This window comes from Lissotriton helveticus, chromosome 8 (genome assembly GCF_964261635.1).
Source record: "Lissotriton helveticus chromosome 8, aLisHel1.1, whole genome shotgun sequence".
NCBI classification, from domain to species: Eukaryota; Metazoa; Chordata; class Amphibia; order Caudata; family Salamandridae; genus Lissotriton; species Lissotriton helveticus.
Genome location: NC_136069.1, coordinates 186812813 through 186956991, shown reverse-complemented (window position 1 = coordinate 186956991; position 144179 = coordinate 186812813). Strand labels below are relative to the sequence as shown.

The 144179-nt window shown below is 45.4% G+C and overlaps 1 protein-coding gene and 1 long non-coding RNA gene across 2 annotated transcripts; both read right to left on the bottom strand.

The window, feature by feature from the left end:
- Nucleotides 1-33221: 33221 nt before the first annotated feature.
- PIGP (phosphatidylinositol glycan anchor biosynthesis class P) lies at nt 33222-142987 on the bottom strand. Its single transcript, XM_078656870.1, has 5 exons — nt 142854-142987; nt 134519-134615; nt 126418-126490; nt 59858-59976; nt 33222-35893 (listed from the first exon to the last, which is right to left on the bottom strand). The coding sequence occupies exons 2-5, from the start codon at nt 134598-134600 to the stop codon at nt 35778-35780; spliced, it is 390 nt and encodes a 129-aa protein (XP_078512996.1). The 5' UTR covers nt 134601-134615; nt 142854-142987; the 3' UTR covers nt 33222-35777.
- Nucleotides 103578-104019, bottom strand: LOC144771536 (uncharacterized). Its single transcript, XR_013599334.1, has 3 exons — nt 103918-104019; nt 103722-103825; nt 103578-103632 (listed from the first exon to the last, which is right to left on the bottom strand). It is a non-coding gene; the product is annotated as an uncharacterized LOC144771536 (long non-coding RNA).
- Nucleotides 142988-144179: the final 1192 nt, after the last annotated feature.

The window sequence follows — 144179 nt, the reverse complement described above, 5'->3', positions numbered from 1 at the left end:
TCAGGGGTCCAGGTAGGTCTACGTTTACACAGGGGTCCAGGAGAGAAGCCCATCCAGGCTTCAGATTTCCCTCTCAAGTCTCCCGACAGCCCCGGGGTCGCAGCGTCCCACCACAAGGCCCGAAGTTCACACTCTTCGAGCAGCCTGTGACGAGGCCTGAGCACGAATAGTATCCGGGAGTGTATGTGGAGCTACAGCGTGGGATTCCAGCCAGGGACACTCATTTAGCAGCAGTGTCACTTCTCCACATTCCTCTCATCGCCTCCCCCGATCTCTCGCCACGAGCGCCACTGGCTGCAGGTCACTAGGCACGTTGTGCAGCATGGACGAGAGGATCCCCCCCTCTCTAGTGAGCCAAGAGGGCGGGACTAAGGCCTCCCAGACCCCTGAAGCTCCCAGCGTAGTCAGCACCTTTTCTGGATATGCTCTCAACGTAGTGTGTGCCACCTTCTCGAGTCCAGGCCAATGCATTTGGCGGGAGCAGAACAGGAGACCTGGACCCTAGGAAAGGGGGGCCCCGGCCTGCTCCCCACCCCCACAGTTTCTTCTGGGTTAGACACCCTCACCTCCGCGAAGCAGATGAGGTCCAGTCGTTGGGCCTAACCATTTCTGCCACTTCCAAACCAGCAGATTGCAGTTTTGGAGCTTGGACGGCCCTGCCGCCAGGTCACCGTTTCCCCAGCTCCGCAATGCTGAGTTCACGTTGGCGGGCACGTCACTCCTTCCTGTCTTGGTGTTGGGAGCCACGATTCCTCCCCACCGGATCCTCCGGTCCCGGACCTCCCAGATCAGGTCACGACGATCTGCTAATTCGCAGCAGAAGCCCGCGCTAATCCAGGGTCAAGGTCCACCCCGGTTGCGGCTCTGATTTCCAAACTCGTTCTAGCCGCAGCCCCACGCCGCAGCTTCCTCCCACCCGGAACGGCCGGTGACTCCCTACAGCCAGTGATCCGGGGTCAAGGCGGGTATCTCTCAGGAGGGTCCGGGTAATCCCGGGGGGGGGAGGGGGAGTCGATATCTCACTCATCTCCGCCTTCAGGGAGCCTTCACTGTCTCTGCGATCCAGGGCCTGCAATCTTGCCTCCAAGCCTCGCTACACCACCGTTGCGGTGACTGGAGCCGGCAGATTTCATGGAGGTTAAGAATACATCGGTATCATGTTGAGACTCCCGAGGGGTAGTTGAGGATAGCTTTAGCTCCTTATCTTTAATGGGGATGCGAGCGGATAACGGAGGGGTCCGGATTGCTCTCAAAGTGCAACTGCCATCTTGACGCTCGCTGCCATGCCCCACCTTCTCCATCTTAAGGTGCCACTGCTTTTAACCCTACCTTCTCCATCTTATGGTACCACTACTTTTAATCCTTCCTTCTCCATCCTATGGTACCATTGCTTTTAATCCTACCTTCTCCATCTTACGGTACCACTGCTTTTATTCCAACCTTCTCAATCTTATGGTACCACTGCTGTTTTCAGACTATCTACTGTTCGCATCAGGTAGAAGCGAATTAGGAGCTCCACAAGTGCTGGGCCAATGTGCTCAGGGGTTAGGTGTATATCTGGAGGTACATAGAAAAGGAAGGAAGATGCAATCATATGCTAGTTCAGTGTTTCATGGTTGAATAGAACTGGGACGCTGCAGTGATGAGACCAGAGGCCATTCAGGTTTCAGATGAAAACATTGTAATGTCACCTAACTCTACAGGTGCCTTTAGAAATGAAACACTTACATGGACTTGACCTAAGACATTGGCAAAAGGTAAGATGGAAGTTTCAAACAAATCTTAGAATGGGAGAATGGTTGGAGGAAATGGGTAAGTTGACGACTACAGAACGAGTGACTTTTCGAGTGATGGGAATAATTACATTCCAAAACATCTGGGATAGTGACACTGACATATGACTAATTACCTCCCCTACCCCCGAAGGGTGGGAGTGGTCTCAGGTAGGGGAGGGCAGCTAGAGGGAAAGCAGAACTATGCTGAGATGGAATATTAACTTGAGTCGTCGTATAAATATGTTGTCTGATAATCGGAATGTTGAAAAAAGTGAAACAGAGGACAAAACATATATATGCTGCCATAGAGGTCAATAATAACGTACCGGCTATGTGCGTTTTGATTTCGGGCAGGTTAGAGAGGAAGTTTGCATTGGTGATGCATGGTAAAGTTTTCCTACTAAGCACAAATTCACCATAAGCAAAGCAACTCTGCGAGGCCCACTTCCAGAGAGGTCTTTATGCTGCCCAGTGGGTCGGACATCCTGTAGTGGGAAATCAGTGTCTGCCTGCAGTAACATCACTGCAAAAGTACAGAGGTGGGCAACAGTGTTGCTGGGATGGGACAGGGGTGCAGCAGCTTGAGAGGTTGTGTGATAGTGAGGCAATCCCAGGTCCATCATAGGGCAGTGAGGGGTTGGGGCAGGACTGAACTGATAGGTTGCGTACTTATTTAAATATAATAGTTGTCCCTTTTACAGCTTTATAAACAGGTGTAACTGGAGTATTGTGTCCGTTTTGTCTTTGTGTACCTTTGGGCAGATTAGTGTGTCACCAATATGTCAGACAGCTACACTGTTTGGGGTGACAAATTCCAATTAATACATCTAAACATTTGCACTTCATGAAACCCATGCTTTATCTACGGGATGGGTAGACCTCAAATAAGGCAATATAGAATACAGGATGCTGAGGAACTCGAGACTAGCTTTAAATGTGATTATTATGACGAGTAGACCAGTAGTCGAAGTGCATGAAAAATGTATAGGAACTGTGATGCTGAACACAATGGGGGCGGGATTATTGACAGTGGGGGTGTGGTCAAAGGCATGGCTAAAAAAAATATGAAGTAACTTTTTCAGTCTTTTAGTTTCATGTGACTACATATAAAATAACAGAACAAGGATGGCTGGATAGGAAAAGTCATTGTCATAAGTGATAGTGACGTAGTCAAAATGTACTACGTAACCAAGGCCTTCTGTACCAAAAACAAATTTATTTAGTTTTTCTGGTTTTTAGATTCATCAAAACATATGGACAAACTGAAGACTGTCACGACAGTGAATACATGAATACAGTATTTACATTTATACACAACTACCAATATACATTATTTACAAAGTGAGAGACACACAATTCGAATGAATACAGTTGTAAGAGACACACCAAAAGAGAAATAACATTAATCAATATCCAAACATAAATTGTATTTATATACAGTGAAAAAGTTCCTACAAACAAAAATAACCAGTCCTTAGGGGTATGAAACCAAGGGACAGGCGGGGACAGATGTAATGGTACGCCTGCCTGCCTGACACCACTGTGGTTGCAATTTGTATTGGGTTACACCACTAGGGTTCCAGGTGGTATTGTACTTTTACTTCCTAGGTGCACCCTTTTTGAATGACCACAGGGTAGGTATGTCGACGCGTTTCGAACCAGGTTGTTGGTGGTTCTCTTCAGGACGGGGACTGGGAACAATGCGTCTGTAATGATATACAGAGTGGGTGTCAGGATAGATTGTGATAATTAACAAAAACTTATTGGGAAAGACTCCACAACTATGAGAAACTTTTACCTGCACGTGGCAAAGAATGTGCCTTGGTGTCGGTAATTCGCCGGTGTGGGGATAAATTCTGTAAAGACATACAAGATTGATGCTTAGCACCCTGGGACATGGTTGAGCGTTTGAGGCTGTACTTGTACACATCACCTTGATGGACCAGGGTTCATACCTGCAATTTGCCGGTTAGAATTCTTTCAGGTGTAGTTGTCCGCCACGCGGTACACACACGGGAAGGGAACTGCTCACATAATGACAGTGTTTCTATTCAAAGGCTGAAAACAACACAGATAGACCCGTGCGCGGGGTTAGACGGGTATTGAATTATGAAATGCATCGTATATATTAAGAAGCCGAGTCGCATTTCCTACCTGGGCAAGTGGCTTGTGTAGCGTGTGGCTATAGATATCACTTCAGGACCGATGTATAATAGGCCGGTACCTGCATTGCAAAAAGTCAAGAGTTGATTAAGTCAAGCCGGCCCGTGGAGCGGGGAGAAGTAATAATCTAGCGCTGCGCGCATTTGAGCATGGAACAAGCACGCCGCTTACTTGCTCGGGAGGATTCAATCACTCGAAGTCTCGCAGACTGGAACACGCACGGTCTGCCAGCGTGTCTCAGCACTGGCCGGGGTTTCTTGAAAACTCCCGAGCCGGTTGGCTTGTGGGAGTGGCTGAGGGGTGTCGTCAGTAAAGGATCATGGTCCATGTAGTTCAGGCCTTGATTAGAAAAATATATTCACGCGTGTTTATCGGGCATTGTGTCCGTGGGGTGTGAATCGTGCAACGTGTGATCATACCGGGACAACGTTATTAACGAGCACCTGAACTTCGTATTAAACACTATTTCCAAAGTTACTATCCTGTCACCAGTTAGACCGGGCACCAAGGGAATGTAGCATCAATCATAGTTAGTGCCTCATGTACAAAGTATTATGCAAAAGCATACACAGAAAATAAACAACCGGGTTAAAAACAGCAGCAGCACAACCAAGCTCAGCCGAAGAACTACAAAGAGGATTACAGACTGGAAATTTCGGACATTTCGTTCAGGCCAATATTAGAAGTATCGAACTTCAGAATGAGATACGCCTCTTTCTGGGCTAGGCGCAGGTCAGGGTCTCCACTACCACCCCTGATAGCTGCCAAGACTGTCCATCTGATATCTTGACTGGAATGGTTTTTTTGCAGAAAGTGTGAGACAAGCGGGGCTGTCATGGTTTTGTTATTGATTCTCGAGCGGTGCTGGATAATGCGCTGGCGGACCTCCTGGGTGGTTTTGCCGATGTATAGCATCTTACATGGGCATTGGATGGCGTACACAGTGTACTTGGTTTTACAGTTAGTATGTTCATTGTGGCGCCAGAATTTCTTCCCATCTGTGAACACCGAACAGAATTGCATGGCCATTTTTTACTAGCAAATTTGAGAGCTGGTACTATCCCATGGGGCCTCCAGATCAAAAACGTCCCAGTCATTTTTACCGATGACCCGGTTTACCGCAAAGGGTTTAGCTTCATCAGCACGAAATGCAGTAGGGACCTAATGGTACACACTGTCGAGACGGCCCAGCGAATCCTCAAAAAAGAAGAAGAGGAAATTGAGGAACAACTCAAAGCCATCAGAGATAATCATACGGAAATAGAGGCCAAAGCTCTGCTTGAAAAAATTGAAAAGGAACTGGTCACGTTCCGAGACAACACCATCAATTTTAAGACAACGAAGTTTGAAAAAGATCAGAAGAACTTCAATATCGACAATGTGTACCCCTACTTAAAAGACGAGTTTTACAGTAGATCTGACTCAATTAGGTATTTAAATTCCAATCAGGGGAGATCTAAAAGAAGATTCACTACTTTCTCCGAAACATCTTCCTCTGAATCGATGGAGGACTCTGATGCAGGAGAGGGCCCGTCGAATAGAAACCAGCAGAATAGGAACACCCCCAAGAGGCCTTTTTTAGGCCAAGGCCAACAGCCGAAGAGAACAAGATTCAAGCCCCAATGGGAAATGACCACCCGCAAGAAGCATTACAACTCATAAGACCGTCGGCCATCATTAACATCTCTGAAAAGACTCTGTCAAAAGCTGAACAGGAAGTTCTGGAAATGGGTCTTTCCTTTGTCCCAGGGGTTGCCATGGATTTCACCAAGATAAAACTGGAAGTGATGGAATTCTTTCGGAAGATCCGTCTGCGATGGTTTTTTAAGGATGCAGAAGAACAAACCAGCACAGAAGCCTCAGGCCTGAGGAATAAATCCTCCTTCTGCCCAGCTAATCATACGGTGTCCAAAAATATACTTGCGTTCGAACGCTCAGTTATGTCATCGCTCAATGCATTGGAGAACCAACGCCCGTTTGTTCCCAGAAATATTTCTAAAAAACACAAACAGGCCATTGTTGAACTAAAGACTCAGAAGGAAGCTGTGATTAGACAAGCAGACAAGGGGGGAGCGGTGGTCCTTTGGTCCAAAGAACTATACCGGACAGAGGGACGCAATCATGTATATAATCAGGAGTGGTACCGCAAGATCAACCATGACCCCACGGCCCAAATCCAGGACCAAATAAAGGGACTTGTGAATGCAGCAAGAGATGCAGGTATTCTTGGACCAAAAGAATCACTGTACCTAATTAAACAACACCCACGGACTCCACACCTGTATTTTTTACCTAAGGTGCACAAAGACCCAAAAGTACCACCGGGGCGCCCTATAGTTTCTGGGTGTGACTCTGTTCTTGAGCCCATTTCCAAATTCGTGGACGTATTTCTGAAACCGCTGGTGGTACAAGTGCCATCCTATCTGAGGGACACAATGGACTTTATCAACAAGGTTGAAGGTGTAACATTTGATCCTTCTTGCCAGTTACTGGCCACCATGGATGTGTCCTCGCTTTACACCCAAATACCCCAGCAAGACGGTCTGGATGTCATGGAACTCTATTTGGAAGCTCGACCGCGGCCTCATAGGGTACCCACAGAACTGATAATCTCTTTGGCTACAGTGGCCCTGAAGAAAAATTTCTTCACCTTCGAGGACGAAATGTTCCTACAAATCAAAGGCTCGGCGATGGGCTGTCCTTTCGCCCCTGAAATGGCCATTTTGTTCATGGGCCAATTTGAAGAAAAGTACGTCCTGAATAACAACCCGTACAGAAATCACATCGGACAGTGGTTCCGATTTATAGATGATGTCTGGTGTGTGTGGAATGGCACATCTATACAGTTGGAAGAATTCCATGTGTGGCTGAACAACAGGAGCCCGGACATTAAATTCAGTCTGTGCTATCATGAAAAAACTCTCCCGTTCCTGGATGTCGAAGTCTCTGTTAAAGAAAATGCCCTGTCATGTTCTTTGTATCAAAAGAAGACGGATAAGAACAATGCTCTTCATTATAAGAGCTACCACCCGCGCAGCCTAAGGGATAATCTCCCTTATGGCCAATATCTCCGGGTGCGACGCAACTGCACTACCGTCGAGCAATTCGAATTACATGGACAAGTACTGACATCCAAACTACAGGAACGTGGTTACCCTCAGAAACTCCTGAAACACTCCATGAAGAGAGCGAGATGGACACCCAGGGAACACCTCCTGGAGAAAAGAACAAAACCCGCAACAGACCGGATGGTATGCGTTTCCACATTTGGCCCCCACACAAACCAGCTGCAAAAAATCATCAGACGCAGTTGGCACTTGGTAAAGGAAATCCTTCCGGATATAGGCGCCCCCCTCTTTGCGCTGAAAAAGAACAGGAGCATTGGGCAAATGATAACATCAACCAGACCGCAGCCCAAAAGGGATCAACAGAACACCATCTTTGGAGCAAATCCTGTCACGGGGCACCGCAAATGTGGGACCTGTTCCGTCTGCGAACTTACCATGGAAGGGTCATTATTCACAGATGGGAAGAAATTCTGGCGCCACAATGAACATACTAACTGTAAAACCAAGTACACTGTGTACGCCATCCAATGCCCATGTAAGATGCTATACATCGGCAAAACCACCCAGGAGGTCCGCCAGCGCATTATCCAGCACCGCTCGAGAATCAATAACAAAACCATGACAGCCCCGCTTGTCTCACACTTTCTGCAAAAAAACCATTCCAGTCAAGATATCAGATGGACAGTCTTGGCAGCTATCAGGGGTGGTAGTGGAGACCCTGACCTGCGCCTAGCCCAGAAAGAGGCGTATCTCATTCTGAAGTTCGATACTTCTAATATTGGCCTGAACGAAATGTCCGAAATTTCCAGTCTGTAATCCTCTTTGTAGTTCTTCGGCTGAGCTTGGTTGTGCTGCTGCTGTTTTTAACCCGGTTGTTTATTTTCTGTGTATGCTTTTGCATAATACTTTGTACATGAGGCACTAACTATGATTGATGCTACATTCCCTTGGTGCCCGGTCTAACTGGTGACAGGATAGTAACTTTGGAAATAGTGTTTAATACGAAGTTCAGGTGCTCGTTAATAACGTTGTCCCGGTATGATCACACGTTGCACGATTCACACCCCACGGACACAATGCCCGATAAACACGCGTGAATATATTTTTCTAATCAAGGCCTGAACTACATGGACCATGATCCTTTACTGACGACACCCCTCAGCCACTCCCACAAGCCAACCGGCTCGGGAGTTTTCAAGAAACCCCAGCCAGTGCTGAGACACGCTGGCAGACCGTGCGTGTTCCAGTCTGCGAGACTTCGAGTGATTGAATCCTCCCGAGCAAGTAAGCGGCGTGCTTGTTCCATGCTCAAATGCGCGCAGCGCTAGATTATTACTTCTCCCCGCTCCACGGGCCGGCTTGACTTAATCAACTCTTGACTTTTTGCAATGCAGGTACCGGCCTATTATACATCGGTCCTGAAGTGATATCTATAGCCACACGCTACACAAGCCACTTGCCCAGGTAGGAAATGCGACTCGGCTTCTTAATATATACGATGCATTTCATAATTCAATACCCGTCTAACCCCGCGCACGGGTCTATCTGTGTTGTTTTCAGCCTTTGAATAGAAACACTGTCATTATGTGAGCAGTTCCCTTCCCGTGTGTGTACCGCGTGGCGGACAACTACACCTGAAAGAATTCTAACCGGCAAATTGCAGGTATGAACCCTGGTCCATCAAGGTGATGTGTACAAGTACAGCCTCAAACGCTCAACCATGTCCCAGGGTGCTAAGCATCAATCTTGTATGTCTTTACAGAATTTATCCCCACACCGGCGAATTACCGACACCAAGGCACATTCTTTGCCACGTGCAGGTAAAAGTTTCTCATAGTTGTGGAGTCTTTCCCAATAAGTTTTTGTTAATTATCACAATCTATCCTGACACCCACTCTGTATATCATTACAGACGCATTGTTCCCAGTCCCCGTCCTGAAGAGAACCACCAACAACCTGGTTCGAAACGCGTCGACATACCTACCCTGTGGTCATTCAAAAAGGGTGCACCTAGGAAGTAAAAGTACAATACCACCAGGAACCCTAGTGGTGTAACCCAATACAAATTGCAACCACAGTGGTGTCAGGCAGGCAGGCGTACCATTACATCTGTCCCCGCCTGTCCCTTGGTTTCATACCCCTAAGGACTGGTTATTTTTGTTTGTAGGAACTTTTTCACTGTATATAAATACAATTTATGTTTGGATATTGATTAATGTTATTTCTCTTTTGGTGTGTCTCTTACAACTGTATTCATTCGAATTGTGTGTCTCTCACTTTGTAAATAATGTATATTGGTAGTTGTGTATAAATGTAAATACTGTATTCATGTATTCACTGTCGTGACAGTCTTCAGTTTGTCCATATGTTTTGATGAATCTAAAAACCAGAAAAACTAAATAAATTTGTTTTTGGTACAGAAGGCCTTGGTTACGTAGTACATTTTGACTACGTCACTATCACTTATGACAATGACTTTTCCTATCCAGCCATCCTTGTTCTGTTGATTACACTGTTGAGATCCGGGCTGGGTAGACGTAGGATCCACAGCCTTTGTTGTTCTACAGTACATATAAAATAAAGCAGAGCGTAATTTAAATGCAATGTATCAGTGGGAAATTATGAAGCCTTCATTAGCTAATGCACTGCACCAGAGAGCCACCGAATTGAATCCTGGTTGGTGTGGTTGAGAATACTGACTTGTGTATGGTTAGTGCTACAATGTTCCAGTCTGGGACAGAAAGCACTGAGAACATGCAAGTCGTTGTTTTAGACTTGTATTACACGCAGTATAGGATAGGCTGCTATAAAATGCTTCCAAAATATAGATTTTATTAACACCCAGCATGTAGATAATGTAAAAATTGTTTTATAATGTTTTTTTAGAGCACACACTTCACAGCTTAGCTTGTAGCTCCCTTACAAAACCACTCAAAAATAATACATTTGTGTCACCAGGAAACTTCAAGAGATTCAATGAATTAAAACCAATACCGGCTTCCAAGCGCCCTTTCCATTTGCAGACTGACCAGTCTTTCAGTAAAGCAGGAACCTTGGCAAGAAGGCTTGTTTAGCTGTCAGCCTCTCCTTTGTTTCACAGCACAGGAGACTCCCTGCCTTACATTTCAGCGGAAGTATTTCAACTATTGGAATTAACCGTCCCGGGACCGTTATATTTTCACAAACAGTAGGGGAAGTGGTTTTTTTTTAAATTAAAAAAGTAGGGGCACATCATGCCCCTCAGATCCCTTCCACTTTGACCACTGGGGTAGACAAACAAACAACAACGACACTCCGGGCGCGGAGACAAGATGACGGCCGCCATCACCTCCACTTGAAACCCGGGGCCGAGACGCACCAAGATGGAGGCGCGACCCGCGGCGGCATAGTTGATACGGGTACCACCACACAGCGAAAGACAGCAACGGCTCCAAACCCGAAGGCGGCGCTGGGTGGGTGCGAAGCTGCCGGGGGCCCCCTGGACTCCTCACCGCGCGAACGAAGAAAAGCGGAGACAGGAGGGAGTACTGGACCGCACACGGCCTGGCAGAGGAGGGAGCAGTGCAGTGAGGTGGCTGCACTACACCACAGCTCCAACCTTTTCTGTATAACGGACCGCCGGAACGCCATCAACGCCGAGGCTGCCTGACTTCAACATTGCGCCTGGTGCAGACGCAGATTGAGACCCCCTGAGGAATGGGACCGGGGTTGAGCAGAGAGCACGCCAGTGACCACTGGGGCTACTGTGTGGGGACCTTGACTCTAAATCTGCTTGGCGCCGCCAGAAGTAAGGCCCGGGCTCATCGTGAATCGCTGGGGTGCACACCTCCTGGATAACAATCCATGCCGTTTCAACTAACTGCTCGCCTGCCTGACTTTAAAATGGCAGCCACCATGTAAAATCGGCGCCCCCGTCTATTTCACTTGGACTCGAGGCCCCACGCCTACCTCTTTCCAGGTGCTGCTCTAGCGGGGATAATAAATTGCTGCTCTCTCTTAATCCTGGTGCGGGTTCACCGAAGCGCCACGATCGTCTTTACCACCATCTATGCGACCCCTGTGTAAGTCCCCTAGCCACAAAATGGCGCCCATTCCACTTCATCACGGATAAACTATGCATGTCCTGGACACCGGCAACACCCCGCACGCAAAGAACCACTCCTGCCTGCACAATGGGGAAATCAAAAATCATGCAGAACCTGACTGTACCTGAGACGGCACCGGAAAATCAGCAGAGTACCCGCACATTGGCTAAGGTGGCAACTATAGCCCACCAGATCCATGGGAACTTTTCACCGGACTACCCTTCCCCTACCCCTCCTCGCTCTACTCCTCCCCGCTTTCCTGCTACTGACCTCTGCCTTCACCTGTCCTGGCCCCAGTCTCCATCATGCTTATCTCCTCGCTCTACTCCTCTTCACTTTCCTGCTAACAACCTCTGCCTTCTCCTGTCCTGGCCCTTAGCCCCCACCCTGTTTACCTGAGAATTTTCCCTCGCCATCTGAGATCTAGCTATTCTGCCTGAAGTCTGATGGAGCTACCCGGTCTAGCTATAGGGGAGACAGGTCGGGGATCCCCTCCTTGGACGTCACCTACCCAGTCGGTCTTTAGCCAGACTTCCTTTCGTCTCTCCTCTCGCCCCTTCCCTCACCCTCCCCCTCCCCCTATTTTTGTCTCTCCTTCTCTCCTCTCTCAATGGACTGAGACTGAAATATTGTGTCTAATGCCCGATGGAGCTACCTGGTTTAGCTATAGGGGAGATGGACCGTGGAATCCCTCCTTGGTTGTCACCTACCCAGCCGGCCCTTAGACAGACTTCATTTCGTCTCTCCTTGTTGTCTCTTCCCCTATCCCCCTTTCTCTACTTCCATGCCCCCTCACCTCTACCCTCCATCTATTTTGCCCTCCACGTTTCTTTAAATATTTTTCCCACTGAGACCAAGCTATTTGGCTAATGCCCGGTGGAGCTACCTGATAGCTATAGAGGAGATGGGTCTTGGGACTTCCCCTCGACCGTCACCTACCCAGCCGGACCTTGGACAGACTTTCCTTTCGTCTCTCTGCCGCTTCTCCCTCCCACCCCTTTACCCTTTCCACTTCTCCTCTACACCTCAATTATCTGGTCTCCTTTGCTCTGGTTATTGTTTGTCTAGCAACGGATGTAAATTGGAACTGATTTAATCTTGGTGTGGATCCTGATTGAATAAACTGTGAAAGACTAAAACTTATTTTTTTAAATTAAAGGGATTATTTGGTTAGGGCAAGCTCTGGGACTAAAGTGAAAAGTGACGTGTGACTGCTAGTCTACTAGTTCCAACAACTCCCTGACGACAAAAAGGTACATTTTCACTTTGACAATGTATGATTTGTATTGCTTCTGTGTTATAGAAGACAGCAAACTAAAAGTATAGCTGACGTATGTACCTATGACTGGCAGATACCTTGGGTACAGGGTTCTGCGATTTTTGTGTGATCTATCAATAAATTCTGTTTAAAAAAAAAGTATAGCTGACAGATAAGCGGCAGAACAGTTCCTTGTTGCCTGGAGAGGGTACTGCTTGGAGTTGTTGGGTGATCGGTCGACTTCCTTGTGCTTGTGGCCTGTGACAACACCTACATATTTTCCATTTAAAACATGGCTTGCCACACTGAGAAAATGTAACGGGTTACCAACCAAAAGAACAAGTTACTTACATTCGTTAATGCTTTTTTAGGTAAAGGCTTCATCTAACTGCAGATTCCTCACCTTAGAATTTCCCCCAGGAATCAGACTGCACCCGCAAAATCTTTGTCAGGACTTATGTAAGCCGGCATGTGGTGTTGAGCAGATCCACGTTGACGTCGTCTAGTGAAATGCACGGTGCCCATATAAGATTAACCCCAGCAAACTGACATCAATTTCCTTTGTGAACATTTCAGTGCCAAAAATGAAGCAATACCTCCTCTGAGGTGGGTCTGCAAACTGGCTTTAGCTAGAAAGTCCAGAAGGACCGAATGGGCAAAGTTCCTGTCTCGACAGACCGGATTGTTCAGGCAGTAGTGTTTCATGGTGGTGTGGAGCAACGCCTATGAAGCAGCCTGACAGATGTCCAGGGCAGGCATTTCACGCTCTAATGATTTAGTGGCTGCGTTGGCTCTGGTGGAATGAGCCCCCAAGCCTTCAGGAGGCTGCTTCTTAGCCAGTGCGTAACAGATTTTTATGCAGAGCACAATCCAATGGGAGATGGTCTGTTTCTACACTGATTTGCCTTTTTTTCCTCTAGTAAACCCAATGGAGAGCTGATTATCTACCTGGTGTTATTAGGTATGATATAAATATAGGTGTAGATGTTAAGGAGGGGTCTTTTAGGTTCCAGACAACACAGCCTCTCCTACTTCTTGAAGGGATAAGATTGAGAAATAAATCCGGCAGCGTGATGTTCTGGCCAACATGGAATGGGGCCCGGGCCCAAATAACCAGTCCACTTGGATAGAAGCTTAACAGGAGTTAAGGGTTAACAGAAAGAGCTTGAAATGTTCTTACCCACCTGGCCGACATAATCATCAGTAAAAAGGCTGTATTAAGAGTCAGAAGCCTCAAAGGATAGCTGTACATCAGTTCAAAAAAGGAACACAAAAGAAAAGTTAAGACCAAATTTAGGTTTCCACGGGGATATAAAAAAGGGATAGGTGGGAACAGATCTGTAAACCCTTTAAGAAAACAAACGTGCGGATGACGGAGATAAAGAGGGATGATCCAGCAACTGTAAGAAAGCACAGAGATAACAGACAGGTAACCATTTAACAATGCCCAGGGACAAGGCCATGCCGGGTTAAGGATAACACAAACAACAGTACCTCTGATAGGGAGGCAGCAAGTGGGTCAACGTGTGAGCAGCACCAAGCTACAAACCTGTCCCAACACTAGCCGGACACTGTCAGATTAAAGACATTCAGCTGTCAATGCTCAAAGCATAAAGTTGGAGAGTATGCAGGTTCTGGGGCAAAACCCTGCCCTAGTGCTGCGACAGGAGATCCTCCCGAAGGGGCAGCCTGATTGACGGACAAATGCTCAGGAGTTCTGGATACTAAACTCTGTGTCCAGTTCAGAGCAACCAGAATGACTAGGCTCCAGTCGATCTTGATCTTCTTGAGAAATCACAGCAGTAGTGGTATCGGTGGAAAGGTGTAAAGGAGTGCCAAATTCCAGTCTAAGCGAAATGTGTCCCCTCATGACAGTCACTTTAGAAATTTCACTGCACAAAACTGCTGACAATGCGTGATCTTGGCAGTGGTGAACAGATCAAGCAAAGGTTCTTCCCATTCTTGGAAGAAACATTGTGCCACCTCCTGATGCACATACCATTCGTTGTCCGCAAGGCATCATAAGCTGAGTTTGTCTGCTCTGGCTATCAGAGATCCAGTCTGGTGTTGTACACCCAGGAAGATGTCCTGACGTTCCAAGCCATGTCCAAAGGCGCAGGGCCTCACTTCACTCCACCCTGTTTGTTGCAATATGACATAGCAGCAGTGTTGGTTGTGAATACCTTCTCCAGAAGGATGGGCGGAAGGCTTTTAATGCCAAGCGGATAGCCCACAGCTTCAGCAGGTTGATATGGAGCTGAGATTCCACTGGAGACTCATGTCCTCTGATCTCCACCTCTTCCAGTGGCTGCCCCAACCCAGAAGTGATAATAATAATAATAATAATAATAAAGGAGCTTGTAGAGCGCCTGGTGACGCCATCCCGGCGTGTCCCCGCGCTGTGGAAAGAGCAGCAGAAATGGAGTGAACGAACCTAAAGGGTAAACAGGTGGGTTTTTAAAAGTTTCCTAAAAGTTGTTTCAGACTCAGCTAATCTGATGTTCGTTGGGAGGGAGTTCCAATGGTTAGCAGCCAGCGCGCGAAAGGAACGACCTCCCATTCTGGCCTTCTTTATACGAGGAACTTTAAGAAGACCCACGCCCATAGAGCGAAGTGCTCTGTTGGGCTCATAAGGGATGGCAAGATCATTCAGGTATTCAGGGGCTTTCAGCGAGGTTATCCTATAGCAGATTAGAAGTGCTTTAAATAGGATCCTCTTTTTTATAGGGAGCCAATGAAGAGCAGCCAAAGTGGGTTTTGATGCTGTTCTTTTGGGGAGTCTGAGGACTAGCCGTGCTGCAGTGTTTTGAAGAACCTGCAGCCTTCTAATATTCTTTTCTGTTGTCCCCAGTAATAGCGCATTTCCGTAGTCAATACGGGAGGTGACCAATGCTTGAATCATGGTGCGTCTGGCCTCTAAAGGAAGAAGGTCCAGAGTACGATTTAGGGTCTTCAATACCCCAAAACACTTCCCTGCTACTTTATTGACGTGGCTCTCAAAAGAGAGTTTGGGATCAACCCAGACCCCCAGGTTCTTAGCCTCCTTGCAAGGGATAGGTAGCGAACCCAGACAGGGAGGCCACCATTCCTGAGTCCAACTAGCATCATTGCCCCCCATCACTAGAACCTCAGTTTTAGAGCCATTGAGCTTCAGGCAGTGTTGGTTCATCCAGCCTGCAAGCTCCTGCATGCAGGTTTTGAAGTTGGCAGCTGCTAAAGTGGGTGCCTGTGATAGGGAGATGAGCAGTTGAGTATCGTCGGCATAAGATACTATTCTTATGCCGTACGATTGAACCACATCTGCCAGCGGGGCCATATAAAGGTTGAACAGGGTGGGGCTCAGGGCAGAGCCCTGAGGCACCCCCTGTTCTAAGGCTATGCGGTTTGAGAGAAACGTGCCTCTCTGAACCTGAAAACTGCGGTCAGTGAGGAAAGCTTTTAGCCAACCCAGTGCCGTCTTGGTGACCCCAGCTTTGCTTAGACACTGCAGCAAGATGGAATGTGCTACAGTGTCAAACGCAGCGCTGAGGTCCAACATAATAAGTGCCATTGTGTGACCTTCATCAACTCCAGCCCGCAGAGTTTCGGTCGCTCTCAGGAGGGCAGTCTCAGTTGAGTAGTTCTTCCGAAAACCAGATTGGGAGCTGTGCAGGGATTTATTGGATTCTAAGTGATCCATGAGTTGGGTGTTGGCTAATTTTTCAGTCACTATCGCAAGGTAAGGTAGGAGGGAGATGGGCCGTAAGTTTTCCAATATGTCCTGGCTTACATTGGGTTTCTTTTTAATTGGCAGAACTATTGCTTTCTTCCAATCTGCCGGGAGGGAGGCCGAAGCAAAGGATAGTTGAATTATGTGTCTGAAATAGGGTTCCAGTACTTGTAAGCTAGCAGTAAGTACTTTCGGGGGGGCCGGGTTGTGGAAAAGTAAATTTTGCCATGTTCTGTGTCCCTACGTGTCATCCATCATATGTTATATGTGCATGATTAATATGCATATGTTATTCCCCATGTTTGATTACAGACGCAATTATAGTTGTGTCCACCTCTAGTATGCCAGTTTCCAGTTCTCGTGAATAATACGAGTATCAGGCCTATGTAAAGTTACGTTGCCACGTTTCTCAGTGTGCACGTTATTCCATTGTAAAGTCCCCGTTTCTAGGCCTCAAAAGGGCCCGGACACCAGATTCAGCTCCTGTCTCCTGAACCCTCGCTGAGGAACGATACAGCCCCCACCTGTATCCTCGACCCTTCACTTACTTCCTGCCTCACAGTGCCCGGTTCAGCCTGGCTCTGCTTCTGAGTCTGCCAAGAGTATGTTATGATTCCAGTTATCAGTTCAGTCCTCCTTCTCTGCATTCCTAAGCTACTGAATCGCATCAATAGTTACCGTCATAGTCTAGCTTTTACGTCTCCATGTAAGAGAAATACTGCATTTAATGGTCATTTAATATTCTTCATCACGCACTACATGTAGAATAATGCATGCTCCAGTCTTAGAGTCTGTTAGCTTTTCCCCTCCTGACTTCTAGTTTATATCAACATGTTCCCTAAACATCAGATACTAGATAGGGTTTAGGTACATGTCGCCCTGACTCTCCAGACTTCAGTCTCTGCTCCTAGCACAGAGTTCATAGCCCCCAGCTTCTCCTAGTGATACGTCATTGCCAGTTTGCGCGCACCATCAGGTTAGAGGTCCCGGCTCCTCAGGTAGCCCCCTCCATGGTTTCCGCCCCATTCATGACATATTCTGTTACGTTTGCATCACATGTCTATGTATACGCCCTGTTACACCTCTTTTCACCCTTATCTTTCGCGACTGCTACGCGTCACGCCTATTGCTCCACCCACTGCTACGCCTATTGCAATGTAATGCTATGTGCTTGCGCTATGTATATATGCTCATGTACTGTTATTAAAAAGTGATCCTTCCTAGCCTTCTTGTCCAGATCCTGGCAGCGCTGCCAGGGCTTACCATTCTGTTCCCGTGCAGGTTGTCCTGTTCCTGTCCTTTATGCTGTATTAAACCTGCAAAACTCCTACTACCTCGAATCTTGACTCTTATTTATTGAGCTATCTGTCAATCATTTATGCATTCAAAAAGAGAGGTATTATTTATTTATTTACCACATAATGGCGCCCGAACAGGGACTTGCCCTTTCCCCACGCGTCGGTGAAGCCACACCGACCCCCTGACCCTCTGCAGTCGTGACGGAACTCTTCTGCGCACCGGCAGATATTTCTGCTTCAAGTATCCCTCAGGCCCACGGAGGAGACGGAGGAGGCGGTCCAGCATCCAGACGAGACGGTGGAGGAACGCGGCGAGTCCCGACCAGAGCCCAAGCCGAGAGTCCAAGGTCCGAGGTATCCGGAGGTCCACCCGTAACTGAAGTCCGAAGTTCGTCGTCCGTCGTCGTAGCAGTCCAGTCCAGTCAGAGGCCTTCCGTTCTTGCTGCCCGGTGAGTACCGTTACTGGGGTAGTATCTAGACAGGGTCAATCTGATTGACTCTGGTCCGTGGGTTGGTGGTACACAGACCCACAAACGAAGTGTCCACTTCGGTGGATGCGGGTCCTGACGTGTCTCTTTATGAGACCGGTAAGTTTCGTACTGTTTCAGCAGTGCATCTAGTTTCTGTTCCAGTCAGTTCTGTTCTCGAGAAAATTCATGTATTCTGTGTTCCGTATTCCAGGTAGTATTCTGTTCGAACTGTTATTTTAAATGTTCTTCATGTATTTTAATGTCGTGGTATGAATGGGGAATAAGTATCGTGTTCATTGTGTATTGTATTGTGTCTAGATTACAGTCCAGTCATGCCCTTGTTTTCTAAGTTACGTCAGTTAAAAACTAGAAAGGGTCTGCTGGAAGCAGCAGTTCCAGTTCCGCCTAGGGACAGTCCAGGTCATTTTATGTATCAGAAGCATGGCATAAGTGCCATATTATATCTAGATTTATGGGTAGAGTATACCAAAGAGTTAGAGGAAAAGTATAGGTGGCCCGTATCAGGTACGTGGGATACCGAGTGCATCATGAGAGTAGAAGAGGCATTATGGAAAAAGAAAGCCAGACAGTCACAGAAAGATGCCATCGAGTTATGGCGCAAAGAAGCTCATAAAAGAACCGAAAAAGAAATCAGAAAGTCAGAATTAAGTAGAGAATCCTTAGAACGAGCACAAGAAAAAGAACTAATCGAGATAGGTGAACAAGTTAAAGCCGAACAGTCAGACAGACAGAGGCATGCTCTTATTAGGGGTATGTATCCTCTTCTTGCCGAGGGCTTGCCAAAAGCGACCCCAGAGGCATCCAGTAATTTCCCGCCACCATTAGTTCCGACCAAGCTACGTCACAAACCGACCGCAGCTGATATTTTTATTTCGTCCTATTTGGACGACACAGTCCCAGAATATGCAAATCCTGTTCGCGCTCCGCCAGTCCCTGTAAATCAGGCACTTCCCGTTCCTCCAGACACCGGGGTACCCCTTGCAGTACCTGTTACGGTCCCCCCGGTCCAGCCCGCCATACCAGTTCAGCCCGCATTTCAATTTCCTGCCACACTAGTACGAAGAGGATCAGTCGACGATTCTAGTTTAGGGGCCGCAGGAGGAGGTCCTCCTCAGACCCCGCCGCCACATAAGCGTTTAACGTCAGCCGAATTACATGCACAAGCGTCACAGCGTACGCCCAGACATCAGTCTGTAGCAGAAATAAGAAAAGCCCTTAATGAATGCGGCTATGATCCAGTCCCAGGCGAGGATAATATGGTTTTATATTCATTCCGCGTAAGAAAGGTGGCAGAGTATCTAGTCACCCTACCGAATATGAAAGAAGACCTAGACAGAATATATTGTTTCATCCGTACAGGGGATGATCCAGAAAGCATTGGCGAGGCCATGTCTCAAAGGAAAGCCGAGATCCAGCTTATGATACTAAAGTTCCTGATTAACTGTCTAATAAGAGAACAAGATTACCCGTCTAAAGATCCGGCCGAAATGAAAATCCTGACAAGGTGGAGTGATAATATAGCCGAGGGTAAGCACAAGACCGTCGGTGCTATGGAGAGTATGTACAAGAAAATCCGTAAAGAAATAATAAAGTTACACGAACAGCGTAAAGCAGCACAAGTAAGCGAGAAAGAAAGTAACTCTGATACTGAAGAGGTAGACGACGAGCATTCCGCCAGAATAGCGTATGTAGGAAAATCTAGATTTCCAGATCGCCATTTACGCCTAGAACACAAGTCTACTTTCCATCATCCAGCACCAGAACAAGGTTCTCTAGAACAAGTGTTTCAAGCCACCGATCACATTCTGAAATCACGAATCGGTTACAGTGAGTTAAGTACTATGCATGAACAAGAACTAGCCCGATCAGCAGTCCGATGGATTACTGATTCTACCACTTTTCCAGACGAAATAGTGGCACAAATGTTTCTGAAACTGCCCCCAGCCGAGCAACGACTGGTGGGTATGTATATGATCCAGCACCTCATTACTCTGTATGAGGGTCAACACTCTGATCCAGGTCCGTTACATGATATCCTGAACGAGTTACTCCAGTATAGATGGAAAGGTCTAGGTACGGATTTAATTAGTGTCATTCTAGAACAGCGCCACAAATATAGAACGTTTCTGAACCCGCATTTTGTTCATGTCTCACCCCCAGAAAGTAAACCATTTTACATGGAGAGACAGAATCCGTTACGAGAAGTCCACCCAGTTAGAGGAACGGGTGGCGAACTAGAACGAGTGTTTGTTTACACTCCGATTACAAAGATGGAACTCCTAGAGATGAAAAAATTAATTCCCTGCCACGATAAAGATCCAGCAGGGTTCCACCGAGAATTAAAAGACATGCTCCGTATGGGAGAATACACGTATCCAGATATAATTAAAATGTTAAAGGTTCTGTTGCCCGCAGGGGTGTATGAAAAGCTCAAGGAAAAAGAATGGGAGGTGGGAGAGAAAAAGATCGATTGGGCAGTTCTAGAAGCTGAAGATAAGGCACGAGTACCAGGTACCGGTCTTGGAGCGAAATGTAAAGAATTACCTGAATTATTGATTCAAGTTTTACCCAGATTGTTAACAACGAAAAAGGAAGACTGGGATGCAATCTCAGCCTGTAAACAGAAACAAGACGAAGACATTAGTGATTTTTATTCTAGATTTGAGAAATGTTTTAGCATCAACAGTGGCCTCAAGACAAGTAGTGAGTCATACCCTCACCTTTTTGTTACTAAATTAGTCGAGAATTCAAGTCCACAAATTAAGAATCGAGTTCTGAAAGTCGAAAGTACCTGGCAAGCTAATACCCCGTCCCAGATGTTACAGATGCTCCAATACCACCAGAATAGAATCAGAGAAGAGCAAGAACACGAGAGAAAACGTATGAAAGACACGAAAATGAAAGTACTAGTTGCACAATCTGTTCCTCAAGACAGTCAGAAGAGGGGTCCGAATCAAGCCAGTCATCCTGCAGCTCCCGTTAAAGGGAACTGCAATTATTGTAAACAGCCAGGTCATTTTATAAACGAGTGTGCAGTTCTGAAACACAACATAGCTACCGGTAAGACTAAAGAAAGACCACGTCCGCCTAGACAAGAACAAGTTTCACAGACTCCTCAGCCACAGAATACACAACAGACAGTTACAGCACCGCAGCCTATTGCTGCAACACAGCATGTTACACAGCAAATGTATCAGTATGCACAGTCCGAGTATCCAGAGTACCAGCAGTATTCATGAAACAGCCTAGAGAGGGAGGTAGGCTTGCCTCTCATCGAGATACCTGTAGATCAAGAAGGTCCCTATGTTCACAGTCAAGTATTAGGGAAAGACAGAAAGTTTTTGATTGATACGGGGGCAAGTAGGACCACAATTAGTCACGCCGAAGTTCCAGGGGCTCCGCTCTCAGGCTCAAGAAATGTTTCCCTTGGATTTTCAGGAAAACCTATAGTAAATGAAATATCAAAGCCAGTTACTCTAGAAGTAGGTCCATTGTCCCGTACCACTGATCTGTTACTTACTAAGTCATGTCCAGAAAACCTATTAGGCATTAAAACACTGAAAGAGTTAGGTGCAGTTATATGCTGTTCCCCAGAGGGAATACGTCTGTTCCTACGTGACTTTAAGGGTCACTATGTATTACGAGATTTTGATCCCAGATTGTCTAATGTTCCGCAGCATTTATGGGCGCAAGGTCCAACTGATGTAGGGTACATGCAAATCACACCCCATCGTGTGACTCTCAGGCCAGGTGTAGTGTTACCACGAATCAGACAGTACAGATTGCCACCTGAGGCTGTAGCAGCCTTATCCAAAATTATTGACGAGCTCATCGCTCAACGAGTAGTTGTAGAAACTGACTCCAATGTATGCAATTCTCCGATCATTCCAGTCATGAAACGGACTGATCCAAATGCACCCCCAGTATATCGATTAGTGATTGACCTACGAGAACTTAATAAATGTATTATTCCTCAGTACCCGGTCGTTCCAGATATCTCTTCCCTATTGACAGCCATTGATTCCGAAGCCACGTTCTTTACTGTAATCGACCTCAAGAACGCATTTTTCAGTGTTCCCATTCATCCAGACAGCCAGTTTCTTTTCGGATTCTGTTTAAATGGAAGGAGCTATATGTTCACACGAGCTCCTCAAGGTTTCACAGAAAGTCCTAGTATTTACAGTCAAGCACTTAAGAGACAGCTTGATAATGTTCACATGCCAACTGACACTGCCCTGCTCCAGTATGTCGATGATCTACTGATCACAGCCCGTTCTGAACGTGACTGCGAGCGAGCGTCACTGACGGTTCTGTATTTCCTAGCCGAGATGGGGCACAAGGTGTCCCCTTCGAAGCTTCAATTCTGTGTCCAGCAAGTGGTATACTTAGGACACTTACTGTCCAAGAGGGGTAGGCAGTTGACACCAGACCGTATCCAGTTAATAGCGAGTCTTCCTCAGCCCAAGACCCAGAAGGAGGTACGTGCTTTTATCGGCCTTACTTCTTATTGTAGACAATGGATTCCTCAGTATGCATTTCTAGCCAAACCACTGATACAGTTAACGACACAGGAGGCAGCCGTACCGACTGTCCTCCCTTGGACATCTGAACACACACTTAGCTTCAATGAGTTAAAGAAAGCTTTATGCCAAGCTCCAGTTCTAGCCACACCAAACTACAGTAAGCCTTTTACACTTTTCGTCACAGAACGTGAAGGTACAGCATTATCTGTTCTCACACAAGATCAAGCAGGACAATACAAGCCATGTGCTTATTTTTCGAGCACATTAGATCCTGTAGCCCAGGCTCTGCCTGCGTGCCTCAAGTCAGTTGCAGCCACAGCACTAGCTATCAGACAAAGTGATTCCATAGTATTAGGACACTCCCTGACAGTACAAGTTCCACACTCCGTGGAAGTTCTTTTAAACCGAACACAGACTCAGCACTTGACAATTGCACGTTTAACAGGTTATGAATTGACACTGTTCCAGCCACACATAGAAATCAGACGCTGCAACATCCTGAACCCTGCTACACTGTTACCATCAGTTACTTTAAATCCGGACACACACGACTGTGTGGAAGTAGTTAATATTACGACAAAGCCAAGACAAGATCTGACAGATATTCCGTTACCAGATCCCGACCTGACACTTTATGTGGATGGTTCATGTATGAGAACAAGTACAGGAGAACTAGTCGCCGCGTATGCAGTGACTACTGATACTGAAGTTATTGAGACACACCGTATTGACACTCTGTCCGCTCAAGCAGCAGAGCTAGTTGCTCTGACTCAAGCCTGCATACACGCCAGGAACCTGAAGGTTAATATTTACACAGATTCCCGCTACGCATTTGGAGTCGTACACGACTTTGGAGTGCTCTGGCAGGAGAGAGGTTTCATGACTTCTCATGGAACCAAGATTCAGCATGGTCTCCTTATTCAAGCTCTGTTAGATGCCATACATTTACCGACATCCATTGCTATCATGAAATGCAAAGCACATACGAAAGTTACTGACACTATTTCCCAGGGTAACGATCTAGCAGATCACACAGCCAAGCTTACAGCACAGACTCCAGACATTCCAGTTAACAAGACACATACTCCAGATCCGACTACATGTATGACAGTTAAGGACCCTACTCAGGATGTCATAGATATCCAGTTACATGCTACTCCCGATGAAATCAAGAAATGGTCCGAACAAGGAGGGGTCCAGACAGATCAAGGATGGGTGACGAAGGGTAAAACCACATGGTTTCTCCCCGACTCTATGGTTCAAGTCATTATCAATACCGCACATAGTCCAGCACATTTAGGGGAAAAAGCAATGTTAGACAGTATCCAGAACATTTGGTTCAACAAGCATCTACGAGCTGCAGCCAAGCAGAAAGTCCGTACCTGTATGATATGTTGTCAGTTTAATCCAGGTAAAAGTGTCCCGGTGGAACAAGGTGGATTGCAGCCCCCTGACCACCCTTTTGAAGTCCTCCAGATGGATTATATTCAGATGGAGCGATGTCGAGGTTTCAAGTATGTCCTTGTAGTTGTATGCGCTTTGTCCAGGTGGACAGAAGCATATCCAGTCCCAGATTACACAGCCACGACCACTGCCAAGCAGTTGGTTCGTGAATTCTTCCCCCGTTACGGACTCCCTAGGGTCGTATATTCTGATAACGGCCAGCCATTCTCATCAGAGTTAATGAAGCACGTTTCCCTTTTGTTAGGATACCAGTGGAAGTTCCATTGTGTACGCCATCCTGAAGCAGCAGGTCTCGTAGAGAGACATAACCAGACCCTGAAAATTCGCATCGCCAAAGTATGTAAAGAGAAAGGTGTGGACTGGCTAGTAGCTCTGCCAGTCGCTTTGTTCTACATGTGCATGGTCGCACATTCCAGATCAGGTCTGTCCCCGTATGAGGTCGTTTTCGGCCGCCCCCCTAACATGTGGGGTACTCCTAGACCCCGAAGTATTACCGATGTTTCAAGTAATATGCTGACAGATTACCTAGCTTCCTTGATGTCTGCCCTCAACTCTTGTCGTTCACAGGTTGCCGCCACATTTCCAGACAATACCGAGGTGGCACCGCATGAAATCGTTCCCGGATCCATGGTCTTGGTTCGCAATTTTGACCGCTCAAGTCCGCTGGAGCCACGCTGGAAGGAGCCCCGACAGGTCCTCCTCGCCACCCGTACAGCCGTGAAGTTGGAGGGTCGCAAAGGCTGGGTGCACCTTTCGCACGTAAAGAAATTTTATGGACTGAAACCCGTCTCAAAGAACATTTCCCAGGATTTGAAGGATTGCCAAAGTACTATTCTCAAGGACTGTCCCGCAAAGAACAATGATACTGCACCCTCCCCGTTAGAGAAAACTCCGCAACAGGAGTATAAGTTGAAACTCCGGTCTAGTAAAATAAGTCAGCCAGTTTGATTGTCTAAGTCCTCCCCTAGGTGAAACGGTTAGACTGTTTCTGACATGTATAAAATAGACCCCCATAGTGAGAGAGTTAGTCAAAACTCAATCCGATGTATCGTTTTTCTAAGTTTCATATTATTTCTCAGCATTATGATTTCCTGCACCAGTTATGCATTTTATCTGTATTTTCCAGTTTCTCATGTAAATAAGTCTTCTAATGTTACAGTAGAACACACGTTTAGTGATCTGCCTCCTCATGAACTCTCTTACCGCCTCGCTATGCGTAATAATACTTTTATCCGCATGTTACATCATTCACACCAGACCAGCAATGCCACTAATTGTTGGGTATGTGGCCGACTCCCCCCTTTCCAGATACCGAAGGGAGTTCTGCCACTCTTTCCTTATCCGTTTTCACATAATGGTTCGTGTGGAGCATGGTCCACGTTAACGTCATCCTCAACAGATATGTCTTTTCTTAACAGTACATGTTTTCCAGACAAGCAAGGTCTTCCCCACAGAACAGGGTTAGATCTAGAAAATGAAGTGTACAATTTAGGTAATTATTCTTCGAATTTCATGGTCCTGAATGTTCAGTCTGATACTACTCCAGACTTACCTGCTATTTCAGTACTACCAGTCAAAGGCGAATTATGTGTCCGAAATAATGGTTCCGTACATGTAGGACATAGTGATTGTACTACTATTGTCAAGTATAGTGACAGTGGGAAATCTATTTTCAAAGTTTCACGTCATTCATATTTTATTTGTGGTCAAACCGCATATGTTCGTCTGCCCCTCGATTGGGAGGGAACCTGTTACATTGCCTTCCTACTGCCACCAGTTTTCCTAGCCCCATCTGATTATCATAGAAACACACATCTAGTACACATTAGACATAGAAGGGAGATCGAGTCCCCAATTGTCGATTATACTGAAACTGCTCTAGAACAGTATACAGATTTCAATAGAGGTTTCTTCTTCTTTATAGGACCTATCCAGAATAGTAAGCTAATCCGCAGGTTAACCAGAACCCTTGAAGCTGTAGTAAATGAGACTGCCTCTGCTCTAGGTAACTTAACCGAAGAGCAATCTGCTATGAGATTTGTAGTTTTGCAAAATCGTCTCGTCCTTGACGTCATACTGGCCGATAGGGGCGGGGCCTGTAGAGTCATCGGATCTAGTTGCTGCATTTTCATTCCAAATAACGCGCCGTCTGTTTATTCAGCTATAACCAGACTCCATAAAATTGACCATCTGTTACATCAAAATCCAGGCACCTGGACATGGTCCGGTTGGCTCTGGAGTATAATTTCCGCCTGGGGATGGAAAGTCTTGTCCTTTCTAGGTATTGCAGTAGCGATTATATTCAGCTGCTGCCTCTGTATACAATGTGGCCCTGCGATTTGCGGCATTTGTGCTACATCATGTATTCCTAGTCCCAAGCCCCGTTCTAAATCCCGTTCCAAGAAAATTCGAGACGAGCAAATGATACTGTATGAAATGATAGATGGTATCATGAATATTGATGTTTCCTGATGGAAACGTAGTGACAAGGAGGGAATGTGGAAAAGTAAATTTTGCCATGTTCTGTGTCCCTACGTGTCATCCATCATATGTTATATGTGCATGATTAATATGCATATGTTATTCCCCATGTTTGATTACAGACGCAATTATAGTTGTGTCCACCTCTAGTATGCCAGTTTCCAGTTCTCGTGAATAATACGAGTATCAGGCCTATGTAAAGTTACGTTGCCACGTTTCTCAGTGTGCACGTTATTCCATTGTAAAGTCCCCGTTTCTAGGCCTCAAAAGGGCCCGGACACCAGATTCAGCTCCTGTCTCCTGAACCCTCGCTGAGGAACGATACAGCCCCCACCTGTATCCTCGACCCTTCACTTACTTCCTGCCTCACAGTGCCCGGTTCAGCCTGGCTCTGCTTCTGAGTCTGCCAAGAGTATGTTATGATTCCAGTTATCAGTTCAGTCCTCCTTCTCTGCATTCCTAAGCTACTGAATCGCATCAATAGTTACCGTCATAGTCTAGCTTTTACGTCTCCATGTAAGAGAAATACTGCATTTAATGGTCATTTAATATTCTTCATCACGCACTACATGTAGAATAATGCATGCTCCAGTCTTAGAGTCTGTTAGCTTTTCCCCTCCTGACTTCTAGTTTATATCAACATGTTCCCTAAACATCAGATACTAGATAGGGTTTAGGTACATGTCGCCCTGACTCTCCAGACTTCAGTCTCTGCTCCTAGCACAGAGTTCATAGCCCCCAGCTTCTCCTAGTGATACGTCATTGCCAGTTTGCGCGCACCATCAGGTTAGAGGTCCCGGCTCCTCAGGTAGCCCCCTCCATGGTTTCCGCCCCATTCATGACATATTCTGTTACGTTTGCATCACATGTCTATGTATACGCCCTGTTACACCTCTTTTCACCCTTATCTTTCGCGACTGCTACGCATCACGCCTATTGCTCCACCCACTGCTACGCCTATTGCAATGTAATGCTATGTGCTTGCGCTATGTATATATGCTCATGTACTGTTATTAAAAAGTGATCCTTCCTAGCCTTCTTGTCCAGATCCTGGCAGCGCTGCCAGGGCTTACCATTCTGTTCCCGTGCAGGTTGTCCTGTTCCTGTCCTTTATGCTGTATTAAACCTGCAAAACTCCTACTACCTCGAATCTTGACTCTTATTTATTGAGCTATCTGTCAATCATTTATGCATTCAAAAAGAGAGGTATTATTTATTTATTTACCACAGGGTCACGAGGGGAACCTGATTTGACACTTTTACAGACGTTTACCAGTGTTTCAGAAGGGGGAACCGAAAAACAGTGCAAACAGGGCTCCGTAAAACTAGCGTCTATGCTTTCCTTAAAATCATGGCCAGAGGTCAAATTGCCAGAGAAGTTGGCATAGATGTCAGTGATTTTCCCCGAGAAGTATTTTGGAATTTTATTGCAGGTTTCCACAGAGTCGTTGCAGGACATATTATCATTTGAGAGTACAGAAATCTCTTTAAAGATTTTGAAAAGCTCCTTAGAAGAGTTTTCTGCCTCACCAATACGGGTTTTGTAGTGCACGGCTTTGGAGGTACGTATTTTTTTATAATACTCCTTTTGCATTTTTTTGTATTGTGTTTTAATAATAGGGCAGAAGTTAGCACGCCATTTGCGCTCTAATTTTTTACAAGCAGATTTAATCGTCTGAAGCTCAGGGGTATACCACTGAGTAGTTTTTCTCGCATTTTTGGAGTTTTTCTCACTCCGAATAGGAGCAGTTTTGTCGAGGGCCCTTAGAATGCGGTTCTGTAGGTGACTGTAGGCAGTTTCACAGTCTGTACCTCCCAAAGGACCCCCGATTTCGAGTGATTCGTTAAAAGTACCCTGAGAGAAAAGTTTCTATTTCCGACGCAGGTACCGGTGCTCAGAGTCCTTTTTAGGATCAGCCTCAGATAGCTGAATGGAAAAAGGAATGATGGAATGATCGGACCAGGGGACCGGAATAGGGGAAGTAGACTGAACTCCAGAGTAGTTTCCAAAGATAGGGTCTAAGAGGTGACCAAGTCTGTGAGTGGGGTCATGATTGATAAGGTCGAGCTGTAGAGAGTGGAGTTCTAACCTAATGTCCTTCGCTTCCATATCAAGGGGGTCATCAAAGTGAACATTCATGTCACCAAGCACCAGGAATCTGCTTTTCCTAATCGCTTGGTGTGCAGTGGCTTCTATCAGGCTAGTAGTAAAATCGTGCATCCTACCTGGGGGTCTGTACACGAGAATGCCTGAGAGAGAGGATTGAGGTCCTGTGACGATGGTGAAAGCGCCTGCTTCACAGTGATCGATCGTCAGGGGCGATAGGGAGCATTGTATAGAAGTTTTAGTAGCAATTGCAATGCCTCCTCCCCTGCCTTCCTTCCTATCCAATCTGGAAAGGGAGTAGCCAGGAGGCATAGCCTCTATAATGTCGGGGTCTGAGTGTTCTCCTAGCCACGTCTCAGTGAAGAACATAATACCAAATTCTTCATCCTCAAGTAGGTGGTAGATTTGAATACTATGTTTGCTGAGAGAGCGGCAGTTTATCAGTCCCGCCTTAATCTGCCTATTAGCGGGTACCTTGACAGGTGGATTATCGGGCTTGAAAGAACACATAGAACAGCCATGCAGTAATAGCGCCTCCATGGAGTGTTTGCAGGGTAGGGAAACCTCGGGACAGAGAATTAACAGCTCCTGTCTATTATACTGTAGCATGGGGGGAGACAGAAGACCAGAATTCGTGGCCCCGCGCCCCGTCCTGGCGCAGACGGGCTGGACTTTGGCTCGACTTCGGCGCGCTTCCGGCGCGCCCGCTGCACGCGTCCGCTGCGCGGTCGCGGTCCTACGCACATTTTATAGGAGAGGTAGGGGCGACTAGAGCGCTGAGCTTGCAGCCCTGAGCCCGGAAGTGCTGGGCTCCTCCTCCACCCTCCGCAACAAACGCCCAAGATGGACGCGGCGGACCGGGGCGGGAGTTTAAAAGTGAAATCCCCAAGCAGAGTAATTTCAGCCTACAGGTGAGGCGCAAATTACAATTTTACACAGTAATACACTAACATATAAAATTAGCAACAATCGCCAAATTTTAAAAACGCTATTTGATCAGCGCTCGCAGTGCATGACAGAAAACACACAGCGTTAGCGGATAGAATCAGCCACTGCCACCGGCTGGACTCGTCTCCACAACGCGGGTGTGCTAAGGTAGGGAATTTATACAGTATTGGGATACAGCGCGACTAGAGCGCTGAGCTTGCAGCCCTGAGCCCGGAAGTGCTGGGCTCCTCCTCCACCCTCCGCAACAAACGCCCAAGATGGACGCGGCGGACCGGGGCGGGAGTTTAAAAGTGAAATCCCCAAGCAGAGTAATTTCAGCCTACAGGTGAGGCGCAAATTAAAATTTTACACAGTAATACACTAACATATAAAATTAGCAACAATCGCCAAATTTTAAAAACGCTATTTGATCAGCGCTCGCAGTGCATGACAGAAAACACACAGCGTTAGCGGATAGAATCAGCCACTGCCACCGGCTGGACTCGTCTCCACAACGCGGGTGTGCTAAGGTAGGGAATTTATACAGTATTGGGATACAGCGCGACTAGAGCGCTGAGCTTGCAACCCTGAGCCCGGAAGTGCTGGGCTCCTCCTCCACCCTCCGCAACAAACGCCCAAGATGGACGCGGCGGACCGGGGCGGGAGTTTAAAAGTGAAATCCCCAAGCAGAGTAATTTCAGCCTACAGGTGAGGCGCAAATTAAAATTTTACACAGTAATACACTAACATATAAAATTAGCAACAATCGCCAAATTTTAAAAACGCTATTTGATCAGCGCTCGCAGTGCATGACAGAAAACACACAGCGTTAGCGGATAGAATCAGCCACTGCCACCGGCTGGACTCGTCTCCACAACGCGGGTGTGCTAAGGTAGGGAATTTATACAGTATTGGGATACAGCGCGACTAGAGCGCTGAGCTTGCAACCCTGAGCCCGGAAGTGCTGGGCTCCTCCTCCACCCTCCGCAACAAACACCCAAGATGGACGCGGCGGACCGGGGCGGGAGTTTAAAAGTGAAATCCCCAAGCAGAGTAATTTCAGCCTACAGGTGAGGCGCAAATTAAAATTTTACACAGTAATACACTAACATATAAAATTAGCAACAATCGCCAAATTTTAAAAACGCTATTTGATCAGCGCTCGCAGTGCATGACAGAAAACACACAGCGTTAGCGGATAGAATCAGCCACTGCCACCGGCTGGACTCGTCTCCACAACGCGGGTGTGCTAAGGTAGGGAATTTATACAGTATTGGGATACAGCGCGACTAGAGCGCTGAGCTTGCAACCCTGAGCCCGGAAGTGCTGGGCTCCTCCTCCACCCTCCGCAACAAACGCCCAAGATGGACGCGGCGGACCGGGGCGGGAGTTTAAAAGTGAAATCCCCAAGCAGAGTAATTTCAGCCTACAGGTGAGGCGCAAATTAAAATTTTACACAGTAATACACTAACATATAAAATTAGCAACAATCGCCAAATTTTAAAAACGCTATTTGATCAGCGCTCGCAGTGCATGACAGAAAACACACAGCGTTAGCGGATAGAATCAGCCACTGCCACCGGCTGGACTCGTCTCCACAACGCGGGTGTGCTAAGGTAGGGAATTTATACAGTATTGGGATACAGCGCGACTAGAGCGCTGAGCTTGCAACCCTGAGCCCGGAAGTGCTGGGCTCCTCCTCCACCCTCCGCAACAAACGCCCAAGATGGACGCGGTGGACCGGGGCGGGAGTTTAAAAGTGAAATCCCCAAGCAGAGTAATTTCAGCCTACAGGTGAGGCGCAAATTAAAATTTTACACAGTAATACACTAACATATAAAATTAGCAACAATCGCCAAATTTTAAAAACGCTATTTGATCAGCGCTCGAAGTGCATGACAGAAAACACACAGCGTTAGCGGATAGAATCAGCCACTGCCACCGGCTGGACTCGTCTCCACTGATGCATCAGTCAACACTGCAGCTCCAGGTGGGGAAGGGAGAGGGGTCTGCTGCTGACCCGCTTCATAAACCACAACTCACTGCAGATCTTTGACAGTCTCCCTTAAGATCTGGACCAGGTCGGAGACATTCTCCTGGTGCTCTGTCGACTGGGACTTCAGGTCTTGTGTGCCATCTAGCATATTTCACCAACTGGTTGAAGGAGGCCATCAGGCCCAGCAACTTGGGTCAGTCTCACTCAGATCAAACACTGAGGCTGAAACATAAGGATCCTCGCCCGAATGTCCCGGACTCTTCGCTCCTGTGGGTAGGCATGGAACTGCACTGTGTCCACAATGGCTCTGATGAAAGGGAACGTTTGAGAAGGAGTCAGGTGTCACTTCGGCATGTTAATAGTGAACCCCAGCAAATGTTTGCCATAGCATGGAGGTGGGCAATAATCACCTGGGGCAAGCCTGCCTTCAACAGCCCCTCGCCGAGGTAGGGTAAGACTGGAACTCCTGACCTTTGCAGATGTGCTGCCGCTACTGCTATCAAATTTGTGAACACCCGTGGGGCACTGGTGAGGCCAAAGGGGAGCCCAGCGAACTGAAAATGGTCCTGGCCGACCATGAATCACAGATAACACATAGGCTTGCAGGACGGGAATGTGGAAATATGCGTTCTGGAAGTCCAGCGCTACCATCCAGTCTCCGGGATCCAAGGCAGACAGGATCTGAGCCAGTGTGAGCATCTGGAATTTCTCTTTCCGTACAAAGGCATTGAGAAGGCCACGATCTAGGATCTGACAGATGCCTTTGTCCTTTTTCGGTACCAGAAAGCAGCAGAAATAACAACCACGCCCTACTTCTGATGCAGAAACAAACTATAGGAGGTAACCCGTAAACCCAGTTGAGACCAGGTAATAAGTGTATACAACAAGAAACAATGTCTCAACAGGTAGTATTTAAAGGCAATTATTTAAGAACATGTATAACAGTTGCAAGAAACAAGTGGAAACAGGGAGGCATTGATGAGTTATGCAATAATTGCTAAGAGCAATATATATTCAACACTAGATTTAGAAAACTAGCACTGTATTACATTAAATGAGCATGTAACCTGTACAACATGTGCACACATTGTGCTTGTGAAAAAGGTGAACAGCGCATAGTGACAAGAGAAACCAGCGAAAAACGGCACATGAGAACAGTGATATCAATATTTACAAAAAAACATTTATAATGGTCCAATTTCATTACATAGCCCAAGATGAGTCAATTGATTAAAAAAACGTAAGAAGAATACGCCAAACAATAGCGCTAGGAAGTCGACGGCATTTCGACCTGATATCAGTTCAGGTCAACATCAGGACCAGGATACACATTGTTTTGAGTGCTGTGTAGAATTGGAATGGCAATAGCGGTTGAGCCTGCTGTGAGGTACCCGGCTGGTGTGCCAAGAAAAGCAGAGCAAATCATCTGATGAATCAGCCTAGGAGATCAATCGGGTCGTTGGTATAATTTGTAAAAAAATTACCATGAGAGGCTTGGTGGGGGAGGTTTATGTTCCGTGGGAGGTTTAGGCCCACTGAAGAGGGGTCGAGTAACAGTATCAAGGGACCGGCGTCTTGGCTGAATAAGCGCCCAGTGGAGGCATCTTAGGGTGAAGTTATTGTAGTGGCATCAGTAAAATGGCATGGTTCCTCCGGGAGCGGCTGGAACGACAAAGTCTGCGAGGCACCGTTGTGGGTCTGTGCAAGCTCGGAAAACTAAGCTGCATTCAATGTGGATGCAGGTGCCTCGCAGACTCATGCTCATGCTTAAGCTTTTCTGGATCGAGTCAAAGGTGTGGGGAATATTCTAAGGTGAGGAATCCATAGTTAGAAGTCTGAATCACATATTAAATTGGGGAATAAAGACATACTAATGTTAAGTAAAAATTATATTTTTTAATAAAAAGTATTGGTGTGTTTACAAACGTAAATATTGAGGTGACAATTTTCAGATCCTTAGAATTTCTGTATTGTCATATTTGACATCAATGCTTTAAACATTTATTTCCAACTAACATTGTTAGTTTTTAAACAAGTATAACAGTTTTATGGAAGTAATACTACACAAATATGTTCTAGTTCTATTACATACCAGATGAATAATTTTCCAGCGTGGACATCTACGGCCAAGGATAGACAAGCTGGTCTCTCTGAAGACAACTCTGGCCTCCTTAAATATTTTTGGCTGGCTTGAAATATGCAACTTTTCCTTTTTTGTGATAAATTTCGAAGTTCCTATGATTTGCCATTAGTTTGTGCTGCATATTTGTGCACGGCAGAGTTACCTGTGACCATTTCAGTTGGCTTATGATCTCTTTGCTTGCATTTTTACATTGCTGGTAGTATTCTTTATATCTTTTTGATGGATTATTTTGCTTACATTATGACCGTTTGCAAAAATCTGTATGCCCGTCTTAATTTTTTTGCATTTTATCCTCCTCTACTTTTATTGGTTTGCTTACTTTGGAATATGTTTAGATATATTTTTCTCACATTTTCTTTCTGCTTTTTCCTATTTTCAAAACAATTTTATTGTTCTAACTCAGTCAAATTAATAACAAAAATTGTCTTTATGCAGGAAGGAACTACATGATTTTATTATAATATTCTGAGGGCCAGATGTACAAACATTAGACATACTGATTTCCTAATTGCGATTCTCTCCGAATCGCAATTAGGAAATTGGTATTCCAAGTATATGAAACTCTTTTGAGTTTAATTATTGATTCCAAGTGGGTTGCAAATAGACCTACCTCATGCACATTCATGTGGTAGGTCGCAATTTGCGACCAATTAGGAATCACAGCCATCACTGGGATGGTGGCCTACTGAACTCAGGAGACTACCATGTCTGTGATTGCTTTTTAATAAAGCAATCTTTTTTTATGCAGCCCGTTTTCCTTAACCGCATCGATGCTAGGAGATTTACAGCCCTGTGCTGGGATTTACAAAAACCCATTATTCATGACGAGCTGGGCTCGTCATGAGCGTGTGAGCAGGCTACTGCATGACGAGCCCAGCTCGTCATGAGCGTCGAAGGGGTTAAAGGAAAATGGGATGTGTTTAAAAAGAAAAAATGAAACTTTGCAGTTTAATTTTTTAAGAGCAAGCAGTGGTCCCATGGACCACTGTATGCTCTTAAAAATATTTGTTCTACTTTCTCAAACCCTTGCGAATGGGTTACCACCGATTTTAAACTGGTGGTAAAATATTAGTGTTTTGCAACCCGAAATTGGTTGGAAAACATTGGTCACAAAACAATCAGTATTTGGTAGCAAATGCAAATTGCGATTCCGTTACAAATTACCGAATCATAATTTGCCTTTTGTACATTGCACTAAGCTTTTTTGCAGTCGCAAATGTCCTGATTCTGCAAATCAGGCCGTTTGTGACTGCATAAGCTTTGTACATCTGGCCCCATATGTTTAATTTGAAATCTTACTTTTTGATACTACAGTCGTGTAATTATTCCAAAAGGTTATATTGTTCTTAGCCTTACTGTCTTGGTCCGGTAGATTTCTTTCAGTGGCGTTGTCCTCAAATAGAATGACCTCGTCTTACTTAGTGCTACCGGTGTTCTTTGTCGATAACCCGGATAAATCTGCTTTATGTAAAGTTGGTAATTCCAGGAAAGTGTTGGACATTTTTTCGTTCTGTTTCCCCATCATGCAGACCTGCCTCCTAGAAGTTCCAGTACTGCATACTGAATCGTGGTTCTTTTTTAACGTCTTCTTGTCAGGACATCCGCCCAATTACTTACAACGTTGCAATGTCATTAGGGTGACAATCTCATACCTCACAATTCATTTTCTATTGCCACAAATGTTAATGCAAAAAATACTCCAATATAGAGCTGTATTACTGTGTTTGGAATGCTACTATATCTTATGCAAAAATCAATTGAAGAAAAAAAAGCGATTCAGTGTGGAATGGGAATAATTTCAATTGCATGGATCACAAATTTCGTAAATATAATATATTTGGTTTGATGTTTCGAAGTTATTGTGTTGCACGGATGGTGTATAACTTTACAGTACAAATTATAGCAATTGGCACAGTGTATTAATATATTTCCTGCATACTACAAACCAGTTTAAAGTCATTTCCTAAATTCTGCATCTCATGCTGGGCTATTCTGAAGGCAATGACAGCTCTTTCTGCTTTAATTGTTTTTATATTGACCTTTAACAGGTTGTATTAAATCATTTGGTTAAATGTTATTGCCTCGCATGAGTCTCTTACTTGCTTCTTTTTTCTAAGGAACACAAATTAAAACATAAGCATAGTGTTATGCTAAAAAATGCTGGAAAATGCACTTCTTTCAGGAATACAATGCAGATACCCCTCCAAGTGGACGGAATGCCTTAGAGGAACTTTTTCCCATTTTAGATTGGTTTCCATTTAAAGGTTTTATTTGTAGTTCTTCCTTGTGTCAACTTTTTGTAGAAAGGAAAAACATTCGGTTCACTTCGCTGATTGGAATATCCTTCAACGCAGGGATCGCATCTTCTTGATACGGCTTGCTCCCCTGATTCTTAGCATAGTTGTCTGAAGAACAAACGAGACAAAATCATGTTACTTATTAAATCCACTATTTGAACGTGCACAGTGCACAGCTAGAAGCATTGCTGCCTCTTTTGCTTAATTGTCAAATAAAAGGAGAATATTTAAAATTCCAAAAATAGCATCGTCCTCCTTTTAATGCTTTTGGTACACTGGATCTGATTTTTAAATGAATCTGCAACCCTAAACTCAAATTAAGGCACAAAATAACACTCCTCAGAGTAAAATAACATTCTTTATTCACATAATTCTGAATCTTTATCATTGGGAATAGGATGTACTTACACAGAAGATCTGCCAGCATGATAGGCTATGAAGGATAAAATAAATCCTCATAGAAACCATCTCGTTTTATTATTCCACAACTAAGACACAAATGCCCTACCTAAACACTTGTGATCAGTTTGCTAGAATACGTGCAATTGAAAAAGTCGTAGGAAAAGTAAAAAATAAAGTGAGGAACCCCTCCAAACTCAAAGAACAATTCTGAGACTGAGCTCAAACAATTTATGGAGAAAGCTGAAGATCTACAAGTCAGATTAAGAGAATATACGTATTTTAATCTTTAAAGCACATGCATAAAATAAGATACAATGGAAGAATTTATAGACATATTTTTGCCACCGTGGCAGGAGCACTCAAAGCTCTTCAATCATCTCTTGGTCACTTGGGTCTTGTCTCCCATCTGGTAGGCCTCCCTGACCTGGGAATGCATGGCTACTAATCTACCCTGACAAGGATAACATTATGAGTAGGCAGATTCACAAACATGAGGGGGGCATCCAGTGGAATTGGTAGGAAAGCTTTAAACCTCACCAGTCATTAGTATTTAGTCTGGCATCTTTAATCTTGCCCTAAAACTGCAAAATGGTCTCATGAGTGCAGCAACCCAACTACCTACCAGAGTACCCATCAAGATACTGCACATGATAGATTAAGTAAACTGATCAACGGATGGTTGAAATGGCACTGTGGTAAGCAAGAGTATTTATTTTAGTCCTTGCACTCTGCTTGTCAATACTGTGATCAAACCAGAATGTGTTCTGAGAAGCATGTCACATTAACTCACATTTGTGCTTTAAGTTGGAATCCTTCAATATGTCTAGAGCCATATTGCCACAAATATAGCAGAGTGCTTTGACTACGAATCAGCTAGTCTGGCGATCATAGCCACCAGACTCAAAACATTGCTGTCTCTGAGAACTAAATGAGTCCATGATCTGGGTGGCTCCCTTTCAGTCGCAGAATGGAACCCAACCTTAAAGTATGCAGAGGATGTCTCGATAAATGCTTGACTTAAACATGCCCAATCCAAGTACCTTCAGAGAATTTACCTTACACCTAAGCATCTTATCTGTCCACGATGCGGCCAGGCAGGGGGCACATTTGGGCATTTATCTGGTTCTGCAGGATTATAAAGCTTTGGTGGGGGGGATCTCACAGCTCAACTGTTAGAATGTACTGGAAGGCAAGACCAGTGTCAACCTAAAATATGTCTCCTGGGTTGTGTGTTGAGGTCCGAAGAAGGCAGGTCTGCAGCCAAGTGTATAGACCTAACCCTCCACAAGTGACAAATAGGCAGGAACTGGAGAGCTGCCTCATCCGACTAGAGGCGCTGGTGCTGTGATTTAATCAAATATGTTAAAGCTGAGCCGGACACATACTCACACTTGGATAGCAATGCAACCAGTCCCACTTTGATACTGGACTGGAAGCCGTATCTGTAGGCCCTCAATCAGATGAGAAGCCACCCTAACGGACTTACCTCATAACTCCGAGTATATTCACAGTAGCTGATCTCCACATTTGTGGGAATAATTGACGTTCAGCGCCTACTAGAACCAGCGAAATGCACCTGTCTCTGGTGGTAAGCCATCAACTGTTTACTTGCTTATAGTTTCTTATGTCCCAAATCTATATAGATGAGAAGGAGTTGTGTACTTAAAGCAGGAGCGTCTCCCCCACTATGGCGGAGGAGCGTCTCCCCACTGCTTTTAAGCAGTGAGAAAGATAAAATAACAAAAACTTAAAGTTATTGTCATTTTATGTTTCCTGTCCTGCTGCTTTGTGTGGGGGCAGGGGCGGAGTGGTTTGCCCACTCCTGACTGCGCAATGACTGTTTGGTCGGCCCCCCCAGGCCGCCCAAAATAGTCATGCGCACTCCCCTGTTCTCCATGGAGGCTGCATTACAGCATGCATGGAGAATATGCCCATCCGTATAGTCTCTGGCTATGCGCTGTGTCACAGCGCACAGACCAATCACAACACTCCATTGGAGCGTTGTGATTGGCTTAGGTGAGGGAGGCAGGAAAGCAGGAGTACAGAAGACGCGGGACCTGGCATCGAGGTAAGTTTTATTTTTTTAATTTCTGATCACCCCCTCCCTCGCGACATCCGATTCCCCACACGATCGCTCCCCCCTGTGCGATCGCTCCCCCACCCCACGCCTGCCCCATCACCCACGAGCTATGCCGGCCGCAACTGACTTAAAGGCTGGTGGTGTATTGGGGGGAGGGAGGATTCCATTAAGATTCGCTCTTGCTAGCTTACGTGCACTGTTTTCTAAATCTGCCAATAAAGACAATTTTAACAGAAGAATCAATGTAGCTAATCTGGCCTTGTATAAAATAATGTGGGTTGCCTTTAGGGAATACACCAGAGGAATATATTACTAAAGAATCAGTGTTTCTTAAAGTATAATGGTTAGACATGATTAAGATGGTAAACCAGACCAAACGCAAACAGGCAAAATAGGAACCAAGATAAATCCCCACTAGCCAACATCAGCTACAACGGAAAAAAGCATTAGACATAACATTTCTGTTTAAGAAGATAGATGTGAACAAAAATGGAGATCTGTGGAGACCAGGATGTTCATAGGCTTCATAGTAGAATAGTGAGTGATAATGCATTTCGTGGGAAGGTGACCCAGTATTGAACGAGTGTGAAACAAATCAATGCCACTTTTAAACAGCATTATGATGAAACGCACAGTAGCAGTCCATAAGTGCTAGCAAATTATCTTTTGCCTGTACAGATGTTATCACTGGATGCAGTGGGGGGGAATAGCCTGGTTGAGCCAATTCTGATAACAAATATAAAGAAAGGAAGGGGACTGACATTCCATCCAACGATGCAAAAAACGGCCATCATGCTCCTATGAGTGCCTGCTTTTATTATTGCAGGTAGACAAATCACAGACTGAATTTATTTTAAAAGCTCCTTAAGCAAAATTCAGTTTCAGGTCAGGATTTGTTTGGTTTGGTCCATCCAGATGACTTACTACCAATAATAACAATAAAGAATGCTCCCGCTCTACTATTAAATATAATGGAAATTTTATATGTACTTTTATGGTGTTTCTAAATCATGAATACCGAATAAAGGACTATTTGATTTCATTTGATAATCAGTTTGCATTAGAGTCAGTTGAAATTTCATTTGTAGAGAGATTTAGAGTACGTTACTGGGAACCCTAATTAATTTCTGCATAGGAATCTGTTCTAGTAGCTCGAAAGACATCGTAGGGACTTAGAACATTGGATGAATCTTCCGCTCTCGTTGATGGGCAGAGCTGCTCTATACAAAATGTTGACCCTCCCACATCTCCCATAACACACCCTACAGGATTCCCCCAGATTTCTTTTGGAAAATTGACCATGTGGTAAGAGTAGTGTTGGAATGGAAGCAACTCACGCATACGCTGTGTAAACTCTTAAGGGGGGTATATGTTGGAGCATGGGTAGTCCTACACATACTTAGGTACTATTGAGCCGCGCAACTGGTGGCAGTCGATGACTGGGTGTTTGCTGATCATGACTAACCCTCATACAGAGTTAAAAGAGAGGCTGTGGGTTACAGGGGCCAATCGGCAGTTCTCCATAGGTGGAAACAAGATCGGGAATTACCGATTCATACGGTGGTGAGAGTGCTGCGAGAAGCTACCAACTAACTAGGATGGGGGAGATAAGGTCACTAATCAAACCCCACTCTAAGACAGCGACCTTTTGAAGGAGGTGCGTGCCATGAGAGGTTTTTCGAAGTGGGCTTTGATTGGCATAGAGCGTCTGGGAGATTTCTGGAAGGGCCAGGCACTGGTGACATTCAAGGTCCTGCACCAAGAGTATGAAATAGCAAAGGCTGAGGGTTATAGGTACCTTCAGCTTGGACATGGTCTTAGGAGACACTTAGTGGAAAGGGTACACCTGCCGGAGGCGGCGCCGTTAGAGGATCGTCTCCTAACGGACAAGGCTATTTCTACTATATACACTAAACTTGCTACTAACTTCCCTGACCCGCTGATGGCACTGAGAGAGGCCTGGGAAAGTGACCTTGGAGCCTTAGACAATGATGATTTGGCAGAGGCTCTATGAAGCCCATGAGAGGTAGCGATTCGTACTCATTTTACATTAGTGAAGCTGAGAATCCAGCATAGATCATACTACTGTAGAGTGCTTCTTCAGAACATAGGAAGGGGGTACTCTGCCTTTGTGGTGGTGGACAGGAAGGCACATTTTTCCACACCCTCTGAAAGAGGGATAAAAGGTATGGGGCAACTGGCGCATCTTTCGGGGTTACTGAGTATGTGGTGGTGGTGTTGGGGAGGGAAGAGTGATGAACAAGTTACTTACCTTCGGTAATGCTTTTTCTGGTAGATACAATATCTGCCTGTGGATTCCTCACCTTGTGAATATCCCCCTTGCGTCAGCAACGTTCGGAAATTTTCTTCGTAGCACGCCGGCGTAGGCGACGTCACAGGAGTACGGCTTCGCGCGTGACTCCGTCTGACGTCACCGACTCCTTATCAGGCCGACGCCGGCGTGATGACGTCAGTTCCGGCCTTTTTTTCCCGTGCCTTCGAGGCACCCGGACGGACCAACGATAGCAAATATGCAAATATACAATGTACACAGTACAAGCAAAGCAAAAACGCACACAAAGTATGCAGCAGAAATAGCACAATAGCATAAACCATATACACATAAAAACCAGGTATAACAGAGTGGACAACGGGGAGGCGGGTGGGCATGTGAGGAATCCACAGGCAGATATTGTATCTACCAGAAAAAGCGTTACCGAAGGTAAGTAACTTGTTCTTCTGATAGATACATCTGCCGTGTAGATTCCTCACCTTGTGAATAGAGTCCCACAGCAGTCCCCACTCCCGGAGGAGGGTGCCCACTCTGCTATACCAGAAAATCTTGGAGGACAGAGCGCGCGAAGTGACCAATCCCTCCTCACCTCGGTATCCAAGCAGTAATGCTTCGCGAAAGTGTGGAGGGAGGCCCAAGTCGCGGCTCTGCAAATGTCCTCAACAGGTACACCCCTACACAAAGCAGATGTAGCAGACTTTGCTCTAGTAGAATGAGCTCTAATACCCTCAGGAGGGTCCTTACCCACCAAGGAGTAGCAAATCTTGATGCACAGGATTATCCACCTGGAAAGTGTGCGCTTGTGCACCGCTCTGCCCTTCCGACAGCCAGCAAAACCAACAAACAGCTGGTCGTCCATCCGGAAGTCTTTAGTCCTGTCCAGATAGAAAGACACCGCCCTCTTGGGGTCCAGACGGTGCAGTCTCTCTTCCTCCTTAGAAGGGTGAGGGGGAGGATAGAAGGTAGGAAGGGTAATGGACTGTCCAAGATGGAAGGGAGCTACCACCTTAGGCAGAAAAGCAGCCCTGGTCCTTAGAACCATCCTTTCAGCATGAATGGTCAGGAATGGGGGCTTGGAACTAAGAGCCTGAAGCTCACTTATCCTCCTTGCCGAGGTGATTGCAACGAGGAAGACCGTTTTAAAAGAAAGAAGCCTCATGGGACACTTGTGCAAGGGTTCGAAGGGAGAACCCATCAAAAAAGTCAGCACAAGATTCAAATCCCAATGAGGAACAACAAACGGAGAAGGAGGGAACTTATTAGTGAGACCCTTCAAAAATCTTAAAACCACTGGAGACTTAAAAAGAGAGGGCTGATCCGGCAAACAGAGGAATGCCGATAAAGCTGAAAGATACCCCTTGAATGTGGCAACAGCAAACCCTTGCTGCGCCAGAGAAAGAGCAAACTGTAAAATGTCAGACAAATGAGCCTTCAAAGGGTCAACATCCCTCTCCCTGCACCAAGAGACAAACTTAGACCATCTATACGAATAAATGGACTTAGTGGAGTCACGCCTGGCAGAAAGAATGACATCCACCACATCGTGAGGGAGAGAAAAAGAACTCAAGTTGCCCCGTTCAATCTCCAGGCATGAACGTGCAATGTCTGGAGGTGGGGGTGTAGAACCTGCCCCTCCATCTGAGAGAGGAGGTCTGCCCTGTGCGGGAGACGGAGCGGCGGGTGAGAGGAGAGGTGGAGAAGGTCCGTGTACCACACCCTTCTTGGCCAATCCGGGGCGATCAATATGACTTGGGCCCGGTCTTGGCGAATCTTCCTCAGAACCCGAGGAATCAAGGGTATGGGAGGAAACGCGTAAAGGAGTTGCGAGTTCCAACTCAACTGAAACGCGTCCCCCAAAGCTCCTTGCATCGGATACTGGAGACTGCAGAAAGACGGGCAGTGAGCATTCTCGCGAGTGGCGAACAGGTCCACCCGAGGAGTCCCCCACATCTGAAAGATGTCGAGAACCACCTCCGGGTGAAGCCTCCACTCGTGATCGGCAGAGAACTGCCGACTGAGAACGTCTGCACGAACGTTCAGAACCCCGGCCAGATGATTCGCCATCAGACAAATCTGATGGTCCTGAACCCAGGACCAGAGGCGCAGAGCCTCTCTGCAGAGACACTGCGACCCCACTCCTCCCTGCTTGTTGATGTACCACATCGCGGTCGTGTTGTCCGTCAGGACCTGGACCGAACGACCGCGAAGGGAAGGGAGGAAGGCCTTGAGCCCCAAACGTATCGCCCGCAATTCTAGAAGGTTGATATGAAGCAACCTTTCCTCTGGAGACCAAAGACCCTTGACCTCCAGATCCCCCAGATGAGCACCCCACCCGAGAGTGGATGCATCCGTTATCACTGTGGCCACCGATGGAGGCAGCTGAAAAGGCTTTCCTTGAGACAGATTGCCTTCCACGCCCCACCAAGACAGATCCGCCGCAGCTTCTATGGAGATCCTCACAGACTCCCTGAGATCTCCGTTGTGTTGATACCACTGCCTGCAGAGGCACCACTGGAGTGCCCTCATGTGCCAACGTGCATGGTTGACCAACAGAATGCAAGAAGCCATCAGACCGAGCAGACGAAGGACCTTCAGGACCGGAACAACCGCTCCATTGTAGAATAAAGGAATCATTTCCTGTATGTCGCGAATCCTTTGAGGTGGAGGGAATGCACGACATACAGTAGTGTCCAGTACCGCACCTATGAACAGGTTGCGCTGGGAGGGCACCAGGTGAGACTTGGGTACATTTATTGAAAAACCCAACCTGTGCAACAACTGAGTTGTCTCCTGCAGATGATGGAGCACCTTCTCTGGGGACTCTGCTTTGATCAGCCAGTCGTCCAGGTAGGGGAAAACAGGAATCCCCGACCTCCTGAGATGCGCAGCCACCACCGCCATCACCTTGGTGAAAACTCGAGGCGCAGTAGTAAGCCCAAACGGAAGGACCGCAAACTGGTAGTGCTGCGATCCCACCGTAAAACGGAGATACTTTCTGTGCGACTTCAGGATCGGGATGTGGAAATACGCATCCTGCAAGTCGAGCGACACCATCCAGTCTTCTTCCATCAGCGCCTGAAGAACCTGAGCAAGGGTGAGCATTTTGAACTTCTCCTGTTTGAGATAGAGGTTCAAAACCCTGAGATCCAGGATCGGCCGAAGCCTGCCATCCTTCTTGGGTATCAGGAAATACCGGGAGTAGCACCCCTGACCCCTCTCCTGCTCTGGAACCACCTCTATTGCACCCTTTCGGAACAGAGCCAGGACTTTTTCCTGCAGGAGAAGCAGGTGGTCCTCTGAACAATAACCTTGGCAAGGAGGGTAATTGGAAGGGAACTCCTGAAAAGGAAGTGCATACCCATTTTCTACGAGATTGAGAACCCAAAGATCTGATGTAACCGATTCCCAATCTCGTAGAAAATGAGTAAGCCGACCCCCTACTGGCCCCACATGATCCAGAATGGTGGATCTAGGGCTGCTTTGCTGATGCGGGTGGGGGTTGGGTATTATTGGACGAAGTGGAGGAAGAGGAGACTTGACGCCCACGTCCACGACCCTTCTGTCTACCTCTATAGGACTTATACAGAGGGTTCTGCTGTTGCTGCTGTTGTTGCTGGCCTTGTCTGAAGGGACGAAAAGAGGATCTTCCAAAGCCTCTAAACTTCCTAGTTGTCGACCCTCTCATCTGGAGACCCAAAGATCTTGCAGTAGCACGGCTATCCTTAAACCTTTCCAAGGCGACATCCGCCTTTTTCCCAAAAAGGCCAGTCCCTTCAAAAGGCAAGTCCAGCAACGTAGATTGAACATCCGCAGAGAAATCAGAGGATTTTAGCCATGCGGCCCTCCTGGACGCAATAGAAGAGCCCATAATCCTGGCAACAGAATCAACTGTGTCCATGCCACTCTGAATAACCATGCGTGCAGCAGCCTGAGTGTCAGAGACCACCTCATTAAAGTTCTTTCTATCTTCCTCAGGAAGCTTAGGTGATAATTGCTTCACAGAATCCATCAATGCATGGACATACCTTCCCAAAAGGCAAGTAGCATTAGCGGATTTAAGAGCCATGCTCCCTGAAGAGAAAGTCTTCTTTGCAGACTGATCCAACTTTTTTTAGTCTTTGTCCGCTGGTACTTGAGGGAAAGAGCCCGCTGCCCTGTTAGAACATGCCGCCTGCACTACAAGACTCTCCGGAGAGGGGTGCGAAGAGAGAAACTCAGGGTCACCAGGAGCCACCCTGTAGCGCCTTGCAATAGATCTTGAAACCGCAGGAGCAGACAACGGTCTCTTCCAGACCTCTTTTATTGGATCTGTTAAGGCACCAGTGAACAGCAGTGTAGGTTCAACAATAGAAGAGGGAGAGTGCAAAACTTCTGTAAGGATGTTGGGTTTGTACTCAACAGTAGGCAATGTCAAGTTGAGAAGATCTGCAGCCTTCCTAATAACAACGTGATAGGGTGCCACGTCCCTAGAAGGAGCATCAGAAGCTGAAGGCAAACCCCACTCAGGAGAGAGCTCCAGACCACTAGCATCACGCAGGTCTTCAAAGTCATCATCATGATCAAGAAGCTCACCCTCTTCCAAATCCGAATCTTCACCTCTCCTTTCTTCCAAGAGACGCTGAGCCCTGCACCTCGACCACTCCACACGAACCGAAGTCGACGGATCCGGTAACGACTCCGACGGAGCCGGATTCGACGTCGAGCGAGGAGCCGGGGTAGCCGGAGAACGAGACTCTCGGACAGGTGTGGTACCTCGATCCAGACTACGAGGTCGATCCGGAGTCGGCGAAGCCGCATGCGGAGTCAAAGACCTCGGCGGAGCCGTACCGAGCCAAGGTGTTAGAGGCGCCGGCATAAAAGGCATAAATGGAGCTGGGGCGTACGACTGAGGAATGCCCAAATTGTACGACAATGGACCCATGGGACCAACAGGTGCTCCAGAGGGGTACATCGCCCTGGAATAAACTCCAAACATCGCATTGAGAAAATGCGAGGGGTCCTGTCCAGGACCAGGAAAAGGAGGGTACGAACCTACCGGATGTTCTGAAGGAGGTCGTTCCGACATAGGCTCACCCTGGCCCTCTTGATCCACAGGAGTCTCCACTGGAGTCGGAGCTCGAGGAACTACCTCTTCTTCTTCCTCATGCTCCGAAGAATGTAGAGAAAACCAGATCCGGTTCCCGTTCCGGAGTCGGAGAGCCTCCGATGTACTGAGCGGGAGAAGGAGAAACTAAGTCCTTATGATGTTTGCGAGACTTCTTCTTCGAATCCGAAGATTCCTTTCCTGAATGATGCTTTGAGCTGTGCTTTCTCCTCTTGTGCTTCCTCTTTGAGGAGCTCGAAGCGTGACCCGAAGCCGACTTGGATCCAGATCTTGATCTCTCCCTGGACCTCGACCTCGCTCTGGACCTCGACCCCGCTCTGGACCTCGACGCCGACCGAGACCTTTGCCTAGACTTCGAGCGTCTCGACGTCGACCTCGAAGATCTCCCAGCATCTCTTCCCTTTACCTTCGCGAGAAGAAGTTTTGGTTCACGCTCTCGAAGCGCCTTTGGGTTCCTCTTAAAACAAGACCGACAGTTCTTAACATCGTGGTCAGAACCCAGACACCACAAACAGTCGCCATGTGGGTCGGTGATCGACATCATGCGAGCGCAAGACCCACATTGCTTAAATCCTGTCTTCCTCGACGACATCCTCGATGAAGAAATAAGTCGCAAAGGATAAACAGTAACGCCTAAATAACAGCCAGATACTAAGTATCGCAGTAGATCCCGAAAACCGTTCGCGTCGAAGACGCGGAAAAAAGGGAACTGACGTCATCACGCCGGCGTCGGCCTGATAAGGAGTCGGTGACGTCAGACGGAGTCACGCGCGAAGCCGTACTCCTGTGACGTCGCCTACGCCGGCGTGCTACGAAGAAAATTTCCGAACGTTGCTGACGCAAGGGGGATATTCACAAGGTGAGGAATCCACACGGCAGATGTATCTATCAGAATGAGTGATTACTGAGGTTTTTGTGTGTTACCTATTGTCGACTCCAACTATTTTTGAATGCCATACAGGCTCCATTTCCAGGCCGTATTTCTGGCACTGTCTGCTCTGATCAAACTGTATACTAAAGACTGCTTCAAATACTGTATTCACTGTATGCTGAGCGATGTTTAATAAAACAAGAGTTTAAAAAAAAGATTAGAGCATTTAAGAACGGCATATTCTTGGAACACGACACAGATGGACTTCAGAGCTGATAGTATTCCCTCCGAGCATAAAACAACTATCAGTATTATTAAGACCAAAACAAAATTATAGGCAAAAACCACTGAAAAGGCACAAAGCAAGAGACAAGCTTCTTGGAGTCATAAAGCCTGATCATCGATATCCCAATCATGATTTCCAAAAGGGTCAAATGTTCAATTCGTATTTTTGAAAGTGCCCAAAGGAGTTTAAATAAAAGGGCTAATTGTGAACAGAGAACCTGGACAATTAAAACGTTTCTTCTTCAACAAACTTGACACGGTAAATCAATGCATGCCCATGACCTGTAGCCAGCGACATGTTAACCATGAACACCAGTATTGCCTAAATTACTCTACCACTGTATAGCTATACCTATTGCCTTCCATAATGCTTTCCACTAGTTGAGAAAAACATTCCATTACTGGTGTGAGATGGGATAACCGCTCAGCTGTAATTTAATTTGATAACAAATCCTTGGGAGGTTTATCTGACTCCAATATCTCATAATAAGATCTAGGCGGGAGTTTTGGCCCCTTCCCCGCTCATGACGAGCTCAGCTCGTCATGAGTTACGAAGCTCGTACGCTCATGACGAGCTGAGCTCGTCATGTAACGCGGGTTTTTTTTTAAACGCCACGCACAGCGGGAAAACCGCTAGCGCGGATGCGGTTAAAAATGCTCCCTGTCCGCACTGGTGGGGGCAGGGAAACTACTGTGTCCTCGGGATGGGCTCCCCAGGACACAGTATTTGCGCTGGCCCCGGGAGATGGGGTATCTGGGGCCATTAATTGCTCAGTGTGAAGGTGAAGGTGCAGTGTTACAGACCCCCCTCATTTTAAAAAGTAGTGGCTCTGGGGGTTGGGTTCCCAAGGGCCTTTTAAAAGTTTAGCCGCTCTACCCATAAAGAATACTGTGGGCCCCAGGGATGAGGTCCTGGGGGCAGTAAGAGGCTTGTGGAGGGGGGCCGAGCGCCTCCCTCATCTTCAAAATCCTTTGGGAACCTGGAGAATGGAGTCCCTAGGGCCGAAAATGGCCTAGTAAGGGGACATATGCCCCTCATCGCCTTAGAAATACTTTAGGCCGGTAAAACACCTTCACAACGCAACTTTCATTCCGCATACCTTCACTCCGCATACCATTACAACGAAAGTACCATTACTCCGCAAAATATTACAACGCATGCCATTACATCTTATATGCTTTAACCACGCATGCTTTTACAACAAAATTTGTTGTAAAAGCATGAATGGTAAAAGCATATGTTTTTAATGTTTAAGTGTAAGGTAAGTATATGGTTTTAGTTTGGGGGTGTTGGGGTATATGTTTTAGGGGTTCAGGAGTATTAAGGGTGTGTTTGGGGGTTTTGGGGAATATGTTTTAGGGGTTCAGGAGTATTTTAAGGGTGTGTTTGGGTTATTGTGTATAGGGGTATTTTAAGGGTTCAGGGCTAGGTTTGGGTTTTGGGGTACAGGGGTATTTTTAGGGTTCAGGGATAAGTTTGGGTTTTGGGGTATAGGGGTATTTTAAGGGTTTAGGGATAGGTTTGGGTTTTGGGGTACAGGGGTATTTTTAGGGTTCAGGGATAGGTTTAGGTTTTGGGGTACAGGGGTATTTTTAGGGTTCAGGGATAGGTTTGGGTTTCAGGGTTTTTTTAAGGGTTCAGGGGTAGGTTTGGGTTTTGGGGTACAGGGGTATTTTTAGGGTTCAGGGATAGGTTTGGGTTTTGGGGTGCAGGGGTATTTTTAGGTTTTAGTGTGGATTTGGGTTTTGGGGTGCAGGAGGTATTTTTAGGGTTCAGGATGTGTGGAAGGTTTTGGGGTGCAGGGGGTATTTTTAGGTTTCAGTGTGGGTTTTGGGGTGATGGGGTATTTTAAGGGATTAGAGGGTTTTGGGGTACAGGGGCTTTTTTAGGGTGGGTTTGGGTTTTGGGGTGCAGGAGATATTTTTAGACTTCAGGGTGGGTTTGGGGTACAGGGGCATTTTTAGGGTTTTGAATGGGTTTGGGTTTAAGGGTGCTAAGGTATTTTAAGGAGTAAGGGTGGGTTAGGTTTTTGTGTGCAGTGGTATTTTAAGGGACATGGGTGGGATTAGTTTTTAGGGTGTAAAGGGGAAATTAAAAAATACATATTAAAAATATATATATACATATATATTTGGGGAAAAAATTATATATATATATATATATATAAATATGCATATGTAATATATATATGGTCCAGTTGAAGGCATCCGCCGAAACGCGTTGACCGTCCTCTTATGTTGCACTAATGGTGTTGTAATGAAATAAAATGCCTCCATTTTAAAGAAACGTCTGTACTGTGGAGAATCTAGGCTGCTGACAGGAGCCTGGGATGGATGGATGGATGGATGGATGGATAGATATATATATATATATATACACATACACTCCAGTTGAGCCCTCAGTGGGAAGCAGCAACAAAGTCGGAAAATTTGCATCCATTTCATTCAGGATCAGATGCAGCAGGAGACGCACTCGGGCACAGACATCTCGCCTTCATCTTGCCAAACCGGTTTCGGGATCATCATCCCTTTATCAATGGCAGCTGTTCACTCTCAAAACCTTGCGTGCACTTCCATATTAAAGAGCCTGCCCCTGTGGGCGTGTCCAAACGGCATTTTGGTTCTTGTAGTGCTTATGATAATATCTCAGGTGAGTAGGTTCAAAGTGGCAGCAAAATTAAAAGTTAATAAAACCCCTGTGGGCTGATGTACTGTGGCGTTGGGCATCCTGTTGTGCTTATTCATCTTTTCACAGGACTCCGACCTCCCGTCAAGGTGACACCGGTTGTATATAACTTTTACAAAGTATATGACTTCACCACACATGCATTTGCGTTGTAGTCATATGCGGGGAAAAAGTTTGCGCAATGATGGGTTTGCGGAGTAATTGCACCCGCGTTGTATAAAATGCGGAGTGAAGGTATGCAGGATTTTAGTTTGTGGGATTTCGTCATATATTCCTTTAGGCCACAGGGATGGAGGTCCCCAGGGCCAAAAACGGCTTGGGGAGGGGGGCCATGCGCCCACCTCCTCAATAAAAATAAACATGTGTAATCACCCGGGCCCTTCACCAACCGGGGGGGGGAGGGTGGGTAAATAAAAGAAGAGCAAGCTCCTGCAGATCCTCTGTGAATTGTTGGCAAAATCTTTTTTTTATTTTTTAAAGGAAATATTTTTGGCCTCTGGGACCCCACCACCAGGCCTAGGGGGTCAGGGTATTTCTACCCACCCCCTTATATCTTTGTTTTCATTTTTTTAAGAACTCAGGACTGAGTCCCGACTTCTACAAAGGCGGACACTATTTCCCGGCTGAGGTGGTGGCAGCCAATCAGATCTCAGCTTGAGATCGGTCCGATCCACGGAGGCTTGGCGTGCCTAGATATACATTTTTTTTTTGCATTAATTGGTAAAAAACTACTGAACGGATTTATACCAAATCACAAACAACACTTTTTCAGGATGAAGATCTAGCTTTCTGCCGAATTTCGTGTGAATCTTTTCAGCGGGTTAGGCTGTAGCTGTGTTATAAAGTTCCTATGGAAAATGAATGGGGAAAACTCCCTTTGTCTCTATCCCGTTTGACGGATCACCCTGAAACTTTCAATGAGCAAACTAGTTAAAAAGTTGCACTTTTTTTGGGAACGGTTGGAGGAGATTCGTAAAACGTGGCCAGTTATAAGCAATACAAGAAATGTATTTCCCATAGTAACACAATTCTAACTATAACTACCCAGTGGCGACAGTCAATGAGTGATAATATATTTAAATATATAGCAACTTCTGAGATATTCACTTAAAAGCAACTCGGGGTTACATTAAATGATTTCATGGAGACCAAGTTTGATCCTGGGCACCACAGCAATCCTAAATGACGGACTTGATATGGGAACCAGGTAAGGGAACATTACTTCATTTCTGCAACAATAAACCGGCAGCTTTGCTGTGCACTGATACCTTAGTGACACAGCAGGGATAAGGGGCACATTTTGTTACGTTAATTGGGCAAACTCCACTGCTGAATAACAGGTACTAAGTACGAAATTACATCATTTAAGTCCTCTTTGAAATTATTGTACATACATACACAGTTAGAAAGGTGTTTTCTATTTCAGCTCTAATAATTTGCATGATGAAAACTGGCTCTTGGCGCAGTTCACCTTGAAGCTCAAGTGTTGTTCTTACTCGCTGCCCTTTCACTATAATGCAATATACACTGTCACTTGTCTTTTGTCTTTAGAAACAACAAACTATTTATTGTGGAAGCTGCTTTTTGATTACTGCTAAGTGCAATCAAGAAGAGGCTATGTACTTCTCCATGCTGCAAAGCCAATGAGGGGCAATGGACAAACATGTATGAGCAGTAAAGCACACCTATTCCCAAAATGCACATGGACTCAACTGCCCACTCATACATTCACAACCGCATACAGTGACATACTACACTCGGCCTCCCCAATGCTGCACTACTTACCCCCTGGCAGTGGGGATGTTCCTATTCAATTGTTGAGGCGTTTCAGCAGGCATGCGTCAACAGACCTCTACCCTCAGGGGACAGAGCTGCCAGAAGGTGGAGGTCCACATGATGCTATGCCTCTGCTGCTGCAACTATGCAGCTGGACCGGACCATCACAGCACTTACCCAGGTCCCCATTCTGGACTGCCACACACAGTGCCGGAGCCAGGAATCTGTTCCTAAACTCAGACTGAAATAGGCAGATGAGCTACAGCACTATAGAAGGGCAATGGCAGGAGGAACAGAGAGCTCCAAACCACCACTCGTACAACGACATGCATGCTCTCCTAAAGCACCTAAGCCCAACACCTTAAAAAGAACCCAGCGAGGTGTCGGCAAAGCTGATGGCATGGGTGGGAAACAACAGACAATGGCAAAGTTAAGGGGCATCGGTTAGTGCCAGATCGCACCACAGACACAAAAGAGCATTGCACATGAGATGGTCCGCACAGTAGGCCTCCCTGACACAAACAGACAGCTGGGAAACACGAAGCAGAGTAGTGTCATCAGAGGCCACACCATAGCACCTGTTAATGTTTGAAACAAACTGTGTACTGTGAGTGACTAACACAAGCACTAATGTCTGGGACGAGCTCAGGACAAGGCAGGCAGCTGCCGTGAAATTTTTAATTCCTCAGACTGATGATCGGGCTGCTTCCCAAATAACCATCAGAAGAGTACCAATCCTCAGTGAAAAGTGCATGTAGGGCGCGCCAGGAGCCACCGACTGAAATTAAGGAAGTGCCTTCACCCGAAAGTGGCTACTTGCAACTTCCTCCCATCCATTTTGCTCATCACTTTATGGAGGGTGCCATAGTATAATGGTTTTAAACTATTTCAAGATGACTGCCCATGCATGAATGGCTGCCATCTTGTAAGGATAAGGTTAATTACCTAGTAAGCATCTGCTCTTGACATGTAGATTGACATGCTTTGCATACTCCTGCAATATAGTGTTGGGTCCGGATGTTTGCAAGTTGTTTTTCTTTGAAGAAGTCTTTCCTTGTCACAAGGTAAGGTGACTCCTCCTCTCGGTGATAGTGCGCATGGTCATCTACTCCATTGTTAGATTGTTTTCCCGTAAGAGAGTGAGAGTGGAGTAAGTAAGTGTAATATACAGATGTCCATGCATATAAATTTACAATGAATAACTGCAACAACTACTGGTACCCGAGGAGGCGGGTGGGCACATGTGAATCTACAGCTCTACATGCCAAGAACAGATGCTTACTGGGTAAGTAACGTTATCCTTTTGAGGCATGTGTGCTGTAGATACACATGCTTTGCTTAGACTACAAAGCAGTATACTCCCAAAGCTGTGGCTAACCTGTAGATGTTGCAGTTGTTTGGAACAGTGTTTTTAAGTACTGTTTGGCTTACATTAATTAGCCTGTTGACGTGCTAACACGTCCACACAATAGTGTTTGGTAAATGTGTGTGGTGTAGACCATGTAGCTGCATTACATATTTCAGCTAGAGGAATGGGACCTAAAAAGGCCACGGAAGCCCCTGTTTTGCAAGTGCAATGCGCTCTAGAGGGTATGGTTCAAGTTCTTTTAGCTTTTGCATAGCATGTTTGAATGCATTTAACAATCCATCTGGCAATACCGGATTTGGAGATAGGATTGCCTTTGTGAGGTGGAGCAAATGCAACAAACAGTTGTTTTGTGTTGCAAAAGTCTTTTGTCCCATCTATGTAGTACAGTAAAGCTCTTTTAATGTCACGTGTGTGAAGAACTCGTTCTGCTATAGGAATCAGGTTGAGGAACGAAAACTGGACTCGACCGATTGGTTTATATGAAAAGGAGAAACTACTTTGGGTAGGAATTTAAGGTTGGTGCAGAGAACTATCCTGTCTTTCTGCAGCTGAAAGAAGGGTTCTTCTAAGGTTAATGCCTGTAGCTCACCAACTCTCCTTAATTATGTGATGTAATGAGGAAAGCAACCTTCCATAAGAGAAATTGCAAAGGGCACTTGTGCAATGGTTCAAAAGGTGGCCCCATGAGCCTTTTGAGAACAATGTTGAGAATCCATACTGGAGCAGGAGGAATCATGTGGTATTACTCTTTGTAATCCTTCCAAGAAAGCTTTGATTACTGGAACTCTTAATAGTGACAGATGTTGTCTATTCACTACGTACGCAGCTACCGCTGCAAGGTGCAAACGAATACATGTGTAAGCTAGTCCAGTTTGCTGTAAATGCAAGAGGTAACAGATAATGTTTTGTATAGAAGCATCTAAAGGATTGATTTTGTTGTTATTGCAGTATTAAACAAATCCTTTCTATTTTGTAAGCTCTGGTGGTAGGTCTTCTTGCTTCCTTTAGAATATTCATACAGTCTGGTAGTAAATGTAAATAACCAAACTATGACTTCAGGAGCCAGATCACTAAATTCAGTTCTTTGGGATTTGGATGCCTATCTTCTCCATGGTTCTGTGTGAGGAGACTGGGGGTAAGGTGTAGCTTTTGATGTGGAACTATTGACAGTTCCAACAGGGTGGTGTGCCATGGTTGATGGGCCCATGTGGGAGATACTAGAATCAGTGTGAGGGATGTTTGCCTGATTTTCCGAACCACACACGGAATGAACAGGAATGGAGGAAAAGCATAGGCAAATATCCCTGACCAGTTCATCCATAGGGCATTGCCCTTTAAGAGCGGGTGTGGGAACCTGGAGCCGAAACTTGGCCATTTTGCGTTTTTGGCTGTGGCGAACAGGTCTTTGTGTGGAAAACCCCATTGCTGAAAGTAGGGTAGGAGAACTTGGGGATGAAGTTCCCACTCGTGAACTTGATGTCTCCTTCTGCTGAGGAGGTCGGCAATCTGATTGTTTACCCCTGGGAGATGTTCTGCCAGAAGATACATTTTGTGATGGATTGTCCAATTCCAAATGGCTTGAATGAGTGTTGACAGTTGGAGAGAGTGTGTCCCGTCCTGTTTCTGCACATAATACATCGCTGTCATGTTTTCTGTTCAGACTAGGACAGTTTTGGCTATAAGGTGAGTTTGACAAGCTTTGAGTGCTAGAAATACTCCTAAAAGCTCTATATAGATGATGTGGAGACTTTTTTGCTTGTTGTTCCACAGGCCCTGTATTGTGTAATCTTTGAGATGAGCCCCCAACCTGTTAGAGATGCGTCTGCTGTGAGCACGATCTGTGCCATAGGGTCGATGAAAGGCCGGCCTTTTGATACATTTTGTGGGTTGCACCACTGCAGAGAGGTACCGCCGCCTACCAACACTAGATCGGTTAATTGACCCTGTGACTGATTCCACCGACGTGCTAAGTACTCTTGTAGGGGACATATGTGAAGTCTCACATGGTGTACAATTGCAATGCAAGAAGCCATCACTCCCAGCAGCTGCATGAACACTCTGGCTGGTAAAGGTTGGTTGGGTTGAGACTGTAGAATCATAACCTGAATATTGCGTATTCTGGCTACATTGGGAAAGGCTAGAGCTTTGACAGTGTCTAGACTGGCTCCTAGGTAAGACTGCATCTGTGAAGGAGGCAGGTGAGATTTTTGAGCATGGATTGTGAATCCCAGTTGATGAAGTAGATCTAATGTGATCTGTGTGTGATGTAGGCAGTTCTGGTGAGTGCTGGCTTTGATAAGCCAGTCGTCTAGATAGGGGAAGACGTGAATTTGCTGTCTTCTGAGATGAGCGATGACTACTGCCAGATATTTGTTAAAAACTCTGGGCGCTGTAGTCACTTCGAAGGGAAGCACCTTGAACTGGTAATGCTTGCCTGCGGTCACAAATCCGAGGTATTTGAAAAGAGCCGGATGAATTGGAACATAAAAATATGCATCTTTTAAATGTAGAGTAGACATAAAATCAGTTTTTTGTAAAAGTGGGAGTACCTGTTGAAGCGTCACAATGTGAAAGTGTTCTGACAGTATATAATGGTTTAACTCTCGGAGATCCAGAATAGGCCTTAGGGGCCCATCCTTTTTGAGAATGAGAAATACAGAGAGTAAAACCCTGGTACTGTATTGGGACAGGTTCTATTGCTTCTTTTAGTAAGAGAGATTGGACCTCTTGTTCTAGTAACTGTAGGTGTTCTGGAGACAATTTGTGAGATCGAGGTGGAGTGTTTGGAGGACTGCAGGCAATAACCATGTTAGATAATTACAATCACCCATTTGTCTAATGTTATAGACTGACAAATGGGGAGAAATTGTTGAAGTCTTCCCCCAACAGGTGTGGTGTAGTCAAGGGGGGGGGGGGGGTTTCAATGTTTATCAGGGGAAGTACGTGGGGTGTTGGCTTTACCCCTACCCTTGAAGTTGTTGCCTCTATAACCTGCTCGAAAAAATCCTCTGGAGGGAGAGGACTGGTTGTTACCTTTATATGTTGAGGTATTCTGGTCTGTGGATGGGGTTTTAGACACTCCTCTGTAAAAGGAGCGATGAAAGGAGCCTCTGTTGGACGGAGATTGAAGCGCTGCCATGGACTTGGCCACTTCGGTGTCATTTTTAATCTTCTCTAACGCTTGATCAACGTTTGGAGTAAAAAAGATGTTCTTTATCAAAAGGAGTATTAAGGATGGATTGTTGGACTTCTGGCTTAAACTCAGAAATTCTTAACCAACCGTATCTCCTGACCAAGATGCTAGTATTAACCTCTCAAGCTGCGGTGTCTGCAGCATCTAGAGCACATCGTATAGAGGAATTAGAAATGAGTTTACTAAGTCCTGTGCCTTAGCTTTGTGCTTGTCGGGGAGATACTGAAGCAATTGCTCAATCTCATCCCAGTGTGCCCTGTCATACCTGGCTAAAAGACCCTGCGTATTCGGAATGCACCATTTATTTGCAGCTTGAGCGGCTATGCGCTTGCCAGAAGGGTCAATTAACTTAGACTCCTTATCTGGCGGAGGCGCATCTCCTGATGTCTGGGAATTCGTCCGCTTACGATCATTAGACACAACCAGGGAATCTAATGGCAAATGGCCCTTGATAAATAAGGTGTCTGTAGGGGAGTCCTTATATTGTTTGTCAACCCTAGGAGTCAAAATACATGCTCTCACTGGGTACTTAAAGATCTCATCAGCGTGTCTCATCATGCCTTTAAGCATGGGAAGTGTTTGTGATGACCTGTGTGTGGATCCTAAAGTTTCGAAAAAAAATCTTCCTCTTGTGATTCTTTCAGTAGTGCCACCCCGTGATATTGTGTAGCCCTGGCAAAGAGCTCTAGATGGGATGCATTGTCGTCTGGAGGAGATGGCTTGGCTGGGTAAAGGTCTGGATCATTATGTGCTTGGGGGAATCAATTGTATAATCTATGCATGGATCTATTGAGAGAATTATGCCCCGTCATCAGCATCAGAATCAGCAGGAGAATCCGGAGGTGTCATTTGCAAGGGCATGCAGGTGGAGAAGGAGGAGGCAGCGGAGGTGGTGGTCATGGTGGATGGAAAGGACTTGTAGCAACAGATTTCCTTTTTAAAGGGATCTTGTAAGAAGTGTCATCAGCAGGAAGCTTGTGTTTGTGAGGCCGCTAGGTGTGAATATGGCCAGTCTCGGGGTTAATATATAGCTTCTTTTGCTTGGGATCTGGTGTTAATAGAAAAATGTCTATATTTGGATGCAAAGGTGTATCTTTCTGTTTCAGAGCGGAAGTTTTCGGTGCCGGGTGCCTTCAGTACCGGTGAAAGCTGGCCTTTTGGCGTGGAAGGTTCCGGCTCCAAAGGTTGCTTGGCTTTCAGCACAGAGGATTTTGGCTCCGAGCTGGACTTGTATTTTGAACTTTGGGCTTTGGTTCCGGGGAGGACTTTTGACGACTCAGTACTGAGCTGACGGACTGTTTTGGGGCCGGGCCTGGAGGTGGGGTGTCGGAAACTTCGTCTCGGTGCCTACCTTGGCCAGGAGGCAGAGGTAGTGCCGATGCCTTGTGTTTTTTCGGAGTAGTTTGAGGGGGCAAGAGGTCTTCGGTACTCATGTCACCTTGTCCCTGCGGCAGTTCTTTGGCGTCAAGGTCAATCGCGAGCTCCGAGTCTGAGTCTTGTTCGGAGAAGGCTTCCTCCTCTTCTGCCGTTATTGCCTCAATGTCTTCTTGGCCGGAATCTGGACCGAAGATGTCTGGCGTATCTTCGATGCTTTGACACTGCATCTCTTGGCATATCTTCGATGCTTTGACACTGCATCTCTTGACGTCGAGCCCTAAGAGTTTTCTTTGATGGAAATGATCTGCAAACGTCACAGTCTTCTTCTTTGTGCTCAGGAGACCAACACAAGTTGCACATTTCATGTGAGTCTGTGCGCGGATACTTCGCGTGGCACCGTGTACAGAATTTAAACTGAGTCCAATCCATCGACGGAGAGCTGGCGCGGTTAGGCCCGAAGGCCGTCCACATAGCTTTCCAATCGAAAAGTCGATTCCATTGCTGAAACAATTGGCAGAGAATTGGGAAACGCGTATGAAACAATACTGTCGAGGGTAGAGAGGACTGCGCGTTGAGGGGAACCCGAAGAACGCTTTCAAACACAATGTGACAATGGAGTCGATGACCATGCTCTATCACCGAAAGGAGAAGTCACCTTACCTCGTGACTAGGAAAGACTTCAAAGAAAAACAACTTGCAAACATCCAGACACAACACTAGATGGCAGGAGTACGCAAAGCATGTGTATCTTTTTTTTATTTTTATTTCTTCATTGATTTTAAGCATAGGTTACAATATTCAAACAATAACCAATACCACTTATCATATTGACATTGCAAGTTGACCAATTATACAGTATACAAAGGCTCTGAGCAGTGTGCATTAGTTGACCCAGGCCTGTCGGGTTTGACCATCTTAATTACGGCCTGCAGGATCCTGTTAGGACATTTATGGTACCACACGTTTGTCAACCTTGAGCCCCTTCACCTGTCCTGTTGAGGCTCTGCGACTGGATCGGCGATGTTGGCTTGCTCCAGGAGATATGTCTGGAGGGAGGCCCAAATGTCTTGAGGGCGGGAAGATGGTGGAATGAGTTCAGCATAGGTGGTTAGTTGTTCCTGGCAATAGACAAGGTCATTCAGCCGGACTTTGAATTTGGGTGCCCTTATCCTGCCTCATCTGCAGGCTACCCTTAGCTTAGCGAGCAAGAGTGCCAGGGAGATGTATTTCCGAAGCGAGGCAGTCAGCGCTTCAGTGTACCCTAATAGTGTGACAAGAGGGTCGTCGGGGATGTACAGTCCAGTCATTCTATCAAGTGCCTCCAACACCTCTGTCCAACAACTTCGGATGGGAGGACAGTCCCAAGCTAGGTGTCTGAAGTCTGCCCCCTCCTTCCCACATCGGTCACAGCGATCGGTGTCACAACGATGGAGGCGTATCAGGTGCGCGGGCGTATAGCAGAGATGGTGTAAATATCTATAGTGGATGACGCGCAGCCGGCTGCTATCAGATATTTTCCCGGTTTGTTGACAGCAGAATGACCACTGATCATCAGTGATGGGGAATCTATTTCTTCCTCCCTGCGGGTTCTAGCCAGAAGGGGGTCGTGCATGTAGTCTTTTTGGGTGGTGCGGTAGAGCATTGAAATGGCATGTGCAGGGGTGTCTTTCTGCAGAAGATTATGCGATGGAGATAGTGTAGGAGGTTGCTGTGAGAAGCACGGGGTGAGGGCCTTGACATCCTGTTTCAGGCGGATATAGTAGAAGAGTTCTAGGAGGGTGGGCACGGTATTACCGAAGAATTTCTCACTGGTGCGAAATGTGCCGTTCGTATACAGCTGACCCCACGAATGGCAAGCCTTACGGAGGAGATGGCAGCAGCCGCCCTCCCGTGTGACCTGAAGGTCTAGGCAGCCCCGGAGAGGCAACAAGGGGGAATATAGCGTGGTGATGTGGAGGCGGCGGGCCAGGTCGTGCCAAGCGCCGGTAGTGCAGTCTCCAGTGGAGGAAGCGAGTCGTAGCAGGACAGCAGGTGCGCTTAAATGCAAAGCATGTGTATCTACAGCACACATGCCTCGAACTGGTTTTTCCTCTTAATAAAAAAAATCATTACAAGATGCCCATCTTCCTTTCAAGTGTGCACAGCGGCCATCTTTGCATCATTTAGGAAACACACTATGTCCCTTACCAGCAGCAAAAGAAGTTGTCAGTATCATAAATACAAATTTGTGCTTTAAGATTTTTTTATACACTCATTTATCCCATAAACCTATCCACCCACAGCTATCCTTCCCTCCATTCCATGTCCATTAGCACAATCAACCACAATCATAAATCCATCTGAATTTGCATGGATGTTGTCTACATGTCTTTCTGAGTTGTATACATGTGTGCCTGAGGATTTAATTCCCTTTAGCTAGGAGGTCTGTGTTTACTGGGAGTCTATATAGCTGTTGGTCTGCAAGTTCCTGCCTGCCATTATATGAGCGTTGCTCCTTCTGAACATGTGATTTCATATGCACATACAGCATACTACTGGGCAGGATTGTGACCTACCATTTTTTATAGTAATGTGTTTACTATTTACTGAAGCAGTGAGAGTGTGTTAATCAGGATATAATTGCTCTATATACTTACCAGTGATCGTGTGTATGGAGTTGAGTGGAGCAGTACTCATCATATTAATCCCAAACAAGAGTATCAACGCAATAATTAAGCTGACAAGGAAGTAAACCGGCAAAGCAATTGCCCAGTACCTGTAATAAAGAGAAATATTTGAGTGGCAAGGTACAAAGAACATCACGTTAAAACAATAAAATAACAATTTCACCTACTTTCTCTCCGTCCGATTTACAATGTGGGGGGTGCATTTATTCAGAGGTAAAAGCAAAATTGCAGGACAAGTAACCCCCACTTTAAAGAAACCCGACGCAGACTGTTCTAATTCTAATAACTTCAGACTCATCTCCAACATCCCTACTCTTGAAAAGCTGTGTTCAGATCCAACCCTGCAATCACAGACAACTATCAACTCCTTGATCGACACCTATCAGGATTCCGTCAAAGTCACAGCACTGAATATACACTTACCCGTGTTGTTGATGATATACTAATAAATGCTGGATCGGAATTAATCAAGCCTTTTGATACTACATGACCTATTGGCCGCCTTTGACACGGTCAAACATGATGGTCTATCGAAACTACTGGAGCAAAGGATGGGCCTATCAGGGGTTGTATTGCAATGGTTTTCCTCATTCCTCCAAAACAGATCCCAGAGAGTCAAAATGAACCAGTCTCTATCTAAGCCACACTTAATCACTCTGGGTGTCCCACAGGGATCTTCTCTCTCCCCCATTCTTTTCAATTTATTCCTGCAACCACTAGCCAACTACTTAAAATCTGCTATCACCCATTATTATATGTATGCTGATGATACTCCGCTATATCTCAAAATCGCCTCCTCAGAGGACATTATATCCCTCAATGTCATCTTGCAAAACACACATCTCTGGCTCACGGATAATAATCTCAAACTTAACGCTGCCAGAACTGAATTTCTTCTCATCCCACCACTGAATAACACCCCCAAGATCGAGCCTCGGTTTAAACATATTACAGCCCTTAACTGCTCCCCTCACATCATAGACTCTGCTAGATCCTTCGGTATTACATTAGACAAGCAACTGAACATGCGGGAACATATTAATGCTGCCACCAAAGGAGCGAATTACCAACTGAGCATTCTACGGAAACTTAAATCCTGCCTTTCACATGAAGACCTAAAACAAGCAGTCCAAGCTCTTGTTCTGCCCAGACTGGACAATGGTAGTGCCACACTAAGTGGCTTACCTAGATACAAGTTGGCCCCTCTAAGAGCCTCTCTCAATGCGGCAGCCAGACTTGTCTCTGGGATAAAAAGAAACACACACATCTCCCAGGCCCTAAAATCCCTGAACTGGCTACCATATAAAGAAAGAATCCAATTAAAGATTGCATGCTTGACACATAAAGCGTTACATTTCAATACCCTCAAATACCTGGCTCAAAAGCTAGAAAAATCAGGGGGCTGCAGACCCTCGAGAATTGTGCACACCCTGCTTCTGAAACCCCAACTAACCCACAAAAAGAAAACGGGCACCAGAGCTTTCTCGATTGTTGCACCTAAGAAACTGAACTTTCTACCACCAGATGTTCACCTAATCTACCGCCGCCTTAAAAAAAGAAGCAAAATCTTTTTTACTGACTACGTTTTTACCTTAAGGCAATTTATCCTTGCCTATGGAAATGTAACCATATTAACTTCTCTTCGAAGATTGACCATCTTATTACGAACTACAATTGTGATCAAGCTTCTTACACTATGTACTTCATATACGTTTATCATGCACACCTGTACCTTTACCTTTGTTTACCAGTCCAATTGATACCCTACGCCTCGTCATGTAAAGCGCTCTCATACCCACTAGGGTCATGTTTGCGCTATACAAATCTTTATAAATAAATAAAATGAATAAACGTAATGTGTTGCACTAAAATTCCACTATACTCTAAAAGTCAAGTTCTGACAATCATTCAATTATAGTCCCTTATTCGTGGTGGACATTGTGTCGGTGTCAAGCTCCTGCACAGAACCTCCCCCTTTGCCCATAGCAGCTACTACCGAACAACGGGTCTGAGAGGATTCATGGATGGTGAAATCTGCAAAAACATTAAGAGAGTACTATTAAGTATGTCAACGTGATCGGAGAGACCTGTTGGAATGGGGGGGTGGCAGAGGAACAACATATGAGATTATCACTCAAGGGTGGGGGAGATGCTGAGGCATTTATGATGTGGGCCGAATTGCTGGGTCTGTTTCAAGGCGATGACACTGCGTTGTCCGAGAGTAGCTCTGAGGTGGGGGTTCATTAGAATATAGAGCTGCTGTTTATGTATATTTTCTGTTGGCCAAGTATGTATTTCCTTGTATAATGATAAGCTCGTTGCCTTGGTTTTCCGTCTGCACGGCTTAGGGCGTAGTGAGACGGGTGCACAATTCCACCCGGGGATACGGCACGCTTCTAAATTGTCGCTAACTCTGTCGTCATGTTTGGAACTGTCCACATGCACTGTGCGTTTTGTTGTTTGCTAAAAACCCCAAAAATACAGTAAAAAAAATAGTATGCACACGTGATTAAAATATTCTGGTTTCTGCACTTGACAAATACATACAGAGACCACTGGGACAAATGGCTAATGGTATCCAACAATTAACTCTCTTAAACATTTACACAGAGCCCTACTGACCCCGATCAACAGAGCTGCAAGGGGCAGCCCCAGAGATTCTTTAATAAAGTAATGAATGAATCGGGAGATGTGCAGATGGGATGCACGTTGGTTAGCTCACCTACCAAGCTGAATCAATAGTACCACCCTAGAGTACTAGCAGGTGTCAAGAGGATGGAACCCTGCGGCAGAGAATCAGTCATTTTTTTGGGATGCAGCCCATTACGAACTACCTATGGACTGGGCAGATATGCGCGTTACCCATCGGAATATCAGACAATTCCCCGTTCATGTGCACCCTGAACAGAGGAGGCACCAGGAGGCTTGGTTGCTTAATGGCTTTCTCCACCCAGACCGACAAAAACTGGTACCTGTAGTTGATACATAAATATTGAACGCTTAATATACACTATGTCAGCCCAAGACAACATAAAGGGACGCATACAGGACTATGCTAAGGGGCAAGGGTCCCAGCATGCATTAGTACTAAATAAAGGTAGAAAATGAGGGCGGTACATCAGCTGGAACTGAGCGAACTGGGTCAGTGCCTCCGAGTTTTAAAGGCAGAAGGTCATAAAATGACTGCACATGTAGTATTTTACCTTTATATGAAGCAAGATTCCAGGACTAGAACTCCGAAGACAGAATTTACAAGCAGGGCAACAAGGTAGGTACATGGTGGTCTGATTTTCAAAGAAGAAAGATGCGCAGAATGTTTAATTATATCTTTTTATGATTTGGATAGCGCAGCATTCACCAATTACTTGGCCTCAGCAGATTTTGCTCACAGCCTGGGTTTCTGCCATTGGATATTCGCTGGTAAGGGATCCCGTTCCTGATCCACATTAGTTACAGCTGGGAGGATTCAAGATAAGGGCCATCCTCACAGAGGTGCTCCATAGTGAGATTAAACCTGCCACCTTCCAAGACAGCGATACAAAAAGGAATGATGGACGGAGCGCTTGAACAAATCAAACACTCACCCCCAGTCAACTGATCTGGGTTTAATCCATCACCATTCTTTAGTTCACTCAGCCACCCCAGTTCAGACATGGCTATATGCAAATCAGTCTGACCCTGTGCCCCATGGGAACAGTCCAGCCCGAACTGCCAAGCCATGTCTTCCCTGGACCGGAAACAAGCATCCTGGGACCGGTTTCGGATTCATAATCCTCATCAGCCAGGCTATCTTGAATCCAGTGGCCAAGTGAACAAGGGACTCACGTCTGAGCATACCCTGCCACACTTAGGGCGAACAAAGCGATACTGGGGTGAATGTATGACATTGTTCTACATTCTGTCCATCAACTGTGTGTTTTGCACCTTCAAAGACAAGCAGCGTGATGTACAGTGCCTCTGCATTGTGACTGATTGTGAGGTTCTGGTCTTGAGGCCTTCTGCCTATCCTGCCAGCTGTCATTCACCATGTGCAAGTGGGTTCCTGAAGGGTCTCTTGCAGCCAAGCAGGTGTGGCATGCTCTTGTAATAACCATGGGCCAGATGTAGGAGCCCTAATACCAATCAGAAACGGCTGATTTTGGCCCTTTCCGACCGGTATTAGGGTTTTCAGATGTAGGGCATGCATTTACCGATTCTGTATTTACCGATTCGGTAAAATTACCGAATCGGTAGATACAGACTCGGTAAAATACCGATTCTGTAAATGCAGATGTAGCTGGCACATGTCAGAGTGCCACAGGGCTTTAAGAATCGGTATTTTACCACCCAATCCAATTGGGTGGTAAAATACCGAATCTAGGTGTGCATGCACATGTGCGCATGCACACCTGTGCCATGTGACACACAGACATGCCCTTAGGGCATGTCTGTGTGCCACATGGCACACAAGCCTGTACTTGGGGTGCTAGAGGGTGTCAAAGTGACACCCCCTGCACCCTTGCTAAAATCGGAATTTACAGATTCTGTAATTACAGAATCGGTATTTCCCATTGATTCCTATGGGCTTCAAATCAATGGGCAATACCGATTCGGTATTTACAGAATCGGTAAATACCGAATCTTAACGATTCGGTATTTACAGATTCTGAAATACCTACATCTCCCCCCTTCATATTTACCACTTCTTAAATACCGAATCGGTAAAATTCGGTATTTAAGAAGTGGTAAATAAGAATTACCTACATCGGGCCCTATGTGTGGCCAGTGCAGCATACCATACTGTGGACTTGGAATCATGTCTTAGGTAGAAGTGGACGGAATGTTTCATTCCGCACTCATAATTGGCAGAATTTGTTAACTCTGCGGAGTTCAGGACATATTCCGCCAATTGCCAAGGGAATTTCCCTAAGTTACATAAAAACAGTACTCATCCTCCAGGGCGACCTATTGTTTCTTCGATGAACAGTCTCACGGAGAATATGTCTAGATTTGTGGACAATGTTCTGTTTCCCTTTGTTGTCAACCTTAATTCCTATGTTCAGGACACTAAAGATTTTTTGAATAAAATCACTGACATGATCTGGCAATCCGATTATCTGCTGATGGTGCTGGACATTACCAGCTTATATACCATTATAGAACATCATCATGGTCTAAATGCGGTCCGGCACTACCTTGACCAACGCCAGTTACGATTTGCGCAGCATAACCAAATGGTACTAGAATTCGTGGAATTCTGTCTTACGCATAACATCTTCCTGTTTGAGGAACAACTGTTCAAACAGATATATGGGACGGCGATGGGCACCTGCTTTGCCCCCAGCTATGCAAACTTGTTCGTTGGCTGGTGGGAGGAGCAGGTGCCCAGGAGCTGCAGTGTAGGACAGGACAGTGGAAGGGTGTTGTACTGGTACCGTTACATAGATGACCTATTCATTGTGTGGCAGGGGGCAATGAATACGGCAGAGAAGTTCGTAGAAAATGCCATATTGATACGCATTACCTATATACTGTGTTAAGTTAGCATGAGCTTATTAAATGCTTTAAACGCCATTTTACCTTTTGCTGCTTCTGCACACAACACATAATTGTTGGTTTAGCTTTCAGCTCAGTAGAGCGGTGTGATTTGCCCGAGAATAATATGTTATTGCTCTGATATCAAACTGTGTCTGTCTGTACAGTGAGTGCTGAAGCCTTCAAGGATAACTCGACCCAGTGTTGTTGGGAGGTCTGATCTTCGCACCTTCCTAGACATAACATACATGTAAGCGGCAGCCAAATTCTTGCTTTAGGCACGTTTTATATTGCTGCACACAGGGCACACGACACACTTGATGCTGTTTCGCATGCAGAGAGCTGGTGGAAGATGATGTGATCCCTTCACACTAGGATCTTGAGGTATGGGGCCGCCCTGCTAAAACCCAATGAGACCTTCTTAGATATAATATATTATGCTAGTAAGGGAGGGTGAGAATTAGGTGCTGTTAGCCCCTATTCATTTCAGCATATTTAGCATGTTGTCACCTTTTGTATTCTGTAGACTAGTAACTATGCTGATAACTTTGCTTCTAATAATATGTTTGCTTGTATTATCTAAGATACTGCGTTTGAGAACACTGCATTGGTAAATAAATATTTCAAATATGCACGCGTCCTCATTTACTCCACGTTCTGGTTTGAAATGATTGTATAACGAAAGAGTGCTCATGTATTCCACGTGACCTGAGGTATTCTAAGTTCATGTTCTGGTTTGTCTAAACATTGGGAGTTGGTAATGACCAGTGAGGCACTGTAGCTAGCTCGGTAAGGGGATTTTGGGTACTAAGGTGAGTTTTGGCACACCCTAATTCACTGAGGTTCCAAGTCTCTATGCACAGTTCTGTAGGAGAACGGAATCCCTGCTACATGGCGCCCATACGTTGGTGGTCTTATTTCATGACACTCGAGAAGTACGTCATTCAATCCTTAACCCCTTCATTGTCGTTTCCGGAAAACGGTGGTGTCAGAAAAAAACTACCTATTTGTGAAATAGGTATTTTCAAGCTTGAATCTTTCTAAAAGGTTTCCTTGAATTACTACCCAGTTGTGCTACAAAGTTTCCTTCGTCTTTTTACCTTTCTGTGACGTCATGGCCGCTGCCGTGGACATTCCGCAGCATAGTCGCATTGCGGTGCGCAATCATTTGCAGAATTACAATGTCCCGTGGATGGCATGGCCGTGATAATGGTGGTGAGTGCGGAAACCGCTTACCCTTACGAAATCTTTTATTCGTGGGTGACATTTCCGGCTGTGGACGCACATTCTGGTGTGTTCCACACGTACACTCCCACGCCTGTGCCGAATGAATATACTCCTCACAGGGCACAGGAAGTACCTATAGATACTTGGCAGCATCACGTTTGGTTTGGTGGCGCCCTCCCCCATTCTTTAACCGCTCCGAGGCTAGGTCCTTTGTCATTCCAGGCGCAAATTGGCCTGTTTTGGCTGGATTTACTCCTCATCCTCAACACGGCAATTGTACCGTTGTTGAACTTCGTAGACTACATGTAGTCTCCATTAGCGTTATTCGAGCTTTGGTGCAATACATAACCCGTAATCTTCCGGGTGGGGCCCCGGGTGGTGCGGCGCTTCCTGCGGGACAGGGCAGTATGAAGCTCAGTCCCGTGATGGTCAATGCTGTGAAGGGCAAGCGACCCCAGGATAAGGATGATTTTCCTTTCTGGCTTACCGAGAAATTTGACCAGCTGGAAGCTGTATTTCCAAACACGACTCCTGGTGAGAAACACAGGATTCTGACAATTAGTTTGCCAAAAGACTTGGCCCCTGAAATCGGTGACTGTGAGACCTGGGGTAGAACATTTGCGGCGGTCTATGCGAGGTGCTACGGCACTCCGTCTATGACTGTCCTGCCTACGGTCCTTAAGCGTGTTCAAGATGAGCACCGACCTGAGGCTGCGGTTGAATTGGGTATGCACCTGTGTGGCACCTTTGATGTGGTTTGCGATCTCATTCTTGCTAATGTCAAGGGGGATGCAGTGAACTTTCAGGTAGCTAATGCTTTGGTGGCGCTTCCCGATGCCGAGAAACCCCGACAGTTAGCGAGGATTATTGTGGTGGCTTATAAAACAGTGGGTCGCAATAGTAGGGGTCTCAAGCCTTTTTCTACTAAAGAGAAAACGCAACCCCAAGGGCAGAAGTCTGACACGGACGTTCAGCCCAAGTCCAAGAAACAAAATTGGCCTAAAAAACAAAAACAGGGAAAGCAACAGAATCGTCCTGCGTCTCCAGTGCCTGCCCCAACAGAACGTGTTTATGACTTGCGCGATCGCGCAAAGATTAAATCACCTGATAGATTTCAGGTTTCTGATCAATGCTCTCCTCGTTCTTTTCAGGACTCATCGGCCTCGCCGACCGGTGGTGGAGGAGGCGGCAGGGGTCGGGGTGGCCAGCAAGGACGCGACCAGCCCCGCCCAAAAGACGGTGCAGGAAAGCAGGACGGCTCTACTCCGAAAAGACCCCAGTTTCAAAAGAAGAAGGTCGCCGCTTTAACAGCGAGATATGCCACAGATAGTGAGAACGCGGCTTCGGAATCTGACATGGGCTCTGACCTTGCTGGACAGCGCGGCAGAGATTACCATAATACCGGAGGCCCTGCGTCCACTACTGAAGGTGACAGCGACAGACCGTTATGTTGTAGTTGAGGCAGCTGACACTAGAGTTGCTCCCCCTGACAGACTTTATGAAATTGTCCTGTTAATCGAAGGTGACATACAGCGTACCATAAAAGGGATATTTTGGGAGAATCTTTCGTCTACTTATGACATTTTGTTATCGGAGGCTGACTGGCCCCCACCTTTTGTTCTCGCAGCTCCGCGAGGGGAGGAGGTGATCCTCCCCAGTTTCGCGCACACAGTCTCGAAGGAGCATGCGCTGAATTTTGCAGAAGAGTGGGCTAAGGCTCTAGCGCCTGATCCGTACCGTACACATCGTGGTTGGGATAAATTTTCCCCACACCACGAGATTCCTTTGCGGTCTCAGCCACAGCCACAACCTCAATATCCCATTCGACGTGAAGCTAAGGCTTCCGTTGCGGAAATCCTTGAACAATTGGAATATCAAGGAGTGATTGAAACGTGTGTCACCGATGAATAACCCTCTTTTTACTGTGACCAAGCCAGACGGATCATATCGTTTGGTATTGGATTACCGGCATTTAAACTCGCGTTGCCGTACCTGTGCAGTACAGAATACTCACGGCTCTCCCTTGGTGGATAGTCTAGTGCGTAAGCGTTTTAAGACCACGCTTGACATATCCAACGGTTTTTATGCCCACCACTTGGATGGTCTGTGTTCCCAATGGCCCTCCTTTACTTGCGGCGGTGTGCAAAAAAAATTTCGACGTTTGCCTATGGGCTATAAAAATAGTCCTGGGATTTTTACCGCCCGCATTGTCTCTCTCTTAGAGAGAGTCGACCCTGATGCTTGCTCGTATGTGGATGACATTTATCTCACAGACGACGAACTTTGGGAGCATCTGTATCGCGTTGACCGCTTAATTTGTAGCTTTGCCGACATGGGTTACAAGTTCAATTTTGCAAAATCGCACATTGCAGAATATACAGTGTTGTTCCTGGGCTACGAGCTCAACAATGAAGGTAGAGGATTGGCTCCTCACTTCTTGGAGAAATGTGCACAACTGCGCGCTCCTACAACTCTGAAAAAATTACAGTCTTTGCTGGGTTTTTGAATTTCGGGAGAACATACATTCCGGGATATGCCCAGCGTATCAAGACTTTATATGTTTTGATACAACCACATTTTTCCAAATCATGCTGGCTGCCGGAGCACTCGGCTATTCTGCAATCCTTGCAGGCTGATCTGCTCGCTTCAAAATTTTTGCTGACTCGTGACAACCACACCAACCTGGTGATAAGAATCATCCCTGGGACGGTGGGTTTCACATACCTGACTTTTAATGAAGGAGACACAGTACCTATTGCTTACAAGTCACACTTGTACACTTCGGCTGAAATGCGTTTTTCCACTGTGGAGAAAGTTTTGACGGCTGTACAGATGGCGATTCTTAAGGAACGTGCTCTGTCACAGGGAAAACGCATGTTGGTTGTTACCCCATGTCCTGCCTGGGAGGCAGTTACGAAAGCCAGTGTACCTAATTCAAAAGCTTTGCACCCTCGGTGGATACAATGGGCTGCTTCCTTGACGTCCCCGGATGTCACGTTTATTTTTGACGCCTCATTGCGGTCGCAGGAGTACTTACAGTATGAATTCGTTCATCCAGCTCCTTTAGCTAGGTGACCTTTGGAGGATTTCCATTGCATCATTTACACTGATGGTTCGGCGCAGGTTGCGCATGGCTCTAAACATGCCTACGTTTCCGCGTGCGCCATTGTGGTCGGTTTCATGGTGAACGATGAGTTCAAGTCCAGGGTCGTGCACACGCAGACTCTAGGGGACTGCACCGCACAATTGGCAGAGCTTCGTGCTCTGATGCTTGCATTAGAGTACGCAGATCCAAGTGTGACGACTCTTATTGTGAGTGATTCCTATTACTGTGTCCAGTCTTACAATGAAAACTTGTTCTTTTGGATTAAAAATGACTCGTGATTCCAAGGGTAGCACAATAAAACCTAAAATGATCTGGGTTCGAGTGGCTGAGCTTAAAGAGCAGTTGCCACTTGTGTTTGAAATTCATACTCTCGGCCATCAGCGTGTGGGAGTTCACGCTGTGGGTAACTCGCTTGCTGATGAAGCGGCGAAATCTGCGGTAACGACATATTTAGTTGCAGCAGTTACACGGTCCAAAAGTAAGAATGATGATGATATCTTGGCGGCTGTTGCTGCCACTGAGAAGGGAGGTAAATATCCTGCGGTTTTCCCTTCGAAGTACACATACTACTTAAGTCCCGATAAGGTTCCTTATGTGAAAATTCCTGAAGTTGGGGAGCGGTTGATTCCCAACTCGGACCGCAGGAATACATTGATCACAGCGACACATGAAGATGTGGCGTCTGCACATGCGGGCGTCTCGGCCACTGTATCTCAGTTACAACAACGTTTCGGGTGGCGGGGCCTGTACAAACAGACGTGCGATCATGTCCTTTAATGTGACATTTGCCAGCAGATTAAGCCTTCGACTGCTACGCGTCCGCCACAGACACAGTTGTACATATCTAATAAACCACTAGGATGCGTTTATTTAGATCACTGCAGGCCTTTTTCTTCTGATACTGCGTATAAGTATATCTTAGTAGCAGTTGATTCATGCACACACTTTGTGTGGGTATGGCCCCATCGCAGCACTGATTCATAAGAGATTTGCGTGTCTTTGTAGGGATTTTTGCCTGTGGTACCTTCCATTCAGATCAGGATCCGGCTTTCGCCTCTAAGGCGTACAAGGATGCCATGATGTCGATGGGGGTCCAAGTCAAATTTTCGTCTCCATACAGACCTGAGGGTAATAGTGTAGTGAAACGAATGAACCGTGACTTAAAGCAATCATTGACAGCTCGAGTTACAGGCACTGGCAGAAACTGGCTGGCCCATCTCAATGGCTTGCAGCGTGCTCTTAATAATCTCCCTAGAAGGTCTCTGGGTGGGCGGACCCCATACGAAATGCTCATTGGTATCAAGATGTATGTCCCAGACCTTGACGGTCTAGACTGCGAGGCCCAAGCCACAGCCTTTGACGTAGATGAACATTGCAATGTTTTACAAGATCTACAAAGGACCAGAGACAGTCTTGCAAAGGAACATTTGCCCTCCACATCGGATGATGCGTTGCAGATCCCGGTAGTTGGCTGGCTACCCCAAATTGGAGAACGGGTTCGAGAGAAGATCGATAACAAGAAAGAATTTGGTCCCTCCTATCGAGCTCCGGTTCCTGTGCTTGGCGTGAAGGGCACAAGAACAGTTATTTTACCACCCCTTCCAGGTCGTAAGGAAAACAGGTTTATCTCAATTGACAATGTCAAGATACACAGAGTGGCCGATTCTTCTTAGTATGACACCGGCAGTCTCCTGTCCTTCGATTGTGAGAAATTCGGTTTTGGCCACTGCTTCTAATCCTGAGCCAGAGGTGGCCATCGAGGTGCCTACGATTTCCAGTCCTTTATTAAGTACTTTGCCTGATGATAACGTTGATGAACTTGATTACACTTACCCAACTGACTTATCGATGCCTGATTTGCAAACTCATTTGGCCACAGAATCCAGATTTTCTTTTGACACTGTTTCACATAACTCAAAAAAGCCCTCACGTTTTGCAATTTATGCCAGTTTATTTAAAAAACATTTTTTGATTCCCCCTTGGACATATATTTGGCTGGTACTTTTTTCAATTTACCTTTTTATGTCAATTGGTTTTGTGTTTTATTTTTTTCGAACTGTCGATGGACACTATGTCGAGGAGAGAACATGCATTCGACATCTAAATGGAACTTTGGCGCCCCTTTCCTCATCACATTCAGCAAACAGACTGAAGAGAGGCTTGACCTTTGTTAATATCAATGCTTGGCCTGTCCTTGATGGGATTGTATGGGATGCTGTTAAATTTCAAATCCATGGCCCCACTGAGGTTGTTAATGTCCCTAATGTGCTCAGAGTAAACATGGGGGATGTGGTAAAACAAAACATACGTTCTGATGATTGGGATATTCAGGCCGTTGAGGCATTGTTTTCTGATTTGAAATATTATGCTGCCTTTGATGCTGAGGATTTGTACTTGGAATCTGCTAATTATGGTGATTTATTTTGCTTCCAACATTTTGGCAACCATTATCTGCATAAAACTAATTACAGAAGGATTGCTGTAAATTATACACAGTGGGAGCATTGCCCGGCTCCTTTACAAGGAAGTTCGAGTATTTTTTTGAAAAAGTACACTTATTTTACTGACTTTAATCAGTCCAATCCCGCATCTTTTTATTTTAAAATGACACAGAAGTCCATGTCCAAGGTTAGACTTACCGATACTAAGTTATTGTACTCAAAGTCCTTTCTAGACAAGCTGGCTATAGAAGGCTACGAGTTATGGAAGGAAACTGTTGACTTAAAATCTGTTTGGGGTTCTAGAAGTTGGCAGGTACAAGGCACCGAGGCTTTGCACCGTGCATGTCTCATCCCAAATCATATGTTGTTTTTAAATTCTACCATTTCTCAAACTACATGCTTTGGATTGGCTACTTCTAAAAGATTAAATTCTCCTTCCATACCTGATTTAGAAGAATATTCCGGTTGGGGTAATACAACTGAATTTTCGATTAGAGAGTTGCAAACTCTTTTACAAAATTCATCCTTTAACATATCCAGTTTAAACCCAAGAGGTTGGCTGATGTGGCACAGAGGTGCAGATTCATGCCAATGTCATTTTCTGGGTTTGGCCGATGGTTTTACACAAAGTCAGGACTGATCCCCGTTTTGAAACTGACCATTCGGTCACCACTTATTCTGTAGGCAAGTTATGTCAGAATTGGCTCAAGCATTCTACCTTGGCAGCGGTCAAACTGCATTTATCCAAGTTAACGGATAATGTGGAGTTGAATGATTTCATAAAAGGCCCGGCTAGTGGTAGATCAAAATGATGGATTTATGCGATTTACAATGAAATCTGGAAAACATCACAAATTGAGGCGGCTACACGCCTTAGGGCCATTGATCAAGCTAATTTAGAGAAAGTGCTTGCAGTTGTAGAAAATAGCATTAACATGCTTTCTCCCCGCATTTACACGCTGGATAATATTGTCTCTTCTGTTGTTGATATTGTGCAAGATGAAGGGTCTGTGTTGTACCATGGTCAAAATCAATTGCGTTCAATTATGCAATTTGCGTGGACCTTTGAGACGCTTAAGTCTGGGAAGGTGCCTTGGAATTACATGAACGTCACCTCCCTCTTTGCCCCTTTTAATTTGACTGACAAGCAGCGCTTACTTTCAATGAGAGATGCCTCTTTTTCTATGTTACACATTGAAAGGTTGGATTCTTTACCGTTTTCTGTGGCAGAAGCCACTGCTGCAACGTGGCTTATCCACGGGTTGATCACGTTACCATTTGCTTTATTTAAATTTACAAATTGTATGCGATATAATGCGATAGGCAGATACGAACCACTAGGTAATTCGTTTTTACATGAAGCCTGGTCGCTTCCGTTTACTTACAGATGCCTAAAAGATGGGAAAGAAGTTTATCTGAAAGGTGAAGAGTGCACAGAGACACCAGATCACTCATTAATATATAGACATATTCAATTGCATGGTTCTTGCAACCAAGAACGGCCATATTTAGCCTGTGTTTTGAAAGGTACTCCCGTTCCAGCAATCGTCCCTACTTTCACGTTACTGGCAAACGGCAGTTATTTGCTTTTAAATAATGAAGATTGTTGTGGGTTAGTTAGAGGTATTGCTTATGTGGTTACAGTAACTGAACGTGTAGTTTGTTGCAAAAAGGTTCTGTATCCTCCTCCACATGGGAACTCTGATGTTTCCATCTGGCCGCGGATTCCAACCTTGAAGGCAGAATTCAATGGAATGAGTAGAATAAGAGCCCTTTTGTCTCAGAAAGAAGTGGCCCTTAGTTCAGCTCGCGAAACATTTTTCCTTCACGTCGCCAACACCCGCACAGAGGTGCAGGCACTATTAAATACTGACTTGCCATTACATTTCAGCGAGCTGATTCATTCAATCTTTAACGCATCCTCCACTTCTGGCCTCGCACACTTTTTTAAGATAGTTATTAGTGGTCTTGTAACTTCATTTGAAAAGATATTTGGAGTCATCCCTGCTTTCTTCCATTCTATCTTTTCGAGCTTGCTTGGTGGATTTCCTGTTTTGCTGGCATTGGCTGCAGGCGTTCTGGTGATATTTTGTTTTATTAAGAATGGCTGCCCATCCTGTGTTTCACGACGTGCAACACCACCTTGCACTGTTTCGCAACAGGATGCTTGAATACTATGGCACGCTGCCGCTTGCCACCTTAAGCGCGGCATATGGATTATCTTTTCGATTTTCCTATTTTACATGTGTCCAGCCTGTGTTTCATTGCCTGAGCTGCGATTTCCAGTGGGCCCTTGATTTGTGTCTCTGCAAGACGGTGTCTCCTAACGTGGATTTTAATCGATTGATGAGTCCCTTAGTTGCTCATGAGTTGGTTTGTTCTGACGAAAGGATTATGGCCTTGGCAGCGATGCATGGACTAATGGGTCGTTGGGACATACTCGCAGCAGCACAAGATTTCTTGGCACATTGAGAACCCACCGAGTTGTCCTCTGATGGTGCTAGAGGCTTCGGTAATTGAAGAGCATGAATGTTCTTTCCCCCTATTCAATTAGATGGCTGATTTGTTTTATGATGATAACAGTGACTTCCTTTTGGAAGCCGTTGCTGCTTATATTCCGTCCTTGGCTGAATGGAATTGAAGCTTTTATTAACATTCAACTTTTTTCCAATTTTTTTTGCAGAATTATATGTCCTGGTACTATTGACTTTGACAAGTGGACTTTTTTCCATTTTTTAATTTTTTAGGATTATGTCCGATTTGTTCTTTTCCCGGAACTATTGACTTTGCTCAAATTGTCCAGAGGATACAATTTTGGATTTCTTTTTTAAGTGACAAAATTATTTTTCTCACTTGCTCTAAATTTGAACTGCCTATCGTTCTTGAACTCAGCACTTCAACATTGAGCCCCTTATATTATTATGTCTGGTCCGGGCTCGGATCATGGGGGGGGTGTCATATTGATACGCATTACCTATATACTGTGTTAAGTTAGCATGAGCTTATTAAATGCTTCAAACGCCATTTTACCTTTTGCTGCTTCTGCACACGACACATAATTGTTGGTTTAGCTTTCAGCCCAGTAGAGCGGTGTGATTTACTCGAGAATAATATGTTATTGCTCTGACATCAGCTTTGCTTGGTAAACTGTGTCTGTACAGTGAGTGCTAAAGCCTTCAAGGATAACTCGACCCAGTGTTGTTGTGAGGTCTGATCTTCGCACCTTCCTAGACATAACATACATGCAAGCGGCAGCCAAATTCTTGCTTTAGGCACGTTTTATATTGCTGCACACAGGGCACACGACACACTTGATGCTGTTTCGCATGCAGAGAGCTGGTGGAAGATGATGTGATCCCTTCACACTAGGATCTTGAGGTATGGGGCCGCCCTGCTAAAAACCCAATGAGACCTTCTTAGATATAATATATTATGCTAGTAAGGGAGGGGGAGAATTAGGTGCGGTTAGCCCCTATTCATTTCAGCATATTTCGTATGTTGTCACCTTTTGTATTCTATGGACTAGTAACTATGCTGATAACTTTGCTTCTAATAATATGTTTGCTTGTATTATCTAAGATACTGCGTTTGAGAACACTGCATTAGTAAATAAATATTTCAAATATGCACGAGTCCTCATTTACTCCACGTTCTGGTTTGAAATGATTGTATAACGAAAGAGTGCTCATGTATTCCACGTGACCTGAGGTATCGTAAGTTCATGTTCTGGTTTGTCTAAACATTGGGAGTGTGTAATGACCAATGAGACACTGTAGCTAGCTCGGTAAGGGGATTTTGGGTACTAAGGTGAGTTTTGGCACACCCTAATTCACTGAGGTTCCAAGTCTCTATGCACAGTTCTGTAGGAGAACGGAATCCCTGCTACAAAATCCTAAATGACAATGAGTATAATCTGCCCCTCTCTGGGTCCATTAGTCCGGTGGCAGCGGAATATCTGGACCTGAGGGTGATCATTGATGACAGGAAAATCCAGACTTCACTCTTCAGAAAAAAAACTGCTGGCAATTCCATCCTGTATGCCAGCAGTAGCCATCCACGTCCGTTGGTCAATAGTATACCATATGGAGAACTACTTAGACTACGTCGAAACAGTTCGAGAGACCAGGATTTTGAGGCGGCCGCCTCGGAATGTCTCTCACGTTTTAGTCTTAGGGGTTACGATGACAGGTTGTTACAGAACACCCTTAAAAAGGTGAGAAGAATCTCTAGAAAGGATCTTCTGAAGAAAAAATCTTTATCCAATGAGCCTAACAAAGAAGGGAAATTTAGACTGGTAACACCATACTCCACGGGAGCCAACCACCTAAAAGCCATGCTAAGAAAAAATGGGCACATCCTCCTTACAGACAATGCACTCAAAGATGATATACCTCCATACCCCCTGGTGACCTTTAACAGAGCAAGATCACTAAGGGATAAGTTGGTCAGTAGCCACTTAGGGAAACCCAGGATTAAAACAAACACCTTGACTGATATGATGGGTTTTTATCCCTGTGGCCGTTGTAAGGCCTGTGCAGCGAGCAGAAGAGTCCTTACCTATGAGATACAAGAAACAGGCAAATGTGTCAAGATACTGAAATTCATTACTTGCAGCACTACCTATGCTGTATACGGTCTGGTCTGCCCGTGTGGCTTGCGCTATGTGGGGAGCACCATCAACCCATTAAAGATGCGCATATTGGAGCATCTTCGGGCCATCGATAAAGCCGATCCGGCGTACCCGGTGGCCCGACATTTCTCAGAACAACATGGAAGGACAGAAATACACTGCAATTTTTCGGTCTTGACACTATACCAACCAATGTCAGGGGTGGGGACCGTCTGCGACGACTGAGAAGGCTTAAATCGAGTTATATTATCGATTTAATGACCAAACACCCCAGAGGCCTGAACAGTGGGAGGAGCTGGCAGTGCATTTAGGGAAATGAATTGATAACAAAACTGTAAGAATGTATTGTCTCGGGCTGTGTGACTTTTCCTAGCTGTAGAAATAGTAAGAAAGGAGAGGTGTGGCGCCGCGGCCAGGGCGACTGACGCTGGAATCTGGGGATCAGGGTTCGATCCCCGGCTCCGGCGGCAGGTTAGCCCAGCACCATGTGACTCTGGGCAATAGCTCGCTTAATCTTCCCGACGGCCCCCAGCGCCTAGAGACCCTTACGGGTGATTGTGCGCTTTACAAATGTGGATTATTATTATTATTATCATGTGGTCTCTCCCTTCGCTCCATGTTTGTGGGGCTATGGGATGGATTACATGCTTTGTATTCCGACATGATTAATGAGATCGCACATATGTAGGAATTGGTTACCTGCTTGCACAATGGGTGATGCAAATCTAAGATTTTAGAATGTAAAAAATTGCTGTTTCACTTGTTAGTCAGAAAGCTTTAACTTCGTAGTGGTACTTTCAAGGGACAATAGCCGATCCACGGCTAGATAACTATGTAATGTATTAATTTGCATTATGTAATACCTCTGTATTAGAAGGTTTTGATTGGTGATAGACATAATATGTCTATATGTGTATTTGAACACATTCTAAGATGGCGCCTTATTTTCAACAGAGGGTTTAGTCCCTTCTTTGTTTTCATGAAATTTGTAAAGCTTTATTTGTCTGCATGAGTTGATGTGTCATTGACACTGACGAAGGCTTAACGCCGAAACGCGTCTGTTGCTTGCCAATTAAAAGTACCCCGTTCCTGCAAAACCTCTAGAGTGCTGTTTTTCCTGGGGAGGTGCAGGAGAATGGAGCGTCATGTTATACGGCTGTCCACGAGTCGATAACAGCACCCGCTCGGGAGTGCTCGGAGATATCTTTGTGGAGCTGGAGCGTGATATGTATATATGGATGCAAATAAACGTGCTGATCTGAACTTCGTGTGGCTTTGCTTCAATTTGGGGCTTCCTGTTTAGACTTTGATAAATATCGGCTGTTTGCCCAGTCGAGAAGCGAGGCCCACCTTACGAAGCGTTCGTGCAGGCTCTGAGAAGGGGCTTGCAAAGACGGAACGAAGACAAGAGCAGCTCCAATGCAGGTGGTGCTGCCTTGAGCACGAATTCACTGCTGCAAAGCGCAATCTGAGGGCTTACAGCGCTTTACTTTACTCCACTTGGTGAATACTTGGTTCAAATTGCAAGGACTGTTGAGTGGCCCCACTGTGGGAAGAGGGCCAGCGTAATACAAGGCACAGAAGGCTTTGCGATTTAGCCACGCCCACTGTGGCAGGTGCCAGTGATTATATGAGCAGACGCGGGCAAAAACTGCTCTTCCAGCCCTTCGTGAACAATGCCTCTGAAGAAAGGATTATTTCCTGAAACGCGTCAGGCTTTACATGTTCAAAGATTGCTCTGAAAACTGTCAAGGAGCGAGCAGTGAAATGAATGCAAATAAACGTGCTGATCTGAACTTGGTGTGGCTTTGCTTCAATTTGGGGCTTCCTGTTTAGACTTTGATATATATATTCACATTTTAAAGTCTCTGATGTAAAATGACACTAATTATGAAAATAAATAAATGTTAAGTCAAGTCGTGGGCCTGGTAACATGCCCATGCATAGATCTGCAACAGGGTAAAGTGTGCTGCCACAGCCCAGAAATGGTGGAGTGGAGCAAGTCCCTCATAAGAGGCGGCAAACCAGAATGTGAGTTTTCTTATGCAACAATGTTACCGCCTAATTTTAAAAGTCTCTGATGTAAAGTGATACACGTTATGAAGCAACGACTTCTAGGTGGGAAAGGTTGTCTGGGGGGCTGATAAGCATGGCATTTTTGTAAAACGGCCGAGGGCCTGGTAATATGTCCAGTCATAGTTTTGTAACCTGGTAAAGTGTGCTCCCGCAGCCCCAGAAAGGGCAGGATGAACCAGGGCTCCATAAGAGGGGACAAACTAAAATGCAAGTTTGCTGATGGAACAATTTCACAGCATAATTTCAAAACAGTCTTAAAATAGTGCTAAGACACGTCAAGACTTATACGTGGGGAACAGGTGCCAGGGACTGATTAGCATGACAAGTCTTGTAAAGAGTGGCGCCGAGGGTCTGGTAATATGCACAGTCATGGGGCTCTTAGAAGGGACAGTGCGTGAGAGGTCAGTGAAAGGATGACTTTTTTTAAGGCGCGCTTTTTACACCTTGGGAGAGTGTGGAAAAAAAATTGAAGCACCCCGTGTAAACTCTTTTCCATGAGTTTCCCGCCTGTATAGAGTGCGCCCACCCCATGGCCTAGTTATCAGATTGTAACAGATGTGAAAGTATGACATTGTTAAGGCAACCTTTTTACACATTGGGAGTGTGCAGAGAAAAAATTTAACTCTAACACCTAAACTCTTTTCCACGAGATTCCCTCCTGTCTAGAGGACGACCGCCTATGGCCTAATTATCAGATTGTAACAGATATAAAAATAGGCACATAACTTATGCACACACTTGCACTCTGAAAATTGTCTGGAATGCCTAAATGTATCTTTGCTGGTGAACAGGCTTTGGCGAAGACTGCAGAGTTAACATGGCTCAGAAGGGTAACAGCCACGCTGATAAAACACATTTTATACTTAATGTAAGTAGCTATGGAAGTTGTTTTTAATTTATAAGGCAGTTCTGGTATTTGTGAAAAACTTTAGACAAGGAATAACTGTAAAAATAGGCATGCATATAGGTGTTATTGTAGTACTATGTCATAGAGACCTAACAGTTTTAAGAGGGTAAAAATTACAAACCAAAACAATGCCTTTTATACACATACCTTAAGTGTTGGTGGTCTTCAGGATATGTAGGAGATGTTAGGACTCCCCAAAATCCGACGTCTGCTGCAATACAAGGGGCCAGTTGTGGTACGTGCACTGGCTGCTGCTCTGCGCTCTCCAAATCCCAATATAAAAAAAAAAACAGGGCTGCAGGGATGTGACAAAAGGGTGGGTTCTCAGAAAAAAGGAGTTGAGAAGAAGCAGACAGTCCAAGCCCCCAGGCCTCAGACTCGTGGATGCCTGACAAAAAGGATATCTTCATCCAGTTCCTGGACAGCATGGAATAGCTCGGGTGTGTCCCTACTTAGAACACGGGCTCTAAAAAACTGTCAGTTGTAGAGGTATTTTGGAGGGAAACTTTTGTAAAGGACAGATAAGTGTGACCAGCAAACCCAGGGGGATTTTATGCACCAAATTGATCAGAATGGATCAAGAAGGATGTATCCCAGTTTAGAGCAAGACATGTAAAAAAACTAAGGCTTGACGCCAGTAACTTGTGCAAAGGTCAGATAAGTGCCCAGTACGCTGTACTGTTTTGTTCCCAGTGTGCCCCCTCTTGCCAGCTGCCGGCCCTGGGGAAAGAAGGAGGGAGAGCAAGCCAGAGCCGACGCTGGGGGGAGACTACTTCTCCCAGACCCCCTAGCGCCGTCGCACTCCATCCACGCCTCACCAGCGTGCCAGAAGGCGCATTTAAGACGGACCAGGGCACCCGCATTGCGAGAGCCCTCTGCTTACTTCTACTGGCTGTTTTGTTCCCCTTGTGCCCCCTCTTGCCAGCTGCCAGCCCTGGGGAAAGAAGGAGGGAGAGCAAGCCGGAGCCGACGCTGGGGGGAGACTACATCTCCCAGACCCCTAGCGCCGTCGCACTCCATCCACGCCTCACCAGCGCGCCAGGAGGCGCATTTAAGACGGGCCAGGGCACCCGCAGCGCGGGACGGGCGTGGGCGGCGCCCGGGGCAAATGTGGGCCCGTCCTAGCACGTCATCGCCAGGAAGAGGCAGGGCCCCCTTTCTAACATCTAGAACCGGAACGGACCTTGGGACAAGGAGAAAGGTATTGAGCGCACTTATTTTTGTGCCCACCCTGCCTTGCGAGTAGTTCGAGCCTCTGTACATTTTATCTGATTTATTTTAGACCCTGGCGATTACAACTCCTTTTGAAGCATTACACTTTAAAGACATTTATGCTGCTAAATACCCTTGGATCGAGTACTTTTAATGTTAACTTTTATTGGTTTTAATTCTTAAATCTTTCTTATATAGCGTATGTATCTTTCTGTGTTATAATTGAACTGCTTCCAGTTTTTAGTGAATCCATAGTTTAGTCCGAACTGTTTAGCACGTGCCACTTTAAACTATTCTAACGCTTGCAACGAGGCACGCGTCATTTTAATCTAGGTTACCCCATATAGCACTTTACTGATAGTTGAGGGGGCACGTGTGACCCTAACCCGGGACAACCTGTATTTGCACTTTATTGTTAGCAGTGAGGCACGTGACACTTTAACCCAGGCCAACCCATATTGCCCTTTAATAGCAGTGAGGCACGTGACACTTTAACCCAGGCCAACCCATAGTGCACTTTATTGATAGCAGTGAGGCACGTGACACTTTAATCTAGGCCAACCCATATTGCACTTTACTGATAGCAGTGAGGCACGTGACACTTTAATCTAGGCCAACCCAACATATACTTTTACTTTGCTGATAGTAGTGTGGCCCGTCAACCGGAGCCCCCCTACTTGTTACACTATGGCAAGAAGGAAGCCCGCTCAGCTGTACATTGCTAAATCCTGTACAACGATTGATACATATCTGGTTAAAGCAGTAAACGTCCTCTCAGAAGAGATAGACCATACCGAGAGACGTTTGTCCATGGGATCTAGTTATTTGGGGGGAGACCAGGGGCCCGAGGTTAGGACCTCTTTTAGCCCTTCACGCGTGAACTTACTTGATAAATCAACATACCTCCCTTTGTTATTTCAGGAAACAGCCCCTGATTACAACAGAGTGGTAGGCATTAATGGAACTATACTCGATTATGTTCGACCCCTACTTTGACTATTACTGAAAGCCCTGCGCCCAAGAAAAAGACTAGGGGATGTAGTAAAAACCATATAGAACAAGAGAATGCCAATCATAAAACAAAAAAAGATAAAAAGAATACCCATACAGGGAAAGAAGGCCCACCGGTTAACTTAGATCCCCCACAGTGTAGCCCATCCTTAGCGGATATTTCTGAGAAGGTGACGGAGCTTTTAAGACCGTTATACGATAAGGTAGATTCTTTGGCGAGAGAAATACATAAGATTAGTGCATCACTGTCCAACATTAAAGACAAATGTCAAAATGAGGTGATCAGAACTTTAGAGGAAGTCGCTGCTACAGGCCTCCCTGACCGGATTATCACTCTAGATAGCAAATATACCAACACTGCTAATGAAGGGACCAGTATTGTAGAGGCGGGAAATCAGGAAAAGGATGACAATTTAGGTAAACCTTCTAATAATAGTTCTAGACCCGCTCTAATGCAACAGGCAAGTGTTGGGACTAAGTCAGCTAACTCTATTAGATTAGACTATGTAAAGTCTGATAGCTCGAAAGCCATAGCCCACGAGGATAGGAAAACTGTCACGTCTATAAACCTACCCCCCGAATGCAGTGCCTATGTCACAATACTGGCTAATGTACCCAGACTCCAACCGGGTCAGGTAGAGAACCACGGCTCACTCTTGAATAAAGTAGTGTTCTGGCTGACCAATAATTGCGGCTATCCAATGGAAGAGGTAAGTCAGGTTCTGACTACACGTAGAGTGAGCTGGATCGGGCCCCTTAAAAAATGCTTTGCAGGGGACTGCATTATCATCAATTTTCGGTCCCCAAGCTGGGCATATAATACAATTATAATTGCCCCACTACCTTCCCCTTTGGAATATAATACCACCCTTCTTCCTCTTGGGTACTTTTACAGACATGTAATGGCAATGCATGGAAATGGTAGTCGGCTCAGAAATGGACCTTTGTCAGCTCCCACCAGACCCTTGCCTTACCCAATTTTGCAATTCCCGTTGCCAACAGATACCAGGCCCTGAGCAACCTTTATTTTATTGATGGACGTAAGGGGACCACCCATTCTAGGCAGACAGTACAGGCAAGATATGCATCAGAAGACCTTAAAATGGGAAAAAGGCCGAATGGTAATTTATCTGATAAGACAAATCACTGTATGATAGAGCAGGGGGGGATGCTACCTAGGACTGATTTACAGACACCAACCATTTATAATGATTCAGATCATGGTATAGTAGAATTACCCACTACTAGTGACCCGGGGAGCTTTGACGTACCTTCACAGGAAGCCAATGAGGTTAATATGTGCAATGGTTATCAAGTGACTACCTGGAATATTTCCGGTCTTAAAAGTAAAATAGGCACGCCTTCCTGGTCCGATTTCCTAGCGGCCCAACACGATATTATATGCCTACAAGAAACATGGAGTACCAAATCAATCTATGTAGAGGGTTTTACTTCCCATTGGCTCCCAGCCCAGGCCTCACCCTCAGGTAGAGCAAAGGGTGGCCTACTGCTTCTGGTTTCTACTACACTGATAAAATGTAGGATTAAGTGCTGTATTAATGTTGGTACCCACTCCCAGATTATGTGGTTGAAATCTACTGTGGGTAGAGATGTCATACTGATCAACTTTTACAATAATATTTTTAATTCTCCCAGAGGGCCAGTCATCCACGCCCTGGAAAGAGAACTTGATAGGTTGACCAACACCATTAAAGAATGGATTATTATCCTTTAGGTTGGTGATTTTAATATTCGGGCATGTCCATTTTCACTAACCAAAGTTTGTGGGATTAGGAGAGGGGATTTTGATGATGATTGCTATATGCATTTCCCTCACTGCGAATATAGTACAGCTCTAAACAATGTTATTGACAAGTTGAATTTAGATTTGTTGCAACGTATCACTGACAAACAAACTGTGAAATGTCCCACTTTTACAGGAAGAAATGCCATGTCCAATATTGATCATATTGCAATCTCATGTACTAGTATACATTGGTTTTCGCTACCCTGGATTACGGTCCAACCAACTAGCGACCATAATAGTGTTTCTCTTTATCTATTATGTTGGGGCTTTAAAAATGTAACAGAAGTTTCTAATAGTCCCTCCATGGCCCCTATCAGACCCAAAGTTGTTCGAATAAAATGGGCTGGCCTAGATCCAATAAAAATCCAGCATGATGTTATTATGCATTGTCAAAGTGAAATTCAAGTATGTTTAAGGGACGTGGCCGACCCCCAATTGATTCTTGCTAATTTTACTAAGATCAATAATATAATTGAGAATTTACTGACAAAAACAGCCAGAGGAAATAAATAACCTAAGGTAAGTTGGTTTGATGACAATTGTACTGCGGCCCTATGTCATTTGAAACAAGCCCCAAGGTGTGAGCCAAGAAATTCAGACACAATTAAGGTTCCATGTGCAGCATATGCTTTAGCTTTTAAAACTAGAAAAGTAGAGCTTCAAGAAATAGCATGGGAAGACTTTAACCAAGCTGCTGAAACAAAAAACAGTAAATTGTTCTGGGACACGGTCAATAGTCCGTTCCTGAAAGATGATCATATCCCAGAACTTAACTCTTACATTAATTGTAATAGTTGGGTAGAGCATTTCTCAAATATTTTTAATCCCACTGATAGAGAGGACTCCTTGACCGTGCAACCTTTAACTGAGTGGCCAACTATGCCCCTGACTATCAGGATTGAGGAGGTCACTGAGGCTATAACTAGCAGCAAGGGGGGGAAGGCACCGGGACCAGAGGGGGTCCCGATAGACCTTTATAAAAATGAAATGGCCTTATGGTCTCCATTTTTAACCAGAGTTTTTAATATTGCCGTTGAGACCCAATTCCCTCTATCATGGGGTCAGTCAATTATAATACCAATATTTAAGAAAGGAGTAAAAACCGACACTCGTAATTACCGTCCAATTTCCCTTCTGGACTCCGCTATAAAGATTATGAGCCGGGTCATGCTATCAAGAATGGAAAGCCTGGGCAACCGAGAAGTCGATCCTTACACAAGTACAATATGGATTTAGAAAAGGAGTTGGCACATTAGAGCAGTGTGTCAACTTGGACCTTTTGATTGGCAAATATACCCTAGCTAAGGAGGGCAATCTATATTTATGTTTTGCCGACCTTAGCAGTGCTTTCGACCTGGTAGACCACTCTATCCTATTGCCCCTATTGCTGGAAATGGCCGCACCCAAAGAGATAGTATATTTCCTGGCAGAATTATATGAGGAACTCTCCAGTAAGGTGCGGTATGGTCACTCAGGCGAATATACCCCCCTTTTTAAAGTCAAAAGAGGCATCTTTCAGGGCTGCGTCCTAGCTCCACTACTTTTTTCATTATTTATTAATGATGTGGACGCAGCCCTGAAGCCGCTAGAGTCGGATGCCCCGAGGGTGGAGGGAAATTCTATTCCAATTCTTTTATACGCCGACGATGCGGTTTTACTCTCTCGTACCCCCATTGGGTTACAGCGTCTTATTGATAATTTTACCATTTTTATTGCAAAAAGGAAGCTTTTAATTAATAAATCTAAAACCTTTGTTATGGCTTGCGGCAGGAACCCAATCAGATCCAGATCATATTTTATAGAAGGCTTTAAGGTCCAAACGGTTAAAACTTTCTGTTACTTGGGCATTACTTTTGCAGGGTACAGGTCTTGGGTACGTGAACAGGACAACGCTTGAGCGAAGATGTTGAGGAATATAAATGGTATTTTTAGATTTGCTGCTAAACAGGGCAACCGACGTATCAGAGATATGTTGACAGTTTATGAGATACGATGCGTCACTGCCACACTTTACGGTGCAGGGGTTTGGGGACATTGCCACGGCAATTTATTACTTCAAGCCGAAAATTCCTTTCTAAAACGTCTGTTGTGTGCCCCATTATCGGCCTCCACAGAAATTATCCACCGCGAAGTGGGAATTAAGTATATTTCTGATCTGGTTTCATTGCACCCTCTTTTACTCTGGAAATCCATATGGTCAAAAGAGGAGACACTGTTTACCCAAACTATAATACGAGATTGCCTCCCCTGGCTTAATTATATTTCCCACTGGTTTAAACTTTTGTTTAATTGTGATATCCAACTGGATCCTGAATGTGCAGATTTTGCTGCTAGAAGTGAGATGAAATCAACCCTGTTAGCCCACAAAATAGCGGCCCGTTCTCGTGCTCTTATGAACCAAACAACTCATATTTTCTATATGCAATTGGATCTTAAACAGGGGTTCCAAAGCTACCTGTCCGGCGTGACAAGAGCATCACATCGATACGTGCTAACACGATTAAGATTGGGTACTATACATCACCTTGTCAATTTTCCTGTTGTGAAACAGGGTTCTACCCAACCTTGTCCATGCGACGGAGTCTCCCGCCAAAGCTGTTGCTATATGTTATTATTGTGCAAGTTGTATTCTAATTTTAGGAAATTTTATCTAAAACCGTTCTTTTTATATTATAATGTAAGATCCATCAAAGATGCTATGAATTTGCTCCTAAGATTAGAGGAACCAGGATTGTGTTTCTATACAGCTACATTTCTCTTGAAAGCGATTAACATTAGGAAATCAAGTTCACATCCCAGAGCAGGTGTAAAACACTTCTGGGAAGTTAACGCCCTTCAGGAGGATGGATATAACCCTGCCCAAGAATGTGCGGGAAGATAGGTTTTATATCCCTTCTACAGGTTAGTCAATAGGGCATAAGCCAGAGAGAGGCATTATGATTAATTGAGTATATGCTGTTCTGGTTACTGTTTGTTTTTGATTTGGTGGAGTGCTGTGGTTCTGTTTCTTTATAGTTTGTCCTGCTGTGCCAGGAGCTGGAAATAAACTGAGAATGACACTCAGCTAGCTTCTTAGTGTATGCGCCGTGTTTACATTGACACGTCATGTCATGTCCCTCTAATGTGTATAACACATGGAGCAGGTAGGGTATCTGCTTCTGCACACATAGCATCAAACAAGATCCAAACGTAAGGAAATGCCACAGAAAGGTAGGTCTTAGGAAACTCAGTGAGGGAAAAGGGTTACACTAGTGATATAAACCATGAACTGGGCACATACATTGCAAAGTTACAGCATTTTCGGTTGTGTTATTTGAAATAAAAGGGTTGGACAATATATGTGTAGGTTTCCCTTGAACACACTTTCAGAGCAGGCTGTCCAGACATCCTGTATGAAACTGCTAAAGAAACTCCTGTCCTTCCCAAGCTTGTTCTGGACCCTACAGACAAAATATACATATATTTGCCGACTACATCTCAGGTGAGTGGAAGTCATGCATACATATCTGCTCGTCCAATTGCATTTTCAATAGTAAAGCATGTCTGGCATCATCTTTGCATGCATGGTGGATACCTGCCAGTAATGCTACGAAAATCCCCAACGTACCTGATCTTTAGAAAACAACTAAAAACCTGGCTGTTCTGAACCTCTAAGCACAGGTTATTTCCCCTCTCTGGTAAGCGCTGAGATGCCCCTGGGTGAGTCATGCGCGATAAAAGAGCCATTAACATAACATAACAACATACATTGTTGATTTGTGGACAGTTATTTACCGCTCATTGTGAGAATGCTAGGAAGATTAATAGTGCCGGCATTATCAGTGCAGGTGTATAGAGAGATGCTTTACTTGGCAAATCAACTTTTATTTTCACACACTTGCTAAAAGTTGAATCAAGTAAAACGCATGCATTTTAAAGCACCGGGTACACAGCATGCTCCTATCAATCTCCTTAGGCCTTGTATACATTGAAAAGTTGCTCTGTTGTGCTTCAGCAGACATACTTTAGGTTGAGTGACTGGTGTTTTTCCAATGGCATTACCAACACGGAAGCACAGTAGCAGTTTGATGACCCTCCTCACTTGTGCTCATTGATTCTATGAGATTACCACCAACGGGGTGCGCAGAAGCTATGCATACTTCAACCTCTCTCCACTCCTGTCACTGATCATATATATGGAAATATGATGGCAAGAGATAAAGTTGGGCAAAGGGTAGAACAGAGAGAAGCAGCACTCCACTTCCGTCTCATTACTCGGTTGGCCAGTGAGGTTTGTAGAATGTGATGAATTCCTACACATAGATGGCTGAAGTGTTCTTTCTTTCTTAGAACTAAGTCAGCTTTCAATTGTGGATAGATGTAGCTGAACTCTATCTCTGTGCAACCAACTCTCTGTAGCTCAATATGAAACTGGAATTTCCTGAAAACGAAACTCTTTGTTTTTATTATAACGACTACCTCAAGTGTTGTCACATGCATGATTTTTTCTTTGGACGAACAAAACTTAATTACAAAAATTGATATATATGTGGTCCAGCTTCCAAATGTAACCATTAATTTTCCAAAGAGAGGGAATGCGATTTTCTAATAAACAATGTCTGCATCTGCATGCAGAAGGCAGAAAAAGTATACAAAAATGTATAATTTTTCTCTATTTACCACTTATGGGCTAAGGACGAGCTGGTCCTGCCCTCAGCTCAGCCAGCCTCAATGGTGCTGAGGACGAGACCATCTCATCCTTTGCACTCAAGAAGTTAAAGAAACAGCCCAATTAGTAGCATTCTCGCCTAAATAGGATAAAACAGTGCCACATTGGTTTTATAATCTGGAAATGACATTGGTTTATATTAAAATGCGATTGGCACCGGGTAAGTAAAAGTAAAAATGAAATTCTTTGAACCCCTCCAACCTTTTGGGAGGCATTAGAGGCATGGTGATATATATATATATATATATATATATATATATATATATATATATATACCGCTCACAGCATTCACAGGTCCTCGCCCTGTTTAATGATCTCAGCACTCGTGGGGGTGGTTTCACAAACAAATTTTATTTGCAAACCTTACAGCATAGTAAGACGCGTTTCGGCATCGGCCTTCGTCAATTGTTACACAAAAGGTGCGCGGCGGCCATTGATGCTTTATAACCATTGCAAGTTCACATTTCATCAAAACAAACAAAGGACACATAAACATCTAGTAGAGGTGCCGCCATATTGTAACGTGCAATTCCCTCTCGTGTAGAAAACTTAGTAAACAACATATATGTTCAATCAAGCTACACTGCTTAGAATACATTTCTATAGTAAATACTCACGAGATGTTCTCAAGTCTATGTTTCTAAATTACTGCCTTGGATGGGCATTGCCCGTGAATGCGACCTTGTTAATAACTCGTTAATCTATCATGCCCTGTATGGGCTTTGCAATGGTTATACTTCTAATTTTCTCCATCATTTTAGAAACAATATTCTGTTACTCAGACATAATTAATTTTTCAACAGGTCACAGCAGGTTAACATGGTTCATTGGCCATCCGGCCACATCCTAATGGCTAAACATGGAGGAGGGTGGCTCAATGGTTAGAGCGGCAGACCCTGATGCAGAGTTCTGGCCAGGGACCAGGGTTCGATTCCTGCCTCGGCGGGGTCTCGGGCTCAATTTCCTCGGACCTGTTAATTCTCGCCTCGTTGCCTATTCTAATCACGGGGCCCACGCTGCAACTCTGGGCAATAGCTTGCTTAGCCTCCACACCGGCCCCAACAGCGCTAAGGATGCCTGGCTTCACCCTGGGGGTGCCCAGGAGTGGACACTTCACAGGGAAGGGAAAGCCAGGAGGGGTTCCACAGCGGTATGAGTATCAGCGCCAGGAAGCCGAATAGGTGACACCGCAAGGTGACCGCCTGGTGACAGTGCGCTCTATAAGTACCATGGCATTTACATTTAAACATATTTACAATCTTAATTCATAAATGCAGCTGGATTTCAAAATTAATTCGTGGTCAGCCGACCATGATTATATATCAAGCATATCGAAAGACATTGAAAGACATATTATCCCAGATGCACTGACAATTCCTCGTGCATATTAAGTCCCTTCGGCATTTTGCTCTGGAGATCTATGATATAGCGCGACTCTAATCGCCTCAATCTCTGTAAACGATCTCCCCCTCTCACATTCACTGGAACACTATCTAGACAGATGTATATGGGATAATATGTCCATGCGTCCAGCTTTCATCCGCAGAGTGTCATCAAGGGGATCCCCTTTGGTGAAATTGTGCGAATGTAGAGAAATTGCAGAACTCAGAGTGAATTCTTGAAGGCAAAAGAAGAATCTTTCCAAAGATTAAGAGAGAGGGGATACAGGGTGTCTATTCTCAGGCAAGCGGAACTAAAAGGCGAGAAATTAGAGAGGAGTATGTTGGTAATGGGGGAAGCACGAAAACAAGGAGACCCTAAGAAGGACAGTATTAGAATAATCACTGACTACTCGGCACAATCGTCTGAAATTTTTCAAATTTTCCGCAGAAACTGGAAAGTTCTGAAATCAGACAACATTATAGGAAAAGATCTTCCAGAATTACCCCTGATGACTTACAGAAGAGGGCCTACACTTAGTACTCACTTGGTGAGGAGCCACTTTACAAAATATCCCAAAAGGAAAGAAGTAGTTACAGGATATTTTCCATGCATGAACTGCAAAGCGTGCAGAAATGGCCAAAAAGTAAAGGAATTTAATATTCCTGGCAGGAAGACCCCACAGAAAATCAATAAATTGATGAATTGCAACACAGAGTTTGCAATATATTGCCTCACGTGTCCATGCGGCCTCAATTATGTTGGCAGCACGATTCATCCCGCGAAAAAGCGAGTGCTTGAACACATGAGGGCGATCACGAACCATGATATGGGGTATCCTGTGGCAGGGTATCAGTTGGACGCATTTGGACAGTTGCGTCGCCTGTAGAAGCAACTTCACCTACCTTCAACCTACTACTACTTCCCCCATAATCCATCCTCTCAACTTCACGCTGTGGGCCTGCGCCTATTCTTTGGATTACGTATCCTGTGGCACGCCATTTCACAGATGTCCATAAGTCCAATTCCAAACTTTTGAAATACTTTTGTGTCGACTGCATCCCCAAGAGTGAAAGAGGAGGGGACAGAGTAAAAAAGCTACGACAGCTAGAGTCCAAGTACATAGCGCTAAGGCAGTCCAAGAGTCCTACTGGAGTCAACAATGAGGAGGAATTATGGTCGCACATTAAGTAATACAAGCAAATGCCCATGAGTAACAGACAGCAATATGAAGCAGTTGAGAGTAACATGAAAAGTGGGGGCACCCAGATCTTGAGAATGGTAAGGACACTGCAGTCATGGCAATACACACCATGATCACCAATGCCCATTCAGGGCTTGAAGGAAAAGAGTTTTTGGCTAACATATGTCGAAACTAATGGTGAAATATCGTGTTTTATAATTTGATTTAGGATAAGGAAGGGACAATAGGAGGATCTCAAAGAATGAATTTGAGGAATTCAATGAATTTCCCCTTCAGAGATACACATTACAAAATGGCCCCCACTGAACACAGGAAATGTGACGATATTAATGTCCTACAACAGTTTTTATGAATTGAATACAAGTGTTGTAGCAAGGCTGTGATTGGTTCCTCTCACGCAATGAGTTTTTGAATGTTTTGCATATAATTGTGTGAAAATGTAACCTCCCCGACATTGACAAAGGCGTGTAGCCGAAACGCGTCTGTCGGGCCGTTTGTGTTGTGATCGAATAAAGTAAGAAAATTTCCCCTTTGAGTGCGCCTCAATTTTTGCTCCAGGAAATAGATGGAGTTTCGCACAGGAATATATATATATATATATATATATATATATATATATATATATATATATATAACCTACTGGCGGTCGCCAGTAGGTATATATAGTTAGGACCTAGTTACCATAGGAAATTCCGAACATTCTATTGGGAATAACTTTGGCGCCGATTGAGGGATCGGTTTGTAATTTTCCTTAAATTTGCCTCGCTCCGCTCCTTCCCTGAAAGTTTTGGGGGGATTCGTCAAGCAGGGGCCGAAAGGGGGTCCCAAAACGTGTTTTCCCCCATGTTAATTTCCATAGGGACCTTTAGACACGGCTACAGCCCGAACGGCTGAATGGAATTACACCAAACTTGGCAAAATGGTAGGGCCTGGTATGCAGATGTGCCTTTGCTATGTTTGGTGAGAATCCCTCCAGTAGTTCTTGAGAAAATGGAATTTGAAATTTTTCAAATGGCATTTTCTATGGGAACTTTAGACACGGCTACAGCCTGAACCGCTGAACGGAATTACACCAAACATGGCAAAATGGTAGGGACAGGTATGCAGTAGTGCCTTTTCTACATTTGGTGAAAATCCCTCCAGTAGTTGTTGAGAAAATTGAATTTGAGCAAATTATATATCTATATGCGCACACCGTACGCGCACCGAACGTGCGCGTACCCTTACGTGCGCGAGCGAGTTTCTGATTGGCTGACAGTCGACTGTCAACATTCTAAACGGTCCAAACCAGGAAGTGTTGGCCACCATCTTGTTTTTCAGGAGAACTGAGGCACAAGAGAGCCCAAAACAAGAGTGGAAAACACGAAAAGGGGGCAGGGTAGAGACCCCCCAACCCTCTAGCCCTTCTCAGGGGGTCCCAAAAGGACCCCAAGGGCAAAAAAAAAATGTAAAAAAAAAAAAACGCGGGGTACGTGCACCGTGCGCGTACCCCGCGATTTAAAAAAAAAAATTGCACTTGGTGGTCCTTCTGGGACCCCCTGAGAAGGGCTAAGGGATCAGGGGGTCTCTACCATGCCCCCTTTTCGCGATTTCCACTCTTGTTTTGTGCTCTCTTGTGCCTCACTTCTCCTGAGAAACAAGATGGCTGCTCAGGTGGTCCCAGAAGGATAATAACATATATAAACGTTATCCGCTAATAGAATTAGCATTTACAAAACCTTTGAAATTTATTGAAAAAAATATAGGTTTCACGCCTGATATAGTTAGGAATTAGCATTTAAAAAACCTTGCAAATTCACTGAAAAAAACATAGGTTTCAGGCTTTATATAGTTAGGAATTAGTATTTAAAAAACCTTGCAAATTCACTTAAAAAAACCATAGGTTTCAGGCCTTATATAGTTAGGAATTAGCATTTTAAAAACCTTGCAAATTCACTTAAAAAACCATACGTTTCAGGCCTTATATAGTTAGGAATTAGCATTTAAAAAACCATTGAAATTGCTCCTATATAGTTAGTTGTACTAACTATATTTCGCGCACCCGCAATCCACTGCTGATGATGTCACATATTACCTCATTCATGACATGGTCAGTGACATCACTGATGACATCACTGATGACATCTCAAATGACATCAATGATGACATCACTGATGACATCTCATTTGACATCACTGATCACATCACTGATGATATCATTCATGTGATAATACGGTGCACCTCCTCACACTCTAATATAACCTTTGATACACCCAGAGTTAAATACAGACTACCATTCTTGAAACCATTGACACACCAATACCAGTTACTACATACGCACTCACTGATTCCTAGGTCTACACACACATTCACTCATTCACCCATAGAATCACTCATACATACAGTCACTCATCAATATACAACACTATCATATGCACTCATACACCTATACAGACACTCACACACTGCCACTCATCCATGGAGTTACTCACACACCTAGTCAGTCATGCAAAGAATCAATCACACTTCCATTTCTTCAACTATACAGTTATACACACAACACCTTACTTATTCAAAGATATACTAACACATACTTACTCTCTTATACAAGCACTGATACAAGTACACAATGATCCATACAGCCACTCGCACATTCTATGGCTCTCATGTATAGTCATTTATATATGCCAACTCTCACATGCACTGTGTTTTACATATGTACTTACTTGGACATGTAGCACTGAGATATCCATTCACTCACCAACACACCCATGCACACAGTCAACCGCCCATATAGCTGTTTCTACATGCACTCTTGAACTCATACACCTAGTGAATCAACTGCTCACACATCTATGCACAGAGTCACACACCTCCCAGCCACCCACACACACACACTCAGTCTCCCATTCAAATACTTGGGCAACCAATAAATAACCCATATAGCCACTCATATAGCTACAGATCAACACATGCAGCAGCTTACACAACAACAGACATACTGATGCACACATTCAGACAGTTTAGTCACTAACCCATGCATTTAGTAAGACACATTTAATCACTCACTCATACAGTTAGTCACGCACCTACTAAATCCTTCATCCAGACACTTATACATCCACTCATTCTTCAATATGTAAAACATATTTAAACTTTACAGAAACACACAGTCACTGGATGATGTCATCAGTGATGTCAAATGAGATGTCATCGGTGATGTCATTTGAGATGTCATCAGTGATGTCATCGGTGATGTCACGGACCATGTCATGAATTATGTAATATGTGACATCATCAGCAGTGGATTGCGGGTGCGCGAAATATAGTTAGTACAACTAACTATATAGGAGCAATTTCAATGATTTTTTAAATGCTAATTCCTAACTATATAAGGCCTGAAACCTATGGTTTTTTAAGTGAATATATATATATATATATATATATATATATATATATATATATTACCTACTGGCGACAGCCAGTAGGTATATATAGTTAGGACCTAGCTACCATAGGACATCCGCAACATTCTATTGGGCATAACTTTTGCGCCGGTGGAGGAATTTGCGTGTAATTTTCAAAAATTTTGGCTAGCTCCGCTCCGCTCCTTCCCTGCAAGTTTTGGGGGGATACGTGAAGTGGGGGCCGAGAAAAAAGGGGGGTCCCAAAACGTCTTTTCCCCATGTTAATTTCCATAGGACGGCCTGACAAGGCTACAGCCCGAACCGCTGAATGGAATTACACCAAACTTTGCAAAATTGTAGGGACAGAAGTGCCTTTGCCATATTTGGGGAAAATTGCTCCAGTGGTTTTTACGAAAATTAACTTAAAAAAAACATATATATCTATATGAGCTCACCGTACACTTACCCGTACGCTTACCCGCACGCGTACCGTACACGTACGTACGCGTACCGTACACGTACGTACGCGTACCTCTTGTGCACGAGCTGCATGCTGATTGGCTGCCACTGTCTGTCAACGCTCCAAAACAGAAATTGTGGGCAGCCATCTTGTTCCTCGGTAGAGTGAGGTACAGGAAAGCAGAAAAACAAGTGTGTAGAACTCAAAAAGGGGGCAGGGTAGAAGCACCCTGACCCCCTAGGCCTGCTCAGGGGGTCCCACAAGGACCCCCAAGGCAAAAAAAAAATTAAAAAATGAGAAAAAAGTCACGGGGTACGCGTACCGTACGCACGCGCACGGTATGCGTACCCCGCGATTTAAGAAAAATATATATATTTTTTTTGGGCCTGGAGGGTCCTTGTGGGACCCCCTGAGCAGGCCTAGGGGGTCATTGTGCTTCTACCCTGCCCCCTTTGTGAGTTTTTCACCTTTGTTTCACTGCTTTCTTGTGCCTTGGTCCTACCGAGGCACAAGATGGCTGCCAACACTTCCTGGTTTTGTGTGTTGACAGACAGTGGCAGCCAATCAGCATGCCTTCCCGAGAAAGCTGCATAATCATTGGCTGTCAACACTTCTAACTAGGAAGTGTTGGCATCCATCTTGTGCTCGGTAGACTGAGGCACAAGAAAGCAGAAAAACAAACATGTAGAACAGAAAAAGGGGGCAGGGTAGAAACACCCTGACCCCTAGGGCTGCTCAGGTGGTCCCACTAGGATATTAATATATTTAAACGTTATCCGCTAATAGAATTAGCATTTAAAAAACCTTGCAAATTCACTGAAAAAACCATAGGTTTAAGCCCTTATATAGTTAGGAATTAGCATTTAAAAAACCATTGAAATTGCTCCTATATAGTTAGTTGGACTAACTATATTTCGCGCGCCCGCAATCCACTGCTGATGAGGTCACATATTACATCATTCATGACATGGTCAGTGACATCACTGATGACATCTCAAATGACATCACTGATGACATCATCCACGTGAAAATCATATACAACTTTTCCTTTTCTAGTAAAAACTTTCATCACTCTGTAAAATACAGAGTATTAAATTTGAATCCATTGACACAGCAATAGAAGTATCTAAAAACCCACTCAGTGATTCCTAGATGTATACACACATCTAATCACTTACCTGTAGATTCACTCATACATGCTGTCAATGAAAAATAAAACACTATCAAAAATACTTATACACCTATATCGACATTACACACCAGCACACAACCTATTCACATATGAAGTTATCCTACTCACTTATGCAGACAATGGATCATACTAACATACTTACTTAGCTACACACTTATACAAACACCACTTCATAGTAAGTCATACTTAGTGTATTATAAAATCAATATTACAAGTATACAGTCACTCACACAATCATTGAGTCTTATGTATACTTATACTGTCACATACACTGCCAAATGTTAGAATATGTAGAAATTGTGACACAGTGACATAATAATTAGTTAACTATATACATGTGAATGAAGAAGTATTAGAGGGGAAGAAAAGTTAGAAAAGCCGGTTCCTGATTTAATGGTACTCCAATCCAACACGCTATGTTAATTTAGCTGTGGTGTGTTGGACGCGGTTAACTGGTCCTTATAAGATTCTGTCGACGTTTCGATCCTATAGACGCCTTATTTGTGGGTCTCAAGAAGGACCTTCTTCAGGACGGGGGCAGGGAAAGGATTTTTTGCGCCTGTTGGTTCAATTAAAATAAGTAGAAATGAGAAGTGAGGGGTGCACAGCCTGGTTGTAGAAGATCTAGTAAATGTTTATAGGATGATTATAGGACAAGGGGAGGGTGCTCTCACAGGAGGCGTTTCCGTCAACCGCCTATGTGTATGAATCAAGTAGTGTACGCACGCGTGAACATCCCTGAATGAGGCACTCCGGGTGGGTCAATAAGTAGATTCCAAAGTTTGTAGAAATAATGTTTTTGGTAGTTTATTAATTCGTCATAGGTAAGTTCAATAATGATATTCAATTCATATCAATACTGTTCATGATCCGTACAGCACATAAGTATCTGCTTTAGAACTCCATTTGAACTCCGATGCATTTCGGGCGAAAAGCCCTTTGTCAAGGAGAGCTGGAAAGAAGAGACGAGCCTGCGTCAGTAAGGCTGAAAACGCGAGTGAAAAAATAAATAGCGCGAGTGAAAAAATAACGTGCTTTAGCTAATGTGCTCAGTGTTATTTATGTTAAATAATGGGTTGTGAGGTGGTTAAAGTGTGAAAGGGAGGTCAAGTTGGAGAAAGGTATAGATAATGTGAAAGGGTGATGGAAAACGGAAAACGGGTGGGTTGGCGGTGGCTTGGTTAAGGATTCTGGGTTTAACGAAGGTAACGGGGTCCCAAGGTGGGGGTCCGAAGGGGGAGAGCAAATCTTACTTCTCGTTGCAGGAGCGCGTTCGCGCTGGATACGGTCAACCGGCGTGGACGTTCACGGTTGAATGGGTCCGTGTAGTGTTCGAGGGTGCATGGAAAATATGAAGGAAAGTGGAGATAGAGAGAGGACTAGAGCGTGAAATCCCGAGAGTGAAAGCGAAGCGTGGCGGCCATGTTGGAATAGGTCTGGAAATATGGTGTGGAACTAAGAGACGAAACAAGGTGTAAAGAGCATAAAGAGCAATGTCATGATTAATACAACATAGTGGCATAATTATAAATAACAACTGTATTCAACGCGATCATTAAGACCATATGGCTTGAGTGTTTGAAGACGGTATATCCATTCGAGTTCTCTTCTGAGGAGGAATTTGCGATTGTCAATGCCCTCGGATTTTGTGATCATTTCCAATACAATGAATTGGAGTTGAGCGATGGTGTGGTGAAACTCATGAAAATGTATGGCTACGTTGGATTTCTCGTGTTTAGAGCGGATATTCGATTTGTGTTCATTCATACGCACTTTTATTTTTCTTTCAGTCTTGCCAACGTATAGTTTGCCGCATGGGCATTTAAGAGCATAAATCAGATTCATAGAGTCGCGTGTGGCGTCGACTTGTAGTTTGATGGGGTGGCCTTTCATTGGGGGTCTAATGATGTTTCCCTTAATTATGCAATGGCAGTTGTTACAGTTCATACATGGTAAGGTTCCTTTGTGGTCTTTGTGAATTGAATGTTTTTTTGTGAGAATTTCCTTCATGTTATTACTGCGGGTGTACGCAAATAAAGGTGGAGTCTGGAAAATGTCCCGAAAGTCTGGTTCCAGTTGTAGGACATATTCAGGACACTACAATCTACATGCCACTTGACAACAACCCCACCAGGGAGTTTCAAATGATTTTACAGAATATCGTGTTGAAAGCACTACAAACAGGGATCATTGAAGAACGCACCAAAAACTACCTACTACGAGAAAATCCTAAAAGCCCTTCAATACACATGTGTCCCAAGATTCATAAAAATTTGTATGACCCACCCTTCAGGCCCATCGTCTCCACCAAAGGATTTGGATTTGGATTTTGGATTTGGATTTGGATTTATAGAGCGCATAGCTACCCTTGGGCATCCCAGCGCTAACAAGACCTAATTTTCCTGGGGGGAGGGGGAGACAGAAAGGAGGAAGGGGTGTTTAGGGGAAGAGCCAGGTTTTTAATTGCTTCCGGAATGAGAGGAGGTTGTGTTCTCTCCTCATGGCTACTGGGAGGGTGTTCCAAAGTTTAGGCGCGTTGTAGGCAAACAAGCGGCCGCCGGATCTAGCCTTTTTTATTCTTGGGATGCTGGCAAGGGCGAGAGAGTTGGATCTTAGATTTTTGGTAGACTGGTGGGGTTTCATCAGCGATCTGAGGATTGTGGGGCCTTTGTCGTGCATAATCTTGTGCGAGATGCACAGCGTCTTGAAGGTAATTCGCTCCTTCACTGGTAGCCAATGCAGGCTTTTAAGTGCTGGTTTTGCCGAGCACCTTGCTTTGGTACCGGTCAGGATTCTGGCTGCCGCGTTTTGAGCCACCTGAAGTTTCTGGACAACTGATGCCGGGGCTCCCAGGTACAGGACGTTACCATAGTCTAGCCTGGAGTTGACCAGCCCCTGCATCAGTAGCTTCCTGGACTGGAAGGGGATCAGGTGGAGGATCTTTCGGGCCATGCGGATAAGGCCAAAGCAGGTCCCTGCGGTTTTCCTGGCCTGGGTTTTGAAACTTAGGTCCTGGTCGAGCCAGATGCCTAGACTTTTGACCTCTGGTTTTGGGGTAGGGTAGGTTCCCATACAGGAAGGCCAGGAGAGGTTAGCTGGGAGTTTGTTGGGGTTGCCAAGGAGGAGGATCTCCGATTTGTCTCCATTGAGTTTTAGTCGAGAGTCACACATCCATTGGGAGACTCCTTCTAGACACTTGGACAGATTTTCTAGGCTGGTAATTGATTGATTAATGGAGACCACCAGCTGTGTGTCGTCAGCGTACATCACTGTTTTGACGCCGAAGGGGGTGATAACGTCCTCAAGGGGGGACATATAAACGTTAAAAAGTGTGGGGCTCAGGGAGGAGCCCTGGGGGACCCCACACTGCAAGGGTAGGGCTTTGGAGGTGGAAGTACCATCCGACACCTGGAAGGATCTTCCCTCCAAGAAGGATTTGATCCAGGCAAGGGCGGAGTCAGTGACTCCCACTAGGCTTAGCCGGTGGACCAAGATGGCATGGTCCACCGTATCGAAGGCGGCGCTTAGGTCGAGGAGGATCACTGCCACTGATCCTCCTGCGTCCATGATGCTTCGCACCTCTTCGACCACTGCCAATAGGGCGGTGTCGGTACCTTGCCCCGGTCTGTAACCGGTCTGGGAGTCCCGTAGCAGGTGATTCGTCTCCAGGACATTGGAGAGTTGCTGGTTAGCTATCCGTTCGGCTACTTTGCTGATCCCGGGGAGGAGCGAGATGGGTCTGAAGTTGGAGGGGTCTGTGGGGTCGAGGTGGGGCTTTTTTAGGACGGCTTTGACAGTAGCCTTTTTCCAATTGGCTGGAACGGTGCCCTCTTTAAAGGAAGCATTGATGAGATTGATGATGGATGGAGCTACAGTGGTAGCTACCAGTTTTAGCTTACTGATGGGAGCTGGGTCGGATGGTGAGCCACTTTTCACAGTTTGCAGGGTAGCTAGGAAAGTCTCCGTGGTGATGTGGGTGAAGGCTCGTAGGTGTGGAGCCTCAGGTTGGAGGGGTAGAGAGGTGGCGGAGTGGGGGGAAGTGGGGATCGGGAGTGAGGTTAGTATTTTCTCGATTTTTGCGGAGAAGAATGCGGCCATTTGATTACATCTTACGCCCTCTGGATCTGGAAGAGGTAGGGGATCTTGGATTTTTGTGAGGAGACGTACAATGCGGTAGGTTTCCTTCGCTGAATTTGCGGCTGCAGCAATCTTTCCTTCAAAGAAGGTGGCCTGTGTCTTTTTTATGGAATTCTTGTAAAGCCCGATGGCAGCTCTATACTCATTTTTGGAATCCGTTGACCAGGTTTTTCTCCAGGAGCGCTCAAGTTTTTTGCATGTCTTTTTTTGGTTCCGAAGTTCCTGAGTGAACCATGGTGATTTCGCTGTTTTCTTACTGCTGGGCAGGTGTTTGAGTGGGAGGGAGGTTTCTAGGGATTGATGAATCCACTCCTGTAGTTGGGCGTCTGCTTTGGAGGGGTCTTGGTCGAGCTCAGGTAGAGAGGAGGATAGGGCATGGGCCCAGGAGTTTGTGTCCAGTTTATTCCATGGGCGAGAGGCGGGTTGGGTGGGATGTCGGTCAGGGGCCTTGGTGGAAAGTTGTAATTTGAAAGGGACCAAGAAGTGGTCTGACCATGGGAGTGGGATGGGGGGTTGAGTTGTTAGTCTCGGGAGGTTGGAAAATACGGGATCCAACAGATGTCCTTTGTTGTGAGTAGGTAGTTTATTTAATAATTCGAGACTGAGAGAGCCTAGGTCTGCTTTGAGATCCGCAGCAGGTTTGCTGGAGGAATCATCGAAATGGAGGTTTAAGTCTCCCAGAAGAGTGAAGTTCGGTGATAGACACGCTAGGGAGGAGATAGAGTCAATGATCGACTCATTGAAGCGAAGTACTGGTCCCGGTGGGCGGTACACTAGCAGCCCCGAGAGGGTAGTCGAGGGTGGTCGGTGGACGGAGAAGAGAACGTTTTCGCAGTCTATCAATCCACGAACCAGTGGGTAAATTCATCGATAAGTACCTTCAACCTCTGGTCATCAAAATGACCAGTTACATCAAAGACACTACTGAATTTCTACAAAAACTGGCAGAAATCAACATCAGTAGAGATGAGCAATTGACATTATGCACAGCTGATGTAAGCTCCTTATACACCTCCATACCGCACCAAGGTGGAATTGAAGCGATTGAACAATCCTTACTCCACAGCGACATGGACATGCCTATGCAAACATTCCTCATGGAACTCATGGTATACACCTTATACCACAGCTACTTCAAAGAAAACAACAAATGGTATCTCCAACTATCAGGAATGGCGATGGGAAACTGTGCGGCTCTCACGTACGCCAATATTTATATGCAAAATTTTGAAAATGCATATATATATATATACACCAACAGGACCTTCAACGAAAAAATCAAAATGTATGCAAGATACATAGACGACTTGTTCTTTATATGGACGGACACCAGAAATTCTCTCAACAATGCCTTAATTGAATTGAATTGCAAAGACGAACGCATCAAACTCACATGGCAAATCAGTGACACTGAAATTTCTTTTCTTGATGTTAACATCAAAATCACCAATGAAGGAATTACCACTGACTTACATCGAAAAAGCACTGATCGTAATAACACGTTACATTACACTAGTTTCCACCAGGGATCGCTCAAAAAGCACCTCCCGTTCTCACAAATGCTGCGTGTCAAACGTATAGTTTCTGATGAAAGCATCCTTGAAACCAGAATTTATGAAATGCATGACCGCTTTTCACAGAGAGGCTATCCTGAAAATATCCTCAAGGAAGCACAAACCCACGTTGCGAACATCAGTAGACAGGAAAGCCTCACCAAAAAAGCTAAACCAACTGACCAACGCATGGTACTGGTATCCAAATTTTCCACATCAAGCAAAACTTTCCAAAAAATCATTCTCAAACATTGGCCTGTCCTACAACTGGAACCAGACTTTTGGGACATTTTCCAGACTCCACCTTTATTTGCGTACACCCGCAGTAATAACATGAAGGAAATTCTCAAAAAAACATTCAATTCACAAAGACCACAAAGGAATCTTACCATGTATGAACTGTAACAACTGCCATTGCATAATTAAGGGAAACATCATTAGACACCCAATGAAAGGCCACCCCATCAAACTACAAGTCGACGCCACATGCGACTCTATGAATCTGATTTCTGCTCTTAAATGCCCATGCGGCAAACTATACGTTGGCAAGACTGAAAGAAAAATAAAAGTGCGTATGAATGAACACAAATCGAATATCTGCACTAAACACGAGAAATCCAACGTAGCCATACATTTTCATGAGTTTCACCACACCATCGCTCAACTCCAATTCATTGTATTGGAAATGATCACAAAATCCGAGGGCATTGACAATCGCAAATTCCTCCTCAGAAGAGAACTCGAATGGATATACCGTCTTCAAACACTCAAGCCATATGGTCTTAATGATCGCGTTGAATACAGTTGTTATTTATAATTAAGCCACTATGTTGTATTAATCATGACATTGCTCTTTATGTTCTTTACACCTTGTTTCGTCTCTTAGTTCCACACCATATTTCCAGACCTATTCCAACATGGCCGCCACGCTTCGCTTTCACTCTCTGGATTTCACGCTCTAGTACTCTCTCTATCTCCACTTTCCCTTATATTTTCCATGCACCCTCGAACACTACACGGACCCATTCAACCGTGAACGTCCACGCCGGTTGACCGTATCCAGCGCGAACGCGCTCCAGCACCGAGAAGTAAGATTTGCTCTCCCCTTTCGGACCCCCACCTTGGGACCCCGTTACCTTCGTTAAACCCAGAATCATTAACCAAACCACCGCCAACCCACCCGTTTTCCATCACCCTTTCACATTATCTATACCTTTCTCCAACTTGACCTCCCTTTCACACTTTAACCACCTCACAACCCATTATTTAACATAAATAACACTGAGCACATTAGCTAAAGCACTTTATTTTTTCACTCGCGCTATTTATTTTTTCACTCGCGTTTTCAGCCTTACTGACGCAGGCTCGTCTCTTCTTTCCAGCTCTCCTTGACAAAGGGCTTTTCGCCCGAAATGCATCGGAGTTCAAATGGAGTTCTAAAGCAGATACTTATGTGCTGTACGGATCATGAACAGTATTGATATGAATTGAATATCATTATTGAACTTCCCTATGACGAATTAATAAACTACCAAAAACATTATTTCTACAAACTTTGGAATCTACTTATTGACCCACCCGGAGTGCCTCATTCAGGGATGTTCACGCATGTTCGTGCGTACACTACTTGATTCAATTAAAATAAGACCATCAGGTTTGGATTTTGCACAGGATTTGCGTTAAAATCAGAAAACTAATTTTTGGGGTAGAAAATTTACCAGATATCTTCTTTTAAAAAAGTCAGACATCTCGATGTTCTACTTGGTCAGGGTCTCCTCTTCTATGTTGATGAATCTATATGGCAAATCACAGTTGTCAAGAATTATGTTAATTAAACATTCTCGAGGAGTTATGCTTGGGTCCCACGGGCGTTATCGACTCACCTATTTTGGGCAGAATAGACCTTTTGTGTTCATCCAGATTTAATCATATCCATTGGCGGCTTTCTTTCATTTTAGGGGATCGTTTATAAATTGCTTCCAACGATCTGCAAGTTAAGGTACGCGTGGGTCATTATTAGTATATTATATTGAGCTTAGAGTGAGTATTGTAGTTGTAAACTCTCACCGTTAAACTCACCATTAGGTAGAGGTTTTGAATGGCGCCTCCGTTAATGTAAGGCACGAATAGTTGCCATGGTCCCTCTACCAGGGTATCCGTAAGTGATTTCAGCAATCTAAAAATTAGAGGAAGGGTCGATAAATACTCGTACTTTATTATATGGCTGGGTTCCGGTTTTGTTATATCGATAAACCCGATCACAGTCTGCCACACTCACCATAACTAAGGAATTCTCATTTTCCCATCCGGGATTCAAAACAAACACCGTCCGCTCGGCTATGGAAATTCTTATGGGGCACCGAGTCTGCGAACGCGACTTAATCTATTTGCGCATTCTGTCTCGAGGACGTATTGGTTGCTAAGCAACCAAACGTCGGTGCGCAATGACATCATGGCGTCTACCGTTGCTAAGCAATCCGGTAATCAGACGTACGGATCTTCTGTGACTGTCGGCAAACGAAGTTGTGTTCTTTAAAAAGACCAAATTATGCAGGAACGTATTAGCATGCACTTCTGCTAAACAATCAATTGATTGACATACGATCCTTATGTGCCTGTCCTATTTGTAGGGGGCAAACGAAGAGATGTTTTCTAAAGTGGAAAAGAAAGAAAACAGAGAAGGAACATTTCTCTCGGGGGAAAAAGCAATCGAGTGTAGTTACATAATACATCATTTATCAGCTTGTATAAGATTATGTATTATTAAATAGCAAATCAATCCGGGTGGTCAACGAATGTTGCACAATACACCATTAATCAGAATGTTTACAGATATACTGTGACAATTAATTTGGGCAGCCTAAGGTTGTTCCATAGTACATCATTGATCAGTCTGTTTACAGTTATAAATTGTGACAGAGGAGAGCGATCAAGATAGCGATATCCATGAGACAAATTAGGGAGAATGTTGTGGTCACAGTTCTTGCAAATGAATATAAGTCAGAAATGCCAACAATGCTTATACATTTCCCCTAAATTCACCTACAGTTGTCCCATTTGCCTCGCTGTTTCCTCTCTCTCATTCAAGCCCTGTTGTACACTATTCAAAGAATGTATCCACCTGCATTCTTTGTAGTTCATTGTCTTTGCTAAAGAACCTCCCCTTATACCTATGGTTACTTTCTCCAAAACTCTCCACTCAATTTCCTCTGGCTTATGTTTGTGGGTGTTGTAATGCATATATCAAGGTGTCAGTTGAAAAGAACAAACAAAATCATGAATGAAAAAGTAATTCAATAATTAAAAAACCTTACTGACCCTTTCTTTTCTTTGGATTTGCACTTTAATGATTTAATCGAGGTGGCATAATAAGTAATGAGGTTAGGTCATGATTACAGTTGAAGATATATACAGAATTTAAAGCAATTGTGTTCATACCAGACAGAACCACTGTTGTAACTATTAATGTATTGCCCAGGTTCTTAGGGATACTGGGTTGCCCCATAAGAAGTTTTCGTAATATGTGACATCATCAGCAGTGGATTGCGGGTGCGCGAAATATAGTTAGTCCAACTAACTATATAGGAGCAATTTCAATGGTTTTTAAATGCTAATTCCTAACTATACAATGAATTTCAAAGGTTTTTTTAAATGCTAATTACTAACTATATAAGGCCTGAAACCTATGGTTTTTTCAGTGAATATATATATATATATATATATATATATATACACACACACTAAGTTGTTGTATACGGATATATTTATACACAGGTACAAGAGAGAGGTACTATCAGTATTCATGTTACATATGTACATTTGCCATAAGCATAGCTATGTTTGCACAAGTTATATACTTTTTTTTTAAACTTTATTTATATCATTTTGCAGATTGAAAAAAAAAACATTGGTATTGGCACAGATGTATAATTAATCTTAACACTTCCTTTAGGGGCAGAAAAGGGATACATGGCATATATCTTCATGTAACATCCAGATACGCAGCATTAGCATTACACTCCATAGATACAAGTCGAGCAGGGTAATCAGGAGAATCAGGCATTACATCATATACAATTGTGGCAGGACTGTATAGTAGGGATAGACCCCAAACAGAGGGGTTGCGAAGTTGCACATGAACACAGAGACCTAGATTTTCACCTCACCTGTGGTTAGGTAGTATGTCTACTATAACTCTGCATCATACAATGACAGTTGTATAAGTAGCATAGTCACATGAATTATGACGCATCCCATCAACTCTAGATCGCAATATGAGGTATCTCACTCTCCCCCTCCCCGACCATTTTAACATGAGTGTGAGGTACGTCCTCTGTATCTGATTCTGCAGCATTGAGAAGATATGTCTTCAGTGGCCCCCAGATATCTCTAGGCCTACAAGCCATCGGCTGCATTTCAGCATAGATGACATGCTGTTCCTGACAGTGTATGACATCATTTAACCAGTCCTTAAACTTCGGAGCCCTGCCCCTTCCTCATCGACACGCCAGTCGGCGCTTGGCCAATAATAAAACAATATCCACAAATTTTCTATCTTGTTTGGGGATAGGCATGGTGTAACCTAAAAGTATCAGTAGTGGGTCCCTGTCCACCGTGATCCCTATCATGGCCTCGAGGGCCGCATGCACTAGTGTCCAGTAGTCCCAAACTGCGGGGCATTCCCATGCCAGGTGGAGAAACCCAGCACCCTCTCTTTTACATCTGTCACATCTGTCAGTATCAGACAATTTAAATTTATATTTTTTGGCTGGGGTGTAGTACATCCGCTGCAGGAACTTATAATGAAGGATCTTGAGTCGGCAACTAGCTGCTATGTTAGCTGTAATCCCACAGCAGTATTTCCACTGAGCTTCAGTAATCTCTTGTCCCAGATCCTCCCTCCATCGCATTCGAGCCGAACCTTCCACCCCTTGTTTCAGTGTTCTGATAGTCCCATATAATCGGGATACCAAATGTTTTCCCTCCCGCAGTCCCAACATGTCGTGTAACGGGGCGAAGTTCTCAGGCTCCTGAGGAAAATCCGGAAGGATATCTCGCATCCCCTGTCTCAGGCGTAATAGAATATATCCAGTGGCGTGGGATGGACATCTTAAAAGAATGAATCTCTAGAGCGAAACTGCCCTTCCAAGAACAGATCCCCCCCATGTACTTATCTTAAGGCATTGGCACATCATTCGAAACCCCTTTTCCTGTAAGAGCACCATGTTCAGATGATATGTCAATGGCAGACGTGCCGAGTATACCAATGTTAGTTGGAACAACTTCGCTATTCTCCGCCAAGCATCTATTGTACACGTCACAGTTGTGGGCGGCGTTTCAATGTCCGCAACAGAGCCATAAATTAGGTAATTTAGAGGGAGGGGGTGCGCAATCCAATCTTCTACTGCTATTTGCGGCATGAATGGTGTAGGTGCCATCCAATGATAAGCGTAATGAGCTTGTGCGCTTAAGTAGTACCCTTCAAAGTCAGGGATATCAAAACTGCCCTTATCATAAGGCTGTGTAAGCATCGACCAGCTAAGTCGCGGTTGTTTGCCACCCCAAAATAATCGGATCAGTTCCGTGCGCAATGTTTTAAAAAAACAAATCACCCGGATAGTACGGGATGTTAAGGAAGAGATACAGAAAATGCGGAAGGACCACCATTTTAATAAGTGAGGCCCTGCCAGCCATGGACATCGGCAACGATATCCACCGCGAACACTAGAAGTCAACTTAGCTATTGCCGTACCATAATTCAGCCTAATTGTTTCATCCCTAATTCAGGAGACTTGAATCCCCAATTAGCGAAGATCATCATGACACCATTCGATTGGATAATCCAGGGGAAATTCCGCAACCGCGGGAGTGAGCGGAAAAAATTGTGACTTACCCCAGTTAATTGTACCCCTGACAGTCTACCAAATACTATAAATTCACGGAGTAGCGGATTCAGATTCTGCTGCGGGTCTACGACAAATAACGTCAAGTCGTCAGCATATAATGAAATCGCGATTTGTCGCTGGAAGCATTTGAATGCACTCCGATGATGTATTTGGCGTATTCGACATGCCAATAGTTCAATTGCTATGTCGAACAACAAGGGAGATAATGGGCACCCCTGTCTGGTACCACGTGTTATATTAAGGGGGGCAGATAGTCGACCATTTAATAATACTCTAGCAGTGGGCTGTGTATAAAGGAGCTGTATCCATGATATAAACAATTTGGGAAAGCCCATCCTCCGTAACACTCCGAACAAATAGCTCCACTCAACTGAATCGAATGCCTTAGAGGCGTCTAAGAACACCGCAGCAGCTGGGAAGTCAGGCGCTACAGTTTGAATTAGTGAAAAGAGCGTGCGCAAATTATGATTCGTGGCTCTGTTGGGAACAAATCCAGGTTGGTCTGGGAGTATAATCTTCGTCATTAAAAGGGACAGTCTTGTAGCTAATACTTTGGCTAAAATTTTGCCATTACAGTTAATCAATGATAGGGGTCTGTAAGAGTCACAGCTCATGGGACTCTTTCCAGGTTTCAAGAGGGACGTGATCATCACTTCCCTCATCGAGCGAGGGAGAACGCCCACCTCAAGTGATTCTTCGAAAACTTCGCGGAGCACCGGAGCCATAATATTAATGTAGCATTTGTAAAATTCTGCAGGCAGCCCATCGAGCCCCGGTGCCTTTCCATTCTTAAGGGACAATATCGCTTCCCTGATCTCATCCAGTTCCAGAGGTGCACTGAGGAATGTCCTATGCACGTCTCCCAGCCAGCATAACACAATGTCCACCACGAAGTCGTCCATCCTTTTCTCTCCCGCTGCCTGCGATGTGTACAACTGGCTATAATGTGCCGTGTATATGTCTAATATACCCTCTGTATCTAGACACATTCCCCCCCTGGTCTGCCTATTTCTGTAATACAGGTGTTGAAACGAGGGTTTCTAATGAGTTCAGCTAATGCCTTCCCCGGCCTCTCTCCCTCACAATATCTTCGTGCCACCCAGTGTCTGCCTCGGAACTTAGCCTTCCTTGCAGCCTCCTCTTCATACTCCGACAGCTTAGTCCGGAAATCATCATGCAGTGTACCCAGTTTTTCATGTACCATCCGCGCTTCCAGCCCCCTTAGGTCCTTCTCTAAGGTGTGTATTCTTCACTGTATATCTCGCAGCACCTCAAAGCTCTTTGATATGCCACAGCCTCTGATGGTAACTTTAAATGCTTCCCCCACAACTTCGACATCATCCACCGTACCTTGTTGCGGGAAAAGAAGGCCTCTATCTCCTCCCCAAGTTCGGTCCGGAGCACCTCATCTAGCAGGGCATTAGGTTGCAAGCGCCATTGTCGCCTAGGCAGACCGTACCCAGGTAGCCACAACTGCACCCAAACAGGACAGTGATCAGAATACGTTCTGGCAAGGTGTGTAGCCCTCAGCAGCCCAGTGCACAGCCCCTTGGAAATAAAACAGTAATCCAGGCGAGCCCATGTGCCAGTGTATCCTTCCCGTCTCAAGGGGTGGACAAATCTCCAACTATCTACCAACCCATTTTCATCCAGTATGCCCTGCAGGACCTCCCGAGATCTGGTATGGTAGTGTGCATTCCCATCTGCTCTATCTATTGTAGGGTGCATGGCTACATTAAAATCTCCTCCCCATACCACATGCATCGATCCGATATTCACGATGCGACCCCACAGTGTTATAAAAAATGCAGGAGTATCTACATTAGGGGCGTAACAATTCACAATGGTTATGGTATCAGTCCCTAGCCTTCCCCAGACCACCACTAATCTCCCATACGGGTCGAGGATTTCTCCCAGGATCGTAAATGGAACATTCTTTTTAATCAAGATGGCGGTGCCCCTTGCATAAGAGGGGTATGATGAGAATAAGCGAACATTCGCCCACCTGCTAGCAAAGGTTATACGTGATTGTGGATGCAAGTGCGTTTCCTGTATTAATGCGATGTGCACCTGATGACTGTCTAAATATGCCAAGACACTCCTACATTTTCTTGCATCATTCAACCCCCGTACATTCCAAGTCATGATGGTCACTGACGATTCTGGGTCAGTCTCCGCCATTGTAGGTTGTGTTTGTCATGTACCAGGTTTACAACACCAAATATACACCACTTGTCTGCCCTCCAGAACGAGTCTATTAATAATTGCATGTGCAGTACCATTCCAACTTGTACGCTAAAACAATTCCCCCCCCACCCACTGAAGCATCCCAATCATACCAGCTAGCAAACAGTCCCTCCCCTTCCCTCCCCATAACAACTCAAAACCATGCTGCAAAGGGGGTACACCTATAGGGGTTGCCTCTCCAGGTGACACACCAACACCCTGCGTTTTAGCCAAGGGACCACTTGATCATGTGAGCCCCCCGGACAAGAAACCTGTGGGGGTGTCCAGCAATAGATGTTATGCGTACTACGTCCCTTCTACCCTCAGCCAATGTCTGACTTAACCTTAGCATGTAGAGCTACGATGCACCTCAAGTGAGTCATACATTACATGTGTCCATAGGGCGCCAATGTTTCTGCATCCGCCCACCAACGGGTAGGCATCGTCCTCTCTACAGTCTGCAACATGGTGAAGACACTGCCCTATCATTCAACATCCGACAATTGCGTATCGGCCATCTCTCCCCTGTCCGCTGCACCATGCTTGCGTCGTTTGAGCGTTTTAAAAAATGTCTCCACCTATTGTGGTGTCGTATGGATTGTTTGCTTTCCCTGATAGGTGATGCGCAACTTTGCAGGATATAGTAGCGCATAATCCACCAGCTCTTGTTTCAGCTTTTGTTTCACAGCAGTGAACTTTCGCCGTTCCTCTTGCACTCGTATTGTGAAATCAGGGAAAATGGTAAAGTTGACGCCATCGTAATGAAGGTTCTTCTTCTCTCTCGCCACTTTTAAGACTGCATTGCGATCTCTATAATTGGGGTGGCGTGCTTTAATTGGTCTGGGAGGTGCTCCCGGTGGCGGTCGTGGAGCCAATGATCTATGCACCCTCTCCACGATGAATTGTGCAGACAACATCCCCTCTTCGGTGACCGCCGTCAGTATTTTTTCAACATATTGTTCCAGGCGGCCTGTGTTGGGTTTTCGGGCACTCCTAGAATTCGTACATTATTGCGACGACTTCAAATTTCGATGTCTTCATTTTTAGCGTCAATTATCCGGAGGAGTTTATCCATTTGAGTTACGGCTGCCTTCAGCTGCTCCGCGACATCTTCCGAATCGGAGATCCGCTGCCCTGCCTCTTTGATGCGCGTGTCATGAGTATCCAACTTAATCGTGATATTATCCAGCCGTGTCGTGAGCGTGTCGACCTTCCCTGCAATTGTCGCAAAGCCTTGACGCATTTCTATGAGAATCGTTTGCAGGTTACTTTCGGAGCTTGTGGGCCGGTCAGTCAGCACTTCAGGCGTTCCAGCCGCCTCTTCTGCGTTTGCCTTTTTTCTGTTGCGCTTGGTCTCGAAGGTGAGGCGCGGCTGTCTAGAGTCCATTCTGCCCATTACGAAGCGATATTGCCCCCTGAACTTGCCCCCTGTGTGCTGTGTAGTCTGTTATTTGGGCAATCGCAGCTTCAACTGTTATGTACTGACTCGTGCCTAGAGGGGTTCCACCCCCTGGGCAGCCCAGTCCGCTACCACTCCAAATCCGCGCTGTCTCTCTCACAGTTACGACATGTCGCCATGGCACGTGGCTGCAGGGTCAGCAGTATCTAGCTCTCAGTCGTCTGTAGTGGGTAGATATCGTCCTGATCGCGCTGCCCTCGTGGGCCACGTTATCTACCACTGTCTGACAATGTGCAGTAGCCAGACACTATAGGGGTCTCGCGTGTCCCATAGCTTCACGCTCTCTCTCTCATGGTGGCGTGAGACACTTCGGCCGCACGGGTGCAGGGGGAGTATCACAATGTTTGTACAGTGAATATCTTCTAGCCTGTAAGGCGGCCTCGCAGGTCTGACAGCTGCAAGCGATAGTTTTACCCAGGAGAAAGTGTCTCTATAAGGAGCCTCTTTATAGGGCCTCCGACGTTATGTTTCTCACCCTGAATCAGCGGCTGGCAGCTAGTCCCGGGATCATAGGAGCTCTCGGGCCTCGGGGGCACTCAATCCTTACTCCCAGAGATTCTCCGCGCCGTGTTCGTGTCACTTAAGCTATCTCTCGGGCTATATATCCATAATGCTGCTGTTTCTGCGGAAAGAGGCCTGCTTCCAGCAGTGGAGCCGCAGCACTCGCGTAACGGTCGGCCCCCTCCGCGTGCTAATCAATTCCTGCCGCCAGTCCCACGATATATCACGGGTAATGTTTGGTCAGTGCAAGTCGCGGGCCTCTGTCACCTCTGTCCCTCGCCGCTGTTGCGCATCTGTCGGAAAGAATGCTCTCAGCCCCCCACAGCCCGTTGTCAACGCTGTGGATCTGGTCTGTAATGGCGGCACGCTGGGCAGCAGCTACTTTGAAAGTTGCCCGCTACTCACAATTCGGTCGCAGTCTGAGATAATGCCGCGATCTGGCAGCCGCTTCTCACTCTGTGTCAGCCGCTATTGTCGCCTCCGGCGGTAGTGCCCTCCGGTGCCGTGGATCGTCTTCAGTTCTCCCCGGGCCTGTATACCACGTGGGGACCGCGACCCTTGCGTAGCCGTCCCGTCCCGCTGCCAGCTCCATTGCTTTGGTCAGTCTCACCGCAGGAATATCGGTAGCCTCAGTTCTCACCGGAGCTTGTACGGGAGCGGTAAAATTCCTGTACCGCTAGCACCCCCAGCTTCGCGGCACTGCAAAGTGACCCCAATGGCCGTGTAGGGGGATCGTAGGACCAGGATAAGTTACGGATTTAATGCCGGACAGCAGGAGCCTCACAAGTCTGCGGCCATTCCGCCGTGCGCCACCTAGCGCCCCCTCCCACACAGGTTATATACTTGATGAATTTTAATAGGACTTTAATATTAGAAACGATGTAAGCACTATGCACTTTATTTTGTCTGTACAAGACATTAGCTGCTGTCAGCGCTTTGTTATAACATTGTCACACATCGTCTGGTTGTAAGATCTGAGTAATACGTAGCGATATTTGCACAGTGTACATACAAGGTTTGTTTTAATATGTTTTCAATATTTACAGCAACATGTAAGTATGTACGTCATGTTGGTATACAATTTGATGTTATAATGGGTGCATTTATATGGTAAAAAAAATGATGTATAATCATATATGCAATTATGGCACTAAAAGACTTATTAATAGCATAGCACCATATGTACCCAATGTAGCTGTTTAAATCATGTATTGGAAAGCAGACGCTCGCAGTATAAGTATTACTTCTATGTTTGTTAGGGCCATTTACATCACAGGAAGCATCCCTTTACCTTTAAATTCTCATTTCTGGTTAGTGTATGTCATGTGATCAAGGCCACCGTTTGTGGCCGAAACGCGCCAGAGACAAGCACCGTTCATTTTGCATTTTTTAAAAGCCCAAGACATTTTGCTAATTATACATAGGTCTTACTCTGGTGCTGGTTGGGCACTGAAATAGGTGCTGAGGGTTTGGTTTTACTTAGCCTCACCCGCTTGCTTTTGTGAAAGTACAAAAAAGAAAACCTGAGTTTGAAATGTAATTATTTGAAGTGTGCATGGACAGGCTGGGCAGCATAGATAGCATAGATAATAGGGGTGGTGGTAGAAACTCCCGTAGAAAAAGTGTATCTGCACGAAATTCCCCTTGGAGTGCCGGCCGTACTTATCTGACTTACAAGGGTTTCATGTGTTAAGAAAACTAGGCCTTACAGTTTTTAGAGACACTGCTCTAATATGGAATACCCCCTCAGTGCTTCAGTCTAGTCATATGTTGCATGTAATAGCCTTTATAAAAGTTGCCCTCCACAATACCTCTATGACTAACAGTTTTTTAGAGCCCGTGGTCTAAGGAGGGACACACCCAAGATATTCCATGCTGTCCAGGGACTGGATGAAGATATCCTTTTTTCTTTTTTTAAACCATCATTTCACCAACGCTGTGTGTCAGGCATCCACGAGTCTGAGGGCTGGGGGCTTGGTCTATCTGCTTATTTCCAACTCCTTTTTTCTGAGAACCCCACCCTTCTGTCACATCTCTGCAACCCTGTTTTTTTTTTAAAGTGGGCTTTGGAGAGCGCAGAGCAGCAGCCAGTGCACATACCACAACTGTCCCCTTGTAATGCAGCAGATGTCGGATTTTGGGGAGTCCTAACATCTCCTACATATCCTGAAGACCACCAACACTTAAGGTATGTGTATAAAAGGCATTGTTTTATTTTGTAATTCACCCTCTTAAAACTGTTAGGTCTCTATGACATAGTACTACAATAACACCTATATGCATGCTTATTTTTACAGTCATTCATAGTCTAAAGTTTTTCACAAATACCAGAACTGCCTTATAAATTAAAAACAACTTCCATAGCTACTTACATTAAGTATAAAATGTGTTTTATCAGCGTTGCTGTTACCCCTCTGTGCCATGTTAACTCTGTAGTCTTCGTCAAAGCCTGTTCACCCGCAAAGATACATTTAGGTATTCCAGACAATTTTCAGAGTGCAAGTGTGTGCATAAGTTATGTCCCTATTTTTATACCTGTTACAATCTGATAAATAGGCCATGTGGGGTCGTCCTCTAGACAGGAGGGAAACTCATGGAAAAGAGTTTAAGTGTTTCACTTCAATTTTTTCTCTACACACTCCAAATGTGTAAAAAGCTTGCCCTACTAATGGCATACTTTCACATCTGTTACAATCTGATAAATAGGCCATGGGGTGGGCGCCCTCTAGACAGGCGGGAAACTCATGGAAAAGAGTTTACACGGTGCACTTTTTTATTCCACACACTCCCAAGGTGTAAAAAACGTGCCTTAAAATATGTTATCCTTTCACTGACCTCTCACGCACTGTCCCTTCTAAGAGCCCCATGACTGTGCATATTACCAGACCCTCAGCACCACTCTTTACAAGACTGTCATGCTAATCAGTCCCTGGCACCTGTTCCCCACGTAGAAGCCTTGACGTGTCTTAGCACTGTTTTAAGACGGTTTTGAAATTATGCGGTGAAATTGTTACATCAGTAAACTTGCATTTTAGTTTGTCCCCTCTTATGGAGCCCTGGTTCATCCTGCCGTTTCTGGGGCTGCGGCAGCACACGTTACCAGGTTACAAAACTATGACTGGACATATTACCAGGCCCTCGGCCGCTTTACAAAAATGCTATGCTTACCAGCTCCCCAGACAACCTTTCCCACCATCAAGTCGTTGCTTCATACCGTGTATCACTTTACATCAGAGACTTTTAAAACTAGGCCGTAACATTGTTGCATAAGAAAACTCACATTCTTGTTTGCCGCCTCTTATGGGGACTTGCTCCACCCCACCGTTTCTGGGCTGTGGCAGCACACTTTACCCTGTTACAGACCTATCCATGGGCATGTTACCAGGCCCACGGCTTGACTTAACATTTATTTATTTTATTTATTTCCAGAATTAGTGTCATTTTAAATCAGAGACTTTAAAATGTATATATATATATATTTTTTTTTTTTTCATAACAAGTGTCAGTTTACAACAGAGACTTTAAAATTAGACAGTATAAATTGTTGCACCAGCAAACTTACAGTCTAGGGCTGTGGCAGCACACTTTACCCTGTTACAGAACTATGCGTGGGCATGTTACCAGGCCCCCGGCGTGACTTCACATTTATGTCTTTTCATAACTAATGTTATTTTACATCTAAGACTTTTAAAATTAGGCGGTAAAATTGCTGCACCAGCAAACTTGCAGTCTAGGGTTGCGGTAGCACACTCTACCCTGTTACAGAACAATGCATGGACATGTTGCCAGCAGTGGCGGCTGGTGACATTTCAAAGTGGTAGGGCGTAAAAGTTGGTGAGGAGTGTTATGTCATGAAGCGAGCAAGCCCAGAAACATAAAGGGGGTTCTCTCCCTATATCCCCGAGAAAGTTTGAAAAAAGCATGTGGCAAATTGTGACAAGAAACACTACATAATTAGCAGTATCAATTCACCAAAGCACTGAATTCATCCTAATTTCAACCGGGGGGGGGGGGGTAATGGGGGGCGTAGTTCAGAACTAAAGACTGTTAAAAATGACAAAACAAACTGTACCTATGTGAATGCGCCTCGTGGAAAAGGGTGCAAGAGGATGACAGACCCCACAAACGCCTACAGCAGACAGGTGGTGCGGTTGGTAGAAATTAACAATGCACCGAGCAGCACGATACAAGTGCATCATGCGTAGATGTTTGAATAATAGATAATATAGTGTACTCTGACCCGACAATGATAATGAGTTTGTCAACATGGGGAGAATGAAAGTGGGAGTCAGCCATACCAGCAGAATGCTCATGCTCACATTCAAGGATTCAAACTTTGGCTGTACATGTTTTTTTTTTTTATCATTTCATACAGACACACCACACACCTTGGCATCTGTCAACAGCACGTCCGACTGCCTGCACAGAGTATAATTTCTCATTACAGTGTACGTGGTAGCATCAGTTATGTGGTCAGTGTGTGGAATAAACAGTTAATGCTAAAACGAGCCCAGCTCCGGCTGTAGCCACTAAATGAAAACAAATGGTTGTGGCCCAGAGTTCAATTGAAATAAGGCACGGGCTCCAAAGAAAGCACAGCTTTTAATTGGTGCAGGGAGCCGGCAAAGTATTTTACAGTTTTAGACAATAAAAAGAGGACAGGGGGTTTAAATGGCTAAGAGGGGATTAAGGCTTGAAAGTTAAATATGGAAAGGCTTTGCTTTGTTTCGAGGCTGCATTAGGTTTTAAAAGATTACTTATATGTTGACCAGCATCCTCTAAACTCCCCATATCCAATACCGTTCGGTAACGGATGCATCTCTGCTTTTCCTGTTTTATTTTTACAAACACCTCCCTGAAGTAACAAGCGGGGTCTTGAAAAGCGTCGGAGATCTGAGTGTCAACATGTAGCGTGCAGCGAGGGCTCCCTGCTTTTAAGTGGGATTAAGGCCTGGGAAGCCCTGCTTACATTTCTGAGAAACGAAATACAAGGGGGGGCCAATAGGCCCCCACGCAAGCATGGCGGGGCCCGGCCCCTCCAACACCCCGTCCCTTTCGGGACCGCTCGCCCTGCGCCCTCGCCCCGGAAGTACTGGTGTGCTTCCGGGGCGAGGGGGCGGGGTCGCGGCAGCGAAAGGGTAAAAAGCCTGGGGAGCGCGGGAAGCGGCCTCTTTGTGCCCGCGCTCCCAGGCTCGCTCCTCGCCCCACCGTGGGGCCGTGTATATGTATATGTGTTGTGCTTTACTGTGTATTAACAATTTTCTCCTTAGGCCTTTTTTCCTTTTAGAATAGCAATGTCGTATTTATTATGTGTGTCTGGCGGTAAGGTCATTAATCGGTGAGCAGCATTTTAAGGTCCTTACGGGGGGGCGGACCCATTCACGAAAGGGGCCGCCCGCGGGAGGGGCCATTGGTCTCTCTCAGAACTTCAGGGGCAGGATATGATATCCCGTTTTAAAGGGTGCGGGGGAGGGAGTCTACGCTTTCCTCAGGCTGGTAGCCACCCCTCACAACACTATGACGTCACTAAGGTGCGCGAGTGTCTGGGCCCTCCTGTTATGGTTAAATGGAGTTCAGGGAGCGCACGTGGGTGTAACGTGCCCTGGGTTGCGCATGCGCATCTTCAACGTGAGAGCGCAGCTGTAAAAGGATCTGACACCAGTTGGCGACCTTGCCGTAGGACTTTATTAAAAATATTAGAATGCAGTTTAATTTTCAGGATGATTAGATTACGTTAGGAAACACGCTGTACTAGCTATTTGTTAAGGTTAGTCCATCATACCATGTCGAAACGGATGTCAATCTAATCTTCTGAAAAGTGTGCATTTTAATAATTGTCAGAAATGTTTATTTGATTAAAATTTTTGATTTGTTTTATATTTTAATAAATACGGCCAGGGGGGGGCCCTGTACCCCCCCTTGACTTCCAAAGACCCCCATGTGTTGACTGGTTGAATTGGGTAATTCAGTCAGTGTGTAAGGGGGGAGGTGGCCGGCAGTCCAAGACCATGTATGTCATGGCTCGCATATTTCAGCAGCAAACCATACTGTAGCCGTTTTGGCACACTGAGCTGTGGTGGCTGGTTTGCGGCTCCTTTTAAGTATATGAGCGACTGAAATTATTATATGCGGTGTGAAGGGGTGATGTGGAGAAATTATTCCAACCCTAAGATGAAGAGGCTTTCCCTCGCAGTGCCCATCGGCCCCTCTTGTCTACTCAGTGTAGACTGTTAGAGATTGAGTCCCTTAAAACAAAACGTTTCACATTAAAAATCCTACCAGCGTTTCTTTAAATTCCTTTCCCTCGTGCTGTGTGCTCGTTTAACGTGGATGCAGGTGCGGCCTTTCTTTTTCAAACTGCTGCAACTGGTGCCTGTAGCCCTGTGGGTCACTAGATCGACTGGAGCAGCTTGATGGTGTGCGTCCATTGCTTTGCACTTGCGCGCCATAATAAACATTCAGCCAAAACGTGATAAATTCGGAAGAGCTGAACTGAACCCAGTAACCCACGCCCCCAGCAGCTTCCATTATCCAATTAAAGTTGCGACTAACAGTGCGAAGACGAAAGCAGTGCTAATCGTTCCCACCCACTGCACCGTGTTGCTGTCGGCCAGCCCCACCCCTTCCCTTTAATGTGAATGAGGCTCTGCTGACCGAGCCCAGGGCCACGTCAGAAGCGCCCCATTTGAAGCCCATTCACTGCTGCTTTGTGCAGCCCCTCCCATCAGGATAATGTCCCTCTACCCGCTTGTGCCTCAAGGGAGAGGAATACAAAATTTTCTAGCTATCGCAACAAGAATTTTAGATTCTATTAAGGACACGAAGGCGAAAATTATGCTTTCTCATTTCTTTACTGCAAAACACAGTAGCCAATGAAAGTAAAACTACATTTGTAAAAAACTACAATATCCATGAGGCTTTGAACCACGCCTCCAAAGTAACGTCCAATCACATCATGAACAAGCATACAAAGTAGGGAGACACTAATCCTGCCTCCTCCTTCTTTGCTCAAAGTAATCCCATAAGAATAAACAAAGTCTTTGAAATTCTCAACGGAGAAATTAACAGTTCCTGTAATAGGTTCTCAACGGAGAACAATCCAAAACCAGCGAAGGCGACCGCTTTCATCTTGAAGGCACGTCCACTCCAACCGGAGAAGGCACTCAACTTTTGTTGGAATCATTTCCTATAATAGAAAAACAAGGTTGAGAAAAGGAGCCCACAACTACATTTCTCATTGGGTGGGCATAAAGTTGTCAAACAACATAATATCAAAACAACTTAACAGTTGAATAACTGTCCCAACGGGTGGGATAATCCTCGCCTCCGTGTCCTTAATAGAATCTAAAATTCTTGTTGCGATAGCTAGAAAATGTTGTATTCTATGGCAGGACCGGAGGCTTCTGATTATGCTGGTTCAAAGCTCATCAATCACAGCATCAGAAACATGAGGAATAGGTTTATAGTAGAACACTTTAAACTATGAGTCAGACGACCAATCAGCTGCTTTAAGAATGTCCTCTAAGCGGGACCCTAATACATAGGCCTTAGAAGCCATAGCTCCTCTAGCGGAGTGAGCACCATAAACAGACACATCAATGCCAGATTCAGACATAATCCACCTGACCCACCTAGCTAAGGTGGCAGCAGCGACTGGCTTAAATGGTTTTTGAACAGAAATCAACAACTGACCCAAAGGGTCCACCCTGTGAGATATAGTACGTTCTTCATACACCATTAAACACTGTAAAACACATAACTTGTTATTGTGAGGAAAGGCGGGATACTCCACTGACCTGGACATAGTCTTAGTCCGTCTCGTGATAATGAATGAGACACCCTGTGGGGAGAACATTCTGCCAGCTAGGTCTAAAGCTCTAACATCTGACACTCTTCGACATGAAATCAGACATTGTAACATAGTAAGCTTGGCAGACAGCTGCTTCAGGGAAAGGTCAACATTGTTGGGCCAGGATTCTAGAAGAGTGAGAACTTTATTAACATCCCATAGAATAGAATACCTAGGCCGAGGGGGATTAGCCACTCGGACCCCTTTAAGTAACTTGCAGACCAGGGGATGCATCCCCACAGGTTTACCATCAACCTGATCATGACCAGCAGAAATAGCGGACCTGAAATTATTAACGGACCTGTAAGCAAGTACAGACTTAGCACACTCAGACAAGAAATTCAATACATCAGTTATAGGTGATCCCACGGGATCCACCTGTTTTGAAAGGCACCAACCCACCTATCGCTTCCATGAAGCAGAATACCGTTTCCGGGTGGAAGGAGCCCACGCCTGTTGCATAAAATCGGCAGCCACCTGTGAAAGTCCTGCAATGCTCTCGTGTCTCCGGAGAGCGTCCACACCATTAATGTTAACTGGTTCTGCAGGACCAAGGGATGACACAACCCCACTGGGTCCTGGAGAAGAGTCGGGAGGGAAGGAAGTTGGAAGGGAAGATCTACAGACAATTCCAACAGAGTGGGAAACCATGACTGAGTCGACCAAAACGGGGTCACTAGTACCAGAGAAGCTCTCTGTCGCCGGACAAAGGCCGCCACTCTCGGAATCAACGCAAACGGAGGAAAGGCATAATTCCTCTGGTGCCCCAATGATGCAGGAAGGCATCCGTTCTCTTCGCCATCGGGTCCGGTCTCCAGCTGAAGAACTGGGGAAGCTGGGCATTGAGGCGCGAGGCAAACAGATCTATCTGGCAGGGGCCTCGCATATCCATGATCTGCGCAAAGAGCGAGGGGAGAAGCCTCCAGACGCTGAAGTCGCGCAGAAACCGGGAGTTCCAATCCGCCACCTGATTGAATTTCTCGGGCAGGTACTCCGCCACAACTGAGATCTTGCGATCCAGACAAAATTGCCAAAACTCCTTCACAATGTGCACTAACATCCGGGACCTCGTCCCCCCATGGCGGTTGATGTATCTCACCGCTGAGACATTGTCCATTCGCAGCAGAATGCAGCAGTTGCTCTACAGCGGTGAGATAGACTTGATGGCAAAGGACCCTGCTAACAACTCCAGACAATTTATGTGTAAGTTTACTTTGTCTGCTGACCACCTGCCTCCTGTGGTAAATTCTCCACAGCGAGCGCCCCAACCCCATTGACTGGCGTCGGACTCGATCACCACGTCCGGGGCGGAGCCGAAGATGGCTCTCCCATTCCAAGCTACCATGTGCTCCAACCACCAAAGAAGTTCATCTCGGGCTTCCGGAGATAGGGGAATGAGATGGTCGTAATGATAGTTCTTCCGTAGATAAAAGATCTTTAACCTCTGAAGGGCCCTGTAATGTAATGGTCCTGGGAAGATAGCTTGGATTGATGAGGCCAGAAGGCCCACAATTCTCGCCAGCACTCTCAAGGAAATCATCTCCTTGGCTAAGGTGGATCTGATTTCCCTCTTTATGGACCTGATTTTGCTCATTGGAAGAAGGAGTTGTGCAGAGACTAAATCTATCATGTAGCCCAGAAAGTCCATCTGTTGGCTCGGTAACATCACTGATTTCTTGGCATTGATAAGGAACCCCAGATTCTGTAACAGGGACGTCGTCCACTCCAGATGAGTGAGGAGGAGATGCCGATCCTGTGCCAGAAGCAACATATCGTCGAAGTACACAATGAGGCGCACCCCCATCTCTTGCAGGCGAGAGACCACTGGTTTGAGGAGTTTGGTGAATACCCATAGTGTGGAGGAGAGGCCGAAGGGAAGTGACTGATACCGGTACCATTGCCCTTTCCAAGGAAACTGCAAGAATTTTTGATGTGATGGGCAAATGGGGACCGTTAGATAAGCATCTTTTAAATCTAGACGGACCATCCAGTCCTTCTCTAGCAGGAGATCTCGCAAGAGTTGAATACCCTCCATCTTGAAGTGGCGATACACCACGAAGGGATTGTAATCTCTCAAATTTAGAACCAGGCGCTGGCCGCCGCCCTTTTTCCGAACCAAAAAGACGTCTCTAGCAGGAGATCTCGCAAGAGTTGAATACCCTCCATCTTGAAGTGGCGATACACCACGAAGGGATTGTAATCTCTCAAATTTAGAACCAGGCGCTGGCCGCCGCCCTTTTTCTGAACCAAAAAGACGTTGCTGCAAAAACCTCCGGGGATGAAAGGTCCTACAGCAATGGCTTGTTTGGCTAGCAACTCTTTTAGCTCTGAGTCTATAAAACTCTGCTCTAGATGGGAAAAAAGGCGATGTTGAGGAGGGAAGGCTTGACGAGGACACTCGGTCATTTCTATGAGATACCCCTGAACCGTTTGAAGGATCCAAACGTCCGACGTCAGGGTCTCCCAATTCCTGACAATATGTTTCGATCTGCCCCCCAGAGGCATAACAGGACTCATCGGACTTACCAGAGGACTGATTATCGAAGTTCTTGTAGCCTCGGTTGACCCCTCGATTATAGCGGCCTCTGAACCCGCGGGATCTGGACGGGTAGAACCCCGCCTGGTCGGGCTCCTGGGTGTATGCCCCTCTGCCACGTCGAGGGGCGTATCCTCTCTGGGGACTGTTATTAGAGAAGCGGCCGGTCGAACGTCCCCAGCCACGCCCGGCCCTTCCAGAGACCTGATGTAGAACTCTCTTCAGAGATGCTTGTGACTTGTCAAGGGACGCAAAAGTGCTGACAAACTTCGCAATGTCTTTAACAAATTTGTCTCCAAATAACAGCGCTTCAGCCAGAGGACCTGGCTCCGAAGAGGCCAACTCCACCAACTGCGGATCAATACGCAACAGGACGGATTTCCTTCTCTCAGACGCAAGGGCGCAGTTAGCGTTCCCAAGCATGCAGATAGCTCGCTGCGCCCAGCCAGCCAAAACCTCGGGGTGGATGGCGTCGCCCGTTTCTTGGGCCTGGAGGGCCAATTCCAGTATTTTTGCCAAGGGGCCCGAAAGGTCGAGGACCTTGTCCTGGCACGCCCTAAGCGCGCGATCAATCCCCTTCTTGAGGTCTTTCTTATACTTTTTCAGAAAGGTCGTCATGGAAGTGTCAATGTCAGGGGTTACGGCCACTTTGTGTGCAAGATCTGGTCGTGGGCATTCTGACTTTAGGTTAGCCCTGACCTCCTTGTCAAAGGCTTTGCGCAGATGAGATTCCAAATATTCTGCCACAGCCGGGGGAGGAACCCAATCAGAGGATCTGGGGTGGACAATGTCCGAGGGGTCAAAGGAGAAGGGGGAAGGAGTGACCGGGGAAGAGTCGTGTTTACGCTTCTTAGTGCGTTTACGGTGTTTGGAGGCCTGTGAGGAGTCAGTATCAGTGTCAGTCGTGGTATCTATGATCGTGACAGGAGAGGGCTGGGAGCGGGACGGGTCGGGCTCTGCGTCAGCGAGGGCCTCTTTGGATTTACACAATTTGGAGTAGGAATGAGCATGAGGCCAGGAGGGGTCAACTGGAACTTTCTTCGGAGGGGTGGGGGGAGGGACTTACCCTGGCTAGAGCTAGGAAGGGGCTTGGGCTTGTCCGGGACAAGTAAGTCCAATTTTTTAGTGAGGGGAAGCAGGGCAGATGAAAGGGCCTTGTCCAGTTTAGCATCAAGTTTTCTGTCAATAAGGTCCTCCATGGACTCATCATTATAATATTCCTCATCGCCCTGTTCAGTACACGCAGTCACCTCCTCTCCGCAGAAGTCCAACTCTGCCATCTCTCACCGGAATAAGATTATTCCACTCAAATCCCCAGAGGGAAGCTCTATTGTCCAGCCCGCAAAGGCGTCGGTTTGGGAGAATGTGCCAGGCGCAGGAGTCAACCAAATACTTAGAAGGGTTATCACATTACATAAAGTCCACTCTAGGACTAATGGAGGTAGTAGAGCCTTATCCAGAGATTAGGAAGGCTTCCCAAAAATTAAGCAACTCCCTGAGCCCAGGGAGTGAGAGGGTTAATGTCTTCTGCCCTCGGTAGCAATTACAGGGGAAAACGCTGCCTTAATGAAACAAAAACGGCCTCACCGACTCCTGGCCAACTGCGTAGTAATCCCCTTTCAGCCGGGGCAAGGCATCACTATGGCACTGCTATCGGGGCTGCGCGCGAGCCCCTGAGACGCACGCTGGGAGCCCGCGAAGGCCTCGGCGTGCGTTCCACTCCCAGAGGGGGGGGCCAAGTCCCTCACCAGCGCGGAACGCGCTGAAAAGCAGCCACAGCTGCAGGCAGACAACGGGGACAGAACGGGGAACCTGAAGCGCAACACGCGCTGAAACTACAAGGGGGGGTCGACGAAGCGGGCCGGGGAAAGCCGCGCTCCGACCTGGTACAAGCGTGAGAAGGCGCGAAAGCAGTGCGTGCGAAGACAAAATTGCAAGGCTCAATAGTTATCCTGCAGCATTAGCATATAACAATGTGCAAAACACTAGTACCATATAAAATACAATCATGTGAATAAAACACAAGATCAAAATCGTCATAAGAATAGAGAAGCACTTATCTGGGCTGCGGAGCAGCAAAGAAAGAGGAGGCAGGATTAGTGCCTCCCTACTTTGTATGCTTGTTCATGATGTGATTGGACGTTACTTTGGAGGCGTGGTTCAAAGCCTCATGGATATTGTAGTTTTTTACAAATGTAGTTTTACTTTCATTGGCTGCTGTGTTTTGCAGTAAAGAAATGAGAAAGCATAATCAGAAGCCTCCGGTCCTGCCATAGAATTAACTTCCCCCTGCGCCCTGTTCAGCACATGCACAGGAGGGGAATCTCGTCCGAGGGTCGGACCTCTGAAAACAATATTAAAATATAACTGTCTTAGGGTAGAAGTGGAGCACAAAGCAGCGAGCATGCCATGATTTAAAGTTGTCAAGCTGCTCCATGTAGTGTTAATTATTTTCTCCCTTTTCTCCACTCCAAAACTTGGAGGGCAACGCCCCCTACGCCCCTTAATACCAGCCACCACTGGTTGCCAGGCCCCTGGCATTTCTTGGCATTTCTTTATTTTATTTTCATAACTAGTGTCACTTTACAACAGAGACTTTTTCAAATTAGGCGCCAAAATTACTGCACCAGCAAACTCGTTATCTAGCTTCCCGCCTCTTGTGGGAATTTTTTTTCTTTCTTTTTTTCATAACTAGTGTAATTTTACAACAGAAACTTTTTTAAATTAGGCGGCAAAATTACTGCACTAGCAAACTTGCAGTCTAGGGTTGTGGTAGCACACTCTACCCTGTTACAGAACAATGCATTGATATGTTGCCAGGCCCCTGGAGTGACTTGCCATTTATTTATTTATTTTATTTTCATAACTAGTGTCACTTTACATCAGAGACGTTTTAAAATTAGGCGGCAAAATTACTGCACCAGCAAACTCGTCTAGCTTCCCGCCTCTTGTGGGGTGCATTGGGATTCCCGCCCTTGGCTGGCTGTGGTTACGCCCTGCACCATGGTCTACCACTTATGAACTCCATATGCATTAGGCACGCCTCCTAGTGGGCTGGTCTCTCCAAAAAGACCCAGCACCACTATAGGGCTCCCATTCCACAGATGCACCTCGCCACTGCTGAAGCAACACCAGCCTACAGCCACAACTATCTGCTGAACATGCCCAGACATGTCCCTGCTTGCCCAACCAACATGGCGCACACAGGTATGTCTCTGCTTACGCATCCCATAACCCTAAACGACCCTAGTAGGCCCTACTGGGTGGCTTGCAGCTAGTCCTAGACATCCCTGACCCCCACTCTACACCTATGATACACCTACACATCCATTATTTCCTGTGTGGAGGGCACACACACTACACCCTCCCCCTTCCGGGGCTGAACTTCAGGGGCCGAACTTCCGGTGCCGGACTTCCGGGGCCAAACTTCCGGGGCCGGACTTCGGGGGAGGGACTTCGGGGGGAGGGAGAGGGGGGAATGGGGGGGTACGACTTCTAAGGCAGGACTTCCGGCTCCTACGTCACTTCCGGCGGGGCGGGGCACCTGTCAAAAAATGAATGGTGACGAAAGGAATCACTTTATACTACTGGCTATTGTTGGAGTCCATGTTTCTTTTACTGGTTGTATTAAAAAGACTGAAAACAAGGTAAGTTGGCAGCAGATTTAGTTGAGTTTCAGGAAAGGTACAAGCAAGATTAAGGGAATAAGAAGCAGTTGTCCAAAGGGACAGCGTGGTATTAATATTTTTATTTCTAGAGAACGGGGAGAAATATCTTGATGGAGTGAGGATTCTGATCCATAAACTAGTTCCTGTTGTTGTAAGTTCCAGACAGATGTGAAAGCTACACAGAGCCTTATGTGAGCGGATGTAAAGGACCAAGACTGTTCACTTTCCTCAGTCAGTGGCCCTGAATAAAACAGAGGGTCCACGTTTTTCTCATCTCGAGATTTCAAAGAGGTGAATAATTACTAAAAAAATCAAGATTATATATGAGGAAATGTCTCCCGACCGGGGAGAGCTAGAGGAACGTGCAGTGTTTTTCACAAGTAATGGAGCAGCTTACATTTCAAATCGATGGCCATAAGATGCTTTAAACTTACTTCTGAGGCCAGTACGTTAAGCCTATCGAGTACAACCAGGATTCGGGAACAAACGCCCACATCAAGTAAAGAACTGTCAAAAATCAAGAGAATTATCAGTTACAAAGCAGCACCAAAGATTTATATTTTAATATGCAGTCATATTAACAAACCAAAAAAAGCAAGTGTAGACACATTTTGAAATATGATCTTTGGGTGCACACAAAAAAGTCACAAGAAAGTGCTCCCAGCAGTTCGGCTGTTTTTGTTTCTTGAGTGCACCAATGCTGTGATATCTGCGTTTTTGCAGCTTCACTACATCATAAACAATTGACATTTTAGAATTTCATTTGGACTACTTCCCATTATACCCTGCAGCCCCTCTTTACATTCCTTTTAGTGGCAGACCCTATTAATCCATCAAAATAGTACTCTGATAAACACCCACTCTCATCAACCCACAGTAATAAGAAGGAAGGGCAAGTAAATGTGACTTAAGGAGTTACGGCACGAGAGCCAATATAATAGCTATTTGTTCTTTACGAACATAACAGAATAGTAAAGAAAACAAGTATTGTCAAAGACATAAGGTTTAACACTCTAATGAATGCAGTGTTAACACAGGAGGGAACTGGCAGGAGCACACAGAGGCCTATAGTTGTAAAGTGGTCCCAAGCAGCTGAATGCAAGAGCAGAAGGAAAGATGAACCCAAACAGCCCATAGCATCAGGCGAGAGATTAATAATCCACAGGGCTGATCCAAGACATGATTAATCAAATCTCAAGCCAATGGCTGAGAGAAGATGGGTGGTAAAAAAAACAATGGCTAAAGCGGTGGGACTGAAAGTGCACTCATTCTACAATGTTTGCAGTGGGTCTGCTTGACAGCAATGATGTCAACACCTAGACCTAACAACACAATACAATTGGAAATGGGTGCAGGATAGAAGTCTTTTCACTGGAGGAGGTTATGGTCACACAGCTGCCTTAGATGCTGAATTCAGTCAATAATGCATCCAGAAAGAGATGATTGATTGTTACGTGGTAGATTTGCAAAGCAGAGCAAATGATGTTGCCTGAAATTACTTCTAAGGAAGAAAGCACAGCGTCTGATTGTACTGTCGGTCGGACCACCACCGACATGCCTTCGGTGGCGGTCCGACCAACCGACAGGCCATCGGTCCGACCGCTGCATGCTTGTGGGGCAGTCTCCTGACCCACACGATGTTATGTTATGTTATGTTAATAACTTTTATTAGGCGCACAGCTGCCCCAGCAAAGGGGCGTCCTGGCGCCTGATCAAGTGCCACAACACAACAGATCGAAGCTGAGAAGACAGGGGATCAGTCAGTAGTGACAAACAGATAAGTTTTAATGGCACGTCTGAAAAGAGTCAGGCTGTTCAGGGCACGAATATGGACAGGAAGAGAATTCCACAATCCTGCCGCCAGAACTCGAAAAGAGCGACCACCCATCCTACTCAGTTTAAACCTGGTCTTAGTCGCCAGATATAAAGATTCCGACCTGAGAGCCCGCGTGGGAACATAAGGGGAAACAAGACCTACAAGGGCTGGAGGAGAGGAGAGTTTCAAGATCTTAAATGTTAAACAGAGAGCCTTAAATTTAATTCTCTGTCTAACCGGCAGCCAATGAAGAGAGGTCAAGACTGCGGAGACAGAACAACGTCTCGGAAGGCCAACAATGGCCCGCGCTGCGGCATTCTGCACCCTTTGCAGCCGAGTAGCCTCCGCCTGATTCACTCCAAGCAGCAGTGCACTCCCGTAGTCCAGCCGAGAAAGAATGGAGGCTTGGACCACCAGTTGCCGAGTAGGGGGATCGAAGAATTTGAGGACTGGTCTCAGTCCTCGCAGAATACCATAACAGGTAGCTGCAATCTTCTTTGTGTGGCTGGTAAAGGAGAGTGTAGGATCCAGCCAAACCCCCAAGTTCTTAACTTCGGCAGCTGGGATGGGAGTCACCCCCAGTTCTGGAGGCCACCACTGGTCTCCCCAGAGTTCCGCCTGCTTCCCTAGAATCAGCACCTCGTTTTTTTTGGCATTTAACTGTAAACAGTTAATGCGCATCCAATTGGCCACGGCTATAAGTCCTGCACGGAATCTGGGAGCAGTCACCTCAGGGTCCCCACTGAGTGTCACCGCCAGCTGCGTATCGTCGGCATACGATGTCATGGTTAAGCCACTCTGTCTAACGACTGCAGCCAGCGGTTTCACATATAAGTTAAACAAAGTGGGGCTCAGCGCAGAGCCCGGAGGGACTCCCAGTTCCAAAGAATGGAAAGAGGACTGACCAGGTGGAATGGCCACTTTGAAAAACCGGTCCGAAAGGAAGGAGCGAAACCATTGGAGAGCCATCCCCTCAATTCCCACTTCCTCCAGACGCCGCATCAGAATGTCATGAGACACCGTGTCAAACGCGGCGCTCAGGTCTAACAAGAGGAGCGCCGCTGTCTGCCCCGCATCCAGCACCGAACGCAGATGCTCAGTCATAAAGAGCAGAGCAGTTTCGGTGCTGTGTTGTGCTCGAAAACCATTCTGACTCTCGTCTAGAATATTATTACGGGAGAGGTGGGCAGACAAGATGGAATTCACGTGTGCCTCAGTGACCTTAGCGGTCCAAGGCAGGAGGGAGATGGGACGATAATTCTCAGGTAGCAGGGGATCAAGATTGGGCTTCTTCAGAATGGGACTGACCACTGCTTGCTTCCAAGAGGAAGGAACCACGCCCTCAGTGAGTGAGAGATTAATCAATTCCAATATAGGCTCACGACAAAGGGGCGGTAGAAGAGTGACTAGCTCTGGCTTCAACGGATCTAAGGGAGAGCCAGATTTAATTTTGAGGCTGAGAGTGTCAAAGACCTCGACAGACATAGCAGGCAGAGAGGAGAGAGTTTCGTGGACCGTAGCCCTCACATCACAAGGCTCAACCTCGGGCACAGATGACAAAAATCCTCTGTAGATTATCTGCACCTTCTCCACGAAAAAGGATGCCAAACTTTCACAGTGAGAGTCCGTGCAGATTTCAAGCGAGGTTGCCCGTTTTCCCATCAGGTCTTTGAGAACCTTAAAAATTAATTTAGATGGGTTAGGGCTACTAAGAAACTCAGAAGCATAATATGCGGCCCGGGTTTGGCAGATTGCCCTGTGGTAGATTTTAAGCTGGGCAAAATACAACGATTTTAACGTGGAGTCAAAGGATTTCCTCCAAGCCCTCTCAGCTTGTCGACATGTTCTCTTGAGCTCGTCCAGAGTATCGTTATACCATGGGCTGCGCGTTTTGGCGTGACATTTCGACCAGCGCATTGGTATAAGAGAGTCAAGGGAGGTTAGGACCCAGTTACAAAACTGCTCATATCCCTGTTCCACATTCGGCAGATTACCCAAGGGCTGCGCCTCCAAGATCTTAACAAACTCCTCCAGTTTGAGCTTACGCCAGTTTCTTTTAAGGATCAGTCTATCCACAGGTTTAAATTGTGGGTCGTCTAAAGGGAACGACACTTTAACCAACAGATGATCGGTCCAACCTACCACCATCGGGTCAGATGCCCTAGCCCGAACCAGGGTGGTGAAGAAGGGGTCAAGACGATAGTGGACAGCGGTCCGACCGCCATCATAATAACCCCCTACGTTTTTTTCAATTGTGCCCAGTGGGTTGAGGATAGGAAAGTCTGTTCTGCTAGCGAACCTTTGATCTAGGGCATTACCCATCTAGATGTACTTTGATAGATTGTTTGAAAAATTGATGTGCACTGTTGCTGCCGATTGTTTCCAAGAATCTGTGTTCTATAAACCTTCAGGAGGATGAGGGTCACTGGGCACTTCGCCTCTGAGTTGCCTCATTAAGCAAAACAAAATCCACGGACAAGGATCAGGAAGTGAAAAATTCAAGGGTAATGTTCAGAAAGATATTTTTGTGGCCATGTGTTGTGACCTAGTAGCATTTTAATGCCTAGGTGGAGGGTAGAAGTGGACCCGAAAGGGGGAAATTTCACTAGTTAGAAGAAATTTGCTATGGAGTACCGTTTTAAATTTTGCTAGTATTCAACTCCATATATGAAGTTTGTTTAGGATGTGGCATAAGGACCCAGGGAATATATATGCTGCTTTCCCCTATTTTACTTAAATGTTCTCTTCTCATGTTTGGGAGATTAACTTTTAACTGTGACATCCCAGAGAAAGATTGATCTAGATACTTAAATAGCAATCATAAACAAGTGTTAATAACAGAACAGCTTTGGTTCAACAAACATTTTACAGTGAGGTTACTGAAAACCAAGCAAATGGTAAAAAATTGGATGGTAGACTCTGAAAAATGTTGGCTAAGCCAAATGCCACAAGCCTATTTTATTCATCTATTTCTCGGCTGCTGTGTGGTAGAAAAAAATTAATATTTATCACTATCTCAATCAATCAATCATTTGTATAGCGCACTACTCACCCGTGAGGGTCTCAAGGCGCTGAGGGGGGTAGCAGCTACTGCTCGAACAGCCAGGTCTTCAGATGTCTCCTGAAGGTTGGCAGGTCCTGGGTCTGACGCAGATGGGTGGGGAGGGTGTTCCACGTCTTGGCGGCGAGGTAGGAGAAGGATCTGCCGCCGGTTGTGGTTCTGTAAATGCGTGGGAGAGGTCGAGGTCGGCGGAGCGAAGCTGGCAATTCGGGGTGTAGAAGGTGAGACGCTTGTTGGGGTATGCTGGTCCGGCGTTGTGGAGTGCTTTGTGAGCGTGGGTAAGGAGCTTGAAAGTGATCCTCTTGTTGACTGGGAGCCAGTGCAGGTCCTTCAGGTGGGCAGTGATGTGGTAGTGGCGGGGGATGCAGAGGACGAGGCGTGCCGAGGCGTTCTGTATAAGTTGAAGTCTTTTCTGGAGTTTGACCGTGGTTCCAGCGTAGAGGGCGTTGCCGTAGTCCAGTCTGCTGCTGACGAGGGCGTGGGTGACCGTCTTTCTGGTTCCGGTGAGGATCCAGCAGGAGATTTTGCGAAGCATGCCGAGGGTATTGAAGCAGGAGGAGTCGGCGTTGACTTGTTGGGTCATTGAGAGTGATGAGTCCAGGATAAACCTCAGGTTGCGTGCGTGGTCAGTGGGCGTCGGTGCGGCTCCCAGCGCGACCAGGAGCCGGAATCACATTATGATCTCATAATGTGATATAATTTGGTCAACTTAACTAATTCTTTGTAGTGACTTGTGATTATGAATTATGGTAACAGAAATGTCTTATAGAGGGAAAGATTAGTATTTTGAAACAATGGCAGTCTACCAGAAAGCTAAATAGTTATACTTGGACCCTTGGGATGGCAAATTTAACAAAACAAAAACAGTTTTGATCAAAATTGAAAGTCAAATGGAACTACTTAAGGCTGGAAATGTATCCAGCTCTACAAAATTGTTAATGTACTGTTTATATTTTAGAAACCCAACTTTGTCATTTGTCCAATACAAGACAACTTCCAACGAAATGTTAAAGTAATTTAATCATAGCCAAGGAATATTTAGGGGATTCTTATTATCTTATAATGTAGTGATAATTTAAATTGGTTTGTATGTCATTGATTTTTTTATTTATGTTTATGTCACATAGCTGATCATTATTGTTCTCATTATTTTATGTTGTTATGCCTCTTACCTACACTGAGAGAAAATTAGATTTAATATTTCTTTTTTAGGTCTCGCTAGACGAAAGCAAAAGCGAAGCTTTTGCTGTCTATGCGAGACAACTTATGTAGTTACTTTTGGGGGAATGTGGACAGCAGAGTTCCACGCGCTTTTCCTGGCCGAGATTGAACCTCGGGAGCGCGCACGTCGCCGTGCCTCATATTCCCATTCTCAAACAAAGCCACTCTCACGCATGCGCACATACACACACTGCATACACACACGCACACCCCCTTAAACAGACACACGCTGCATACACACACGCACCCCCCCCTTAAACAGACACACGCGCGTACACCCCCACCCTCAACCCCACTCACCGGGCTCCTCTCCCCTTACGCATGGGAAGGCACTGTGGAGCTCTGTGCCAGAAGGAGCGCTGTCTGAAATCACCGCCGCCTCCCACAGCGGCATTGTAGGGAAATTAAAAGTTGCCTCCCCGTAAACACCGCCGCAGGCAGGGAACCTCGGGAGCCTCAGAAATCCCGAGCGCAGCTCCTCTGACGTCAGACGAGGAGCCGCGCTGGGATTGGTGCCGGTGGGGCCATTGCCTAGAAACGGAAGACTCGTCGACGCCGGGCGGGAGGGGCTGCTTCGCTCCTCACCCGGGCAGCCTAACAGCGTGCTGCGCAGTTTTCATTATGGACGCCAGCTTAAGTAATGGCGGCTGCTTCTTTGCATTTGCATTTCTTTTAAATACACTCCCTGCCCGTAATCTGCTTGGACGCTTCCTCCTTTGTTACCTCTCCCTCCTGCATCTACACCCTTCATATGCCTTTGTTTAGTTTTTTTAACCGTAGCGCCGGGCTATAAATTAAAAATGCGCTCCGCCCCTTCCTCCGCTGCATGAACACCTGCAAGGAAGGCGATGCCTTAATTAAAAAAATCTGGTTTCATATTGACATACTTAAATGGCGGCCACGCATCTCATTGCAGTTGGCTCACCAAACTAATTTTATTGAATTTATTTACATGCTAAAAAATTGGCAGCCGCACGTTTTGTTGCTCGTGGTTCACCCAACGATTTTTTTGTATTTTTGTATTTACAGGTTCAATAATGGCAGCCATGCATCTCATTGTGCGCAGTTCACCCAACTCGTTTTTTATGTTTTTTTAATATACATGCTAAATAATGGCGCCCACACGTTTCATTTGTGTGGTGATGATCTAAGCCGTCCCAATGTCTAGTGGTTGTAGGTGGTTCTAGATAGGCGAGAGGAACAGCTATAAGAAGTTGCGTGGAGGGTGAGAAGCAACATTGTGCCAGGCTGACCCTAGTTCGAACAACAGATGTTAAGCCCATCTGCGAGCCCCTGTGGTGGCCAGGCGCTCACGACCGACAACCAGCCTGCCCACATTTCTGGGGCCCAAGCCGCGCAGGTGACTGCAGTTCGCGGTCGTATGACTTATTGTTTCATTAGCTTATGCTTACTGACGCTAGATGTTGTCTGCTGCTACGTTAATATCACTTGGTATTTATCATATATGCAAACATTACTCTGGGGCCGATCAACTGGCTTGTGTTAAATCACATTTAATCAGTCAGCATAATTTCTGAGGCCAGTTGAGTGTTCAATGGTTGCGAATTTCTTAGAACAAACAGTTCGAGCGACTGCTCGCATGCAGTTATTAATTTTAGTTATATTCATTAAAAAGGTATGCTACTCATGCTGCCTTAACCAAACACAGGCTATTGAATAATCACACCAGAAAAGGAACTGAGGTCACCCTGTATATGTGCTATTTTGCATTCACACTTCTGAACACCTGATCAGGATTAGGCTGCAATTTTGGATTAAGGGATGATCCCCCAAATTTAGCAGGTCATCCACCGTCCCTCCAAACGATCATTGAAGCAGCTAATGATGCCTTCACTTTCTTGCTATGAAACAAAAAAGACCCCCATACTTCTCTCTTTATTTATGGTGCTCCCTCTTCAGAGCACGTGAATGACCCTGCTTTCACTGTCGCAATTATGGTGAGGTTTTTTGGTGCTGGCACCGTGGAGTTGCTTACGAGAACCATCATTTCCAATGCAATAGGTGTCATATTTCTGAGAGTTTGAGCTTTTGGCATTGTACATGACAATGCCTTTTATTTATCTGTTTTAAAAACCAACACAAATAAAAAAGGCATTGTCATGTACAATGCCAAAAGCTCAAACTCTCACAAATGCGAGACCTATTGCATTGCAAATGCTTGTTCCATTTCCATTTAAAAAAAATATGCGTACAGAAAAAAAGACTACATTTTCCATCATACATTAATTTATGACTTCGGATTGTAATTTGTTTTAATTACGATTTTTAAATTTAACACAAAACATAAGTAGCGTGTTCAGCATATACATTTGGTGTTTTATGGCATATTTTAAAAACTGGACTACAATTTAATAACAAGCATCTTGATTTTTCTTGATTTTAATCATCCAAATTATTCTATAATAAATGTACTTACTGAAACCAAACTGTGAACCTAGGTAAAGAACAAATCCATAAATTGCTCTTTCTGGCAAAGGTGATGGGGAGTTTTCAACCATAATGTTTTCTGCAACCTAAAAATAAATAAAACGAATTATGCACACAAGTAAAAAGGTATAGGCACAATTTTTTTTAGGGTAATGCAAAATAAGAAGTTATGATAAAAAGCTTACTTGCAGTACTTGTTCTGCAAGTATGCTGCAAAAGAAACCAACCCTTGCAACCATCTGATGTCTCAAAATTTCCTAAATGTTCACAATTAAATAGGGTACAATATGCATACTTCTCTGCATATTACGTACATAATCCATCAGGATTCTAAAGAAGTACTTGCAGACAGCTCAAAAAAGCAGACGAATGAAGCCGGAGGAAGACACAAAGGTGTAACAGTGTAGTGGAGTACCAGTTTATCTGCAACAATGCTCGATACTGACGTGGCTAAAGATGCCATGTTTTAAATATAGATCTAACATTAAGACCTGCATATCAATAAGGTTTCACATGCTTTGGAGGCCTTTTCTCTGGATACTTCAGAAAGAAGTCTGGAGCCCGTATTAGTGGTAGGGGCTATCTTTCACAATTGATATTCAAAGTCCTCAAGTGCTATTGCTCTCCAGGTGTCCCTGAACCAGGTTACTGCTAGGTTTAAAGAGGGTGACCTGTCAATGAATAGAAGGTGACAGTAGATTTAGAGCTCACATACAGTATGAAACTGTAATCATATACAGTAATGTCTAGTCACAGCTATGTCTTTAAAAAGGAAATGTGTCTACACATGGAGAAAGTAGGGTAGGTAGAATGGTGAATACCAAAACAAACCAGAAGGCTCCAGCAACTATTTGACCAAGCATATGACCAAAAGCCGTTTTATAGCACTTAAGTGTTAATGGATAATGCAAATTACATGGGCACCTAGAGACACTATTTAACTATGGGGCTGGGTTTGTCAGCTATTGACTATCCTCAGAAACCTTAGGGGTTCAGTCTCTTACTATTTGTAGAGTGCCCGGTGAACAGATCAAATGTACCAGGCAGCATGTTACAATGCATCATAGGTGCTAAGTCTGCCTTCTGATCGAGTTTCTCAGCAACACTTCATGCAATCAGGGGCAACGGTTAACTCAATGGGTTCGAGCAAACAAATCACTCATGTTTTGACACCTATCACGTTTTTGCTTGTGCTTATAAAGAGAGCGTTTTAATCCATTCTTGAGAACAGAATTCCGAATTTATTGTATTCAGATAAACAGCTTTATTTTAGATGAACAGCCAACATGTGTTTTGCCCCTTGTTAGCATGCAGGTGTGGGGCTTTTCCAAAGCTAAGATAAACAAGAAAATGCCAACGGTTGCTAGTTTCCTTATTTCCTGGGGATATCTTAGTAATCATGTTTCAAACACTCCTTCTCAAGTATTAATGGGATCTTCTCTATTTTGTTGATACAAATGACAGGATTCTTTTTAAAATTTTAAAAAGCAGCAAGAATGATAATATATTGACTAAAATCTGGCTGCTAGACTACTGGGCAAAGTAGAGTGGGTTCATAGAGGTATGAGAGGACAGCTTATATACGTCTCCCCTGTCACTGGAGCAACGCTGGCTGTCTGGGACTCCATTGCCACTCCACTGTGAATTCCAGATTTGAAGGTCGAAAGATTATTTATGCCTACAAGACTTTTACTTTGAGGGCAACTTAAAGTATTTTAAGGAGGTCAACCACGAATAAGAGATCCCCAAGACGCAACATCTTCAATGCTTCCAAATCCAGCATTGAGTTAAACAGAGCAATATTAAAGCAAGTGCCACTAGAACACTCGCACACTTTGAAAGATTACTCCAGAGTTTCACATCAATAAAGCATCTGGTGTCATGAATTTATAGCATACTCAACACTCCAATAACTAGATAAAAACCATACTTCCAACTGCAGTGGGAGAAAAAACTTAACATAACATTTGACCCTAAAAAATGACATGAGATAGTTCTTCGTTCCAATAACTTTGCCCGCCAAGCATGAGTGTGAAAATTCTATAAAAGATGATTTCACTGGCATTTCACCCCAGCCCGCTTCCACACCATCAAGCCCACCTACTACGACACTTGTTGGAGGGATTTGGAGAAAGAGAGTCTCTATGCACATTGTGAGGGCAGCCTTACACCTATGTCATTTTTGGGAAAACATTTTCTTGCGATCTCAAAGACCCAAGGTGAGGGTGTGGACAAACTTCTTGGGCTAGATCTGCTTGACAGACGATCAGATGGTCCTGAGTTATTTTATCATCCTCTGAGGTCCCAGTAGAGGGAGATCTCAGATTAGAAAAACTATGATTTGAAGGCATCCTTTATGTTCGGTTCTGGAGGTGTAGACTCACTCAAAGCCCCAGCAATCCCTCAATACCTATACTGGTGAACAGAGATTGACTTGCTTCCAGCTGTAGGAATCTGGGGGAAACAGGGAAGATAAGTGAGAGAAAGAGAACCACGCAGAACTGGTGATCACTCTTCAGGATGGAATCATCTCAGTCAAGGGAGGGCACAACTCTATCTTAATAATACACAGACAGTAAAGTCTGAACCGGCTGCAAGAAGAGGGCAACAGGTAAGTATATTTTATAAGCTGGTGGAACAAAGTGATGTACATATGGATTTACAGGAGATCAATTTTTGTGGCCAGTGTAGCTTCGATGAGCGACGATCCAACCTGGAATACATCTGAGAGCCCCTGCTGTAAGCACAAGGGGCTGTAAGCACAAAGGACAGAACCTATAACAAAAAAAGAGAGGCAGCACACAATAGGACATGTGTAAGGAAATGCCTCACCATTCCCAAAGTTTTGGACTGATGCTGATGGTTTTTGGACTTTAAGAGTGCACTGAGCCATGCCAAACAGGCCTCAGTGCTAGTGCTCTGACTCTTTAAATGTGTATGACTGATTGGATTACCAAAAATTGGAATAAGGTAACTTACTTATAAGCCACTTACCAGGGGCACCCAGGGCCTGTAAGTTAAAGTGTCCCTTGTGACTTTAAATCATGACGTGTTCCTTTTAGTGATCAATCTTGCAATAGTGGATTTTATAACTTAATTTTTAATATTAATTCCATGAATTATCAAAATTTCGTTTCTAGTGTGATATTACTATGTTATGTTAAATACATTCTAAACTCAGTGTGACGTTTCTTCTTTAGAAAGATTTTTTTGTGTGATTCTACGGAGCTCTGTTTGGCGCACCATAACTAAATTATGGCTTGTACATATTAGCAAGCAATTTTGCAATAGAGGGTTTTATTACTGCCCTTTTTAAGTTTGCCTCCATAAATGGATATTTTGCTTCTAGTCTGATAGAACTATGTTCTGTTTAACCCATTTTAACTATAGTGCGACTTCCCATTTCAAGAAATTATTATGAAATTAAGGAGGCTATCTTCATAAGTAAGTAAGTAAAAGAAGTAAGTGTTTTACCCAACTAGTGAATAATTGCTCAATTAATTAATTGCGGGTTTCTAACGCGCTAGAATCGACTCCCGAAGGAGTATCTCTGCGCTATAGACCGCTGGGGAACCCGTCCTGGTTTTCCTTGTGAGATTGTCCCTACTGGGTATCTACAAGGTGAAACAAGGCATCCCCGGCGTATGTGTGGGGCCGTTGTGGAGATGAGGCAAGCTAATGCCCAGAGTTGCCGAGTGTGATCCCTAGTTAGAGTAGGCACTGAGGTGAGAATTATCGAGTCCGGTGACCCTGGTCCAAGACCCTGCCACGTCGGGAATTGAACCCTGGTCCCGGGCCGTCCTCTGCTCCCGGGTCTGCCGCCTCTAACCAGTGAGCCACACCACTCCATATTGGGGCGATTATGCTGATGGTGGTGCATCGATTTTGATCGTGGCAATGATTTTAATTCATTGTGCTAAATAACATTTACTTTACTGAAGGGCTTGGGCGAGGACCTGTATGCTATCTGCTTAGGAGAGTCTAGGGGGAAAAACTACATGGGAACAAAAGTCACACTCGGGCAGAATGTCTGTGGAAAATTCAGTCTCTGCACCCCTTTGTAACATATATATCTTGCCTGATTGGGTGCTAAGTGCCCTCTGGTAAATAACGGTAGAGCCTATGCTCTTTTGCGCCTGCATAGCGTTTGCTCAAATAGGCTGCTACTAAAAACAAAAAGACTTCATACTTATCATCCCATCCCTCGGCAAAAAGGGAGGAAGTGACATGCTTGTGGAGTCAAATGAGTGTCTCTTGCTTTTCAAATCCGTAGCAGGTCCAGTAATAAGATTGTGAATCTTTAAAACGTTAATGGTATTCATGGGCTGTTGGTTTAGCCCTATGAATGAATATCTGTTTCATTATCCTAGATAGAGCTGCTAGTATTGTACATGAAATTGGCGTGAAGTCCTTTGGTGGCATTTACTTTTTGGGGTTATCGCAACCCTGGGGGATGTTATTCATCTATTCATTCATTTCAGGCAGCTTTGCCATACTGCGTGCCTCGATTGGGAATGTTGAAACGTGCTCCAAGTGCTATCCTCCAGTTTGCTCTAGAGGTTGTAACTGAGCCATAGTGTGATCAGCCTCATCTGAAGTTATCTCTGTTCTTGGGAACATGTAATGAATTAAAAGCAACTTTGCCTGATTTTGGAACATTTTAATTGGCTTTGGCCATGGTTAAATGAGCTTACGTTATGTTGTGTTATTTTTATATAGCGCAAATCACCACTGGTCTTTAAGCGCTTCTAGAGAAAGAATGGGTCACTAGCGTAAGAAGGTCTAGTGGTAGCGAAGGCGGCACTTAAACCGATGTCAATGTCTCTCTAAACAGGTAGGTCTTTAACACCTTCAGCGCGGCGTGAATTTTCGCGCTGTGCTGAAGGTTCTAATGAGCCAACGGGCTCATGACGGAACGGTTCCGTCATGAGCACAGCTCAACCGACGCTCATGACGGAACCGTTCCGTCATGAGCATCGAAGGGGTTAAAAGCTTTCTAAAGGAAAGCAGAACAGATTCCTTTCGCAGGTTCTCCGGTAGATCATTCCAGATCTGTGGAAGGAGGACCGAGAATGCTTTGCCCCCTTTGGTTTTAAGACTGGGAGAGGCTAGCCTACAGGCCTCGGAAGAACGTAGAGCCCGTCCGGAAATGTACTTTTTCACTCGATCTTTTATATATTTTGGTGCATCCCCATGAATAGCCTCGTGGGCTATACAAAGACTCTTAAATTGCACGCGCTGTTCAATGGGCAGCCAGTGCAATTTATGTAGTAATGGGGTGGCTTGCGTTCTCCTAGGGAGCCTAAAAATGAGCTTGGCCGCATAATTTTTTACAACTTGCAATCTCCTGAGGAACTTCTGGGGAATGCCCAAATAGAGGGCATTGCCATAATCCAGCCGAGAGATGACAGTGGCGGAAACAATTGATTGCATGCAGAAGTAGAGAGGAGAGGCACAAGTCTCCGCAGTTGCCTAACTAAGCCCGTGCAGATACCCACGACCGAAGAGTCCCCTTCTCAGTATGTGCTGCCTATTGTGAACAGGCCTTTCTGGGACCTAGATATAGGGTTACCTCAGCCTCTAGGAGTATTGCATTCAATAATTCGATGTAGCTTTGCCTGCTGTGTTGATACTGAAATTGGCTATCAGCCCAATCTCGAGTCCACTGAAGTCATTATAACTCAGCATTGGTGTAACACCTTTTCTTGGGTTTTCTCAGCCGGTATTGGACTGGTTAATAACAGGTTGTGTTGCCTGTGGTGAGCTCGTTTAAATTGGCTCTGAACATTTTTTAATGGCTTTTGTGCCCCATTCTCAAGTCAAATCTAGGTGTTGTGACATATCCTTTGTGCGATCCACATCTTTGGATTCAGACCTTGATGACTTTGGAGTCAGGAATTGGCTTGAGCTTGTTTAAATGAGCTTTGAGTCGCATTAGTAGGAGTGACTGTCTGGGCCTTGCTGGGACTCGCTCCAAATGACCCCCAAGGATGGTGGCACAAGCATCAAAATCCCTTACTCTCTTTCATTTGCTTCATTCCACATACACGTGCTGCGTGCCACACAATCATAGGGATACGAATGAAGTCCCATGTGGCTGACTTATACAATAGTAAAATACTTCCACGCAGCATCCATACACTTATCGATCCATACAATAACACCTTAAAAACTTAAGTGTACTCCAAATTTACATCGGGAAATTGGCCAACCCAGCTCCCCCACACCATGCGCAAGGATACCCTTGGGGGTCCTAGTGCGCTTTACAAATACACACAACATAACATTAAGTACGACAAGAAAACAATTTCTACTCTCACACCACCGGAACTCATGCTCTTCAAACCAAGTATGCCTGCTGTTGGAAGCAGTACAATACAGCAACTATCAGGGTGCAATAGCCCCCCTCAGGACTCTGGGCCTCAATGCATTGCACAATGCTGCATCAACGGTCACTAAGCCCATGTGCCCCCCATAAACACGCTCAACTTCATCACGGATGTTGAACGTTAAGTATTTCCAGTCTAAAGAGATGGTATACGCAACAAAGTGACATTTACGCACTGTGTCTAGAAAAGGCAGACAGTCAACCCTCCTAAATCCTGTGGGATACTACGATAGTCTATGGAACGTGGTCTTACCTCCCACCACCGACCAGACCGCCTCTAAAAACTCTGTAAATCCTTCATAGTTTGCGATTCTCTATTTAAATCAACGAAAGGAGGAAGCGAATAAGCGCATGAATTGTAAAGATCTGCCAGTTTAAAGAGCTGTACTAAAAGGATTTGATTGGCTGTTTAAGGTGTCTGTCCTGGCCTATGAATCCTGCGATTGGTTTAGTAATGGACCAACCCGGAAAAAAGACCTACCCGTACCAAAATAAACCTGCCACTTCCGCCCCGTCAGAGAAGACACCAGAAATAGTCGTGTCCCCCAGAAACTATTCCCGGTTGTGTGTACGGAGTTTTTGTATGTCTAATATTCGTTTCTGGTCACAGAGAACGTGGCGCTGGAACAGACGACTCGTTAGGAGTTTCGATGAATGATGTCCCACCGGCGAAGTGATCTCGTTGCTCTTAGCTCGGTGTGCTGCTACTTCTGTCTGCTCGTACCGAGGCACAGAATGATTGATTCCCATGAGGGGGAGGAGTTAAGAAAAAAAGTCTCATGTTGGCGCGGTGGGGTACTAAGACATTAAACCAATTGCGCGATAAGACGGACAAGTCCAGAGCAGTAGGGGGTAAGCAAACAACGAGGGCTAGACAACAGTGATCACGAATATGCGTGTGTATGCTGTTAGCCAAACGCCCGTGGAACACTCACATAAATGAACAAGACAGAAATAATCACTGTCAGAAAGACATGCTAAACTTACAATAAGTGCAAGGAGATGATGTGGCCTATTTTTATGTGTTATTTATATAGCGCGGACTTTACCCGAAGGTATCGGAGCGCTTCACAATAGGAACAGAACTGATACATGAGAACTTACAAGTGAACAAATTACAAAACCAAACGTTACATTACATGAGGCAAAAGTGACAATCGTGAGCGAACAAAATATAAGAGGTAGCAAACGGTGCATTACAGGAGGAAAAAGTGACATGTGCAAGTTACAAAAGCGTACAAAGTACAAGTAGAGGTATAATACTGCAATAAAAGGCAGACACTCAAGCACAAGAACAAACGTTACGTAGACAATGGTGGCACTTGTGCAAGTATCAAAAGCAAACAAAATGTAAGAGGTAGCAAACTGTGTTACAAGAGAAAAGTGACGTGTGCAAGTTACAAAAGAGTACCAAACACAGGTAGAAGGATAATACTACAATAAGTGGTAGACACTCAGGCACAAGTACAAACATTACATAGGCAGTGGTGGCAATTGTGCAAGTATCTAAAGCAAACAAAATGTGAGAGGTAGCATACAGTGTGTTACAACAAAAAAGTGACGTGTGCATGTTACAAACGAGTACCAAACACGGGTAAAAGGCTGTTATGTCAGCGCTTTGCTCTGTTTGACTTTACTTTAAGCTGTATTCACAGCAGCCGCAGTGCTGTGCAGCATGTCTAAACAAACATTGGCAAAGGCAATAGATTTTGAATGAGTGAAATCTATTGGCTTTGCCAATGATTGTTCATATCTGTGCTCTGAGGACATAGACACATAATTCACGAATGGTTTATAAAAATGCATAAAATGTGTCTTGCAAAGGCCCAGGGCCTCGAGGAGCCTCCAGGAGGAGTCAACACAGGGTCTGTGGGATCGACGCTCGAAGGATGAGGGTTGATGACAGAGATGAACCCCCCCATCCCCTCTGACTCACGAGGCCTCACGGCGCCTGGAGTTGAAGCCTCCGCTTCGAGGCGCCCCAGGGGCTGCAGCTCTTCCTGGCTGCAGCAACAGAGGACGTCACTTCCGGAGGTAGTGAGTGTAGATCTGCGTATGCGCTGAACTCGGGTTGGGAGTTTGAGAAAAGATCGAATGTTAACAACTGCGCATGCGCACACCTTAAGCTACTAATTGGGATCGAGACTGACGTGATTGGTCTGCGCATGCGCAGAGGGACCCATGTGCTACCCTGGCACTGCCCATCGGGGTCTGCGCATGCGCAGAGGGACCTGTGTGCTACCCTGACAACTGACCCCTGACCCCGGGTTTACTGCAGACAGAGCAGGATCTAGGTGCAGGGGTGAGTGCAGCGTCATCACTGTTTGTGTTTATGGGATTTCACGAGCACCAGAGAGAGCTGAACCAGACCCAGGCTGAGGGGTGTCACTGGACACCCGGGAGGGGGGGCAGAGGGGAAGGGTTCTATGGGGCCCCCTGGGGGGGAGGGGCAGGAGGTGAAGGATTCTATTTATTTATTTATTTGTGCGTTTTTATATAGCGCAGACTTTACCCGAAGGTGTCAGAGCGCTTCACAATAGGAACAGAACTGATACATGAGAACATTACAAGTGAACAAAATACAAAAGCAAACGTTACATTAAATGAAGCAAAAAGACAATCGTGAGCCAACGAAATACAAGAGGTAGCAAACAGTGCAATACAAAAGTCACAATCGTGAACCAACAAAATAAAAGAGGTAGCCTAACGGCCAGAGCTGCTGACTTTGGGGAACCAGGTTCCGGGTTCGAGCCTCGGCTTGGGAGGGAGGGGTGGGGTGAGCAGACCACCAGACAAGATTTTGTGTGTGAAAAAGGCCGCTTTATTGAAACAGGTGCACATTAACAAATTTAAAACCTCGGCCAACGCCTTACAAAACTAGACCTCACTAAATAATAACTTCCTTAAATTCCACACCCCACCCCCACCCCTAAAACGTCATTGACCCCGCCCCCACCCGAACATTACATCATTACAAAATCCAACAATGCAAAACCCCCGCATAAACATTTCAACTTATCAACCCTCCAAACCATAAAACAAACTCCACCGTTTGCTCTCAAACCCCTCTTGGTCCCCCAACCTATGTATCCATCCCCACACGTCATCATGCCCAATTCCCCCTGCCGAATGCGCCAACCAATTAAAAACCAACCACAAACTTGCCAAGCCTGACAAAACACAACTAAACCCCGCACAGCACCGGTTTCAAGCGACAGTTATAACAGTAAAAAGACCCCATATCCACCTGTTTCACCAAAAA

Coding starts and splice junctions, on each gene's coding strand:
- PIGP (XM_078656870.1), bottom strand. CDS start 134,600: ATGGTTGAAAACTCCCCATCACCTTTGCCAGAAAGAGCAATTTATGGA. Junction 126,491..134,518: donor AGGTTCACAGTTTGGTTTCA/GTAAGTACATTT, acceptor GATTTTTGACAG/TTCTTTACTTGATGTGGGCG. Junction 59,977..126,417: donor TTAACGTACTGGCCTCAGAA/GTAAGTTTAAAG, acceptor TCTTTATTACAG/GTACTGGGCAATTGCTTTGC.